The sequence below is a fragment of the Pteronotus mesoamericanus genome, unplaced genomic scaffold (genome assembly GCF_021234165.1).
Source record: "Pteronotus mesoamericanus isolate MK-2021 breed Mesoamerican mustached bat unplaced genomic scaffold, CSHL_Meso_final contig_263, whole genome shotgun sequence".
NCBI lineage: Eukaryota > Metazoa > Chordata > Mammalia > Chiroptera > Mormoopidae > Pteronotus > Pteronotus mesoamericanus.
Genome location: NW_026555112.1, coordinates 4929548 through 5073726, shown reverse-complemented (window position 1 = coordinate 5073726; position 144179 = coordinate 4929548). Strand labels below are relative to the sequence as shown.

Genomic DNA, 144179 nt, shown 5'->3' with positions numbered 1-144179 from the left:
ATGACTTCATCTTGAGACCTTCAATAAATAATGTTTGTAAACATGTTATTTCCAAATAAGGTTACATTCTGAGGCTTTGGGTGGTCATAAATATTTTTTTTGTTGCATTTGTTGGGCGGGGACACTATACATCCAAATGACTCAACAGAGGACTCAAATCCACGACTGCAGGTTCATTAGCTAACACAGGGTTTGGCCCCTCTAGCCGAGCCTGTGAAAATTGCTCCTGACCACACAGACCCTTCAGGTCCTCTTTACTCTGTCAATGGCCCCAGCAGGCTGGTGGTCTACACCTTTTGTGCCTGTAGAGATAATCCAGAAAGGAAAGCCTAGTGTTGCCAGGTAGTATTGGGGATTTTTCTTGGAAGAAACTGGCCTGAGGTGCTTAGAAGTGGACTTTGGGAAGGGGCTCTCCTGAGCTCTTCCAAACATCAATTCAAAAATTGACCATGCCTAGAAGCCAAGAGACAGGGAGCTTCTCAGTGACATTCCAAACCCTGGAATCTTTCTAAGCTTTGAAAACTGGACCTGGAAACCAAAATTGGTAGTATCCTGAATCACTTCAGTTTCTTTCCAGTTCACTTAAAAAGAGCAGAAAGGCCACTTTCTCTGCAGAGAAACCTGCAGGCTATGGTTGGAAGAATGTAGTTGCTAAATGACACAATGGGAGCTTCAGTGATGACCCAAACAAAGGCCTGAACGTGCACACACACTCTCCTCTCTAGCTGGTAAGCCAACTACTACCACAGGAGGAACTTGGAACCTGTGGTTCTTCACCTTCTTGGAACACCTGGGTAAGATTCACTCACAGCTGAATCCAGACGTCTAGACTTCAGACACCTGATTTTGTCTGCAGGTCTGATCAAGCTACATTAGTAATAAAGCAGACGAATTCATGCCTACAACTCAGTTTCAACTCCATTGGGAGAAAAAGGTTTTGGCACTTCAGAAACCCCAAGAGAATCCCCCCGACAATAACTTGCCCAAAGTCAAAGAGCTGGGAAATGTGTAGATAGGAAATCTGACCCCAAAGTCTGAACTTTTAACTGCTACTCTACATTGCCATCAAGAAGGAAGCTGAGGCCTAAGGAACTAAGGCAGGAGTCACATCACAAAAGGCCCTGTGGACAGTGGGGGATGTTTGGATTTTATCACAAGGGCTGTAGGAAGCCACCCACATGGTTCAAGCAAGGAGAGGAGACGCTCCCATCTGCACTAAATCTGTACCAGACCTGCACGATTAAGAATGTGATAGAATTTTCTTCCCAATGACAAAGTGTCTGAGAAAATAATCTTGTTACTGTCTTTGAAAGCTATTCGTGATGTGTAAGGCTGAGGAATGGCTGTGTTCATTATTGTTGTTATTTGTTCTTAAAGGAGAAACATATCTAAGTGAGTGGGTTGTTTTATCTTTGACTTCCCCATTCTTGAGAAGTCAGGCAGGTCAGTACAGCAGCCCAGGAATGTGTGTGGTCCGCCTTGGCCTCGTCAATGCGTCCGGTGGACCCAGAGTTCCCTGGTACCTGCCCTAAGTCCCAGTACACAGTTTGATTATCATCAACCACTTCCTCATCATCATTAACAATTTCCTCTACTACCTATGACAACCGGCCACTTGGCATGGTCAACCTCAAATAATTTCATAACAAGCCTATGAGGTAGATACTATTATGATTTCCGTCTCACAGTTGAAGAAATTGAGGTGTGGAAAGTTTAAGCAATTTGATCAAGGTTAAACAAGCAGGAATTGGCAGAGTAGGAATTTGAACCCTGGTCTGTTTGATGCCAGACTTCAAGCTCTTAACCACAGAGCTACCCTTTTCACATAGGAAGTGCTTACAGTGGGTGGCAAGACTACCAGAAGTATCTTTTGTACAGTGTTTGGGATGTGGCTGAGGACAGGGACAGCTGTGATAGGCTTATGGGTTAAACGCCCTGATGCAGAAGCATGGAGAGAACCTCCCATCCCCTAAATAATGATACCTCCAAAACAGAAAACGTTCTCAGGGAGCTTCAAGACTCAATTCAGAATATTGTGGAAACATCAACTTAGTCATCTGATATACTGAATATATAAATAAACAAAAACATTTGTAATTTTATCTTTAAGTATAGCAAGCACACAACAGAAGTAGGGGCAAATGGCTAGTGATTCAAAGCAAATCAATGTTCATGGAACACATATTACGTGCTAGACACTGAGCACAGAAATGAATCAGGCACTACTGTTGCCCTAGCGAGGCCCACAGAGTACTGAACGACAGGAAGTTTAGAACTCGCTAGACCACCGTGTCCAGATGTAATATATGCAACAGGAATGGGGTGTTCATTGGAACACAGAAGACTGGGTTGTTATTTCTATTTAGAACTCAAGAAATGCTTCCCAGAGGTGGAGATATTAGAATTTAGCCTTGAAGAATGATGAGAGTGAGATTATAGGGAAGGATATTCTGGAGAGAGGAATGGCTTGAAAAGCAAAAGTGTGAGCAGAGGAAAAAAAGTGCAAGGTATGTATGAGACCTGTGAGAAATGTTATATTTCTGGGACGTAGAGGACAGATGGAGAATTTGCTAGGGAAATAGGCCGGGCCCAGATCACAGAGCGCCTTGCATGCCAAAATAATGAGCTTGGACATGATCCTGTGTGTTATACTTAACCACTAGAGAGTTTTAGAAGCAATGAGAATAATTGTTTGGTGAGTACTTTTGGAAGCATGCACTGATGTCAGGGTGGAGGGTAGACCAGAGGCTAAAGGTTAGAGGTGAGGGTAAGGGAATACTTAGGACACTATGTAATTGTCCAAGTTACCAATGACAAGGGCCTAAATCCTAGTAATGGCTGAAGAATGGAGGAGAGGGGTGGTACTGCGCAGATACGTCTGGGGTCGAATAGACAAAACTTGGTGACTAATTGGACAGGGAGGTAAGAGAGTGCAAAGAGAAGACCCTAAGGTCTCTTGTGTTTGTGAAAGGGCTAATGAGGTCATGAACCAGGAGGAGAATAAGGGCGGGGAGTGGGGAAGATAACGGGTTCTGTGGCGGGTGTGCTGCAGTTGAAACATTGCAGGACAGACAGGAAACTGGAAAGCAGTTGGAAGCAGAAGCCTGAGGCTCTGAGGAGAGAGACAGAAATGTGTGAGTCATCAGCATGTCCTGGTAGTTGAAGGTCTGGGAGAAAGAAGTTCTCAGAGAATACAGAAATTGCCAGAAGGGCGGGGAAGGCAGGACCTTAGGGGAAATTTATATTTATACTGCTATTAGAGAAAGAGGAGCAAGAGATGGAGATTAAGAAGGAATAAATAAGAGGGAGTAGGAGAAATAAGAGAAAAGGGTATGATGGAAGGTATGAAGGTGTTCCAAGACTTGGGTCAAAAGTCAGACAGATTGAGCATCAATGTTCTACTGAGCACCTGGAGAGCTTGTTAAAATGCAGGTTGTGATTCAGCAGGCCTAGGGCAGGGCTTAAAATTCTGCGTTTGTGAAAAGCTTCCAGGTGGTACCCCTGACCTTGGTCTGTGGACCACACTTAGAATTAGCAAGAGAGTAAAATGAAGGCTGAGAGGTTGTAAAATGAAGCAATTGAGGGATCACTGGGGACTTTGGAGGGGGGTTAACAAAGTGGCAGAGGTTGAAGCCAGATAATAGATCAGGGGGAAGAGTGATTGGGACACTGGGGGAAATCAAGGAAAGGATGGAGCCAAGCTCTTGCCTTGATTCAGCAAAAAAAGGGAGAGATGAGGCAGGGGAAGATTTTAGGAGAGTGGAGAGGTGAGGGAGGCAGTGAAGAGGAGGAAGTGGGAGCTCCTGTTACTAAGTGGCTGATCTTTGTCTTCCTACTGCCTTCAGAGATCCTTCCTCTCAGACAAAAGGGAAAGAGGGGAGGCTGGGCAAAGAAATACGTAGATTTTTGAGGAGGCAAAGTAATGAATTTCATAACTAATGTTCTTTGTTTCCTCAGAGAAGTGAGAACTGCAGTTATCTGCTAGGAACAAAAAGGTGAATTGGTTTTGGAGGGTAGGAGAGAATAGTAATGACTTGGAATGGGAAAAAGATAAGATGCTGATAAGGAAACATGAGATAAGATAGTGATAATAAAAATGAAGTATGAGAAGAATGACTATTCATAATAATCCTATTTATATAATAATACATCACATATGTGATATTCTACTTAGCATGCAAGAATCAATTGTAAGACCCCCAAAGTCCAGGAAATGTTAGCATCGGAAGGGATGTCTTATTCTTGAAACAGAATTGCCAAAGCCATAAAGTGAGTGCTGCACAGGAAATGTAACGTGTCCACCTTGATTCCAAAGAAATCTTCAGCTGCCCTTGCTCCCGGCTCTGGGTGTAGACCTCCCAGACCCCGTAGACAAGAATTTCCCTACGCCTCCCCATTTTTTCAAATGTAATTCAAACCAGCCATGCTGATTTCAGCCCATTCTACTATTTTACAACAAACAAATCTCTCATCACAATCTTCCCTTTTGAAAAGATCTATAAGTAATAGGGGCCTATGAGATGAAATTTCATAAGTGATACCAACCTCTTCTCTATCTGGGTGAAAAGAGCAAGTTATTTTGGAAGGGCTTCTTCTGGGGTTTGGGAATATATTACTTGAGGGGCCTCCCTTTGCCCATGTGAGACCCAAAGGCTCTCTCCTTGGCCCCAGAAAAAAGGAGAAAAATAAGCATTTGTGGCGATAGTTTCCTGTGGTTTTCTGAAGCTTCACAGCGTTTTTGCTTGTCTTGGCACCACAGCCCTGGAGAAGGGGTTGATCAAATTGCATAAAGAGCCCAGGGGTCTCCTGGGAAGAAAGGGCCTGAGACTTCCAAGTCCTTTTCCATGAAATTCAACGTTGGTGGAATATGCTGGGCATAGCCATCACCAAGGAATGTTGAAGAGGAAAAGTCACCAAGAACCTGCAAAACCTCAGAGTCTATCTAGAACCTGACCATTTCTCACCTCCACCATGGCCACCCTGGTCCCACACCAGCCTGAATCTCCTCGGGTATCGTAATCACCTTTTAATTGTTCTCCCTACTCAGCCCCTGCACACCAACCCTCCATGTTCAGGACTGCAGCAGAGTGGTGCTTTCACACCTTTAAAACTCATGTCACCTCTGGTCACTTCCCTGCCCAGCTCTCTCCAATATCTTCCCTCTCACCCAGAGAAAAGGCTCACAGAGGAGCGGAATCTCATCAATTGCTTCACTTCATCTCCAGCTACTCTCTCACTGTTCCCTTTGCTGAAGTCACACTCTCTCCTTGCTCAAGCAGGCCAGGCGCATGGCAGACTCGGGGCCTTGGCACTCTCTGTTCCCTCTGCCTGGAATGTTCTTCCCTCCAATATGCAAATTGCCCTTCCCCTCACCTTCAGTTTCTCTTCAAATGTCATCTTTCTCCAAAGGCCTTTACTTACAACCTATTATACTTGCAGCCCTACCTTGCCCTTCATTTCCAAACTACATCCCTGTTTTTTTTTCTTCCCAACACCTATCACATTCTAATGAACTACATAACTTGCTTATTTGGCTTGTTGGCTATGTCCTTCCATTGAATGTAAGCTCCTGGAAGTCTGGATTATTGTTTGTTCACTTTTGGATTCTCAGTGGATACTGCCTGGTACATATTAGGTGCATGATAATTATTACTTTGATGAATATACTCAGGACCCAAGCCCAATGTAAAAGCCTAAAGCACATATTGCAAGCCCAAATGCATGTAGGGGCTAGGCAGCCAGGGACCAAGAAAATGGCAAAAGATGGGAAGTAGATGCTCTGGAGAATCCCTGCCAGCCAGATGCTCAGCCTCAGCTGATTGTTGCTGGGGAACCACGTAGGCATAAGAAGGCCAGGTCCCCACATCTTTTTTTTTTCCTCCTAGAGAGACCAGAAATATTTTATATGAAATACCAAGATTTGGTTATTGATGACTAGGGGTCTGATCTAAGAGCTCAAGGAAAAGAGCCTAGCCGTAGAGAGCATGTGGGTGAGGCCAGAAGTTCCTCCAGACCTGGTCATCTTGCCCAAGGGAGATAAGAGGATTAGAGATGTCATTCAGGGTCCCCCACTCTCTGGGCTACAGTGTCCCCACCTGTAAATGAGGAAGTCAGAAGAGATCATCTTTACAGCTCTTTCCTACTCTTGGAGTACTGATAGGGCACCCTCTACCCACCCATATCAGAGGAGGCAGAGATTGACCCGCCATGACCTCTGTCCTCAGGAAGCTCACAGTCTTATGGGGAAACCTGGATATGCATGGTGAGATTAAGCCACAGAACAAGAAACATGGACTCAGGGCAAAGTGGAAAGGGGCTTAAAAACTAGCTGCCCCCTGTGGGTTCAGAGACGATCAATATGTGATGGGATGGGATGGAAGGGCTTCCAGCAAGAAGTGGACGTAAGATTCTGTTTTGATCTAGGTAGAAGGAAGGGGGCCTGGGATTGGGACGGTAGGACATCAGGCAAATTCAAAACCACCAAGCCATTTTCATTCACTTAACAAAGGTATGTTGAGCACCTGCTTATTCTCCCCTTCTTAGGAAAGTAAAAAAGTCCACGTTGCCCTTCAGTATTCTGGACAAATACCAGGTTCCCTTTTAAAAGAATTCCACTTTCAGTCCTGTTGTGTTTCCATATTGGCTTCAACAACTTGGCCCCGCTTTCTGCACAAAGCCTTCCCAACCCCTCCAATGCACCCCTGCAGCCCTCGTCCTCACTCCTAGTGTGGTATTAATGTCATATCTATTTGTTGGTCTCTCCTGATAAATGAGCCTCTCTTTCAAGGCAGAGACCATCACTACTCATCTCTTTATCTCCATACTCTACCAAGATGCTTGAGAGTCAACACATTTGTGATGGGGAGAGAGACAAAGAAAATGCTTGCTTTCTACCTCATCCTACAACCCCTCTTTCATCAAGAAAATTCCAACTCAGGTCATCTATCATCTTCCCCTTCTTTTCTAAGAGTTATTTTAAGACTTTTAGTTAAGTTCCTGGAAATTATTATGCAGGCCAGGATAATCAGTGGGGTATGAATATAAGAAACAGGAGCAAATAAATGTTTGCATTAGAGAAACACTATTAGGAAGATAAGAAAAGGCTCAAAGATGGAGGAAGGAGAAAAGAGCCAAGAGTTGCATGGCTTCGGTTTTAGCAGAGGCTGTGGCAGAAAGGTCAGAACAAGTATTGAAGAAAATGGGGGTGGGGGACCAGCTGTGAAGTTTAGGAAACATTGAAAGTGACAGAAAATGGTAAGACGGGATTTTAAGAAATGTTGCTGAGATTTAGGAATTGGATCTCCTATACTATTATTCAAAAGATTTAAACCAAGGGTCCTTATGACTTTGACCAAATTTAACTCTAAATTCTAGCTTTAAAAATCATCTCTCCCCCTCTCTAGCCCTAAGAGATCTAGCCTTTCCCCAATAATCAGCAGCCCCCAAGGTGGCAGAAGACAGCAGCCCAGTTGTGAGGACCTGTGGCAGGCTGTAGATAACCTCTCCACCTCAGTTATGTCCCAGGTCCTGAGCCCGAAGGTGGAAGAGATCCCCTGGATACTCTCCTACGAAACCAGAGGGACACCAGAACAGATCTCAGAACTGTCCTTGAGATCTGAAGAAATGATTTATTACTCTTACCTCATCTCCAACCAATCAGCTCCCAGCAGGACCCTGAGCTCCCTAACCCACAGCGTCTTGTGGTTTTGGCCTGCACAACCTGTAACGTACATGCCATCAGGGAGTTGGATATTTTGAGCATTAGCTTCCTGGGTGGCACCACTCATAAAAAATAGCCAACATTTCTCCGCTGCCATCCTTGGTATTTAGTGTTTGGCTCTGCTAGTGCCGGGGAGACGAACTCTTTCTGTTCAATAACGAGATGCCAAAGAGATTGAAATAGCCTTTAAGAAAGGTTGGCTGTAAGCTGTTCTTTATTGATTGTGATGCCATGCAGAAACTACACCATGGATGCCTCCAGCTTATTTCTGGGTAACAAACGTATGTTCAAACAATTAGTGCACGAATGCAAAATGTCCAGGTTGCCTAGTGTACAGCAAGATTTAGTTTACATAAACCTCTCAAGCTTATTCCAAGCTGTTAGGCAGTGTTTAAGAGGTTAGGCTCTGGAGACCAGTTTCCTGGGTTCGTGTACTTCCTAGCTGGGTAATTCATGTAAGTTACTTAACTTTCTTGAGCCTCCATTTATTCACGTATTAAGGGAATAAGAGTATCTACTAGATAGGGTGAACGTGGAGATTACGTGAGTTAGTCCATGCCAACTCCTAGGACAGGCCCTCATGTATAGTAAGGACTTCATAAATGTTAGCTTTTATTATTTGTGCGTGGTTGTCATTATTATGCCATCACAGTCCACATAAACACAGGGCCCCATAACTTTTTTGAATTTCTTGCTCACTGGTCAAGCCACAACTTTGTGTCTTATGCCAATGTTGACCATCACGAGGCCTAATTCAAACCTCATTTCCTTCTGAGTGCCTTAGCAGTATTGTTTAAACCATCGGGATATGATCTTTTCTGTGGGACATTGCTCATCTTCTTTCTCCGTGGAGACTGAAAACTCCTTTAAGAACACCAGAACCGTACTTTAGGGGGTTCTTCTCTCCAACCCAAAGAAGCCCAGCATATGCTGGGCTTGAAATGTTCTTTGGTTGAGTGGAGGGGACAGGAGTTGGGTGACATTTAGCTTTCATGTTAATATTCTTCTCATGAACCTCCAGCTCAGCCTCCTCTACAGTACTGTCAAACCCGAGAAATGACCAGACTTCATCATCCAGGAATTTCTAAAATGCAGTGACAATGAGGGCTATGTACTGACAACTGGAACTAGATTTCGTCTTAAAGGTCCTAGGCTTAATCGATATTAGGCAGACTGTTCTATATCTTTCAGAGCATCACGGACAGTGTGGTATAGTTGAAAGCTCATAGAGGTAGGAAGTAGAACATGAGTCCTTGAGTTCTCTTCTCCTATCTCCTGGTTGTGAAAGGAGACACATCACTTACCATCTCTGAGTCGTACTTTGCTCCACTATAAAATGCAAATAATGTAATGCCCACAACATAGTCTTCTTGGTCAGAATGAAAGATACAATGTCTGGGAAAGTTCTTTGAAATGGTAAATATGTCAATTTAGTTATTGTTCCTATTGTCCAATTTAAGAATCCACAAGAGAGAGGGTGTCTTTTGGAAGAGGCACCGGCCATTGGCCTTCCAGCTCGTTTTCAGCCTAATTAACATTCACCCAGAGAGATTCGGAAACTGAAGGCATGAAAGGGATGGAGGATGTGGGGGAGGTGGTGGCGAGAGGAACAGTTGGTGATGAAGAAAGAAAAATCTAATCTTTTGCTAATACCAAAAGCCCCGGCTTAAGAACACACAAGCAAACAGCGAAGCATGGTGACCTGGGACCAGCTGGGGGACCTTCTGAACAAAAGCAGTTAACAATACTGCTTTCAGCTCTGCAGCTCACCATGGCCAGCTTGGGCCTGGGGCTGCTGGAGAAAGGAGCTGGGGTCCTGCCTGGAGACCCAGCCTCCCAGTCAAATGTCAACCCATCCCTACCAAGGGAGCAGAAAGGAGCCTAATGCTTGGGGCCTTTGTTTCTTTGTTTTAAATTAATTAGTCTTTTGTCCACCCATCTGAGTCTTAAACCTTTTCTGCAGTCTTTTCAAAATCCAAATCCCCCACATGTACCCACATTAGTGAAAACAGAATAAAATCTGTGGTTTTGGCTCATTGCCTTGGCCATGTGGTCAAATAGGACTTTGAAGGGCTCCTTTTTTTTTTTTTTTTTAACAAGTGTTTATTGAGTGACTGCTATTCATTCAACAAACATGTAACGAGTGTCTACTACACTACTGGCCCTGTACTTGGTGTCAGGGACACAAAGATGAATACAACCCAAACTCAGAACTCAATAAGCTTGGTAAGGGAGGTCAGGGATCGACACCAGTCAACACAGTGCCTGGTAGAAAACGCTGGCTGCCGTAAGAGACAGCCAGATGGAATGCTCCACGAGCTCCCAGCGGGGAAAGGACACTGTTGGGCAGGAGCTGGGAAGGCTGCATTTCATGGTGACATTTGAGTGCCAGAGGATTCAGACGTGCATTCCTCCGCATGTTTACCATGTTGAAATAATAGCAAACTGGTGCAGAGCACCCGCTGGGTGTGTCAGGCACTGTTCCCAGCACTTTCCTCCTGTAACTCACACAGTGATCTTTAATGTAGGCCCTCTGATTATATCCACTTCACAAATGCAAGTCTGAAGCCAGGCAGCCTGGCTTCCTTGTCCGTGCTCTTGATGCTATGCAGTCTCTTTCTACCAGACCGATCGTCCCTGAAACGTGTCTGCCTCTCCCACCTGGGCCCTCAAAAGCAGGGGATCCATCTTATGGATCTTCTTGTCCTCAGCACCCATCACAATTCCTGACACAAGGTGAGCCTTCAAAAGTGCTTCCTTGAACTTTTGAACTGAACCCTCTGCAGCCAGATGCTTTGGTTCCAGCAGGCCTTGCGGTAGGGACTGGCAGGTTGGAACAGCAGTGGAGCCAGAGAGGGGTTGGGACGGGGTGAGGTGGGGAGAGGGGAAGACACAATGGACTTATTTCACAAAGCCCTGCTTGTGGCTTTTCAGAGGCCAGGAATGAGGGTAGAGCTGGAATTTGGAAAGTAGAGGCCCCAGTCCTTCATGACCTTGTGTCTATGCCACTTCTACACCAGGCACAGACCTGCCCTCGGGTGCACTTTTGTGGCTCTGAGGGCAGGGTTTGGGCTTTAGATAATAATTGCATAGGTTTGCTTAGTAAACACAGGGCAACCGTAGGATAATTACATGTTCTTACAGAGATGGGGCTCAGTAATTACTTTCAGTGGCCCCAAAGTATTATTTAACACATATTCTGGTTTATAAGACAGAAATAATGATGAATTTGCTTGGTAATTACACAGCACTTACCCACTACAGATCCTGCCAGTAGCTGATACTTAGCCCATCATTAAGGATCTAGCAGTTGCTTTGGTAAATAATAAGTTCTTCTTATTATTGGTCTCTAGGTACATACAGCATTATTAAAACATCATTAGTGACATTTCTCCAGTGGGTAAATACACAGGTCTATGTGAGAAGCCAACTTTCTTGGGGCTAAATGCTTTATTTTTATCTTTTTGGCAGAAGTAATAGAAAGGAATCGATTCTAACCTGAGCGTCTGCTCACTTAGCAAAATGAAGCCAGGTCTGCCCTGGCTTAGGGAGCGGAAGGGAGTCACCAGTGTTTTCAGTCTGAAGATTTCTCTTCAACGTGCCCAGATGATTGTGCCCATTTTAGGAGGAGCCCCAGGTCTGGCGCCACCACCCCTGTGGTGGGCTGGGTCAGCACATCGAGTGCCAGGCTAAACCACAGCCTTTTGATGGGTCTTCTTGGCGACATCCTCATGGCTCCTCCCAGGATGGGGCCTGAGAGCACATGGAGGGCCTGGGACTCTGGGAGATGGGGCACATGCGGTAGACATGGGGAAGGAACATACACACATTGGATATCAAACAAGTGAGATCCAAGCCTGGAACCAGCCTCTCTGTCCTTGAAAAGGGCTCCTGGGAAAGCTGCCTGACATATTTCGTCCGGAAGGCCGTAATTTGGAGGCCATGGCACAGCTCTAACTGCCCTTGGCTCCACCACTTGCATCAGAAGAAATCAACTCTTTGTAATCAATAGGGGGCTTAAAGAGGGTGGTCAACCATTATGGCTGGTGGGCAAGAGAGGGAGTGGGCCCTCTGGAGCAAACAGAGCCCTCATTACCATTCCATTCCAACCCAACCCATTTCTGGAGGGAACGATTCAACATCAAATATGAACTCAGTTCCAGATCCCAACTGCCAAGGCAAGTGGCCAGTTCCAGAGGCCTGTTTCTTCTGTAATGAACTCCAGGGCTCTGACTTTAGCTTTGGAAGTGACTTTAGTCATCACGAAAGCCCGTGGAAGGTAGCTGAGGAAAGCTGAGGGTTATAGCCAGAAGACCCAGGTTCAAACCCCAGCCCTGCTCCTTACTGGCTGAGCCATCTTTGGCAGTCACCTACCTAAGCTTTAGTTTCTTCATCTGTACAACAATCTGTAATGCCTATAAATTCCCTTAGGCCAGAAATCACATCTATTTTATTGGCCATTGAAATCCCTGCACTCAGCCCAATGCCTGACACTTTCTGAATCTATAATCAATGTTTTAAATGGAATGAGACTGGGGAAATGCATCACACATTTAATATACACGAACCCACCCATTTGTACTTAGTGACAAGAGAGAAATAAAAACAACAATTTAAATAGTCCAGATTCTTCTTGATAATCCACTCAATGCATATGTGCACCAGAATGATCCTAAAACCAAAAATGTAGAACTGCTCTTCTCCCCCTTCCTGGTTGTGAAAATGTTGTTGCATTAAATGCATAAAGGCTGTATTTTAATACTGCACTTTGGAATATGTACTCTCACCAAATGTGTAACTATATCCATCTCACGTAATTCACAAGTATTACCACTATTGGTTGTAATCACAAAACCTTTTAAACTACCGTATGGATAATTTTTAAGAGTGTCCAGGGAAATTTGATTATATCTAGCTTTTGCCTTAAATTCAGCCTTGAGAAGCTTACCCTTTCCATTTAGATTCTCTCACAGGGTCACAGGAGTTAGCCAGCAATGTAAGTGCTGCAAACCAGAAGCACTAGACAGAAATAGCTGTTATGCTGCTTTCTGCTCTCTTGGTATGGCCACTTAGCTTGGTCAAGGTCAAGAGACTTGATTACAACCCAGACCTCTTGACTCCCAGGCTTGAGCACTGGTACGCACATCACAATTTAACCCAACAAAAACCTGTTGAGTAATTACTACGTGCTCAGCAAAGTGTTAGCCACCTAGCGTAGTATAAGGGGATTATAAGGGAATAGAGCCCTGACCAAGAGCTCGGCTGGCCCCAAAGTATGGCAGATCCGGGCATCCCACTGGAACCTGGAGGCAGCTCCTGGGGAGTATGAGATGGGGGACTCATGCACACAAGTAGAATTGGCCCCCACTCTGCCACTAAAGCTTGTTTGATCCCTGTGATTGTTGATTGTTATAACATCCCCCCCCCCCCCCCCCGATTCAAATCTGACTATTTCCATGTTATTTTCACTGGGTTTCAAGTGAGGAAAGAAAATACAATGTTATTTCTACCCAGCATATCCTACTCACATCCCACCCCATGTCCTATATTACCCAAGAAGGCCTTCCAGTCCCAATGGAAGAAACATAGGAAGTAATATACAATCCCATATTCAACTGTAAAGTGTTTCAGTGATGAGAGAAGAGAATGTGGACCAAAACAGACTTGAGCTTGAGAATCAGGCTATGGACTGTGTCTTTTGATTTTCCCTGTCCTATATCCATTCAACCCTATCCTCATGATAGGATCCTGACTTCATCTGGAGAAAGACCCTACTCCCTGGCGTTAAGGTTAGCAATAGACACAGACCTGGACAACAATGGGAATCCCATCTGCTGATTACAGCGATTAGTTCGTAGGTGAACATGTGCATGTCCCAAGATGGTCTAATAAGGCCTATCCCCAGGATTACTGGGAAAGAGGCCATCTCTTTCGGTAGAATAGCTAACCTGGTATGAAACAAGCCTGGAGCTGCCAGGGCCAGCCCATCCAGGGCCTGACTGAAAATGGAGCCAGTGTAGAAGGAATCACAGTCTAGACATGGAGAAATGGACTAAGACCAGGTCCTGGAAAAATCATTTGGACCCTTGGATCCAACTATACCTGACTTTGAAGTCAAATAGTCCTGGATTTTAAGTTACATTACTCTATAAATGTAGTGTTTTGCTTAAAGCAAGTTGGATTGGGGTTCTCTTAATTGCCCAGTTGGAAAAAGTCCTAATAAATTAGACAGTCATTTTTTTTTTTTAAAGGATGGCAGTACAGGCATGGATGATGGCATGAGCAAAGCCCTAGGTGTAGGGATATAGGCTTTGGGGTGTCTGGATCATATTCATCAAGAACCATAAAAGATAAATAAGTTGGGGGGGATCATTTTTTAAAAAATACTAAGTGATAGGAAGAGGCATTTGGACTTCTAAGAACCAAAACCCAGAGCTGAAAGTAGAAAAATACATGCCTGGGCCCAAAGGCATCTCATAAACTGGCTGGTCCAGTTACTGATCTCCTCATTGAGGGAAATCCCTACCATGCCAGATGCTACACATCTGTGGTTAGTATTGTTCCTCTAAAGAATAACACAGATTCTTCCCTGGGCACGCCACACATTTTCATTAGCTGTGGTCAGGAGGGGAAACCATGATCCTTCAGATGAGTTTCAGCTGACAGACTGCTCTGGGGCACGGCTTTTGGGGAAGCTGATTCATCTTCTCTGTCGGCTGACTGTGGGGGATGCACACCTGTGTCCTAGGATGACTTCAGAGAGAGGGGAGACAAGAGACCATGCTGGGCTCCAGCTGCCTCTGCAGACACTCCTACAGTGGAGGGGACACAAGTGCAGCCATGCCTGGTGGGTAGTCAGCAGTGGGGGTGTTTATGTTCAGCTCCAGGGAACCCCCACTGGGGGCTCTTCCTCTGAGTCCTGGCCCGGCCCACAGCTTGGATGGGGGAGAATGACTGACATCTGGGCTTCATTTGATTCCCCCACTTATCCAGCTCTCAGCCATCCACATGCTCCATTCTCCAACTATTGCAGAATGCAAGCTGTTCAAACTTGCATTGACGGTGGAGCCTCAAACGGGGTGGAGGCGGGTTCCATCTTGGCCACATTGAACTTATAAGGACTCTGCCACAGGCATGCCCCAGAGATATTGCAGGTTCACTTCCAGACCACCGCAATAAAGTGAGTCATAATCTTTTTTTCTGGTGCAGGGCCTTGCCTTCAATTTGTAAAAAACACAACATCTGTGAAGCACAATAAAGCAAAGCTCAAGAAAATGAGATATACCTGTATATGTGCTCAGTGAGAGAGAGGAAAAAGAGACTAAATGAGAACCAAATAATGGGTGTGTGCGACATGGCCTTCCATCCCACTCACAGGGAAGATGCTCTGTAGCGACTTCGAGAAGACGCGTGTAATCTGTATGTCTCAATTCTCGCAGGCCTCTCATGGCAGAAACATGTTGCCTTGCTGAGTGCATTTTTCTAAATAAATAGAGCTTGCTGCTGTAGCAAACAATACCAAACCTAGGAGGCATAACACAGAGGTAGACTGTTTGCCCGCTGTCACAGGGTGAAGCGTGTCTGGAGGTGCTGCCATGAAGGAGGGACTGTCCTCTAAGTAGTGATGCAAGAATTCAGCACCTTTCATCTCTGGCACCCTGGAAGGGGACAGAAGCTGATGCAGGTGGGATCCTCAGGATCAGGCTCTGAGATGGAGATCAGAGTGTGGTACATTTATTAGGGAGAGTTCTGGGATCAACAGATGTGGAAGTGAAGCAAGGATGCAACATTGGGCGGAGGGAGAAGGTGAGCTGTAATATAGCATTCCCACACCCTGCAAAAAAACGTCTCCTCAGCCCACTGGAGGATCCTGGAGCTGGGTGGCCTCTCAGAGCTGCCCTGAGTTGGGGCAAGTGGTCATGCTGTTGAACCTGTGTCCGCTGGTCATTAGATGCAGACAAGGACCATGTTCCAGCAGCACTCCCAGCAGCTAAGGAATTAAGTTTTCACGGCTAGAGGAGAAAATGTGTTGCACGTCACAGCATCCCCACAAGAAGACAAAAGCAGGGGTCAAAAAACTTGGTAAACATTTTAGGTGTTGCAGGCCTTGGGGGCTTTGTCACAGCTACTCATCTCTGCTGTTGTAGCATGAAAGCAGCCAGAGGCAGCATGTAAACAAATGAGAGTTGCATGTTCCAACAAAACTTTATTGACAAAAGCAGGCTGTGGGCCAGATCGGCTCACGGACCATAATTTGCTGACTCCTGGACTAAGTATTTCAAAAGTATTTCAGAGGCAGCCCTAGAACTGGCATGGACCACTCCTGTCCATATTCCGTAGACCAGAACACAGTCACATGGCCCCACTTCAACTGCAAAAAGCTAGGAAATAGAGTTTTTCTCTGAGTCCCAGAAGAAAATAAATGGAATTTGTGACCATCCAGCCAAAAGGCCACATTGTGATTCTTGTGTTGAAAGCTATTTTTAGAACATGAGAGAACCCTAAAATATATTACACATTCCTACATGTCAACTGCTGTATTAAGTCAATACATAAATTCCTGTGTCTCCCTGGACCTTGATTACACCTTCTCCGAGTTCATCAGGTGGTACCCTGGCATCAGGGGTTGGGATGAATAAGAGTTGCCGTGACTCTTGTAATTACAAATAAAGAGAAAATGATAGTAATAGTTACCTGGCAGAGTTGTTGGGAGGATAAAGTTTATGTCAATAAAAATATGTTGAGGGCAGACATATGCCAGACAGCATAATAGATTCTGGGGAAACAAACATGAATATTAGTTCTCAGTTGCCCCAGAGCTTAGTGATTTAAAACAATAACAATCTTATCACCCACAGTTCTGTGGGGTGGACAGGTGGTTCTTCAGCTGGTTTCACTTGGGTCCACTCACACAGCTACAGTTACCTGAGGGAGTTGGCTGTGGATTGTGCTCAGGCAGGGCAGCTGGGAAGGCTGTGTTCCATGAGAACAAGCGTAAGCATGAAACTATTCTCTGTTTGCATCATGATTGCTGGCATCCGTTGGCCACAGCAAGACCAGCACTGGCGTGGAAGGGATCCACACAGGGGCATGAACACCAGGAGGGAGAATTTATCTGAGGCCACTGTTGTAACAATTTACCACAAATATCTTATCCGCCCTTAAGAAAGCTGCTATGAAATGTCCGTCTTGCTCCCACTAGATTAATTGCTCTCAATAGCCCACCTTCCCTGATATCTCCCAAGGAAGCGCTCAGGGAAGAACTGCCTGGTTAGCTTGCACAATATTATGTTAAGCCTAACTTTCCTCCCAAAACATCAGGTACCATCATCTCCACTCACATCATTAGATCGGTTACTCAGTGCCCGCTGGCCAGACCCTAGTCACATGGCCCCAATGTAACAGCAAAGGAGGTTTGGGAAATGAAGTCTTCCTATAAGTCCCAGAACTGAGGACTGACTCAACCCTCACAAAGGCTCTTACACTGATGTTACCTCTGCCTCCACAGGGTCCCTCACACTCTGGGAAGCTCACAGTGGGATCCTCCTTTGCCCTTTAGCATGACTCGTCTGGCAGTGTAGCAACTGAGGGGAGATGGTGTGATCTGTGTGGGTTGGACCGCCGTCCAGGCCTAAAGACTGGTTCAGGACCATGCAAAGTCCTAGACATGAGCCCCTCAAGTGGACATGGGGTGATACAGCCTATAGAGTGCATCTCTACTTACCTTCTGGGAAAACAATGTAGGGAGACAACTGTCCTTACCGTTTTTCTAGCAAGGTAGCATTTTATTTCATGGGTTACACTGTCTCAATACCTAGTGTCAACTAGGACCACCTCCTCTTACTACCCAAAGGACAAATTCCCACCTCTTGGGCCTTGGGATGTGTCCCACATGGAGTCTCCCCTCCTCTTGTGCTCTATTTCTCTTGTCTGTCCTTGATGCTATAGTCCTCTCTCTTTAATCCCTTTCCTGTATATTATCTCTGCTCTGCTTTTTTCTAAACATACCAGCCTGCCTTTAAGAATGTTGGGGGTCAGAGGGGTGGGGCATGGAACATCGCACAGAGTGGTAGAACTGAAGCATAGGAAGGAGGGCAAGACCGGGAAGACACCACCAGGCTAATAAGACTCAGGGGACAGACAGAAAAGAAATTTAATTGGTAGAACCAACAAAACTTAGTGATGGGGGTCTCCCATCCATTTCCTGATGAACTACCAGAGGCCAGCTTTATATTTTACAGGACCCAGTATAAAATGAAAATGTGCAACTCCTGTTCAAAATGCAGAAGTGCTATTAAAAGTATCAAAATGCTAAGTTTTCCCTTTCTTCCATAGTCTGTCCTGTAACTTTTCATGGTACATTTTATTTGCTGTTTAACATCCTTCTAAGCAAAGAGAAATTAAAAATTTGAATTATCAGCATGTATTTTACCATTTATAGTGTGCAATGTCAGTTTTAAATGCAAATACAAGAACACTGAACTTATATACAGAATCACCAAATGTGCACAGTTCTTGTTTCATTGCTCTTACATATATGTCTCTCTCTCTCTCTCTCTCTCTCTCTCTTTTTTTTTTGCCAGAATAGTAGAAACACTGCACAAACTAACTTAATTTTTTTCATTTCTCATACACACATTCTACCAAGAATGATGAGTAAGGAAGAAATAAAAGGAAAAGAAACTATGGGTTGACTTATGTTTTTCTTTCTATACCTTCATTTTCACCCTAAGAAAGTATATGATGGGGTATCTTGGTTGTTTGTGTTTCCTAAACACCATTGCCTTTTTTCTGTATTCTCAGAAAGTCTTGTTTCAAATGGAAAGCTCTGTTTCCTGGTCCCTTGGGGTTGTCAGTGTCCCCACGCAGCCAATCATTGGTGTAACATACTTCCCTTGTACTTCGAGTCTCACTGAACTCCTAGGCATCCTGAGGCCATTGAAATGTGTGCTCAGAGGACATCACAACTATTCTATGTGAATGGCTTGGCAAGGAATGATAGACATGCATATTAGGCCTATTTCTTCTGCTCACTCACATGGTCCATTGTCCAATCAAGCTTCACTTACAAAACTCAAGTTCAAAGATCAAATGATGAAGAATGTTAAGATGGTAATATCAGAGCCTTACAGCAAGTGCAGGGCCCTGCACTTGTCCCAGAGGCTGAGCTAGCCATTTGGAATCTTTAGACACCTCCAGCTAAATACGTCCCAAACTGATATCTTGATTAACCCACTGCTGCCACCATCAAATGGTCTCATCTTCTCCTCCACATCTCAATACGTGGTTCCACGATCTACCTTTTTGCTGAAGTCACACGTTGGTGGGTACCTCTCCCTTCCTCACCACCAACTTCTCCCCTCTACCACATCCAAATCCTGTGGACTTTCACGTCCAAAATATTCCCCCAGCCTGTCTACTTTTATTTATCTCCACTACTCATAGTGTAAGCCACCGTCCACTCTTGTCTGAACAATTCCCTGCTCCCCCATTGCCCCTTACGATCCAGTCTCCACTAGTTTTCAGAGTGATCAACCTAAAATGTGAAGTGCCCAGTCAACCCTTGCTACTGCAGTTGCATCATTAACTGACTCCTTCTGACCCTTCAGATCCAAGTTCAAGTGTTATTCCCTCGGAGAGGCCTTCCTGGGGCACCCAGTATGGGTCTGCCCCATTCCCACCCCACTTTTCTTGCTAGAGAGCCTGTTCTTTTCCTTCAGCATGCTACTCTCAACTTAAAACTATATATTTGTGGGGGTTTCTTGAACTAACATACAAATTCTAACAAAGACAAAAACTATTTCATTTGCCACACTACGTACCCAGGAACTAGCACAGTGCTTGGTCCGTGGTGGGCATTCAATTTTTATTTTAAGGAATAAAGGAATTCATGAGGTCAAGAAGAAAGGACTTCCCAATCTCTGGCTTAGGTGACAGGGAGCTAGTGGTGGCAAACAAAAGGAAGAGTAGTTCTAAATTGAAAATAACTAATCTGAAAAGAGATTGGGCTGAGATAGGTGAAACTGCTTTATAAACTGCAGACAGTGTAAATGCGCAATAGTAGGTAACAGAAACCAACTCTACCTCATGTGTGCTGAGGTGACCGTATCATCAAAACCAGGGCACTTTAAGAATAAAGGGGCACTAGAAAGAATTACGCTTGGGTAACAGGCATAAATCAGGACTGGCCAGCCAACAGGACATATGGTTACCCTAAGAATAGATTCTAAAGACATAAAGACACAGGGCTGTGTCACAGGGCCTCGGAGAAAGACTGCAAGGGGCCCTCAGAACATCCTGGAACTGATGATGAGAAAGTTCTTAGAAAACAGGCAGTGTTTTAAGCCTCTTCTTCTCTTTCTTTTGCTTCCCCCAGCACGCACTTCTGTCACTTTCCAGTTCCAAATTCCCAGAGAAATGTTCTAATTGGCCCAGGTTGGGTCTGGTGCCAACCCCTTAGTTCACTGTACTGGGACCACTGCCTCACATACGTGGCATCTACGTAGTCCATGCAGCTGAGCAGACTCCGTAAAAGAAATCAACACAAAATATAAATCACATTACGGTATTCTGACTCTGCTGACAAGGCATGATGCATCAAATAAGGGGGAGTTTTCAAAAGCTCCAAGCAGGGAGAGGTAGTCAGGGAAGGCTTCCTGGAAGAGGTGATCCTTGAGAGCTTGACAGGGTACATGGAGGCAAAGAAACTGGGAAAATGTTTCATGGGAAGGAAAGAGCGTAAACAAAGCCCAAAAGGTAGGATACATGTACTTAAATTGATCGTTCCCATTTGCATTTTGATATTCCCCCATTAGCTTCATGGTTCCTTACTGTGAAGTTGGGGTTTTTTGGTAATAATCTGTTTGAAGATTTGAAACCTTGCTTCCCATTATCCTCCTGCTATGTGTGGGTGGGCAGCAGTGGGTGCCTGGCCGTAACTGGCATTACCTACAAGGTCCAGGCTGTGGGACTGACTAATAAGTGAAGCCATTTTGTGAGAAGCTATTGAGACTACTTACAAAGATTTCTGTACCAGAGTTTTTTCAATTATGCATTAGTGGGTCAACCAGTATTTTTTTTTTTTTTTAGGGACATAAAATACAATACAATAGGCTATCTCAGAATCCATTGCAGGATATAAGTGTATACTATTGCTTTGTGAAACTTTTTTTGCCACATTTATATGATGTGTGGGTGATGGACAAAAATATTTGAGGACGTGGCCTGAGCCAGGCTGTCCTTTTATTAACTTCTACCCCTGGGAAAATGGCTTTATGGGAGAGAGTGAGCTGGAGGTTAGTGCTGTGATCTGGATATTTTCCTAAGATTTGAAATGTGGACAGAAAAGAATCTTCTAAGCTTTTGCTTTTCTGTGTTTTAAAGAGGTGCCAGAAATGTGTGTCATGCTATATTACAAAATACTTCTCTAACCTTCTTCTCCTTCTCCATTCCTATCCTCCTTCCGTCTGTGAATAGGCCCGTCAATATGGAGAGAACCAACTGGAAACAGCACAGGCTGATATGCAATACCGATGCATGCAGTGGACGAGAATTTGCTGCTCAGCACCCTCAGTGTGGATTTCTCTGATGGGCTCTCCTTGGAAAGCCTTAACAGTGACCAGTCATGACCCTTGAACTATCTAAAATACAAAAATGATCAGACCTCCCTCCCTCCCTCCCAACCATGAACCATCAACCAGTATCTTTACCAGGTTGCTCAGGGTATGAGTCAGCCCCTGATCAGCAAGCTAAGCAAATTCTCAGGTTCCAGCTACTAGGTCAAGATCCTAAGAGCCAACAGATCCTCCTCCCCACCCATGGAAAATTGCAGCATTTGGGTCACTGCAAAGGCCACTGAACCAATGCCCAGTTGGCCCATGCGCCATGCCTTCATCAGCTCACTGTGGGAGGTCAGTTTCCTTTTTCCCTGAGAATCCAACTCGGAGTCTCCCAGTCCCTCTTTTCTCATTACAGAACCCAGCTGTTTCCTGCAGCCGCCTGCAGGGCTGGGAGCACTGGGCTGGGAGACCTGGCTCCAAGACCTGTGTCCAGCACTCCATGGCCATTGTGCAGTTCCAAACCTTCTGTCCTCTTGGAGCTCCACTCGCTTCTTAACCAGCAAAATGGAAGCACCTTCCTTGAGTTCCAGCAGGGCTGTGGAGAGGTCAGGTGGCACGATCACCTCTCCCGCTTCTAGAAGTGTAAGGTGGTGGTCTTATTCTAAGCCTCTGCTCCTGGCCGCTGTCTGGTGGGCGTCTGAGGGGTGGGGCTGAGGGATTGGCTGGGTTGACACTCAGACAAAATGCTGACCCAGGGATACCTCCGTTGTACTTGGCCCTTGGCCCACCCACAACTTTCCCAGCAATCTTGCTGCTGCCGCACCTTCAAACCACCCAGCAAGAAAGGGGGCGGGGAGACTCTCAATAAAGCCCTCAGGTCCTCCCTCTGAAACCGGAGCTCCGGGGAGAGTAGCGAGTGAGCAGTGACTCAGTGTTTAGTCTGTGGCATGTCATGTGCACACGACTCAGGAGGGCCTAGCTAAGCTTCCAGCACCACTCGAAGGAGTCTGTCTGGGAATTAAGCGCATTTGGGGAGCTGCTAAGCCCAGGACCATGAGGCTGAGGCTGAGGTGGGATGGAAAGACAAAGGTTGCCCTGAGCAGGCACATCGTGGTCCAGCGAGGGACGGGCTAGGGTCAACCAGGATGGCCATCCAGGCGGAGGTTTCTGGGGCCAACATGAGGCAGTTGGGCAATCAGACAGCTTCTTCCCAATGGACCCCTGGCAGGGAATGTAAACAGAGCGTGGTCTCCTCAGAGCCCCAGGCGTGACTAACGCTGAAGAGGGGGAACTGCTGGCCCACCTCAGGCTTCTGGTCAGACCCCCCAACTTGAGCCCTGGGAGCAGCCAGGGATGATACCCCCACATCTCAGCCACTGCAGAAGTGGAAAACATAACATGAGAAACATCTGCTTCTCTTCATGGGAGTCAAATGGCCTCGGTGTGTGCTTCTCCGTTTCCTCTTCATGCCTCCCCTTTTCAACCTCTCTTTCTTCCCGACTTTTATAAACATAAAATGTGGTGCCAGGGCTCGCAAAGAAAGTCCCAGAGATATCTGGGTAGGTTCGACATGTGGTTCATTGGTGGCCACGAAGGCCCACCTGCCAGGGGGGAGACGTGTCCCTGAAGAGACGGAGGGAAGGAAGAGGAAGCGGAGAGCCTGTCGGAGGTGTGAAAGGAATCCGGGGAATGAGGGTCGAGCAAGACTCACGCCTCAGACACGTCACCACCTTCTCAGCCCATGTGCTTAGTGAGAGCTGTGGAAGCGTGATTTGTCCCTTCCTTACGGTAAAACCTTCTCAGCCCCAGGCCATGCCTTCCACCTGCACCTTATTGCATCCAAAGTGCACTGCCAGGACTCAGCAAGTCATAAATAATGGTAAAATAAAGAATACCCAGTGGATGTAAAATAGTTCAATAAACCAGGCTAGCTAGACATCTCCCTGCTTTAACTGAAGGGACCAGTCACAGCAAAAGTAGCTGTTCCCTGCTGGCCACTAGCCACTCAAGCCATGTGTTTTGGTCACCCACAATTATTTACTTCTAATGTTATTGCAAAGTCTAGCTACTCTCTCAAGTTTTGCCTTTTATCTCCCTGCCTCTCATTTCTTAGTCACATCAGCCCACGTGTTTCCTAGGAGATCAGAGATGCTCGCTGATGACTGGAATCTCCTGAGGAATGTCCTGTGGATTCAGAGATTAATATACAAAAAGAAAGTGGCGACTTGAACAAAATGGTCAGTTGCTTATGGCTCTGGAAGCTGGGGGTAGAGGGGTGGGATATGTCCAGAAATAAAATTGTTTCTGTGTCCCAGCAAGAGAGAAGATGCTCAATCCTCTCTCTTCACAACACGCAATTTTATCACTGCCTGGCTTTACAGTATATGTTTTATATGTGTCTTCTGGCTCCTCCACTAGAAAATAAACTCTGTGAGGGCCGAGGCCTTGACTTTTAGGGCTGGCTGCTGACCACTGTATCCACAGTGTCAAGAACAGTGCCTGGCACATAGTGGCTTATTTGTTCAATGAATGAATAGTTGAATGAGTCTCTCTGGTCAGACTGAATTGTGAGCGACAAATGAAATGTCTAGCCGCATGAACACATTGGGCACAGACATGCAAGCACACCCACACACAGGGGACAGTGAGGACTTAGGAGTAAAATTAACGCTGATTGTCACGAAAAGTCATGCCTTTCTATGCCAAGGATGGTACGAATAATCATGGACAAACATTGTCTCAGTCAATACTCCCAACATTTTGTCCTGTTTTAAAGATGACAGAACTTTAGAGAGATTAAGTGTCTTGGCAAAGTCAAACTAAGTTAAGAGCACAGGCAGGTTTGAAGTCAGATCCATCTGCCTATAAAGTCAATGCTTTTTTTTTCCAATGGAATATATTGAAGTGACATTAGTTAATAAAACTATATAGGTTTCAGGTGTACAATTCTATAAGACATCATCTGGATATTGTATTGTGTTCACTACCCCAAGTCAAGTCTCTTTTGACCACCGTTTGTTTTCTACCTCACCTCACCCCCCTTTCCCTCTAGTAATCACCTAAGTGTTGTCTGTGTCTATGAAGTTCATTTGTTTGTTTGCTTATTTTCTTTAAGGTCCATGTTTTTTAACTGATACATCCTCAAAGTCATCATTTCATTTGGGCATTTATTTTGTTCAGCAAAACGTTATTACATTATCATAATTAGACTTCTCATGAGTGTCTTAATTCCATCACTACATTAGAACTTCCTAAAGCTACAAACTGTATCTCATGTCCTTATTCTATGCCAAACAGAATTGGAATATACAATTGGAATTGGAAATACAAATAGTATTATGTCCTGCACACAGCAAATATACAGTACATGTCTAGCCGATTAATTAATATAACCACAGAATACATAAGAGAAATCAACTACAGGTAACATTCAAAGAAAGAAAGGGAGAAGACACCAGTGCCAAAATGGCCCTACCTGGCTCAAACCTGTCCTTGGTAGGGCCCAGTTTTACTCTCCTTTATATTTTGACTTGTTTCCAAAGTTCTTGGCATCGGGCTTGTTGCACGAATTAAGAAAAGCTGATTCATAACTGGGGGTTTCACAGAGGGAGGGTATTTTATCTAGGCTTTTGAAGGTTTTGATGGGTAAGCACCTAGTATGATGTCTAGCATACAAAAAAATGCTCAAAAATTGTGTTGAATAAACCAGTCAATGGTGGTCTCACAGTGACAGGCACAGCATCTGACAGAGAGTATTCAATAGCTGGTTACTAAGTTGTATGATGAAATGATTTTTGCTGGTCTAGTAAAAATAGCCTTCATTTATCGAGCCAGGTACTATTTTGCATTTATTATCTCATTTAATCCTTATATCAACTCTATGGAGCAGGTATGATTTTCTGTCTTATGCAGATATGAAAACTGAGGCTCAGAAAGTTGAAGTAATTTGCTTAAGAGCCCACCAATATAAGTGATAGACATAGGAATTGAATCATTTGACCCCAAATGGTTTAGCCTTGAAGTTTGGTCCTGCCCTGCCAGCTCCTTGTGGCAGTCACTGCGTCCTGGTGACAGCAGGGTGGTCCTGGGAAATCTCTGAGCCTCATGAACCAGGGAAGACCTTCAGGTTCATGGCAGGCCTGTAAGATGGTGCTGGGGCTACAGCCACGGTCCCCGTGTTCTCCTTCCTTTTCTGTAATAGCTTCAAATTTCAGGTAAGAACTCTGAGAGCTGAGGGCTCTTGGTTCACGTGTGATAGCCAACACCCAAGTTCTTTGCTTTCATTATGTAAGTTTAGGTCTCTCGGAAACATGCAAAGTAGCTGCTGATTTTATTACCACTTATGGAGGAAGACACTGCAGCTTAGGCAGGTTGAGTTACATATCCAAGTTCACACAACTGGTAAGTGGCAGAGCTGGGTTTTGAACACAAGTCACCTGGCTTCCCAGGCTCATGACTTAACCATCACGACTGCCTTACATTTGACAGTATCCAGAAACTACCAGTTAAGACAATCCTATTGGTATAAGAATTATAATCATGGCAACCATGCAGTGGGAGCCAGGCATCGTGCTCACGGTGTATTTCTTGTTTGGTCCTTCTGCCAGTGCTGTGTGGGGACTGGCAAGAAAAGGGAGCCCAACACAAAGAAGTGAGTGGTAGAGCTGGGATTTGAACCCAGGCCTGTCTAATTCCAACACTTGGGTAACTCCAACCCCCTTCCGGTATCCATGTCCTTAACAATTAAACTTTCTGGTGTTCCTGAGTTGGCTTTGCTTTGCCTTCGAAGCTGTAATACATACCACTTCTACTTGACATGTCCTGTCCTATATATTTCTTGGGAACTACAGTCAGGAAGATGATGGAGAAATACAAAGAATTAATGTGGATGCCTCTACCCTCTGCCTTCTACTGCATCTATTGGGATAACCCTGGTTTTCTGCCCCTTTCTACAAAATTATCAGGGTTACCATATCACAAGGACTTTAAAATGTGTAAACACTGGAAGGATGCTTGTGCTCCCCTTACATCTGGCAAGAAAAAGTGTGAGATGAGGCATAGTCTCATTAACAAACAGGATGGCCTCCTCAAGTAGAATCTGTCTGAAATCATCCCTTTAACCAACAGCTAAGCAACAGAAAGAGATGTGCAGAGTCAGAAAGTGGAGATGCTAACTGGAATTCCTTTTGCCGTATAAGTTTAAATCCCTTCAAATTATATTGCAGACCTATAAAAACTTGTTGGAAAAGGAGTAATTCAACAAATGGCTCTAGGTGTTTTCCAGAAATAAGCCTGCTACATTGTTATCATTAAAATCAACACTGTCAGAGTGAGTCTTACACATTAATTGAGCTGGCACACGCTTCTGAGTATAATTTAAGTAGCCAAGGAATGATAGTAATAACCCTTAATATCTGTATGATTTATGGTGTGCGATACTTTTCTGCATATACTGTATTATTTTTTCCTTACCACAGCCCATGGAGATCCACAGATTTCCATTTCCATACAAGAAAACTAAGATTCAGCCCTGGCAGGTGTGGCTCAGTTGGGTGGAGCATCATCTCGTAACCAAAAGGTTGTGGGTTCAAATCCCAGTCAGGGCATATACATAGGTTGTGGGTTTGATCACTGATCGAGGAGATTACAGGAGGCAATCAACTGATATTTCCCTCTCACATTGATGTTTCTCTCTCACATCAATGTTTCTTTCTCCCCCTCCCTCCTTCCTCTCTCTCTAAAAAACAATAGAAAAAAAATGTCCTCAGGTGAGGATTTTTTTAAAAAAGAAAACTAAGGTTCAGGTCTTAGTTTTCCTGAATTCAAATCTACTGTTTTTTCAATTACTCTTAAATGTGGTATAGTATGGTAGTAATAACAATAACAATAATAATAATATAGAAAATTAAGGGAATAGCTTAGGAAAGCAAATAGACTCTCCAACTTCACAGCCCTGCCTGGGCCTTGCCTGCTGTATTGATAGGTAAAAATGAGTTAAATGACTGTGGTCCCTCTCTTCTGGGTGATCGTTGTTGGATAAGGAAATAGGTCTGTGCATCTAAAGAATATACATTTATTCATTTATGAAGTACAAGGACAGAGGGCTTTGCTGGCACATAAGGAGATTTTGTGCACATTACAAAAAGAGCTGATGTGACCCCAGACGAAGGCACAGTGACTACCCAGCACAGCACTGGCTGATTTTAGCTCCTATTTGTTCCCCAGGCGAGACCTTTGTCCACTGCACAAATTGTACAACTAGAGGCAAAGACAGCCTAGAGGAGAAGACATATCTAAATGGATCATTGCCACAATGTAATAAATATTATAAAAGAGATTTGAGAAAGGCACTAGAAGAGGATAAACTAGTGTTGTTCAAAATTTTCCTTTCAATCCTACCATTGAGGTTTGAGAGAGCCCAACGAATGGTGTCCTTTTTTGGCCCCTGAACCAACAGAAAGACAGAACTTAGAAATAAGCTGATATTAGAGAATGTGACTGTAGGTCAAGGGGTAAGTAGACTTCTTCATACCAAACCCCAGAATCAGGCCAATTTACTCACCTGGCCCACTGCATGTAGGGTTGCATATTGATTGCACACAACCCACCTGGACCCACACAGGGACCTGGCCATGTTGAACCCACTTTTAGAAGAAGCCAAGGAGAATGTGTCCATCCTGCAAAGTGAATTATAGACCAGAGAAAGAGGAAAGGAAGGATTGAGACACCCAGTCTCAGTTCCTTATCCTAAGTTGACCAGTCAAAATTCTAAAGGCCAGGAGGAATAACAGAGCTTCTCCCACGTGGAAGGACATGGGGAAGAATGCCCACCCTGTCCTAGCCCCCATTTAGCAACTATTAGGATGTTACCCATTTCTACCGCCCACACTAGACCACGCGCAGGGACCGGTCTGCTCTGCCCACCTTTCATGTCTCCAGCTGCCGTCAGAGCACTTGACACGTAGGAGGCACCCAAAAAATAGCCTTTGGAAAAAAACAATGATTAAATGTTGGCTGAAAAAAGATCACAAAAGGCTTCCAGAGAGGAAAAGCAATGTTTGAGGTAAGTCTTAAAGAATCAGTAGCCAGGAAATAGCAGGCTGCTACCACACCCAGAATGAGACCCCAGAAGTAAAAAGGGCTCCATTGGAGAAGCAAAGTTAAATAGCTAAACAGCTTATTTCTCCTTCATGTTTCCCGTCAGGGGACATAAATCACTTGTGAGGTTTGTAAACCTGAAGAGAGGCAGAAACCTTCCAACATCCATTGGGTAAATAAGGACAGGTTCTGTCACTTTGTGGCTACCGCCATTGCCATCCAGGATCGTAATTGTGGGGCAGCAACTGAGGGCTGGTTGCAGGGGCCTCCGTGCTCCTTCTTAAAGATGGGACATGACCGTTCTCTGCAGTCCCCAGAGAGCCCGGCGCCACCCACCCTCCCTTCCTCCCCTCGTCCCACATCCCTACCCTTCCCAACACACAAACACTCACTCACACACGTGAACACACACACCCGATATTCCACCCCACTCCTTCCCAACACACAAGCAGCTGTGTTTTCAAGATTGGAATGCTGATATGAGGTCTGTTTATTTTGGGTTAAGAAGAAAATGTTTATAATTCATAAAGCCGATGAATGGTTTCCTATAACCTCTTGTATAATTGTTGTGAAGTAATATTCCTTCTCTCCTCTCTCCCCTCTCCCCCCCACCCCCATGTTCTCTCCCTGACCACCAACGATTCTTTTTCTGTTGTAAATAACAAAATACATTAAGGGTTTGATAAAAACTGAGAATCTCTCCCTAGAAAAATACATGTAAACAAACACCATTTGCCTCACAATTTTGTGTACCTACCCATGGAACCCAGCGAAACATCCTGTCCTACACACAGGTAACATACCATTACTTTGATTTCTCTCTTATCCAGGCAAGGAGAAAATGGCCCTGGGGAAATTCGATTAACTCCGCTCGCTCACCCCATCACCTCCTCCTCTCTCAATGTCACACGTTCTAATCCCAAAGCGTGGTGCTTCTGCCCAGCAGGGGCTGGTCTGGCTGCCTCTCTCAGCATTTCTCCAGCTAGCCAGCACTTAGGAAATGCAAACACACTTTATGACAGCCTGAGAACAATGCCATTAAGATAAGGCACCAGAAAGCCTTCCAAAGCCCAGTGCAATTGGCATTGGTGGTCTCCACCCCAGGCTTCCTTCCCCAGGCCCAGCCACCCCTGGGCGTTGACCATCTGTGAATGCCTGAGAGCCATGGCCAAGTGCAGACGCTGAGCTGCCCTCTTCTCCCTCACCCCTTAACACAGCCCATGGTTGGGTTCGTTGCCTCATGAGGCCCAGGGGTCTCATAAATGTCAGCGGGACTCAGGGCAATCATAGGTCCCTGACCACTTCAATGTCATCAGGTTGGAACATCTCCTTGATCGAGTCCTTTATAAAATAAGAAACACATGGAATAAAGGAAGGTATTAACTGTATCATATAGTATTTATTATGTGCCAGGCACTGGCTCAGATGCCTGCCTTGAATAATCTTCTATTGTCCTCATAAACCACCTTCTAAAATATCACTTCAAGAAGTCTCTTTGGTGGACAGAATAAACAGGCAGCCTCTAGAGCCAGAATAACCTGATTGGAATCCCATCCCCACCACATATCAGCTGTGTGGCTTCGGACAAGTTATTTAACCTCTCTGTGCCTTGGTTTCTTCATCTGTAAAAGAAGGATAATAATGTTTAAAAATATGTCTGTTATAAGATTGTCATGAGGATTAAATGAGCCACTATAAATAAGACATCTGGAACAACTTCTGGCCATAGTAAGGTCCCATTAATGTAAACTGCTATCACTCTGTCCATTTTACAGTCTAGGAAACTGAAACTCAAGAGGGGAAGTGATTCTCTGAAGGTTGCCCTCCTAAAGTCATCTATAGTGAGTGATTCTAAGGCCTGGGATCATAGTGACTCTGATACTTCCAATCTTTCTCGAACGCCAAGCCGTTTGAAACAGTTGCCTTATGTGGAGAGTTGGAGGGGCATGGAAGAGCGTGGAGTGGTTCAGAGACACAGAGTGAGTGGTCCCACATCCATGTGTGGCGAATAAAAATCACGAGAGATACCTGAGGAGCAAGGGATCCCAGCCACACCCATACCACCCAGCCCAGGGTCCCAGCACCAGGAAGATAAGTCCCTATAACTTTTGGCTATAAAAACCAGTGGGAGTTGGGGTGGCAGAAGAAACTGCAGGATTCTCAGGAGTCTCCTTTTAAAGGGCCCACATAGACTTAGGACTTACACAGATCCATCCACTTTGGGATTCAGCACCAGAGCAACAGCTGGGAGGACACCAGTGGCATACAGGAAGAAATTGAAGTAACTGGCAACAGGGTGAGTATCGGGGGACAGCTTCCTCCCAAGCAAAACTCCAGAGGCCAGGTATCAGCATTGTCCCCCTCTTCAAGCACTCCCCTACACAGAGCCACAGAGTTATGCCATGGGTTACCCCACCCTCGTTATTACCTAAGACTCTGCCCCATACAACTTACAGGCATGCTGTTCAACAACAGGCCATGCTACTAAAACAGGGAGTCAAAGCAGCTCTACCTAATGCACAGAAACAAACATAAGGAGGCTGCCAAAATGAGGAGACAAAGAAATATGGCTCAAATGAAAGAACAGAACAAAGCTCCAGAAAAAGAATTAAACAAGATGGAGATAAGCAACCTATCAGATGCACAGTTCAAAACACTGGTTATCAGGATGCTCCAGGAACTCATTGGGTACTTCGACAGCATAAAAAAGACCCAGGCAGAAATGAAAGTTGCATTAAGTGGAATAAAGAAAAATCTACAGGGAATCAACAGTGGAGGGGATGAAGCCAAGAATAAAATCAACAATTTGGAACACAAGGAAGAAAAAAGCATCCAGTCAGAACAGCAGGAAGAAAAAGAATTTTTTAAAAATTTTTTAAATTTTTTTTTAAAAATGAGAATAGGCTAAGAAACTCCTGGGACATCTTTAAATGTATCCAAGTCATAGAGGTGCCAGAAGGAGAAGAAGAAGAACAAGAAATTAAAAACTTATTTGAAAAAGTAGTAAAAGAAACCTTCCCTAATTTGGTGAAGAAAATAGATATACAAGTCCAGGAAGCACAGAGAATCCCAAACAAGAAGGACCCAAACAGGACCACACCAAGATACACCATAATCAAAATGCCAAAGGTTAAAAATAAAGATAAATCTTAAAAGCAGCAAAAGAAAAGCAGGTAGTTACCTACAAAGGAATTCCCATAAGACTGTCAGCTTATTTCTCAAAATAAACTTTGCAGGCTATAAGGGACTGGCAAGAAGTGTTCAAAACGATGAAAAGCAAGCACCTACAACCCAGATTACTCTGTCCAGAAAAACTGTCATTTAGAATTGAAGGGCAGATAAAATGCTTCCCAGACCAGGTAAAACTGAAGGAGTTCATCATCACCAAGCCATTATTACATGAAATGTTAAAGGGAATTATATAAGAAAAAGAAGATTAAAAAAATGAACATTAAAATGGCAATAAATTCAAAACTATTAATAATTGAATCCAAATGACAAACAAAGCAAACAGGCGGAAGGGGAACAGAATCATAGATACAACAATCATTTAAAGGTTTATCAGTTGGGAGAGGGAAGGGGAAGAATGCGGGAAGAGGTTCAGGGATTAAGAGGTACAAATTCGTAGGTACAAAATAGACAGGGATGTTAAGAACAGTGTAGGAAATGGAATAACCGAAGAACTTATATGCATGACCCGTGGACATGAACTAAGGTGGTAGACTGCTGGAAGGAATGGAGGTACTGGGTGGAGGGGATGCAAAGAGGGAAAAATTCAGACAACCGTAATAGCTTAATCAATAAATATACTTTTAAAAAAACACACACGCACCTTTATAAAGTCAGTCTTTATGGCACTGTATCAGTCCTGTTCTATTTCTGCCAAAATGGCATACCTGCACCATACTATAAAGGAAACATCAGATAAATACAAACTAATCGCCATTCTAAAAAAAAAAAAAATCACTAGTCCACACTCTTGAGAAATGTCAAGGTCATGAAAGACAAAGCCTAAAGACTATTTCATGTTGAAGGGAACTAAAGAGATTTCATTAAATTCGACACATGATCCTGGATTGGATCCAGAACCAGAAAGCATGTTTTATTTCTTTTGCTGTAAAAGACATTATTAGTCAACTGGCAAAATATGAATAAGATTTGTGGATTAGCCATATAATTACATCAATGTAAATTGCCTCCTTTTGATCATTGTAGGAGAATGTCCTTGTTTCTTGGGTAACTACGCACTGAAGTATTTCGAGGTAAAGGGACATCATGTCTGCAACTTCGTCTCTAGTAGGTCAGAAAAAGTAATGAAAACATGTACATAGAGAGACCAAAAAAATGGTAAAATAAATGTGGTCAAATGTTAGCTTTGGGAAAATCTAGGTGAAAAATATTCAGGAATTCTTTGTACTTCATTTGCAACTTCTCTGTAGATCTGGAATTACTTCAAATAAAAAGGTTATCAAAAAGGAAACCCAAAAGAATCTATCTTTAAACTTTCAGTGATTGCCTCTAAGTGAATGAGATATGGAGCAGAATTCCTTACAGTCTCACCTATAGCTACAGCTTCATTCCAGAGAAGACGTCCTTCTTGATGTTAACCCAGTAGATTTGCTTTTCCAAGAGAGAAAATATTCCTAATCCATGCATTGGGCCCTCCTATAAAAAGAGAGACATTTTAAAATTAGAAGACATCTTTCTCGCTCGTCCAGGAGGATATAGCAACTCCTCACCCCACTCCTAAAAATTGTCCATGATTATACTCATCCTCTGACACCCACTCACAAAACCCTTTTTTATCTGCCAGATTTGCACAGGCCTCTCAAGAATGTGGTGAATATGCTGTTGCTGAATGTGGTTCATTTGCGCAAAATTCCTCAACCCCTTTTTCCATCCACACTTTCATCATCCATGCCCTTTTCTCCAATAGGCCACTGAAACACAGAAGCTGAGAGTGGGAGAGGAATGGCAAGGGCTTCAGGCGAGGCTGCAGTTCGTTCAGGCAGCAAGCATTCATTTAGTGAGCACCTACTATGTGCTGCCTATCAGGCCATGGGCCCAGCAGGGAAGGGCGCAAGACTGACCTGCCCTTGCAGAGCTTGCTCTGGGGAAAATAACTGGGTGCTGCTGACCAAAGCTTGGAGAGTGTTACGGAAAGAGGAGTACAGGGGGTTGGGGGAAGAGGGGTGTATAGAAAGGGAGCCAACTTATAAGGCCTGTCCGCAAAAAGTCCAGCCATTGTTAATATAATGAGAATAGTTTGCATGACATGGAATGTAACCTAGCAGCCAAGGAGAGTGCACTGGAATGAGCATGTGTGAACGATGATGACGTCACTGTACCAGTCAGTGGGGACAGCAGATGCCATCGAGTGAGCATGTGTACTGTGTGGCCGTCGCATTCAAAATGACTAAGTGACTAGAGCAATGAATCTGCATCAAATTTTGCATTAAGCTTAAGTGTTCTTCTGCAGAAACTATTCAGCTAATTCAGAAGAACAGAGCTATGGGCAACTGGTGATTGGCAGCTTCATCACAACAATGTGCTTGCTCATGCATCATGTTTTGTTCAGTTTTTTTGTGAAACACCAAGTCATCCAGGTAACTCAGCCCCGCTACAGCCCAGATTTGGTGCCCTTGCAACTTCTGGCATTTCCCAAAATTAAAATCACCTTTGAAAGGAAAGAGACTTCAAACCGTTGATGAGACTCAGGAAAATACAACGGGGCAGCGGATGGTGATTGGGAGAACTGTGTGAAGTCTCAAGGTGCCTACTTTGAAGGGGACCGAGGCCTCATAGTCCTATGTACAATGTTTCTTTTATCTTGTATCTTCTACAATAAGTGTCTCTACTTTGCACATTGTGTGGCTGGATACTTTCTGGACAGAGGTCATACTCTGCCCAGGCCAAGGAAAATCTTACACCTGAAGGATAACCACACGTTAGATCAGAGGGAGTTGGGTGAGGAGGAGAGAGTGGAAAAAAATGCTTTTCACTCATAAAAATAAAGACCCATACTTCCTTAAAGCAGAATAACACCGTTGGTGGGATCTTCAAATGGTATAACCTTTGTGGAAGAGAGTATGGGGTGTCCACAAAGACAGCCATTCTCAAACTTCTGGCCAACCTCACCTCCTGTCTCCCTGCCAGCATTGCACCACCTGGCCACACCCAAACCTGTGAGGCAACTGAAGGCAGAGCACCTTGACTGGCTTTCATTAATCGTGACTCATCCCAGGGTCTCTCCAGAATAGTCACCCATGATCTAAAACCTAGTTGTTGTTGTCCTGGTAACACGTACAAAGGGGAAAGGATATCTGTTGGGCTAGAGACCATGCCGTCTGCTACATCCTGACCCAGTGTCTCTATCCTCCTCCTCTCACAGCTCAGACAACCTGAGTTCACACAGAGGCTCTAGGGCAGTGGTTCTCCAACTTAAACAGGCGTCACTGTCAACTGGGCAGAGGCTTCTGCACTGGGGACCCTTGCAGGTTTTGCCCTGTGTGTACCACTTCATTTGGCTGTTCATTTGTATCCTTTATAGTAAAATGGTCATCTAAGTATAATGCCTTCCTGAGTTCTGTTAGGTCATTCCAGTGAATTATCAAATATGGGCGCTGGGGGTTATGAGAAACCTTGAATTTGTAGCCAAGTCAGACAGGAAGTGGGTAGCCCAGGGACCCTCACTTGCGTCTGGCATGAGAAGTAAGGGAGGGGCAGTCTTGTTGGGAACCTCTCCCCTTAACTTGCGGGGCCTGATGCTAACTCCAGGAAGTACCAGAATGGAAGTGAGTTTGACATTCACTTGTCATCAGAGAAGTGGTGTCGGAATGCACTCAATCGTGACAACAGCTATAGGAGGGAGCAAGAGAGCCCCAAATGACACTCAGATTTGTTTATTTCCAGAGCTTCAGTTCTAAATCCAGGGTGACGGTTTAGTACAAGGCCAGGGGGCACCACTTACATTTTGCAATGTGGACGATGCTCCTGCCATTGTGCAATGCACAGCCCTGCAATCACATGCCCTGTGTTGGCCACATTCACCTAATCATCAGAACCACCTGGGGCATTTATGAAAAATGAGGGATTCCCAGGCCCCTCCCCTGAAGATTCTGATTCAGTAAGTTTGGGGTGGGGCCTAGGACTATTTATTTTTAACAAGATCCCCAGGGGATTCTGACAATCAGGCAAGTTGGGCAAACAGCACACTGTGCTGCATTTAGCAACCTCCTTCCTCAGGTCTATCCATCCGCCACATAGCCTGCCCTTCTGGTGCCCAGTTCTTGCCCGGTAGCGGACACATTCCAATGCTGGGATTCTAAGAGCTGGATATGTTCTTTTCCAAGCTCCGCACTGTTGCCTAGTATTACATTTGGAAGAATTTTTATGAATCAGACAATAGGAATTGAATTCAGCAGGGTTAAAGCCAATCCCATCAACCGTCCCACTCCCGCTTCCTGCTCTTCTCCCTATGTCCTCAAACTCAGTGAATGACCCACCATCCACCCAAACAGCAAAGCCAGGAATCTTTGGCACATTCTTGGTCCACTTTTCCCTCAGACTTAATTTCCTGATCACCATTTCCTAGTGATTTCTACCTGCTACATAATACAAGTCAGGCCCTCCTCTTCTTTCTCATTGCGTAGATGACATCCATTCCAGTTTTTGCCAGACCAGCTAACTAACAAGGCTTTCTGCCTTCATCTTTTGCCTCCATGCCCTATCCATCACTACATAGGGGATAGATTGCTTATTCCAAAAGCAGTTACAATAATATCTCCCATCTCACATGTTCTTCTGGAATCTTGCAGCTATTCCATCAAGAGGTGGGGTCTAATTCCCCTTTTCTTGAATATGTCTGCATTTTGGTGACTACTTCAATCAACAGAGTATGTAGAAGTGATGCTACGTGACTTCTAAAACTAGCTCCTAAAAGGTGATTCACATACCACTTTGTCCTCTATGACACTCCCTCTAGACACCTTCAGTCTCCATCGATGCCTCCACGTCAGCAGTCAATTAACTGAGCCCGCCATGCTGGAAAAAAGCCCAAACTGGCCCATGCACAGAGAGCATGTGAAATGGCCCTGAAACTACCAGCTAAAGATAGATGCCCGACCAGCCCCCAGCCACTCCGGGCCTGACTATTCCATCTCTAGCCACTGTCTGGCTGCAACCACATGAGAGATGCCAAACCGGAACTGACCTCCCCCACCCCCGAGCCCCTCCCAAATTCCTGACCCAAAGAAATGGTGAGGTTTAGTGAGATAATTGTTTTAAGCTAGGAAGTTTTGTGCATCAGTAGCTTACAGGATCCCCATGGCCAGAACTGTATGGAGCCATGTTACTCAAAGTGTGGTCGCCAGACTGGGGCTGGAGAGTAAACTATAACCACTCAACATGGATATTGAGGGTGAGTGTTGAGAAGCTTTTGACAGGGTGATTTTTTTTCTCATTGGATCTAATTGTTTTTTTAAAAATAGACTTGCGTTGTATCTTGCGTTGGATTTGGGCAGACCTGGGTTCAAAGAGTGGAAAGGAAAACCACTTTTGGTGGGTTGGTCAGACACACCCCCATCTTGGAAACTGCACTACATGGGAAGAATGAAGAGAGGCCATGGGGAGGGGTGAGGGAAAGCGGGCCAGGTGGAGGCAGCATTTGAGGGGACCTCATTCTAATGCAAGAAGAAGTGTGATGTGTTCATGGGACTAAAGGAAGGCAAGCTGCCTAAGACAACTGCAAATAACAGAAGACCCTGCTCCAGTGGCTTAAGTCAATTGTGCCAATTATTTTTCTCATTTTATCAGGATTTTGTGCATGACACTTGGCCCTGAACGCTGTGCACTGCAGCCAGTCTTCCAACTGAATGAACTGGCAGCTTTTGGAGGGTTTCTCCAAAGCCACAGATGGTCACTCTGCCCTTGGATGTGATAACTGATGTGTGTGTTCTACACCGGCTCCTGCAATCCCCCAGCAGGATTGAGCTCCAGGTGCCCAAAAGAGAGCATACTTAATAACTTACCCTTTATTGCCTTTCTTCCCATCCTTGGCTCCTGTCCCCTCGCCCTTATCAACTAACCTGGAATCCCTTTACCAACTAAACTGCTTGTGGTCTGTGAAGTTAGAGCAGCATAAGCAAGACGGGAATGATAAGAATGGTAAGTGACGACATTGGAAAAGCAGGCAGAGACCAGAGAGCCAGAGAGGTGGGGACTTGCCTAAGAGTACACCGAAGTTAGTGGCACAGCTGGAATGAGACCCCGCTCTTGGGATGACAGGTCAGTCCTTCTCATTAGGCTGCACTACACTCACTGAGAAGTCAAGAAACAAAATTGTGAACTTACAGTTGCCTCCAAACAATCTTGGTGATTCTTGCTACCAATGACCTTACCTGAATTTTTACTTTTCAGAGCTTCCTCCCACCAAGCAGCACCTGACATCAATCAGCTTACCATGGAAGAAACAGAGCACTTAAAGTCAAGCAGACTCTGCTCAGCCTCTGTCTTCTCCATTTGCTAGTGGTGTGACCAGGGGCAAATGTCTTAACTTCTCTGTGCCTCCTCTGTAAATACAGGTATGCTCCTAACGCTACCTTGCTGGATCATTTCAAAACAAAATACGTAACATGAAAAAGTGCCTGGGGCATGCCTAATACACAATACGTGCTCAGTCACAGTTGCTCTCCTCTTCTGTTTTGCCACGTACTCTCATTTTCACAACAGAATGAAAGAGCAAATGAAGAGTATTAGCCAAATACTCAACTCCGTTTGTCTGGCATTTCTCGGCCCACTTGCTTCACATGATTATTTCTAGGAGGCTAATACCTCATTACAATAACACTGCACTTTAATACCAGTGGGCCCATAAACAAAGGCCCAGCTAAAATAAAAACCATTATAATCATGGCCCAGATTTAATCACTGGCTAGTGGGCTCCCCAGCGGTTTGACCAAGAGCCAGGCAATAGTCAAATAATCAAACTGCAGATTCTGGGATAGCAAATCGGCTTAAATTTAAACAGTGGCAAAGACCCAAACTATAGTGAAGAGAAAAGAGAGACAAGGAGGGGGAGATATAACATTGTACAATGTTGGAATTTTCCTTCCACAGCCTCCCAAGTTAATTGGCCCATAAAATAACCAGGCTTGTTAATGAATAATAGGCTCGTTCCGGAGAGGCACCTAGGTCAGGCATTCGTGAGGGGCCTGCTGGCTGTGGACTCTCCTGTTGGAGCTGAGAGGGATCCCAAGGCTGGTATGAAGACAGAGGCGATGGTCTCCATCCCACCGATCACTCACAGGCACGTGGCTATTAAACAAGTAGATCCGGAGTCACAGAGCCAAACATGATAAGGCAGAAGAGGCTGGTCAGCTTTGGGGCGTCCTGAAGCTTATACAACTTGGGGCCCTTTTTGAGAATATAAGACAAAAACTGTGCATATAAAATATGCTCAGCCATTCGACACTGCCTTGCATGAAACAGTGGTTACGCCAACGCCACCTGACCCAAGGAGAAGTGTGAGAGAGGGGACGTAAAGTGGAAAGAGATAGCAGGCTGCAGTTAAAATATGGTACAAAATCATGTGGCCCTGTGAACACAAAGCTAGGGATGCTCCCAGGCCAGTGAGCTGCCCTGAGCTCTGTTTAACTTCACGGTGAGCCCACTTTTAATGAGGGACTAAGACCATGAACTTCTGAGTTTTCCACATTGTGTTGCCTGATGTCATTCCGCCAAACCAAGAACCCTGGTGCTACCTAACATTGGAGGGGGGCCGCCACCAAGAGCACATGGCCTAACCAGGCACGGGGAGCAGAGTACCCAAGGGCAAAGGTCTGAGGGCACATCAGACTCTTTCCAAAATCAAACACCAAGGACTTCATGATTTCCCATGTCTCAGTTGTATCTGCTATCCATAAGAAACTGTGTATTTAAAAACTGCATGCTTCATGGAATAGTCATACCTTGAAGTCCAAATTCTTCCAAGGAATCTGAATAGTCAAAGAGAATTGTGGTTGAGACCCTCACTGGGGCTGGTGGTCAGCAGCTGAAAGCATTATGGTTAAGAGTATAGGTTTTTAAATTAGACAGATTTGGATTCCGGCTCTGTTTTGGCTCTGCCACTTACTAACTCTATGACCTTAAATAACTTCCTTAACTGCCTGCAGTTAAAATTGAGGGAATAATAACATCTGTTTCATAGAGGTGAAAAAGGTCAATTGAGATAATTCACATAAAGCACTCAACCCAGTTTCTAACACATAATCATAGACGACGGTGATTCGCCGGGATTAAGAATAAACCTACTGTCCCTGTCATAGAATGAATATTTGTTGCCCCCTCCCCACCAAAAGTCTCATGTTGAAGCCCCAGCTTCCAATGTAACTGTATTTGGAGACAGAACTCTTACAGAGGTAATTAAGGTTAAAGGACATCGTAAGGATGGGTCCACTTAATTTGAAAAGTGTCTCAGCCCTGTGACATGGGACCAGAGAGCCCTGGTTCCTGGGAGGAAAGCATGTTCCCACGTTTGTTTGACAGCCTGCTCCTCAGCTCCCCGTCACCGCTCCAGCCTTGTCGGTGACGGCGCCGACAGGAAACAAGAAACCAGAGCTTGACGGCATTTCCTTCCTTGTTGTCCTGTGAGGCACATTCACAGATGTCAGCTCATGTGAGTCTCACATGGAGCTTGAGGACAGGAGGAGGAGCAGGACAAAGGGGAGTCTCTTCCGTGATTTCTGTGGGGAGACTGAGGTTAAGTGAAATTTAATAGCTCCCTCAAAGCCACGCTGTCTGTTCTGCGCCTCCCTTTCCCTGCCTCAGCCTTGCCCAGCTGTACCTCACCTTGACCCACTGATCCATCCACCGTAAAGCCCATGAAACCTTAAGCAATCCCTGTGGCATCCTATCTGTCCAGCACCGAATTGAGACAGCAATTTCTTTCATTCACACACAAACCCCCTCAACCCCCACCCCACACACACATTCCTACACATATACATATATACACAGGCATATAGTCATTCACATGTTCACATGCGTATACATATATACTATACATTCATACATGGGATAACTAGGCTTATCCCACATGAAAAGGCCCACGCAGGTATATAATAGAAAGACACACACACGTTCACCTGTGTGGAGGTTAGAGTCCTGGCACCCTCCTTAGGTAAGGTCACAACACTGTGGCCCCCAAGCGCTGACGCCTGCTTTCCTCCATTGAACCAAGCCGTCCAACCTGCCAATTCTTCTCCCAGAGCCTCCATATCCAGCGATTTCATCCAGGATCCAGATCTTTCTTTGCTTCCAGCCTCTCACTGATGCTCCAGAGCTGTTCTGTCATGACAGCCAGAATGAAGTCTGTCACAAACATATGTGGAAGTGCAACGGAGAGGAGGGGGGATCCGGTGGAAAGACGAGGGACTCGTTCACTTGTGCCAAAGCTAGAGGAGCGGAGCACCAAAATAAAAAGCCATAGTCCACATTCACTGAGATTGAGGATAAATCCCAAATAAATATGACATATCAGACGTGGCACTACAGTGAAAGAAATACAAAAATCATGAAGTAAACACCTACTATTGTAATTCAGTTACATTAACTCATTCAAAAAAATATTATATTATTTGAACACTTACTCCTTGCCAATATAGTATTAGTTTAACGGCAGAGCAGTAGGTTAAAATAGATGGACAATTCGGCCTACAAACATAGTATTGGAATAGGAGACTCTAGAGACAGACTCTTATATAGGATATACTTTAATGATAAAGGTGACAATTTAAATCAGAAGGTGAAAGGAAAGCCCATCCAATATGTGATATTGACAAGACTGCGCCCTTAAAAATAAAACTAGGTCCTACTCAACACCATTCAAAATAATAGCTCCAGAAGCATTTGACTTTAACACAAAAACCAAAACTGCCAAGTATACCCCGTAAAAGATGAATTCACATATATATAACACGACCAGTGAACGGCAATTAGTTCTTATCTTCAGCACAAATAACACCGACCCCACATTATAAGTGACAATATTTTGAACCCCACTTCTAGCATAATGCTGGGTCCACACCAGAAGAAAGTACAGGAGAATATCTTTAGAACCTTGAGATGGTAAGAAGACCATCCTGAGCAAGACACAAAACTCAGAAGCTGTAAAAAATAAAAAAATTAAAAGGCTGACAGAGGTGACTGCATTAGAATTCAAAGCGCTGTCAAATTAACACCGACAAGGGAAGTTCAAAGATAAAACAGTTCAAAAAACCCAAACATTTTTCAATAGAGAAATCATGTATAAACTTGATCATATAATTTACCATACAGCCGCTTAAGTAATGGTTACCAAAAAAATGATGCAAAATTATATATACACATGTCAAAAACATTTGTAAGGCATAGAGATAAGTATCAAAATGAGTCATAGAGCTGGCTAGATAGAAAGATAGATAGATCCCGTTCATATTTTTAAAATGTGTGTGAAAATTCTGATGAAACTTCATAAAGAATGGACTATACTCATCGTGATGAACTGTTAATGGTGGTTATCTCTGAGAAGGATGAGGTCAGTAGATAAGAGATGAATTTCACTTTTCACGCTATAAGCTTCTGAATTGTTGAGTTTTTAACAAAAAGAATGCATTGGTGCATTTCATGTGTAAAATATAAGAGACAAAGAAAGCCGTAACACTTGGAATCAGATAGGCTGTCTCTTGGCTCCATTGTATCTTAGCTTTGTGGCCTGTGGCAATTTGCTCAGTCAAAATGGGGCGATAACACCCACATAGTTATAAGCACCAATGTGATGAGCACTAAATAAGATTGTTATAACCACTGTTTATTGAGCACCTACCATATACTAGTTTTTCAAATGCTCTACTGCCTTTTAAATATACTGTCATGCTGAACCGTAGTAGCAGCCTCATCAAGTAGCTATTATTATGTTTTACATGTAAGGAAACTGAGGTCCAGAGAGGTGAAGTAACTTGCCCAAGGTCAGAACTGGGAGCAACCTGGATCTTTCTGCTCTAAGGTCAATGCCTGCCGGTCCCTCTCGTGTTCGCCACTCACGGTCCTTCGGTTTTCTCTCTCAGAGGGGTGGTGCTTCTACTGGGCTTAGGCAGCTCCCCAGAGTAAACCTTAGACCAGCTCTCGTGCTGCCCCCAACCCAGGCCCTGCAGAAAGGGGGCCAGGAATTACTGACTCACGGCCACAGCCAATTGCTCACAGACAGCGTCTGGAAGCATCCGTTTCCCACTTCCTCTGAAATAGATAACGACAGCTATTTTAGACTGAAATGTCACTGGCATAAGCACACAAAGAGTTATAAATCTGAACTGAAAAATACTTCTTGTAGAAGAGAAATCAGGGGCTTGTCTTATAAACCGCCCCGCCACACACACACACACACACACACACACACACACACACACACTTTGCTACAGCCAGCTGGGACGCCCCACTCTGGGGACCGCGGCCAAAGATAGGAAAAGAAGAAGAGAGGACTGGGGACAGGTACCACATACGGTCAGGGAGCTCATTAGAACCTTCAGTGGCAGAAGTTGAACAGACATTTAAGACCAGGAATAGCTAATGGGACATTTGAATTGTTTACAGCAGGGTACACAATCTGACTCCTCTGTTCAGGGAAGTCTGATGTACCTACAAATACTAACTAACTGCTTTTAAGGACTTATTATGTGCTAGGAACTGGTGTAGGTATTTTCACTAAATTAAATGGATTAAATGGATTAAATTAACCCCTTTAATGCCCACAATAACTCAAGCATTATCCCCATTTTCCCGGTAAAAAAATCTAAGGCGCAGAGAAGTCACGTAAGGTGTCCAAGTTTCCAAAGCTAGTAAGTGACAGGCCCTGGGCAGTCGGGAGTTCAGAGGTCACATCCTTAGCCACCGCCCTGCCCTGGCTCTCTGATGCTTAGTGACACCAAACGCAGTTTCTGCAGGAGATTAAGGAAGGAGCTGACAACCAGGTCTGGATAAAGACTCCTCCCCGCACCGCAACTCCTGCCCAGCGCCTCCCCATCCCACACGCTCCCAGACTGACGCAGCACGAGGATGGTAAGATCAAAAGCCCCTCACAGCTGAAGATCACCCCTTACAACTGGCCCACAAAAATGTCCCATGGGGTGGGCCTTTCCCCACTGTGGAGAACTAAGTGAAATCAGCATTTTTTAAAGGTCTCTCTGCCTTAGTCCAGCGAACCATACCCCACCTCCCTTAAAGAAGAGGATTTGTCATTTTAGCCACAACTTTCCCCTCTACCCAGTACCAGGAACAGAACAGATGGGGTTTCTCTGGCCCTGTCCCCACGCTGTCAGGAAGCTCCAGCTACCACCAGCCTCTCCGCAGCGAGTCCCAGACGTCCTCAGGCTCGGTTGTTGTGAAGATTAAAAGTAACATCCCTAAGATGTCTGAGATTCCACAAATGCTGAGATAAGGGTCGCTGCCTGCCGTGGCGAGCACAGACAGAACTCAACTGCTGTTTTCCTTACCTTGTGAGGAGGTCCTGCTCCGTGCCAGCCAGTGGACGGACGACGCCCGTCATGAGTGGTCAGGGTGATCCGATCTCATCAAGACAGAGGGACTGCTTCTTCCCATGGACTGATGGGTAGGGTTGTCCAATTGAGCAAGTAAAAACACAGGATGCTTAGTTAAATTTGAATTTCAGACAAACACTGAAGAATTTCTCAGTATTAACGTGTTTCGTGCAAAATTTGAGACATACTCGTGCTTTTAAAAACTGAAGCACAATGAAGTAACTGTGCTTTAGGTTGAAAGGTATATTACACAACTAGCAGATGCCAGGCATGGCCTGGTAAACAAAATTAATAAGATAGAGCCCTGGCTGGATAGCTCAGTTGGGTAGAGTATCATCCTGATATGCTAAGGTTGCAGGTTTGATCCCTGGTCAGGGCACATACAAGAATCAAGTAATGAATGCATAAATAAGTGGGACAAATTAATGTGTCTCTCTCCCACCACCACCTCCTCTCTCTCTAAAATCAATAAGTAAATATATATATATATTTTTTTTTTAAAGTAATAAAACAGAATCCCAGCCCTTGATGATTACTGTTCTCCTAATTGAAAGCATTCTGGGCCAGGGGTCAGTCCTTCAGAAAGAAATTTGGCAATGAATATCAAAGGCCTTAGAAATATTCTAATATTCTGACCTAGAAATTTCATTCCATATGAACCTTTGGATAAATTAACTAATTTTCTAACTTTTTAACATATTTCATAAGTTTTTGCACAGCAAGCAACAATTGCAAAATCTCAGTACTTCCATCAAGACAAAAAAAATTATATGGACTAATGTCCTTATGATAAGGAATTGTTATGAAATGAATCATATTCCCGCCCCCCAAAAAAAATTATGCTGGAGGCCTAACATCGAGTACCCCAGAATGTGATGTTTTTTGGAGTCTATCTTTACAGAGGCAATCAAGTCAAAATGAGGCCATCAGGGTAGGCCCTAATTCAGTATGACTGGTGTCTTTATAAAACAAGGAATTTTGGATACAGAGGCAGACACAGAAACAGAGGAGTTGATATGAAGAGACACAGAGAAGATGACCATCTACAAGCCAAGGAGAGAGGCCGGGGGCAGATCCTTTGTTCACAGCCCTCAGAAGGGCCCAGCCCCAATGACACCTCAGTGTTAGATGCCAGCCCCTGGAGCCGTGAGACAATAAAGCTCTGCCATACAGCCACTCAGTGTGTGGCGTCTTGTTGTAGCAGCCCCGGCAAACTGATACAGAGACATCTTAGCTCATTTTCAAATTGTGGAATGAAACTGATCATGAGTTTCTTCCTTCCTTCCCCACTTCCTTCCTTCCTTCCTTTTTTCCTTCTTTCCTTCCTCTAATTTGGTACATGCTTTGACATCTGTCTACTACCTTGGGTTAAATAAACTGTGGTACATATAAAACTTTGCAGCATAGGACTTTTGGATGTATTAGCTAATTTATTATGGCAAGCTATTCCCATCTATTACTAAATAAAAAAGTTTGGAGCCCAACGTCCTAGCTCAAATACTGGCTTCATCACTCACTGCTAGACTACCTTGTTTAAACTTTCTGTGACTCAGTTTCCTCATCTCTAAATTAGACATAACCATATTAATGCCTACCTCATACTGTTATTATAAGGATTAAGTAAGCGAGAATGTATAAGACTGGAATGATACCTTCACATGGAAGTTCCCCTATAAATATTAGCTAGTACAATTAGTAGTGTAGTTCGATTCCTTGTTTGTAAAAATCACTTGCAGGCTTATATGTAATTCATTTGTATATATCTGTATCTATAAATATTCTCAAATCCTAGATAAATAACAGTGACTAGTTCTAGATGGTAGAACTACAGGTGATTTCCATTTTCTCCTTTTTGTTCGCATTTATTAACCATTCTATAAGAGGCATGTGTTGTGCGCATAACACATCTTTACAGATGTTTCTATTATTTTAGAAATATCTTTTGATTCTCCTAAAATTATATTGCAAGACAGTAACATACAAGGAGTTGACTAACAGCCAGTTAACAAAAGAGCACGTTCATCCCTGTGACCTTCGATGGGGTTTTTGGTGCCAGGAAGATTCTGGCAAGTTTGTCAGTGGTAGGTTGAGCTCTTCCTCCTGTTCATGGCCAGATTAGCATGGGAACAGCGGGGGTGGGGTGGATAAAAAGGGGAAGGACCCATGTAGACCATAGCCCATGAACAGAGGGAAGAACTGACCCCTGCCAATAGGTGATCTGACTTAACGATATGTGTCTACACTAGGAAGGTCTCAATTATTTATTCACTTATGCTCATTCTATTTATGAACTAAAGAAACACTGATTAAGTTCTTACACACTACAGGTCCTGCGTTAAGGATAAAAATATGATTCAGATGTAGTCCTTGCCCTCAAAAAGCTCACAGTCCAGTGCTGAAGACAGATGGCAGATGCTACATCATGAGCAGTGACAATACCTAGAGCTAAAGCAATGACACACCCAGGAACACAAAGACCCTCAGGAAGGCCAACCAAGTCACAGAAGCTTGGTGGAAGCTTGGTGGGCAGAACTGGTCTCAAGAACCACTTCAGAGCCTGCTTGGTTGATTCTGAGATTTTAACCTCATATCGAACCTCCAGGACCCCCAGTCCAGGGGAAAAGTCAAAAATTGCCTTTGAAATCCTGCTCTTTGACATTTATACAACCAGTGGAGGAGAGAAACCCAGACATCTGAGAATGAAAGCATTCCAGTTCCACAAAATGCAAGCGTTCCATTTTTTCACGCAGGTGTACCCCTGCCGGGTTCATAATAGCTAATAAAAACCATTTGAAAAGCTCTTTGCAAATTCGATAAGAGGCACTGCAACAGATCCTGTCCAACGTTGAGAGACACGTCAATGTGCAATGGCAAGCAACAGCACCTGGATAGCGTCCTATAAACTCACTCCAGCGTCTCAGGCCTCAGGCCAGGAAACTCCGCTGCTTCGTGTCATTATCGCCCAAGGGCCCGTCCTTCCCCCCAAGGGCTGAGCTGTCTCCCCTAAAGCCTGCGCTGCCTATTGTCCTCAAGACGCCTGCAAGACACAGGGAGGGGCCCTGAAGCTGAGGCAGTCAGAAAAGAAAACAATTTCCAAAGCCCAGAAGGAGGAGATAAACCAGTCCTCATCAGCAACGTAGTCATTGCCACCATCGCCACGGTCATTCCAAGAGATTTTATGGAGCACCAACTACGTGCCCAGCTGGCTGGGGCTACACCACGAGTAACACAGAAGTCGCTTCTGCCCTTGTGGAATTTTCATAGTGATAACAATTATTTTCAGAAAATTTCAGGCAGTGATAAATATTACAAAACAGAGTCATGTGGTAAAGAGGAAGGTGGATGAGGGAGAGAAAGCTTAGATAAGGCAATGAGAGGAGGCACCCTTGAAGGTGGGAACTTAATGGTAAGAAGCAGCCAGGAGGCTGAAGATCTGTGAAGAGAGGTCTCCACGCAGAGCGAACAGCACATGCAAAGGCTCTGGGTCGGGACCAAGCTTGGCCTGTTGGAGGAGCCTAAAGAAGATCAGCGTGTTTGCTCCGTGTGCAATAAACCACAGGGACAGGACAGGAGGCGGCATGGGGGAAACACGAGGGGCCAGGTCACATGGAGCTAGAAGACCATGATGAGGACATGGATTTTGCTCATAATTTTGTTGAGCACCTGTTATGCTCCAAGCATTTCACTGACACCATCTCTTTAAATCCTCATGGTAACCACACCAAGTCAATGTAATGACAACCACATTATAGATGATAACATGACGCAGAGAGGTCATGGGTGTGTTTTATATCCCACAGGAAATGGCAGAACTGGAATTTAAATCCACATTTGTCAGACGCCAAAACCCACGTAGCTAACTACCACATCACACTTGGTCAAAAAAGAGGATTTCAGTGGTCACGGTGCCTCTGTGTGTTCCTCTGTTCCCCTTGCACACTGCCCTTCCCACTGCTTGTCCCTCCTCACGTCCCCTGCTCTTTCCCTCAAACATCTGTGGAATGTGAACAATGAGGGCCGGGGCAAGACAGCCGCCTAGCCCCTTCCATGGACCTCAGAGCCCAGGACTCTGCATCAAGAAGCAATCCTGAATGTTGGGGTCCCCTCCTGATGGTGCCTCCCTTGCAGTGGCAGGTGGTCCCCTAGGGTAAGTGGTCAGCGTCCCTGTCCCCCTCTCATTTGCCCCAGAGGAGAAGGGATGACTTAACCTGAATGGTAACATTGGAAGAAACCCTTTTCCCTCCCCTTGCCTTCCCTCCTGTCGCCTTTTTTCCTGCCCTTCCTCTTGGGACCATGTTGCCCACATGCAACACCCAGTATGCTGTCCTACTCCTGGCAGGCTCTGACCTCACTGAGGTTGACTGCCTATGACTGGGGAGTCAATCTGTCTACTCCAGGGTTAGCGCTAGGACACCCATAAGTCTGCCATCTGACCCACAGCACTCACCTCCTGCTGCTTTCTGAGGCACAATAGTAGGGGAACACTTTGTAGGAGGACAATGAATGTTCCAGGGTGTGATGCCATTAGTAGGCACCCACTGCATGCCACTGTCATCCATGGGCCCCTGCTTAGGTGCCCTGAGGGGCAGAGTGCACATTGGTAACAGTTGAGTTCATCTTAGCTCTGAACTCAAAAAGCTGAAACAAGACAGTGAACGGCAAGGTCACCCATAACCCATGAGGCCCTGTTAATAAGGATGGAGGGAAGAAAACATGATAATTATTATATAAAGATGCAGGCATCCCAGGCATAAGAGTAGGACCTCATAACCAGGAGTAGACAGAGTGTGACAAGGTGAGGGCATTGGAGGGGGCCCGAGGGGCAGCGTGCCCTCAGCAGTGGGTAGCAGAAGGAGCAGGGGCTTTGGAGCCAGAGGGACATCAGCTGGAACTTGTCGGCTCTGTTTACCAGCTGTGGCTAAACTTCTTATTCTAAGTTATCCTCAGTTTCCTTGCCTGCGAAGTGGATGAAGCATCTGTTCTGCATGTTCAGCATCCCTCTTCTGGTAACAGTCCCCCGATTTGTTCTGTGGAAACACCTGCCCCCACTCTCAGGGCATGTGGTGGGGCTGACCTCACCCCCAGGTCCACGGTGGGCATTTGACAGAGACCTGGATGGTTTGTGCATGAAACTCCCATAGTCATAGTGGGTTGTTTAGAAATGAGTCTATTCTCACTCAGAGACCTTCACTGAAACTCTAGACCAAAAGTGTCTCCAGACCTTAACAAATGTCCTTGGGAAATGGGGTGGGAGGTCAACTCCATTGCAAACCACTGATCTAAATCAAAGCCATGATGTCCATTCCATTGAATAATCTTGGTGGTAAAATGTGAAACCCAAAGACCCCAAGATTTTCAAGGACACAAGTAGAATGAAGTTTGGAGAATTTAATGGGCAGCTTAGAAATGCAAATGACATGAGAATGGTGAGAGCAGCAACATAGGTAAGAAATAAAACAGCTTCTAAAGGCATTTTCATCATCATCATCAACAATGACATCATCATCACAAGGTATGTTCTGTGCTACCAGACACTTTTCACTTACTATCTCTCTAAAGACTCACAACAGCCTCACAAGAGGAACCAATTGTAGAGGTAAATCACAGGTGGGTAAACAGTAAGGGCAGGGAGCATGTCTGGGATTCAAACATAGGTTGTCTAACTTCACAGCCCAGACTTTTAACTATGATGTCATACTGATTTTATATGAGGTTCCATCAACTAAGTGCTGAATTTATTGATAATAATCATAGGTGACATCAAAGGAATTCCTGAAAAATATAGGTGATAGATAGATGATTGATAGATAGATAGATGAATAGGTAGATAAATGGATTGATACAGAGAGAGACAGAGTCAGAAATACGGACCCAGAAAATGTCTAAGGTATCACTGAAGTCTGTGGGTCCCATCCTGAAGACCCAGTCCACCCACACTGTTTCCCAAATGCTGATTAGAATCTGTTCTTGGCTGTCAGGGCCATCAGTAGAATTCCTAAAATGTGGTTTTATTACAGAATTAGAAATATTTATATGTCTGAATCATAAGTAGCAGGAAAAGAAAATTGGTTATTATTTAACAAATAGTTTGTGGAGAAGATACTATCTTTCAAAACATGGGGAGAAAAGGAATAAGAAAAAAAGCTCCAGACATTGAAAAGTGTGAGACCTGCTCCAGTCGAATCTGGTTTGCTTTTAACAGAAGTGGGAAACAATGGAAGCCAAGCTGGAAAAACTATAAAAGAAAAACCTCAATTTTTCTAAATTTATAGTCCTGAGGATGCTGTCAGAGGAAGATGTGCCTGCACAAATGTATTTCTTTTTTCTAATTATGCGTGGGTGGAACTTTCCAAAAAATATTTTGCTGTGGCAGACTAGTTGGTCAACCTTTCTAGATTTAGAAACATTCACATAAAGCCTCCTAAAACGAGCACGTGACCAGCAGGGAGATGTGGAGAAAGCAGAGCAAAACCACCAGACTTCATCCTGCTCAGACTTGGGCTTGGCCAGATTGCACATATCATGCACATGACCCAGGCACACAGCAGACAGAAATGGACAAATCCAGGTGGTGAGCATGTGCTTATTTACCAATCTCCCCTCCAAGACTATAACCTCCTCTCTGTATCTCCTGTGCCCAGTACCTTTCTTGCCACCCAGTAAGCACGCCATAAATGGCTGAATCAATTCATATTTATGGGCTTAGGCATTAGTCAACAATGACTAGTATGGCTTTAAAGAGCCAGGGTTCAAATCCTGGTTCTTACTGGCAAACTATAACCCCCATCTAGGCTTCCTTGTCTTATCAGTAAAATGAGTAAATTTTCAAAGCAAAAACTCTATGCCATGTGGGTGGAAAAGTGAAAGATTACAGACATTTCAGAAAGCAATCTGTCGGCCCTGAATGAAATTAAATGTGTACACGTCCTCCTGGATACGTATATCCCAGGTTTACAGAAATGGTTTATGGTAATGGGCGACGCCAGAGGGACTAACAAAGTTAACTGTAATGGATGTGGTCTCTGGAATGCAATGCAGCAGAAGAAACAACAAACTATACATCCCTGGAGCATCGCGGGTAGATTTCAAAAGTGCAGTGCTAACATACAAACTAAGCAAGCGGCCAGAAACACATGAAAATGCCTAAAAACTAACTCATAATAAGGAAAAATGCAAATTAAATGTGCAAATATAGACTGAGGTAGTATTTCTCATCTATTAGATGTTAAAAATATAAAAGTTTGACTTCACTCTTGGCAGGACTGCAGATTAACTGGCATCTGATACACTACATCATGTAAATACTGCACTCCCCGTGTGGGGAAGTTGAAAATTTTCTCATAAAGGGATGTAGCGTTTGTCCTTTGATCCCCTAAGTCCACTTCTAGGAATCGACATTGAAAATGCACCTGCACGAAAACAACATGTGCAGGGCGATTCACCGTGGCATTGTCTGTAATAATAAAAGAATGGGAGCTCCCTAAATTTCCAATAGCAGAAAAGTGGTTGAGGAAACCATTGTACATTGTCACTGTGGAGTACTGAGCAGCTGTGGGAACAGTGGAGATCTCCAGATACCGATTGCGAGTAACTCCAGGGTATACTGCTAAACGAAAGAAAAACACGGTAGAGATGCTGTTTATAAGTGTACTGCATTTCATGTCGTAAGAAAGAGAAAGAAGACTCTATATACATATATATGTATATGTGGTTATTTTTGCCTCCACCACAAAGAAAGCCCAGAAATTAATAAGAATGGTTACTTTATGGGTAAGTGGGCCAGGAACGGGAAGGACGGGTAAGGATGGGAGAGATGGAATTTTTCATTTAGTTTTGTCTTTTGAACAATGTGTGGTACATACTTAAAAAATAAATTAAACCAAAAAGAGGACAGAAAAGACAAAACCTCAAAATTGAAAATAAACTTTTGAACACAATATCCTAACTATTTATCCTTAGTGGGATATAGTCTGAGAACCACAACCAAGAACACAAGAATTTTGCAGAGAAGTCGCAAACTTCACTCAGTAGCTTTATTGTTAGTAATACTTGTGTTGGTTTTTTTTTTTTTTTTTAAATAGCATTGAGTGAGGAAACAAGGGAAGAATAAGATTTATGGCACAATACCATTGTGAAAATTAAAAACACATACATCGGCGATATTTTACAAAGACACACCCATAGTTAAGCACATATATCTCACATTAGGATGAGTATCTAGCTATGGTAAGGAGTAAGAATGAACAGGGATGAGTATTCGGAAAAAGAGGGGGGAAATAAAACAAGAGAGGGTCTTTGCAGGCACTGAAGATGACAATGTGCTACCACAAATTTAGGAGCTTAAGAAACTACACCCACTTGTTATTTCCCAACTCTGTAGTTCAGACTTTTGGCTCAACATGGCTGAACTCTGCTCAGGGGCTCATGGGGCCGAAATCAAAGTGCCAGCAGAGCTTCTTTCTGGAAGCTCTGGGGAAGAACTCACTTCTGAGCTCATTCAGGGGGTTGGCAGAGTTCAGTTCCTCGCAGGTGTAGGACTGAGGTTCCCGTTGCCTTGACCTGCGGTCCCTTTGCCTTCAAGCCAGCAATGGCCGGTGAATCCTTCTGGTAATTCAAGTCTCCTCGACTGTCCCTTCTGCCCTTTTCTGCTGCTGTTAAGGCCTCATGCGATTACACTGAGCCCACCTGGGTAATGCGGGTAATTTCCTTACCTTGAGGTCAACTGATTCTAATCTAAATTACATCCGCAAAATCCTTTTTGCCATTAGGGCTGGAATCTTTTGGGCCCTAAGTGTGCTCACCCTTTTTCCAAAAGCCACCTTGAAATACCTCACATTTCTCTCCTTGCTAAGATGGTTGATATCACCTCGAAAATGTTTTGAAGTGAGGTTCTATGTGCATCTCAGAAAGACTCAAGTGTCAGTGTGCAGGAGGGAGTGAAGGAGAAACAAAGCAGTCAGGGAGATCAGCCCACATGAGAGAAGATGCGGGCAAAAGCCAGGGCTCTGGCAGTGGAAGCGAATCTTGACGTTGAGAGTGATCGAGAAACCAACTGGAGGTGGAGGGAGGGCCAGGGAGAGGCGAGGCAGAAAGCAAGGCCGGCTCTCCCGGGGTTCCCATCCTGCCCATCTGGTGTCTGTAAGCAACATGGGAAACCAATGAGGAAGAGAAGTGGGTTTGCTGGGTGGGAAGAAAGTGATTTAGATTTGAAGGCATTGCATCTGAGAGGCCTGGCGATTATCAAAGGGAAAATGCATCCCCAGGCCCTGGGAGGAGGCAGAGGGAACGCGAGAAAACTAAATCTAGAGCAAAAAAACAATGCAAGCAAAAGAGAGAGAGGGGGAGGAGGAACTCAAAGGGAGTAGGAAGTACAAGCAGGCAAGGGAGAAGTTTCTCAGATTCTGACAGCACTTGTTAGGGGACAGAGTGTGCTGGCTGCGCCCACTGCAACATGTGACTTTACCTTCCCATCTGCTGCCTAATCAGACATGTGGGCCTCGGCTGCCAACGTGCCAGGTTTTTACGCCTCCCTGAGAAGCCGCAGCCCAGCACAGGCCTGCTATCCTGATTTTGCAGAGATAAAGCTGCTTTGGGACTTCATGGAAGTCCAGATGGCAAGCTGGGATTCCTGCCCACGTGCCTCCTGCTTCCCCTGCCCAGAGGATCGCTGCCACCTGAATTCTCCTCGTTCCTGCCTACCATCTCCAAACATCCTACACAGCAGCCTCTTCCTTATCTCCCTCACATTCTCCCGCCTCCCCTTCCTCAGGCCCAAGCCCTGTGATCAGAGGGAAAGTCACGGCCCAGGAATCTACAGACCTGCTGTTAGTACCTTAACCAGCTGTGTGGCCTTGAGCAAGTTACATAATGTTTCTGAGCCTCAGGTTACTCACACAGAGAATGGAGTCAGTGGTACCTTGTCACAATGGGTAGGTTGTGAGTAAAGTGCTCAGTACAGCACCTCCCATAAAGCAGAAACTCACTCAATGTTGGTCCCTGTCCTCCAGCCTGACACACAAGCTGTGGACCACTTTTCAAGATCAGAGGGTGCAGCCAAAGGCCCCGGGACCAGAATGACAATGGTGAGCCTGAGCTCTATGGTGAGGGGGGCTGAGGGTTAGTCTGTCTTTGCCACTTCTTATGGACAGCATCTTGGGCCTTTATCTAACCCCTCTGAGCCTGGCTTCCTCATCTAGAAAATGGGGAGAGTAAAACATGTGCTGAGGGTCCCCCAGCGGCCTCTCCAGATATCCTCTCCACCTTTCCCTTCCTGCTCTGGGCCCTTGGAAGGTGGCCTGTGTCACCTACATCAGTGGATGGAGATCCCTGTCCTCTGGCTGCAGCTGACGTTCAGCAGAGGGGACTCACTGGGAGAAGAGAGAGACCAAGGTTCCCATTTCCAAGTTCCCCCTCTGCAGAGTCACCATGAAGCAGAGCATGTACACCAGTGGCCAATCCAGGGGAGGACTCTAGACACTTCTGTGTTTTAGTATCAGAGTCGCCAAGAAGAACACAATGCAGTTGAGTACTAGATGGGACAATGCTTTGCTTACACAGAATAGAGATGAAGCAAGATCTGCTTCAGTCATGGGGTTGAGTTCCTCACGGCTAACCAGTCTCTCTCAGCAGCTGAGGCGAGAGAAATCACGAGCCAGGGCTGTGATTTTCCCACTGGATCACAGGGCTCGGGTGTGAGGAAGGAGAGGCGGGGGAATGCGAGGGAGATAAGGGAAGGCTGCTGTGTAAGATATTCAGAGATGGTCAGCAGGAACAAGGAGAATTCAGGTGGCAGCGATCCTCTGGGGCACAGGAAGTGGGAGGCACGTGGGCAGGAATCCTGGCGTGCCTTCTGGACTTCCACGAAATCCCAAAGCAGCTTTATCTGTGCAGATGGGTCCCACATGCGCACATCTGGGGTCCCTTCCACACAGAGAACAGATACAGCGGGTGCCATAGGACACGCAGACTTGAGACAAAAGAGCATTCATTGTGCCTGAAACAGGGGAAGGTGTTCCCACCCAAGGTGACAAGCCGACAAGCCTTTTATCTCTTGATAGGGAACCGTTCCAGGCCCCAGGGGACCTGTCCTTATGCAGCCACATGGAGGTGGAAAGACTGCAGGCAGAAGTCCTTTCCTGACAGTTGACAGCCACCTCGGGTGGGCAGCTGCCCCCCGATGACAGCTCCCATCAGGGCGGCCCTCTCCACGCCTTCCGTCCTTCCAGAGCCCAGGGCCTGCTCCCTCGCTCACACCTTGCTGGCCCTGCCCAGGCGCTGCACTCCCCTGTGGCCACTGCGCTCCCTGCCCGCATCCTTGGAAATGGTTCCTTTAGGAAACTCCCTGGGTACCCTGTTTCTTGCCAGGACCCCGCCCAAAGCCGGTGAGGAGCGAAAGAATTCCTGTATGCCACGGGCTTAGAAAATTGTCTGGCATAATCACTACATAAGTGCTTGTATTATGTTGTTTTGTAGGGTTTTGATGAAAATTTAATAAGATCATTTTTATAAACTGTTTACTAGCCTGTGTGATGCAGAGGAAGACCCCAATCGATGATAGTATTAGGGGAATGTTTGTTTCTTCTGTTTTAACAAAGTGAGCGGGAGGGGACTCCTTTCCTACCTAACAAAAGGGAATATTGGTAAGAGGGATGCATCACCTCTTCTCTGTACCCCTCTCTCCTTGGTGCAGAGAGATTATCTAGCTGGTGAGACCAGAAAAGGAGCACAGGGCAAGCTTGCCCAAGGCCCTCTCGGGTCAATCTCTTGCCCTCATGAGCCCTAGGTGCTTCCCTTTGTCCCAGGTAAGTCACCGTGTGGTCAGGCTCTGTTCATGCGGCTTCTTTGCCTCTCACTGCTGGGCAATGTCACTTGAAAGGAGAAGCAAAAGCTCAACAGGGCCTAGGGTCCCAGCCATAGTCTCTGGTTTGGCTTTTTCAGAAGTAAAGCTAAGAATAAAGCTAACACTTGGGTTGGCTTCTCAACAGAGAACCTGGGGCAGAAAAAGTGAAATCACTTGTTACCCTATCGATCCTGAACTAGAAGTTGATTTTGTATCATTTGTATTATTATTATTCTACTAAAAGAAAATTTGCAAACAAAAGAGAAACTGTATTCATTGTGTGGCTACCTGGGGAAAAGGACCACCTGAGCCAACTTTGCAAAGCCTGTCCAACTTGGATGGCAACCTGCTCCACAGTTCTTAAAATTGGGGCCCCAAGATGCTGTACATTCAGACTCATCCTTCCCTAATATGGTTGACGCTGTGGACATTTGTCTTCCTATCTGAATGTCTAACATTTTTGAAGGCCCACCCTATGTCCACAGAAGTCCCCATTTTATGAGGCTTAATGGAATGTAGAGATTACTATAGAAAATAGTGACTTCCCTTGATACTGCGGTCCAGACATGTGACTCAGTCTCCACCAATTAGATAAGCCCATGCCTAGCTTTGACCCAGATGCAGAACCCACATGGAGTCTATGCAGATACCTCCAATTATCAGAGGCAGCTCTGGCAAAAATTGTATCATTAGTGGCCTGTGCCCAGGATCACCCTGTCAGATGTTGGCAGTTTACAGGCAATGTGTGTGACCACCAGGGTTGGCCTGAGTGTCTCTGCCTAAGTTCTAGAACAGAATTCTCCTTCTGTGCCTGCAGTGTCCAAGTCTGGCTCTCCTGAAGGTTCTGTGTTCACCAAAGAGCCTTCAATAATTTCTATCACTGCACAAGATTCAGGACTCGTTTCTAGTGTTGGAAGCTAAGAACTCTGAACTGATAGCTGTTGAAATGACAGCCCCTTCGACCATGAACCATATGAAGGTAGAGTCCAAGTTTGTCTTGATCTCCACTGTAACCACTAAGAGTTTCTGTTGGTTTTTTATCCCATGTTATTCTCAGAAACTGTATCAGTCAAGAATCCTTCAGTTGCAAATAACAGAAACCCAAATCAACCTAGTTCATTGCAGCATTATTTCCAATTGCCAAGATTTGGGAGTAGCCCAGTGCCCATCAGTAGATGAGTAGATAAAAAAGCTGTGGTACATTTACACAATGGAATGCGACTCAGCTGTAAAAAAGAAGGACTGTTAAGCCTTTGCAACAGCAGCATGGATGGACCTGGAGAGTATTATGCTAAGTGAAATAAGCCAGTCAGAGGAAGACAAGTACCATATGATTTCACTCTTATGTGGACTCTGATGACCAAAATGAACTGACAAGCAAAGTAGAAACAGGCCCATAGATAGAGAGCAGGCTGACAGTTATTCAGGGTGGGGCTGGGTGGGGGAATGGAGGAACTGAGAAAAAAAAAGAGAGAGAGAGAGAACTCATGAACAGGAGCAACAGTGTGGTGATTGCCGTGGGGAGGGGGCGGGGGGAGGTGGAGTTGGGTATAGGGGGATAAATGATGATGGACAGAGACTTGGCATCGGGTAGTGAACACAATACATTCTACAGATGATGTGTTGTAGAATTGTGCACCTGACACCTGTATAATTTTGTTAACCAGTGTCACCCCAATAAATTCAATAAAATGAGCTAATTAACCCCCCACAAAAGGTACTAACTCTCATAATGGTGAAGTCTCAGATTAATGTTTGCTTCAGGGATGACTAGATCCAGAAGTTCAAGTGATGCTTTAGTATATACTTCACTTGCTTCCTTAGTACTGTTTTCTTCTCTCTTGGCTTCCTTCTCAGGCCATCTTTCTTATCACTTGGTTCTAAAACAAGCCATCATCTGTATCTCTAGGTTTACATCATTCTCCTGGTAATTTCAGAAAGAATAGAAAGAAAAAGAACACAAACACCTCTCCTCCAACGTCCACATGTGACCACCCAAATAGGACTGATTGGCCCGGCTTGGGTTTTGGGGTTACCTTAGGACCAATTACGGGGTCTCGAAGTTAGAGAAATCCAACTAGTTAGAGTGGGTGAAGCTCTCACCCCCACAGTGTGGAAGGTAATTACAGCTGCGTGACACCCTGCTGAGGTCCCATTGGATTGGGAGAGACCGTTCCCCAAAGGAAATGGTGCAAATGGGCAAAAAGAGTAGATTTCCACCACGGAATCCTAGGTGGCACAGAGTATACATCCAATAAAAGCTGCTAGCATAAAAACTACAGTGAGGAGTAAGGAGTTCTCCTACTAAGATTAATGCATTTCTCCGTCTCCCTCTTTCCTTCCCTTCCTCCCTCTCCTGTCTCTCTGTCTCACACACACACACACACACACACACAAGAAAAAGGTGTCAAACAGTCCCTAGGGCCCTAAGAGAGGAAAACGGCCATGAGGATCTATCTCAGTATTACTAGGAGGGCAGAGCTAAGGTATCTTGTTACATCAATAGAAAAGGCAAAACCATGAATTGAGGTATAAACATCCTAATTGTGAGAACCATAATTGTCAGGCAGTAAATACCACATCATTCTCAAATATACCTTAGCTTCAGGAAGCCTTCATTAAATAACCTGCTATATACACATGAATAAAGTTAAGGAGAAGTGGGGTATGCTAAGGCAGTAGAGACTAAAAGGCGGGGGGAAGATTGTTTCTGATGTCCCTTTGTATCTTACTCCTACCCAGATACTAAAATTGAACCACCGCAATGAGCCAAGTATCATATTCCCAAAAAATCTGCCAGACATTCCTGCCATTTCAGCTTTATTGAATTACTATGCAGTACAGCCTTAGAAATATAAATCATGGAGAAGCAGGAAATGGGTTTATTTCATTAACCCATCTAGCCCTCATTTAAGGCCTGTTTGTGCCTCTCTTGGGGGCAGGCTTTACCTCGCCCGGCAAATACATTGCATTTTGCTTCTAGCAGTTGCGACTTTGACAATAGGATATCATTTAATTCCTGCTTCTCCTCAAAAGCTCTTCTTTTCCAGTTCAGTTGCCCAGATGCACTACAGAATTTTAAGATGGGAACATCTGTGTGTCCTTTAGCTTGTCATTTCTTGGTCTTCCAGGCAGTAGTTGGCCAGACTTGCTTTTCACTTTCATTCCAATCAACCCTCCACAAAGGAGAACTCATCTCCAACATTGGCAACAGACATCTGGATGACACACAAGAACTCCAATGACATTTGGCACAAAAACTTGGGCTCAGTGGAAGGGGCTGCACATGCAAATGCTGAGTCGATGGCATGAGTAAGGAAGGGCGAGATTATTCGGTCATGGCAATCCACTCTGCAGGCTTAGATGACAGAGCAGAATTAGAGTCGGAAGCCCCGGAGTTAGATGGCCTGAGTTCAGGTTCAGGCCTTGTACTTTCCAGCTGGATGCCTTGAGTCCGTGACTTCCTTTCTCCAAGCTTCCACTTCCTCAGCAGTATTAATGTTTACCTCCTGGGCCTATTGAGAGGCGGCTTCAAGGGGGAAAAATGAGTTGGAGGGAGGGGCGGGTAACCTACAAATCATCACTCAACTTTGTCATTATTATGAAACTCAGGCCAAAGAGGGCAAGAGACGTACTTAGGTGGCTCAGCTTGAGGCTCCATTTCAGTCTGTCTTGCTACCTTTCCCTCAAGAATTACCCTGCTTTCTCATCCTGTTCCATTTTCCAAGGGGCCACTCTTACTGTCAGTTAGCACTTAATAAATCTCTCCTGAAACATTACAGGCTGGCTAAGACTTAGCTAATAATGGCTTAATATGTGATTTCTCCCGGGAGTATTGGCATTTATTTTCATAGGGACAAAGACCCCAACTTCTCCCCTAACCACTCAGAACCTCCACCAGGGTCCAGGAGGACACCCTGAAAATGTCACTCTCAGAGCCTTTTGCACATGATCATGAACATGAAGGTTTGAGAGAGCTGAGCTAGGAAGGGGATGAAGAAAGCAAAAGAAACCCTGAGGGGAGTTAGTGCTCACTCCCTGCCAGGAAGAAAAGCCTGGCACGCGATAGGTGTTCCATCAACAATCTGGAGGGGATGAATAAACGACAGGATTGATGAAATGAATGAACAGATAAATGAGGAGCTGTCTGCTACAGTCTCCACTCACTCAGGAGGCAGAAAATAAATGAAAGCTCACTTTGCCGGGGCACCTCTGAGAAGCAATGAACAACAACAGCACCCTCTCTGTCTAGTCCTTTTTACCAGCATTGTCAGGGAGCAGAGTAAACAGTTTGCTTTTCACCTGCCTTGGATTTTTACCTGCCTTCTTTCTGGAATGTAATTTTTTAAAGGGGGTCAGGTAGGAAAGAAGAATAAAATCTGAGTGATGGCGAAGGGCACAGGCTTCGGGGTCTGTCACATCTGAGTGTGTGACCCAGATTTGCTGTCAACTATTTCTGCTATTGAGCAGATGAGTCAACTTCAACTTTTACTTCTACCCATGCAGGAGGAATGCCTATGGGAACATCCCTCACGCCACCATAAAAACAAAATAAGACAAAAACAAAACAAGACAAAAACAAAAAACCTGTAAGACAGAACAAAAGAGATTTTATCATTATTTTCAGACATGAGACAGTGAGCAACATAGGACTGTAATCCCAGTCAAAAAGGTGGGGTGGGGGGGAAGCCTGCAATTGTCTCTACTCAATCTGGGTAGAACCCAAACAGAGCAAGTGGCAGACTGCAGAGAGCCCAAGGCAGATAGGTTTGGGGGCACATATACTGGAGAGGAGCCCTGTACACAAAGAAAGAGCTCCAGAAACCTGCACAGGCACGCGCTGCGTCTTGAACTAAATACTAATCCGCTAATCTGTAGGGGGGAAGTCTATGAGGCTGGGCAAAGAAAAATAACAACAATAACAACAAAAATTCATGGAGAGCTGCAAGCCAAACAATTTTCAGACCTAACCAAGAACTGGAAATGCCAGAGTACAGAGTACAGAGATGCTGCTGAATAAACACACGCACGCACGCACGCGCACACACACACACACACTCACACATATATGTATGTATATATATACACACATACCCCAAAAGGAGACTTTTAGAAATGAAAAACATAATATCTGAAATAAAATTTTACTAGATGGAATTTAGAAGGTTAAAAAGCCAGGAAACACAGAGAGAAAAGAAGAGATATATATAAAAAATCAGCAGAGCCTCATTGTTATAAAAATAACCATATCTGGTGGTGATAAGACAATGAAAGAAATAAAGCAGGACAGGGAAACAGGGGACGGGTGGGGAACAGAGTGTTCAGGGAAAGCCTCACTGATTAGGTGACACTAAAGTGGTTAGCCCTACAGCTGCGTGTTGAAAAAGTAACAAGTGCAAAGGCCTTGAGTAAGGAACACACTTGAGGGGCTCGAGAAGCAACAAGGCACAGGGTGGCTGGAACAGGGAGTAATAAGTAACAGGAAGAATGGCTGGAGATGATACCGAAGGGACAGCCAGGGGCAACCCGAGCGGCAGAGCCCAACTGTGGGACACAGAGAGAGCTGTTTTCCTTTTTCCTTGTTGAAAACCCCCAAGACCTTCTGCTACTACAAATCAGATTTTCTTCATATACTTTAAGCAAAACAACATATAACACGATATTGAGTGCAGAAGCAGAAATGAGACTCCAGCCAATAATACTGATAAAATCATGTTTGAATATTTTCTATCATCTCCCCAACTCTGTTCACTGCTGAATCCCTTGCACCTACAACAGTGTATGCAATAAAAATATGTTGATTGAGTCCATTTTAAAAGTGGGACCAGAGGCACTTCCCTTAAAAAACGGATAGGGAGTTTCTGCTCCCAAAAGAAATAGGGAGCAATGTTGTAAAAATAATGCACGTACATCCACTTCACGCAGGGAAAAAAAAATGAAGTTCTTTGGAGTAGATATTTCCACTTGTGTGTCTTTAGGGGAGACCACTAAGCTAAGCAGGAAACCAGGGAAGACACATACTGGCTCACGAGAGCCAACTGTTAAACATCCAGGAATTTTTCTAGCTCATTGATATCACATCAGTATCTTGAAATTGATCATGGTGGGAGAATTCACACTATGAAAATGAGCAAACTCTGCAAATCAATGCATCTCCTCACAACTGGTAAATACTTAGCAGGTTGTTAAGTATTTACCAGCACAGCACTAACTAAAGTTATATAGCCCAGTGCTTTTAAAAATGTTTCCTAGCCATGAATTTCACCCTTCAAACAAAAACGTTTCAAAAAGAACAATACACTGATAAAATGGAACAGTTTAGGTTGAAATGTGGGTTGGTTGTCTAATAAATCCCAGCAGCTCAGGTTTCTTTCTTTCCACTCTCCTTGACCCAGGTGAGTACACTTTAAGATGATCGCAAGAACACAATTTGAAAATCACTGCTTCAATCCAATACCTCCCTTTGCAGATGAGAAAAATGAAGTCCAGAAGGAGAATACAACTGGATCAAGATCACAAACACCAACACTAAGGTCTCCTAACTTGGCATTGGCATCTATGTTGGACCAAGACCCGGACTTCTTTGGCTTGAATGTGACTCCCAATTATTTATTAGGCACTGGGTGAGACAACAAGGCCACCTAGTGCAGGTAAAGGGTGCAGGCTGATTCAGGGGGCAATGCTAGGATGTCACAGCCATGCCCACATTTCCGGAATGAGCGTGAGGGTAAAAACAGAGGCAAGCAAGATTCTAAGGGCCAGGAGAAGGCAGCCATGGTTCGGCAGGTGAGGGGGAAGAAAGAACGAAGCACTGAGGATCAGAACATTGGCTGTGAGCAAGGAGGTTGGCACTGGCTACAGTGGCAGAATCACGAGTGGATCAACCAGAATGGAAGATGCAGGGACAGGAAAGACCTCAGGTATAACACCAGTCAAAGTACTAACATGCGACTGCACTGGAACCTTGGAGGAAGACTGTTTTTTTTTAAATTTAATCTTTATTTTATTTTTCTTCTATTACCACTTAGTCCCCTTATACCCTCCTCTCCCCACTCCTAGCAATTACCACACTGTTGTCCATGTTCATGAGTCCTTTTTCCTTTTTGCTCAATCCCTCCATCTCCTAACCTCCCCACCTTACCACTAGCTGTCATCTACTCTTTATCTATGAGTCTGTCTCTGTTTTGCTTGTTAGTTGTTTGTTGATTAGATTCCATATATGAGTGAATTCATATGGTATTTGTCTCTCTCTGGCTGGCTTATTCCACTTGGCATAATGTTCTCCAGATCCATCCATGCTGTTGTGAAGAGTAAAATTTTATTATTTTTTATGGCCAAGTAGTCTTCCATTGTATAATTTTTCCATAGTTGTTTTAGCCATTCATCTACTGATGGACACCTGGGCTGCTTCCTTATCGTGGTGATTGTAAAAAAATACTGCAATGAACATAGCGGTGCTTATGTTCTTTTGAATTAGTGTTTCGGGTTCCTTTGGATATATTCCCAGAAGTGGGATCACTGTGTCAAAAGGCAGATCCATTTTTAATTTTTTGAAGTATCTCCATACTGCTTTCCACTGTGGCTGCACCAGTCTGCATTCCCATCAACAGTGCAAAAGCGCTCCCCTTTCTCCACATCCTCACCAGCACTTATTGTTTTTTGATTTATTGATGGTAGCCACTCTGACAGGTGTGAGACTGTATCTCATTTTGGTTTTAATTTGCATTTCTATGATGATTAGTGATGATGATCATCTTTTCATGCCTATTGGCCATCTGAATGTCCTCTTTGGAGAAGTGTCTATTCAGGTCCTTTGTCCAATTTTTAATTGGATTGTTTGTTTGGGGTTTTTTTGGTGTTGAATTTTGTAAATACTTTATAAATTTTGGATATTAAACCTTTATCAGCTATATCAATGAATACGTTCTCCCATTCTGTGGGTTGTCTTTTTATTTGTTGATGATTTCCTTTGCTGTGCAAAAGCTTTTTAGTTTGGTGTAGTTCCATTTGTTTACTTTTTCTTTTGTTTCCCTTGCCTGGGGAAATATATCTGATAAAAAAATTTCTATGGGCAATGTCTCAGATTTTGTTGTCTGTATTTTCTTCTAGGATGTTTATGGCTTCAGGTCTAACATTTAAGTCTTTGATCTATCTTGAATTTATTCTTGTGTGTGGTGTAAGAATGTGATCTAGTTTCATTTTTCTGCATGAATTTGTCCAATTTTCCAAACACCATTTATTGAATAAACTATCTTTAGCCCATTGTATGTGCTTGCTTCCTCTGTCAATTATTAATTGACTATAAAGGTGTGGGTTTATTTCTGGGCCCTCTACTCTGTACCATTGATCTATGTGTCTGTTTTATGCCAGTAGCAGGATATTTTTATTACTATGGCCTTTTACTATAGTTTGATATTAGGTAGCATGATTCCTCCAACTTTGTTCTCCTTTCTCAGGTTTGCTGTTGCTATGCAGGGCCTTTTGTGGTTCCATATAAATTTTTGAAATATTTGTTCTAATTCTGTGAAATATGTCATTGGGATCTTGATAGGAATTGCATTGAATCCATAGATTTCTTTGGGTAGTATGACATTTTAACAATGTTAATTCTTCCTGTCCTTGAACATGGTATGTGCTTCCACTTATTTATATCTTTTTCAATTTCTTTCTTCAGTGTCTTATAATTTTCTGAGTACAGGTCTTTTACATCCTTGGTTAGGTTTATTCCTAGGTATTTTATTCTTTTTGAAGCAATTGTTAATGGACTTGTTTTCTTAATTTCCCTTTTTGTTAGTTCATTATTGGCATGTAAATTGCAACCGATTCCTGGATTAATTTTGTATCCTGCTACTTTGCTGAATTCATTTACCAGTTCTAGTAGTTTCTTGGTGGAATCTTTGGGCTTCTCTATGTAGAGTATCATGTCATCTGCAAATAAATACATTTTATTTCTTCATTTCCAATTTGGATGCCTTTTATTTCTTTTTCTTGTCTGATTGCTGTGGCTAGGACTTCCAGTACTACGTTGAATAAGAGACATAAAAGTGGACATCCCTGTCTTGTTCTCAATCTTAAGCTTGTAGCTTTTGTCCATTGAGTTTGATGCTGGCAGTGGGTTTGTCATATATGGCCTTTATTATGTTTAGATGTATTCTCTCTATTCCCAGTTCACTGAGAGTTTTGATCATAAATTGGTGCTGTATTTATCAAAAACTTTTTCTGCACCTATTGATATGACCATGTGGTTTTTATCCTTCACTTTATGTGATGAATCACATTCATTTGCAAATGTTGTACCAACCGTGCATTCCCAGAATAAATCCCACTTGATCCTGGTGTATGACATTTTTGATGCATAATTGTACTCAGTTTGCTAATATTTTGTTGAGGATTTTAGCATCTGTGTTCATCAGGGATATTGGCCTATAATTTTCTTTCTTTGTAGTGTCTTTATCTGGTTTTGGAATTAGGATAATGCTGGCCTAATAAAATGAGTTTGGGAGCCTTTCCTCCTCTTGAATTTTATGAAATAGTTTGAGGAGAGGTGTTAGCTCTTCTCAGAATGTTTGGTAAAATTCCCCTGTGAAGCCATCTGGTCCAGGGCTTCTGTTTGTTGGAAGTTCCTTGATTTCTGCTTCAGTCTCATTAGGTATAATCTCTCCATTCAGTTTCTCTGATTCTTCCTGATTTATTTTTGGAAGATTGTATGTTTCTAGGAATTTATCCATTTCATCCAGGTTGTCCAGTTTGTTGGTATATAATTATTTACAATATTTCCTTGCAATCTTTTGTATTTCTTTGGTGTCGGTTGTTATTTCTCCTCTTTAATTTCTGATTTAATTTATTTGGGTTCTTTCTCTTTTTTTCTTGATGACTCTGGTTAAAGGTTTGTCAATCTTTCTTATCCTTTCAAAGAACAAGCTCTCGGACTCATTGATCTTTTATATCTTTTTTTAGACTCTAGTTCATGTATTCCTGCTCTAATCTTTATTATTTCCTTCCTTTTACTCTGAGCTTTGTTTATTGTTCTTTTTCAAGTTCCTTTAAGTGTGAAGGCAGATCATTTATTTGAGGTTTTTCTTGTTTTTTGAGATAGGTTTGTAATGCTATGAATTTCCCTCTTAGGATTGCTTTCCCAGTGTCCCACAGATTTTGGATTGTTGTGTCTTCATTTTCACTTGTTTGAAGGTACCTTTGATTTCTTCCTTGATTTCACTGTTAACCCATTCACTGTTTAATAACATATTATTTAGCTTCCATGTCTTTGTGTGTTTTTCAGTGTTTTTCTTGTGACTGGTTTCTGGTTTCATAGCATTATAGTCAGAGAAGATGCATGGAGTCTGTTCCTTCATTTTGGAATCCTCTTCTCAACAAGGAGGACTCCCATTAACTCCAACCTAATCTCCTGGGCAACATTATCCCCTGTTCTGGATTCCCCAAAGGACCTGAGCATGTGATTATGAGTTATTTCTCTAGAAGGGGAGGCAATTTTTCCCAAGCTCCCCATGTCTCTTTACTTATTCACTGGGGGAGCTTTACTTCACCATCATCCCCAGGTATGTGTATATGAGAAGCCCATCTAAGCAGTAACCACTGCCAGGGACCATCTGTACTTCACAGGGACTGAACCCACAACCACGGCCTCTTTGGAGCTGACCAGCAGACCTGGTTCTGAGGTCTGCATCAGGCTTTCTGCTTTGCACATTGCCCTTTGCCTGGGTTCTCAGGCCTGGTGGCTGACGCTTCTGTCTGCCTTAGGCACTGCCCGATGTGATGTTTCGCAGCTTCAGTGATTCACGGATTCCAGCTTGCAGAACTTTCTCAGAACAGCTTTCTTTGGAACCCCTTTTCTCCAGCTGCCTCCAAAACGAACTGTTCTCCGCCCTGTCTCTCTCAACTGTGAGATGTTCCTCTGGAATCCCAGCTTGGGACCACGCCTGCGTCATCACCCTGCTCTGAGCTTTCAAGACATGGCCATGGTCTCCTTTTTGTGTGATCGAAGTCGCTGTTGCAATGCCTGACCCAGGCAGGTCCATGCAGCCTAGCCTGGCCGCCTGTGTTTCCATATGGCTCCAAGCAGTCGCTTTGAACAATCAGCCCTCCAGAAGCAGGGTCCCCTGAGGCACAACAGCACAGGAAATGGCATGGAGAGCCCTTCTGGGAGAAGAGGGTGAATACACAGCTTGGAGGAACCCAGCCACAGAAGGCCCACTGTCCCTCTCCTGAGTTCTGAGCCACAGCAGCAGTTCATAATGGAGAAAGACACACTCCTCCATCCCCTTCCCCTCTAGAGGAAGCAAGAAACCTGAACCAATTCCACTAATTCCATCTATTGAGCCTGGTCTTCTAGAACATAAAACCAATGGGGTACTGGGGGGACACTGGCTCTTTCCATGTTTGTTTGGAGAGTGCATTGACTCAGGCCAGTGTCTCCGTTCCTGATGGCATCTGTTTAGATCCTGCAGAAAAATACCATTTACATGAGCAGGGATGGTGACAGGGTGGGGCTTATGATCAAAGAGCCCGATGACTTGAAGAAGGACCATCTCAGGGGCACGACAGAGCCAAGTGCTTGGGCTCAGAAGCCAGTCGGCCAGGCCTAGCTTTGAATCCAGCTCCGTGTTTAATAGTTGGGCAACTTGGGCAAGTCACTGTACATTCCCAACTCTCGGTTTCTCGTCTGTACATATGGAGATAAGGGAACATGAAGAGCGTTAAAAGAGATGATGTATGTAAAGGGTAGACAAACCGCCTGCAGCTCATAAGAACTCAGTTAATGCTAGCAATAATGATTTTCATTTATGCCGGGACCTTCCCACGGGAAGCAGACGTAAGTTGTGATAGAGACACTATGTGTCCATATAATTCCATTCTATTTTCCACTTTTTAAGTACTAGAAACTTGAAGACTATCCAGGAAGTTAGCTTGGGGTCAGGTAACTGAGTTCTGGCTGATGGGATATGGGCACAAATGATGTACATCGCATCCAGGCCTGATTCTTAAAAGATCTAGACTCTCCCTCATCTGCCCAGCTAGACACGAAGGACCCTATGATGGCAGAACCACAGGATGGAAGAAGCTCAGCTCCCCAAGAGTCTGCATGGAGACAACAGGATCAGGAGAACTGCCCAACTGGTATTGAACTTGGTGAGAGTAAGAAATAATTGTTTATCGTATTGAGCCATTGACACTTCAGGGATTATTTGTCACTTTGACACAACATAGTCTATCCAGATGAAGTCACAAATGAAACCTAGCACAGGGAGCAGAGGGGGAGCCAGCTGATCAAAAAATCATGGGTGTTCCCAGTCAGGTAGAAAAAGGCAGTGCATATTTCTCATCAGTAGAAAAAGAATTTTCACAATTTAAAGACAAAATTGATTGCTACATTTCTACATAATCCCCAACTGGAACCAGGCAGTTGTGATAGCATGGGGCAGGGTTTTGTGACATGAAACCCTTAGTCTGCACTTCCTGATCTTTATAGGGTGCCCTCACTGCTCCACTTCCGTGAACCAAACTTTGCATGATTCTGAGGTGAAAAACATCTTCTCCATAAATTTCAATAAATCGGCAGTGAATTTCTGCCATGGAAACATATTTTCATCTAAAATACACATCATGGCATGTATCTCGTCTGGGGACCACCTGTTGAAGGAAGCAGCCATTTGTAATTAAGGGTATGCAAAGTTATGAATGATTACAACCAGTCCATGTTAGAACGCTGCCACATCTGTTTAGCAAAACACCACACTCCTTGGACCAGGGCTGTCCTATGCCAATGGGCCAGAAATTAACCCTGTTAAGCTCTGTTTGGAAGACCCAAGGGCCTTTGCATGTACTGTTCCTGCCACCTGAAATGCTCACTCTTCATATGGCTGGTTCTTCATCTTCAGACCTCTGCCCAAAAGTCACCTCTTCAGAGATGCCTTCCCGGACTACTATTTATACAATAGGTACCCCCTTCCCTTAATTCTTTATTTCTGCACCGTACCCATTTCTTCCACAGCATTTTTTACAATCTGTATTGTAAAATACAGGGGTTGGGGGGAACTTTGTTTACTTGTTGATTATCTGTTTCTCCCACTAGATCTAAGTAACCATGAAATCTACCGTATCTCTAGAATTCCAGATATGTAAACTAATAAAGCCCTTACAGTGTGTGAACAAGTTTCAGCTGAGTTTTCTCATATTTTAGCTGATTTTACAAACATCTTTCCTCTCTATAACATTATATTGTTGTCTTCCTGATACTAGCTATATAAATTTAAAATCTTCTATGTGTCAGACTCTGTATTGGGTACTTAATTTCATTTAATTTTCACAATAACTCAGAGTTAAAGATGATTTAATGCTATTTTATAGCTGAGGCCCAAAAGGTGTAACTTTTTTTTGTTGGCTCTGCATCCCTTCTATTGGGAGAGTTGCACGCGCCACTCCCCCCCACCCCGTGTGATTCCGAAGGAGCTGTCATTCAAGCAGGGGTGGGCACAGGCTCCAGGCTGGCCAATCAGGGCATCTCTCCACATGGACTCTCAGACTAGGCCAGGAGGAGACCCATGATCCCAGTGAAGCCAATCACAAAGCTCCCTTGGCTCATAAATGCTAGGCTAACAAGAATCTATCTCTGACGCTAGAATCACACACTAAGAGGACCTATTACCCCATTAGCACCAGGAATGAAATCCACATTTAGTGAGAATAAGTGAAAAAAGAGGCCAATGACATCATTTGAACCCCTGGATCCAGCTGTGCCTGAGACATACTCCTTTGACTTAAATGAAGCAGTAAATTCCTCTGGGTACTTAACATGGTCTGAGTTGCGTTTCTGCCACTTGCCACTGAATAAGGATGACGTGAGCACCATGTAGAAGCTTAGTAAATGTAAATTCTCTCAATTTTCCTCCTTAAAGTGACCACTCCCCATTAATTTCACCAACCTATCAGTTGATAACATGTCATCTGTGCCACTCCAGCCACCCCTGTTTTCCTCACCACCCCTTATATGTCACATTTGGTCCACCCCCTAGGCCATGCACATGCTGTTTCCTCTATCTGGCTGCAGAATTATGTCTTTCCGAAGAGACTCACTTTAAAGTAAACTTCCCCTTAGTCCTTTGCCCTGAAAATGACTGACAGGCCCATTTGATAATAGTGGAAGAGGACCACAGCAAGAATTAAGAGCCTCCAAGCCAGGTACATTGTCTTTATAATGTCCAAAGTCAGTGACTATTGCCCTGTAAAGAAAGGACTATGGTTTCCCATTCATGTTGAGTTTTATACTCAAAGAAACTTCATCGACATTCTCTCACTCCTCCAGAGCCCTGTTAACGGACAGATGGGTGAGGCAGCAATTAGTATACCCATCAGACAGATGAGAAACCTGAGGCCAAAGTTATGTAAAGCAGTTTGACTTAATAACAATCATCAAGTTCAAACTGCAACCGGAATTCTTCCTTCCTCAGCCCAGCTTGAGAGGCAGGGACATGTCCCAATCTGGCAGGCCACGATTACAAGCGCCTATTCCCCGGTCCTCTACCATAGCCAGTCCCCAGTGAATTTAGCCAATTAAGCCCAATTTAGCCAACATTAGGTTGCCAAATTAAATATAGAGTGCCAGGTAAATCTGAAGTTCAGATAATCTTTTCATTATAAGCCTACCCCAAATATTACATGGGGCATATTTATGCTATAAAAGAAATCTATTGTTTAACTAGGCATCCTGTAGTTTTATTTGTTAAATGTGATAAGCTACATCAGATGTTCTCCTGGTAGACCGGATAAGGCGAGCAAGATACAATTTCTTTGGAAAGTCAGACTTTTCTTGCACAGCTCTCCCCACACTGCTCTTCAGCATGGGGTTTGATGTCATCTGACATTGTGACTGGGATCCGGGAACTCCAACTCTCCCCCATTAGTCACCCCCTTTCCAAGAGTTTTCTGATGGGTCTGTGCTCAGAAGGAACGATGGCAAAATGGGACTTGGGATGCCACTTTATTATAGGCAGAGCAGTGGCCTTCCCCATTAGGAAGCATGGCCCGTGGATCCTGGACTCCGACCAATCAGATTGGGGACTTGTCTGCCCTTGGGACAGCAGGGAGTGCCAAGGACAGGAGCAGACAGAGGAAGCTGAGGCTGGGCACAGAACGTGGTGGTGTTAACCTCTGATGCTGTTTCCAGCCCAGGTTGAAGGACCCAGGTCAGCAGTTTCCTTCGAGAACCAAAACTGAGAGCACGTAAATTTGAAAGTTGTCTGAAAAGCCAAGGTGGGTGGTAAGATCAGGGAGGAGAAAGCCAGGCTACAAAAAGAGAAGAAAAAAGCTGATGTGCAACGAGGAGCAGAAAAGAGGGCCCGCGGTTCTCTAAAATCCCATCTCCGGCTCCTGGTTCCAGCCGCTCTGCCTACTGCTTTCCATCTTCTGAAAACTTCGAGTTAATTCCCCTTCTGTGCTTAAGCTACTAGCTTCAGTGGGTTCCTGCTACCTATGCCCATTCTGTCCCATGTAACCGAAAGAAAAACAGCCAAAGAAAGAAGCAACGTCCCAGTTCAGCTCAGTTCATTGCAATTTATTTAACTTAAAAATAAAAACAGAAACAAAAACAAAACAGAAATCAGTTTCCAATGAAAATACAAACACTTTGGGTGGTTATCCATTTTTTTTTTTTCCCTGTAGGCTGTTCTGGGCTCAAACCAATCAAGTGAGTGAAAACCAATTTTGACAGGAGCCATAGAGCATGTCGCACCAATTAAATTACACCAATATATTATTATAATACCTTTGAAATGCCTTTCAGACCAATAAATAAGAAAAGACAAATTCAAATAAAAAAGTCAACTTTTTATTACCAAAAAAAAAATAGAAATTAAATAAAAGTCACAACATGGATTTTTTTTCCTTAAAAAAAATGTGCAGTCAAGTTTCTCTCTCATTTTTTTTTTTCTTCTAGGAATGATACCATGCCAGTTAATCCCTACAGAACATTTCCAGTTTGGCAATAAGCAGTCAGTCGGTCATTCACATTTGTACTCAAGACAGCAGGCCTGGGCAACACTCGCCTGAATTTCACCCTGAAAAGTGCTCCCTGTCATCTGAAGCAGCAGCACCTTACAACAGGGATGGAAATTCAGTGAGTTCTTAGCATTTTCATTTCGCCTGGGGTCTTGAAGCACTTCCTGAAAACTGATCATGCCTTGAAATCTACCTGTAAAAAGAAGTATCATTCTACTCCTTTGGCAGATGTGTAAACTAAGACACTGAAAGGCCCACAGAGGCAAGGAAGGGACCAGAAGAGCGTCCATCGAATCCCCTGCCTGGTCCGCCAGGTCATAAAAGTGTCTCTCACTTGCGATTCCGCGGAACTGAATCAAGCACGACCTCCTTGGCTGGAGATTGGCCGGTAAGGATGGTAGGACTTACACAGGAAGCAGGGAAGTTGCTTTTCTGGGCTTTTCCCTCTATTTCAAGGTTTTCCATGAAAAGACAGAGCCCACATCACATCTAGAATCAGAGGATTTAGGAGAATGTCAGAAGCAGGTGGGGCCTGAGAGACCAGCTAATCCACCCTTCCCACTCTCAGTGAAGGGAAAACTGAGTGCCCCACACTCTGCAGGGGCCTAAGGCCACCAGCCAGGTAGTGGCACACCAGGGCTCAACTCTGAGTCCTGTTCTGCCTCTGAGAGGAGGGCTGTCTTTGCTAGAATCCAGCCTGGGTTTACTGACAGAAGAGAACACACATGTGTGTTTCTTTATTTTCCAGGGGAGGGGTGAGAACGGTTTCTTAATAATGTCATTTTTATTTTAAGATTAGAAGGCTGGAAAATACTAAACCGAGGCAATCACTTAGCAGGAGGAAAAAAAACAAAACCAAACCATCAACCAGTCGCTGGATGTTATACCTGAATCATGCTGACAGCTACCAACGAGGTGGGCTGCCATGCATGAGGACCAGCAGTGTGGCAGCACCGGGCACTCAGAAAAGGCTGCATAACACGGGATAAGGAGCAGGGAGCTCCAAGTGTGCAGAATACCCTCCATGCACACACACGCCCTTCACACACAATTTGCCACATACAGACTTTTTTCCCCCTTTGAACCCATAGTGGAGCTCAGGAAGGAGGTGGAATTGAATGAAAGGAAACCGAGAAGCTTCCCACAATACATTACTCAGCTCGACCTGAAGGAATGCGCAAACCAAAACCCCAGAGCTGGTGGCAAAGGGGAGAAATGCAGCCGTCTCCTTAGGGGAAAGGGCGGTTTTGTTCTAATTAATGTTCTTAGTGTCTTAAGGTGAATCTTTTCTCATCTCCCTATGAGCCACTGCTTGTTGGTTTTCCCAAAAATACAAAGACCAGTCCTCATATAATATTTCTAGGTGGCTACCAGAAGTCAGCCATCTCGAAACAAGGGTTCCAATTTCCCCAGGCCAGGAGAATGTGAGGTCATCCCAAATTCACAAATAAGACCATTAATTCCAAACCCAGTATCTGAGAATGTCCCATTGTGGGAGTGATGTCTTGTCACCTGCAATCTGGGTATTGAGAAGTTAAATACCTAGCTATGTTGCTTTTGAAGATAAGAGTCCTAGCCCACATCTTCCCTGCCTCCTCCAGAACCATGTGGATGACTTCCAGGGAGAAGTCCCCTCTTCTCTGTGCTTCCTCCCACCCCCTCTGCTCTTTCAACATCTTATTCATTTGAATGGATGAAACGTTCTTCTCCCCCAAAGCCTAGGAGTTTAAATTGATGGCACAGAATACCTAGATTTGGGGGGGAAAGCTCCTTCTGCCTGGCTTTCCTGTCCTCACCCAAATAGCCCATCTACACACTAACTCCCTAGAAGCAAACTCGCCTACCTCTGAGGATCCCACATTTGGTGGGTGGGGAAACCATCTGCTATTACTAAACAGGGTCAGTGGTTGAGCCAGTTACTCCTTTGGAGACTATGGACAATATCACCTCCAATTCAGAGCATTCACACAGGTGAGAATGAACCCACAAGGCGGCATTCCAGTTAATATTGAGATGTTAAAGAATATGACAAGCTGCCCCCTTGCTGGTGTGGGTCAATTTCCGTTCATCCGTGCAAGGATTACAGAGGGTCCCAAGCTCTGTGGTACACCAAAGTTTTGACCTCTGACACCACCATCTTTTCCCATCCACCCTTAGGAAGCTGAGCAGAAGAACAAGGCAGGTATCTGGAAAGAAGCCAAAACATCACCAAGGGCTGACTCTAAGTCCTTAGCCAAGTTCAGAGCCTCCTCTCTCTGACCAAGGCCCTGTCTTCCATTCAAGGTAGAGGAGCAAATTAACAAATGCCACACCAGTAGCACTGAAAGATAACGTAGATCCCACAGGATGCCCTAACCCAATTCCCAGGTGCCCTGCCAGGTCAAGGATGGCAACTACATGGCATGAGCGCTACCACCCCTCTTCCCATCCCCATGGCAGCCATGACTGCTGGATCACAGTCCTCCTTCCCACGTGCCCGGGCTTCTCTCACCAGCACAGCCCGCAGCCACTATCAATTGATCACCGATTCAAGCTCAGGTTCCTGAAATCTCTTTGCCAACCCCATGCCATCAGACCACGCTTGCTAATGTGAGGAGAGAAGGAGCAAGCTCTGAGCTCACCCGAAGCAGATGGCCCCCGTGTCTCTCATCCCTCCTCCAGAAGCATTTGGACAACTTCTAGGAAAATGCTCTCTCCCCCATATGCTTCCTCCCCACTCCTTAAGTGCTGGCCAACACCACCTCCCCTGGACAAGCTGGTCCTCTAGGAGGTGCCATAAAGCCAATGCCAATTAGGACCCAAATTCTGACTGGCAGTTGACAGGACTGGCAGAGAGCCCACTTGCTGGCTTGAAGCTGCAAACTTGGCCAAGCAAGATGGCACCAATCCTTTTTCTGCCTATTATCAGGGCCAGCAAAGAGGTAACCAGCTCATCAGCACAAGTCATTGCTTCCCTTCCTCCCTGGTACCCACCCCCACCCTACCCCTGCTCCCCGGGGAGCTAGTTGAGTTTGTTGCAGATCTCCAGCGCTTTCTTGTACACCTGAGTCACATCATCCATGTCCGTGAGGAGGGAGAAACTGCTGTCTCCCAGACGGTTCCGGTACCGCTTCAGGTACTGGGGCCGGGGCCGGTTCTGGAGCCCCTCAAAGTCCTGGATTTGGAGGAAGTTTTCGGCAGAGACGCAGCTGCGGATGCGCTGGCGGGCAGGGCGATTCTCCTGCAAATCTAGCAAGTCAAAGGAGTCACTGGACAGGACACTGTCATCGCTGATGATGCTAGAAGGCCGGCTGTAGCTCCGGGAGAGGCCCTCAGTGGGGACGCTGGGTTCCAGCAAGGATTCCAGTGTGGGCATTTCGGGGCTAGCGAGGGCTGGGTCCATGGTGCCTGTGGAGTACTTGCTGCTGTGTTTCAAGATGCCCTTCCTGCGGCAGGAGAGGCTGTGGGCAGTCACCCTGGCTGGGTCCGGAGGGCTGGGGGACGGGATGCTGTTGCCCATCCCATCGTTACTGTCCAACAGCTCCGAAGACTCACTGCGCTCCGGGGAGGAATAGTAACCCGATTCTCTCTGCTGCGTCTTTTTCAAGATACCTTTCTTGGGCATGGTGGCTGACTGTTTGGGGCTGAGTTTACCTGGCACCTCTGCCTCAGGGGAGCTTGCAAGGGGTATGCCAGTCCGGCACAGGTCCTGCTCCATCTTGAAAGCAGACGGTAAGGCAGGACTGACGACACCTTCGATGAAGCCAGTGCTGTGAGAGCGGTGCTCGCTGTTGCTTCGCTTCTTGAGGATCCCTTTGGGCCTCTTGGAACTCAACTTGGATGGGCTTTCGGGCACCGAGTCCTGGCCAGATGGGGCAAAGTCATTCTCTTTCTTGGACTTCTTCAGTGACCGCTGCCGCTCAAGCATGACCTCCGAGGCCCCGGGTTTCCCCAGGCTCTTAATTTTGGCTTCAGCCTCAGCCTGCAGCCCCGTGGAACGGTGGTGCCAGTCGATGATCCGAGCCAGGAGCGGGGACTCGGAGTTGTGAAGCGCGTCGCAGTCACAGACACTGCTCTTGTAGCCCCAGTTCACCCACCAGTGGTTGGCGATGTCCTCGATAGTGGCCCGGCGATCGGGGTTCACCATCAGCATCCACCGAATGAGTCCTCGAGCATCTACAGGACAAGAAATAAAAGGAAGAGGCCTAAATGGGAGCTCCTGGCTTTGTGACAGGGATGACACTCCAGGAATGGCTATGGAAAATTGCTCACTTTTGGACAAACTCCAAACTGGAGCTCTGGTCCAGCCAAAGTCTTCCAGACAGTACCTCAAAGGCATCACCAAAACTCAGAACCACAGGCCAGTGCACCATCCCATCCTGGCATGTTTTTCTCATACGAGTGAAAGAACGTCATGAACTCCTGAGCTCTCCACCAACTCCGGTCTGTATTTAATGGGCAAGGCCAGATACCTGGGAAAGAATCCAGACCCAGCCCCTCCCAAGGCCCTACCATTCCTTTGGGGAATATCATTTCACCGAAAGGGAAAGCAGGCATCGATTACCGTGGCTCTCTTTAGTCTCCAAAGGTAGGCTTGTAGAAACACACAGTGCTCAGGGTCATTGGGAAAGCATGTAGGCAGGAAAAGGAAATTGGGGGCTGAGGTGGTGAGGAAAAGGCTCCTCACCAGAGTGGGAAAGACAGAGAAGGATGGAGAAGAGCTCAGACCTGGCACACATGGGCGGGGAAAGGAGCCATGGCCGAGGCTGGCCTTGGCCGGGTTCTGAGGCCCACGCCCCCTGAGCTCACCTCCGTTCCCTCTCTGATGTAAGCCATAGCGTGCTGAGCTGTCAGATCGGAGAGCTGATCTGTGTCTGCTATCCACTTACCGCCTGTCTGAAAAGCTCCATTTGCAAATTCCTGCTGCCGAAGAGTTAAGGGAAAGCCCCAAAGGGATGTCGAGGAGGCCTCAGGAGCCACATGACTCTCACAGCTTATAAACTGACTTTAAAGATCAAACTGTGCTCCCCTGATGGGAACCGAATTACATCCAGGGAGGGTGCCGCCTCCCTGCCAGCCACTTATGTGGGCTAATGAGTAGCTTGCCGGGGCCTGGCAAGGGGTGAAAGGGGTGAGTTGCACTCCTGAAAAGTGACAAGATGATGTTCATTCGGTCATTCAATGGATACTTTCTGAACCCCTGTAATGTGCCAGAAACACGAGGTAGCGGGTGAGGCAGTTAAGACCGCCACAGAGGTCACCTGAAATTTCCCCCCACAAAAAAAAAAATTCCAAATCAGGTTGGCTTACGGGAAAAATTTAGCGAGAGAAACATGAGTATCTCTGTTTCTCTATCTATCTACCTACCCACATATAAGTCAATGTTCATTATTCACAGATTCTGTACTTGTAAATTCACCTTTCCATTGAAATTTATTTGTAACCTCAAAATCAGCATTCAGCGTGCTGTCCCGGTCATTTGAGTACATAGAATGGCAGAAAATAGGCGTCGCCCCGACACACGTGCATGTTCCCAGCGGAGGTCCAACAAGGGGACAACGTTCTGCCTTGTTTCTGCTCTCCTCCTAACAAGCGTCTCCTTCCGTCTATTCAGTCCATGTTCTTCCCATTTTTGCACCTTGTGTCGGTGATGTCATTGTATAAAATGCTCCCCAGGGGTAGTGCTGCAGCGCTGTCCAGGGTTCCTGAGCGCAAGAAGGTTGCAAGGTGCCTTTTGGAGGAAGTGTGTATATTGAATAAGCTTTGTTCAGGCACAAGTTACAGTGCTATTGGCTGTGAGTTCGATGTTAACGAATTAACAATATATTTAACGAGGTATCTTTAAACAGAAACATAGATAAAACAAGGTATTGTATTGACCAATTGTCAAAAGCATTGTGACCAGAGGCTCATAGGAATCGAGCCCTGTATTCCCCTGAGGAACAATGCTTAGTTTTCACTAACTCAGCGTTCACAGCTACTTTATAGAACATAACTACCAATAACGAGAATTGCCTCAGTGTGTCTGTGTGTATACATATATAGTATGTGTGTAGTGTGTGTGTGTGTGTGTGTGTGTGTGTGTGTAAAGGATTTGTGTTAATTATATTTCAAAAATGGCCCTGGTACATGCCCTTCCCCTACATGCATGGCACTCCCCCATCAAGAGATGGAGCTTATGGTTGGTCTGACCAATGGGACATGCCAAAAGTGACATTATCTGGCTTCCAGAGACAAACATTAAGAAGCCTGGCAGCTGCTTCTTCCTCCTTCTTAGCGCCCTGAGCTGCCATATAAGAAGTCCAGGCACCCTCTTAGACTGAGAGGCCTGGGGAAACGCCTCATAGAGAAAGAGCCCACATGGAAGTGTCCCAAAATCAGCCCCACCCCAGCTTCCATCTGATTACAGCTGCTGGAGAAATCCCAGGCAAGGCCAGAAGAGCTCTAGCCTACCTGGGGAATGGAGAGACACGGGTACATGGTTGTTGTTTAAACCACTGGGTTTGCTGGGGGGATCGGACAGAGCTGTTATGCAGCAACAGATAATGAAACAGCAGCGCCCACATGCCACACCCCTGGCAAGGGCACAGTGGTGAGAAAGGGCAGCGGTCACCCTCAGGGCATTTACAGTCTAGTGAGAGTGGTTTGTAAGTCTACATGGACCAGAAGGAACTTCCTCTAATACCTTTCCCAAAATTTTAATATTTAGTGGAGAAACTGAATCTAAACAGAGTCAGGTATTTGCCCAAGTACACATGGCAAGCAAACGGGACTCCTAGCCTGCCTGCTATGTAGAACGCTTATTCCGAAAATTTCATTCAGGAAAGTTTGGGTTACAAGCCAGCTTTGCCAGAAGTCAAAGATCTGGACAAAAGAAAGAGGAAAAGCAAAAGGCTCCTTACAGAGAGTAAAAGAGAAGCAAAAAGTGTGAGAGAGGGCAGGTAAGCCGACCGCTCCACCTCTGACCCTCCCCCAGCACGCACCTGAGGGCTGCGTGGGCTCCCGGTACTCTCCGCTGCTGATCTGCCGAATGAGGTTTTTGTGATCGAAACCATCGAAGGGCATTGTTCCATAAACAAGAGTGTAAAGCAACACGCCCAGCGCCCAGCTGTCCACCTGGAGCAGAGAGATAGGACATACAGGAGCTGGGAAGCAGATTCCGGATGCCTTCCAAACCATCAGCATCACAGCGTGTGAGCAGCCACCCCCAGTGACCCCAGGCACTGAATTCAGCACCTGGCAGACAGGTTCCCATGGCAGCCTGACAACTGATAGGCAGTGCAGCTGGGCATTTCCAGTTCAAACCAAGACCCACAGTCCCAACTTGCATGAGAACTTGCCCAAATAGATTATCTTCTTTGATCCTCATTACAATTTTGTGAAATAGGTAGGGTCTGGATGACTTTACCCCCTGCTTGACAGATGAGAATACCGAGGCACAAGGACCGAAAGAGTTTCTCAAGAGGCCTCAACCCAGTGACGGAGGTTAAGGCTGGGATGCAGGGCCCTTCGCTCCTAATCCCAGAATCGATTCCTGTACCTTCTCCAAATGGATCGGGTGGCAAACCCAGAAGCTTGCAAGAGCCAGGCAGACAACAAACATGAACAAAGCAAGAAAGAACTGGGGAATACAACGTGGAGGGTTGGGGACCAAGACACACCGTAGAGTCCATTCACCCGTCTTAAGCCGGCAGCCTCCCCTTGGCCAGTTGCTGCCTCATAGTGACGTGGGCCCCACGCCGCTAGATCATTTGGGTTTTCAAGAGAAGTCATTAACCAGACTTTCATGTGAAATCTCCCAGTTATTAAATGTTTGTTCTTTTTTTTTTTTCCAGAAAGACTAACGTGGCCAAATAAAGCAGGCTTGCTGGCCAGATCACAGGCTGCCAGCTTATAACCTCGGAAACAGATCCTCAAAGATCAAAGAAGCATTCATTATCTATGATAAATTTACAGTGTCAAGTTTCTACAGTTTTGTAAATGGAATCCTATGCTCCGCCCTTACATTCTTACTTCAGAAAGACTTCCTCTTCACTGTAATTGGCAGAGGCTCCTGGCATCCTTCTCTTCAGCCTCCAGCCCTGCCCCCAAACACTCTCAAACAGATAAATATTTGGAAGGAAACATTTCAACCCAGAGAACAGCTGCTATTTAAAGAATACTGAGTAGATGAAATCTCTCCATAAAGAGAACCGTCTTTTTTAAAGAAAATAGTCACTCACAACTCACCCGTTTTCAAAATAATATTTCCATATAACATATCTTTTCCAGCAGCCCCAAAAGCCTTAGGCATATAGAGAAATGTATTTCTCATGAATTAGAAGATACAATTAAAATGTATTTCCTTAATAAAAACAATACAGGCTGTCAAAATTATTTGAAAAAGATAGTCACTTCCAGAGTTAGGGGAGTTTTGGTTTGATCTTTATCTGTTTCATTATAATAAGGAAAAACTGAAAATCTGCCTAAATCTTGGGGCATGATTAAATTATGGGATATTTAGTCATACGATAAAAATTTGTGTCATTATTAAAAACTATGTGTTTTATAACAAATTCGGAAAATGTCACAGTATAATATTAATAAAAGGTAAGTTATATACATACATCCAAGGACCTAAATTATTTTTGAAATGCAGCGATTTCTTTATTAAAAATCACAAGAATATTAACTGGTTCTCTTTTGTGGGCAGATTGTAGGTAAATTTTCTCTTTCAGGCTTTTCGTGATTTTTCAAATGTTCAGGTATGTATGTTATGGCTTTTATAAGGATATAAGGAAAAGTTTTCTTTGCTTGTTTTGGGTGTTTTTTAAAAGTATTTCCTGGATCCAGCTCTTGCTCTCTGGCCTGGTCTTCTCCCAAAACCCCCACCCACCCCACCATACACACCAGCCACTGGCTCACCTCTGGCCCTCTGTAAGGCCTCCCATTGACAATTTCAGGAGATGCATAGAGCGGGCTCCCACAGAATGTTTGCAAGAACTTGTCCTTCTGGTACAGGTTGGAAAGCCCAAAGTCAGCAATCTACAAAAACAAGTGAGATCCAGGGAGGTTTGTTAGCATTGCAGTTAGTGTCTGTACTGGATCAACTCACACCACCCAGCACTAGGGCAGCTGAGAGGCACTGGGTGGGTCTGCCGGCTGACTCACCCTTTTCTCCCCAGCCCCGGGTCTTCATAAAAGGACCACTCAACATGACTGGACCAGTGATTCCCAACTGTAGTCCTTGGCAGCCAACACAAGTTCTGCCGCGTCTGCACACTGCCTGCTTTCTTACTTACTTAAAATTACTCCTTACGTGGGCTCTCTACCTTCAATTTAGACTTGCCTGGGAAACATCCACAAAATCACAGGCTTAGTGTTTCTGATGAACACTGAAGGGCGTAACTATTAATTTGAAAAGTGTTCATCTGTGGCCTAAAATTCACACTGCACCGCGGTGGGTGCCTATTCGCTGTGGAAAACCCTTATCTGTGCAGCTGACACCACCACCTTTTGACCCACCCACACTTGATCAGAACTGCAGTTGGCCCACCTTGTGGCCCCAGATGAAACAGACTTGGGATTCTGGGTTTGGAGTCATCATATTTCAGCCGTCGGCATGACAAGGAGCACGTCCCTTAGCTACTCGGAGCCTCAGTACACCCACCAGAAATTGGGACCCCATGACCCCTGTCTTGTTCTAGCTCACAAGATTATTGTGAGGATAAGAAAAAAAAATCCATCCAGATGAGACCATGATTGCAAAAGTGCTTTGTAACCTTCAGATCTTCAAGTACCATGCAAATGTTTCACCTAACCTTGCTTCTCTGGTATCGCACGCTCCTTGAAGGCCTTCTCTTTGCCTTTAGTTTCTCAAAGTGTTTTATTTAATACCCTTTATGGCAGCGCTCTTCCCTGGACCTATCTATGTATGTGCATGTGTACATGTTTTTCCATATATATCATACATATACATATAATGTGTATATGTTATGTATGTATGTATGTATGTATACATATGCCTAAATTTGTATTTCTTTTTCACCTTGTCTATTAGATTCCGAGTCCCCTGAGGCAGGTCGCAGGTTCCACATCTTCCCCTCATTTTTGTGTCATCAACTGCTTAGCACCTGTCCTCCCCCAAGAAACACTTGTCACTAGAAGAGGCATTATATATTCAAAAGCACAAGATAATTAGTAGGTAATACAAAAGAACAATGAACTTAGTTGCCACTTACTGAACATGTCCAAATATCAAGCACTGTTCTAAGTAAGCACTTGACACTCTCTAATCCAATGCTATCCAAAACCCCATTTACACAACAATGTGAATGTACTTCATGCCACTGAACTGTACACCTAGAAACTGTTAAAATGGTGAATTTTATGGTATGGGTATCTAACCCCATTTTTTTACAAAACCCATTTAACAGGTAAGGAAACTGAGGTTTAGGGAGATGAGGTGGTTCAGCCCAGGCAAGCTAACTAGTAAGCATCAACGTAAACCCTTGGGTCTCTAAGGTTTACAACCACCAAGCCACGTGCCCTGGGTAACAGCACATTTCACTCCACTTGGAGCCTTTCCCTCCAGCCCTGCAGGCCGAGCCACTGCGGGCTTCTGCCAGTCCCCAAGCTGATTTCCATGCGGGGTTATAAACAGGCCGAGTGATTCACATGTCCAAAGAAGAGCCCTGCCTGACCGCAAACGCGCTGGGGCTCTGTTTCGAACGCGGCCCCCAAAATAAGCCTATTTTGTAAAAGTCAGCCCTGAATGAATGGAATGTCATTGAAAGTAGCGGGTGAAAAACCACCCTCAGAAAACGCATTCTCGGGGTTCAGATCACACGTAATTGCCCTGAATTCCACTTTCTTATCAAGGCCCCTGCCTGGCTTGCTTGCAGGAAGTGGATTGGAAACTATGAAGTGCGCCCTGTCAGTCAGTGGAGGAATGAAGTAGCTGCAGCCCTGGGACACAGTGAGAAGTCTCAGGCTTCGGACTCTCCGACTGCCGTGAAGGCAGGCACCAGCCCAGCACAGTGACGTCCCGTGTAATGTACGCTCCTTCCCAACCCGCAATGTCTGTGGCATCTGGGGCGCCTATGAGGGTCCAGACACACACCCGTGCGCAGGGCACCTGTCAGCTCCACGTGTGGATCCCTGCATGCACACACTCACACCGGGATTTCTCCGAGTCTGAGCACACTTGCTTCCTTTGCAGCCCTTCTGAGAAGCGTGTTTACGTTGTACCCACTCCCATCCTCGCAGACTGATGTTTATCAGCCTCTCCCAGTAAAACTGTCAGGGCCTCTGACAGAAGATTAATAAGGAATCGGGATCAGTGCCAAGAACTTCAACAGAAAAGCAGTATTAATCAACACATACACACACAGAGATCTCAGATCTCAAGCCACTTCAGCTTGAGCTATGGCTCTACGATTTCATGCCATGTGGACTTTATATGCAGTGGCTGCTGGTTATGAAACTTCTCAAAGCCTTGGGTTTCCTCATCTGTGAAATGGAGGTAGGAATAGTATCTACCCCTCCAGGGTCATGGTGAAAATTAAATAACGTAACATATGTCAAGTGCTTAGAACAGTAATTGGCACAGAGTTAACGCTCAATAAACGTTTGCTTCCCACCTTTAAACCCATATAGGTAACTTTAGTAACTTCATAATACTCAAAACAATGCTGGTTTTCCATTTAAGGGAATTACATAAGGCTTCTATTTCAAATAAATACAATTTTAAAAAGTGAGTTGAACCTAAAAATATTAAGTAGAATAACACAGAAGACACTAGGAAAAAGTAAAATCCAAGAAGAGAGTGAAAGAAATTTGAGAAATCTGGAAAAGCTAAAACATGAGGAATAATGACTTTAAACATAATACAAAATAACCCAATCCCCACAAGGGTTTCAACCTGAAAGAGCCCTAACAGATGAGCTAGTCCTACCCCTCGTCTGTAAGGAAAGCAAGTGATGGTCAGAGGACAGAAAAACTTTGCTTTTAAGAACAACCACACGAGCGTCTGGTTCTTCCCAGCCTATGTGCTTTCTCTGTGACAGAACATCGCTTAGATAAGAGGATGACTCTCCACCAAGGAGGCAGCTGGGCTCTGCTTTTAAAGTTGTATTTTGCTGACACACTGGTCACCTTTGGAGAAAGGTTAACTACTTTGCATTCGTGTGTGTATGTGTGTGGAGACAGACTGTTCCCCTCTGACTCCATTCTGGGTTCAGTTCAGCCTGGATTCTGAAAAGGGAACTGGAAAATCAACGCTCATGCCCTTAACTTTTGGAGTTTTTGTTGTTATCAAGCTCTTCTAGAAGTGTGCCCTCCTCATGAAAATGAGAGCTAGAAAGATAAACTAGAAAATGAGTATTGACATCTTCAAAGAATTAACCTCACTGCAACATGGATGACACGTGAAGACACTGTGCTAAGGGAAACAAGCCAGGCACAAAAGGATAAATATTATATTATGCCCTTTACATGCAGTACACAAAGTCATCAAATTCATGGAGACAGAAAGTAAAATGATGGTTTCCAGGGGCTGGGGGTGGAGAAAGGAATGGGGAATTCTTTTTAACGGGTACAGAGTTTTAGTTGCGGAAGACACAAAAGTTCTGGAGATGGTTGCATGACAACATGAATGTACTTAATGCCATTGAACCATACACCAAAAAATGGAAAACTTATTGTGACATACATTTTACCACTTTTTAAAACATGGATTAACCTCAAATCACATGAATAATCACTGTGAGCTCACCCAATAAAAAAAGTTATCAGCTTGCTGATGATTAACTCCTGGGAAAGGATGCTGATAATAATGACAATATAAGCATGGTCTGATGGTCATTTGCCGTGTCTAAGAGGAAATGCAGTAGACTGAACAGATCAGAGGTTTTGGAGCCAGAACCTGGCACTAACCCTGGGCTTAGCACTAGTAGGTGGTTGGTGGGACCTGCCAAGTTATCCAATTTTCTCATCTGCAAAATGGAGATAATAGACAACCCCCCCCCCCGCCCCATGAAAATGTTGGAAGGATCAGAGAACATGTAAAGCCCTGAGATAATCCTGGTCCCAGGCGACTCCATAAATTACAGCTGTTACGATAATGCTGATATGATTATACTTCACATTGTTTGCTAGGCAAGGCACAGTTAGAACTGAGAGCCCTAAGCCACTGTCCACCAAAGAACTGAAAGAAACTGTCACCATCCATTTCTGAAATAAGCATGAGAGGCTGCACTGCATGAAAGTCTGAGTTCAAATCCTGGCCTCAACTCTTCCCAGCTCTAATCTTAGGTACATTAGTCAATCCCCCCTCCTGCACTGAGCTCTGAGGACCAGCAGCATGGGCGCCGGCTATGGACCAATAGCATGGGCACCAGTGATGGACCAGCAGCATGGGCAGGGGCTGGGAGCAGGCCAGTAACAGAATGGCAGGCCCCACCCACCCCAGGCCTACTGAGTCAGGTTGCATTTTAACAAGATCCCCAGGGGATTTGCCAAACATTAGTCACTCTGAAACTGGGGGGTTTTCCCTCTCTACAATAGGGATAATGATAATGTAATCTACTTCACAGGGCTGATGTAAAGGCAAATGAATGATGGATAGAAACCATGCCTCACACGGTCTTCAGTAAATGTTAGCAATTACAGCTTTACCCTGAGTCTCAGTTTCTTTTGCTGGAAAATGGAATGAATCCAATAACAGCAACCACATGAGGCTGTGAAAACCAAAATCAGGTTAAATAAGATAATAATAACAACAATAAATAGTAATAATAGCAGCATCGCTACAGGCCAGCCACTGTTCTGTGAGCACTACATATATCAATGTATTAAATCCTCACAACAACCCTATGAGGAGGGTACCATCATTATCTCTATTTTGTCAATGGGGAAACTGAGGCCCAGCATGGAGGCGTGGCTGGCCTGAGCCATGGAGAAGGAGCTGTCCTGGCAATAAAGCTCCCCATAAAGGGGAGTTACTGCTCTCAGGTGGCTGAGGAGGAAACAGCTTTCTGCGGAACTCTTCAGGAAAACAGCAGCCCCATCAAGGAAGACACACTCCCCAGCTCCTTTCCGGCCTTGGAGTTAATGGCTGTGACTTTACCCATGACAACCTTGCCCCTGAGTTGTCAGGAAGCGAAGGTAGGGGGAGGAACGGTGAGCAGAAGGGAATGGGGTCAGCTTTCATCTTCCGAAGATCTAAGCTCACACTGCCTCGAGAGAGAGACTGGAAATGACCGACGCCAGGCAACCTGGGGGAGCTCTTAACTGAGGGCGCCTCCACAAAGCAGCCTCTGGGGATACAAAGGAGCAACAGCCCCAGCTCACTACACATTCAACTTTGGCATCCCTGTGCTTGGAGACTCTCTCCAAGGGACAGCTGGACACAAGCTGCTACAGACAAGGTGAGGCCGACTGAAACAAGGACCTAAAAGTGTCCTCATGGGATGCTTACTTGGATTTAAGGCAAATCAGGTGGGAGGAGTAAAGCGTAGAATTTCTCAGATGCCTGGTCTTTAGAGTCAACCAGCCTTAGCTGCGTAGCCACCCTCATCGTTTATTAGCTGCGGGAGTCTCCTCATCCATAAAATGGGAGCGACCAGACCCACCCCCATGGAGACAGTCTAGGACCCAAAAGAAAGAAGGCAGTTGAAGGTCTGGCTCTGGACTCTGGCTTCTGGCAAGGGTTTGATAAAGGTTGCTTTTGTTTCTGGCTTCCTTGCCCTGTTCCTCTGCTTGCTGCCTCTTCGCCTTCAAAGACCATCATGTTCCTTTCTGTTGAACTCCTACCTATCCTTCAAAACCCTGTTCAATGGACACTTCCTCGGCAAAGGCTTTCTGGTCCGTCCAGCTTCACAGACCCACCAATTCTGCTCAGACTCCACAGCATGTTACACAAGACACTGTGAGGCACACTGCAGGGACACCTGGCCCTGCCAAGGGATGAGGATCAGAGAAGGCTTCCTGGAAGAAGAGGCATTCAAGCTGAAACTCAAAGAACAGACAGGTAAAGAGCAGTGGGAAGAGCATACTGGGCAGAGGAACCATGTGTACAGAGGCCAAAAATCCGGAGGAAGTGTGTTAGACTTCAGGAGTTTGCGTCCCATGCGAGGGGCCTTCTCTGACCACCCTAACTAAAATAGGACCTGCCATTCTCCAACTTAACCCTGCCTGGACTTCCTTCACTGCCAGTTACATTATATATTTCTTTGTTTATTGCTTGTGTCCAAAACTGAAATTCTAAGTCCATTAGGGCAGGTACCTCACCGTCCTCACTCACCTCCGTACCCTTCTCATGACTGATCATGACTAAGGGTTTAACAAGCGTGACATTCTAAGCTCCAGCAAGACAGGGACCTGGCTATCGCGCTCACTATTAAATTCCCAGCATCCAGCACAGGATCAAGTACCTCGTAGGAACTTAGTAAATATTTGTGGTTGAAGGAATATTGTCCACAGAAAAGACTCAATTTGCTGAATGAACAAGTTCAGGAATGGATGAGTGAATGCAAGCACGCACGGATATATATGCATATACTCACGTACATGGATAGATGAACAAATGAATGGATTAATTAATGCACGAATGCACACTCGCACATTCATACACTCAAAGCCCAGAGGCACATCTCCTGAGCTGCCTCACTTGGTCTTGCTAATCTCGCCTGAGCCCTAGCCATTCATAGCCTCTTTTCTTATCCACAGCAGCTGAGTTTCCATTGTCACCGGGGGCAACAGGCCATTTCCCCTACGCCCCTCTCCCCTGAGTCCCGGGAGCTCACCAAATTCTCAGCCCCCTTTGAGGAGGTCAGCTGACCCTGGTGCCTGGACCTCTTCTCATTGTATGGCATTTTTACAGGAGCCTCCTATGGGAATTGTCGGCATTCCATTCTCCCAGAGAATGGGATGTGAATCTGGCCCGTTTTTATTGATTGCAAATTAATGCTATACTGGGTGTCTATTTTGGTAGACATGCTTCTCTGCGGAGTACGGAATGCAACCCAAAGAAGCACATTGCTCTCATTCTTTCTGCTGACCGACTGTGTGAATATTTTTAGAAGCCACACCCTCTCACAGTGGCCAGATAAGTCACTCCCAATGCCAGATGTGCTCTTTGCAAATCAACATCAGGCAGGGAAGGGGAGAGAAACAGCAGCAGGGCTCACACCAAAGCTGCGGGGACATGTGACAAGTTTAAACCAGTAGCATTTTGATAGGGCTCCTGGGCAAAAGCCCTCCACCCTTGGAATACGGAAGATGCACCCACATTTAGAGAGACCAAGAGGGGGTCCCGAGAGGCACCGCACTGTTTGCATCCCATTGGCTGGTAACAGGCCATCAGTGTCAATGGTCCCACGGTCCAGACACTGATGACATGGGCTCTCTTCAACCTGGAGGCCAGCTCGTGGCCATGTGGCTGTGCCTGCCTGCCTTTGTCACCAGTGCCCCTTCTGAATACGTTTCTAGCCAAATGCTGACTCGGGAAGAGCTGAGCACATCCAGCCGGAAGACACATCAGCACCAGCTGAAACACATTTTTAAAAAACCTTGGAAGTGGGTGTGAGATGATGAAAAGAGAATTTGTCTGGAAGTCAAACACGTGAGTTCTAATCCCGGCTGTCATCCCTTCCCTCCAAACTAAACAGCCTCAGAGCACCTACTGTGTGACGAGCCCCGTGCACACTCCGAGGGAAACAAAGACACAAAAATTTAGCCTAGGCTGAGTCACACTGTGTGTGATCCTGGGCACATCGCTTAGACTTTCTGGGCCATAATCATTAAAACAAGGGTTTGGGAAATGACCCTCAAGGTTCCTTCAAGCCGTAGGATTCTCACATCCTAGCAGCATTCTTTGAATAGGCAGGAGGAAGAGTCAGTGTCAGAGAAAGGCAAGGCCTCATTTCCGTTTGGGATGTGTGTGTGTGTTTTTCCTTGGTAAATGCCAGAAATAGAAAATCTTAAGGATTAAGAATCCTAAAGAGAAAAAAAAAAAAAGATACGACCAAAACTTTAAATTCTCTAATGTGCTATGTGTCTATTTCCCTATCAAATGGACGGGGATCCTAGATTGAAGGACTTGGTCTTGGGAGCTGGCAGGTCCAACATCAAGCTCTATTGCTTATGCCACTGAGCCATTCTCCTGGGCTCCTGCCCATTGTTCCCAGCACAATTGCTTTCAGAATTCTAACCATTCTTCTCCACTGGGCAGTTCTATGACTCCCTAGGAAGCTATGCGCCTTATCACTTCTGGAACTACATCATGGGAGCAAGAGGTCACACTGTACTACAGAAACCAATCCCCGAGTGACAGGCTCACATTCCAGGCCTTGTAAAGGCTACATTTAGTTCTGAGAGCTCTGGGGGCAGGTGGAAGGAGGAATGTGCCGACAAAGTTACCAGGGTGGATGACACAAACCCTTCAAATGTGTCCTTCAAACCAGGACCCAATTCTCTGGCCGTGGCCTGACCACCAGCTACCTTCAATTTCCTCTCCGGCACCCAGCCATTTAAGCAGGCTCCTTGGACATTAAGAGTTAAGTGCTAAGTGCTTTGACTATATAGTGTCTAAATTCCTCAAATGTATCATTGACTCCCTAGGACTGGAACAGGGCATGGCACACAGTAACTGCTCAGGAAATAGGTATTCACTGAAAAAATGAACAAATTAACAGCAAACATCAGAGACAGGGGCTGGCATCCCCACTGGACAAATGAGGAAACTGAGACTTAGGCAAGCAATTAATTTATCCAAAATACTGCCCTTAGTAACGAACAGGGCTACAATTCCAACCCAGGCTATCCAACTTCAAACTCACTGCTCTTACCCTTGACTCACTGCACAATGCTCAGCAGTCTATAAAGCTGAACACAGAGCATCTGATTTACTCCTCAAAACAAGCCTGTGGGCATTACTGCCAGCCCATTTTATAGTGAGGGGACTTTCTAGTCCCCTTCTCAAATACTCCAGCCACTTTGCCAGACTTGGAGGAACCCTGAGATTTCACTTGTGTTCCTAGAGAAAACTGCTTTGACCAACTGTTCCCTCCCTATTCTAAGGAGTACACAGAAATATGTGACCACGGTCAACCACTCGCAAGAACAAGACATCACCAGACATGGCTTCCAGGGGCCTCTCAAAGGATGACGGTAACAATGATGCCACCATGATCCGCAAACAGAATCCAAATGCCAAAGCAGCACATTTTCTTGCAAGCAAGGGAACAGTTTCCCCATGATGCACCCCCTCAGCTTAGAGCAGCAACAACAAAAGAGGACGATGCAAGGTCATTCCCAGGCTTTGTCCGGGGACCAGGGATGAGGCACTAACGTCACCAGCAGCTAATTAGAGGGAGCCCCTGGTGCCAGGAGTACTAAGGCCATTTCATAATGAAACGCATGCAGCGCACTCCATTTATTTTGAAACCGTATTTGCTTATTTTGCAGATGTGATCAAAAGGATGTTCGGCGTGCACGGCAGGAGGCACTTGAGCCCCATCAGCCAGGAGAGCCCTCTCCAGCTCCAGCAGCAGCCAGCAATAACACTCTCCTTAAAAGTAAACCCCGTCGCCTGATGGGCTGCTCTTTCCCAACAGCAAACACCACCGTCATTCCAATCGGCTTCCCAGTTGCATGGCAGGTCCCAGGGGTGTGGGGGGGTAGGGGTTGGGAGAAAGAAGCAGGAGACATGGGGTGGGAATGACAGAAAGTGGCAGGGAAAGAGTCCCAGCTCTAAAATAACTTGGGGCCCTGCTCGCAAATTGAGCATAGAGGTTCAAACTTGGGTTCATGAGTCCGATAGACATGGGTTCAAACCCCAACTCCACCACCTACCACTGCGTTCCCTTGGGTACGTTACTTAACTCCCCTGTGCCCCCTTTTCCCTGTCTGTGAAATAATGTCAATAAGAGTACCTATCTCAGAGGGCTCTTATAAAGATGGAATGTAAGCGCTATCAGACAAAGATGATTTGAAATTCACAGGCAGCGTTATTATCTTAAGTGTTTCTATGGCAATGATTGTAGACCATGAACTTGCTGAGGACAAGGACTGAATTTTAGTCACTCGATTATCCCAGCATGAAGAAGAATGGCGTGTCATCAAACATGGGTAAATGCTTACTGAATTTGCTTGTTTGAACTGGGGACTCGAGCCCAGTGACTCTCCCTACCTACCTGCCAGGGAAGGAAATAGCCACCTTATTTCTAGGCTGTAGTTTGGAGCAGCCTCAGCCCCCACTGGATGCCATCCCGGGCCCTGCATATCCATCACTGAGGCAAGAGGTTTACCTTAATATTGCAGTTGTCATCGAGCAGTATGTTTTCCAGCTTCAGGTCCCGGTGGACCACGCCATTCTGAAATGAGAAGACAGGCAGGGGATTGAATGGGAGCGGGTGGTACACGAGAGGGGGAAGGAAGAAGGCGGAGGCAGAGCGAAGGGAAGTATCTGATGGATGAAAGAAATGCACCAGCCCGGTGGTCTTTGCCTCCGTCCTTCAGGGCTGCTCTCCCTGTCATGAAGCTCCCGCCAGAGACCAGGGACAGAAGAGCATTAGTCACTTGCTGTGTGGTTAAGGGAAAAATGACTGGAATCCATTCCCCCCCAGAGCCTGTAACACAGCAGGGGGATCCTTTGTCGGAATGTCATTCCACTGTGTGAAAGCAATATAGTCCCAGGCGGCGGCAGACAATATCTGTCTGTGATGTGATTCCCAGGGAAGAAGCAGATTTCTCTGCTGGGGACTCAGAATGCAGGGCCCGCAGACGTTGCTTGTCTGTCTGTCTGCCTACCTCCTCCATGTGGGAAAGAAGCCTGATTCAATCTATTCCGACCCACGAAACCAATCCAGGTCTGTTCTGAGGATAATGAAGGTGCTACCATGGGTTATTTCCTAAACCGCCAGGCGGGAAGATTTTACAAGTCCCTGTCTGCTCAGCGGGACTCAATGTAGGTGAAGGGTGAAGGTGGGCGAGGCTGGTGAGACCGTAGCCACTGGCTTGACCAAAGCAGGTCGCTGCCATACGGGGTGACCTTTCCATTCAGGCAAACTCTGGCAAGGCTGGAAGCTGAGCTGCAGTGACAAGCAGACAGCTAGCCGAAAGGAGTAAGGGAGTCATCAGCCAATAGGCTGTTGGCTTATACAGCAGTAACAACTGGCGTGCTCAGTTCTCTTCTACAACCTAACGGTCTTTTAAGGGGGCAGGTAGGCATGGGAAGAGGAGTGGAACTAAAAGAACAAACTATTTTGGGCTGGGCAGATAAATAGCAGGGAGAAAGCATTTACCATCATTCAGCATAAAGGACATTTACAGTTGAAGCTGCTCTTTTAAGCAAATGAACTGGCTAGAAATTCTTTGTCTTTCAGTCAAGATTTCCTTAGTTCAGGATCTGCCTGTTCACAGTTGGTTCTTGATTATTTTCCTTTCCATTTGACAGTTCTGAACATCTCCAAAAGCACTGACTGAAGAGATGGAAAAAAACATGTATTTCTGCAACTCTTTTTCTAATCCAGACCTTCCAGGATGTGTTTTGAATTCAGAAGTGCACAAAGCCAGGCTCCTAGAGGAAAATACAGGGTACCTGATTCTGCTTTGTTTTAAATATTGGGAGTAGTTTGGTTTACATTGTTGCATTCCTGGCTTTTCACAGTAAGAACTAATGGAGTCCCTTATACTGGGAACCCAAGTATTCAGACACATCAATAATAGAAATACTGTCTCCAATAATTTCTGATGATGCCTGATGATAAAACACAAAACATGATACGATCTGAATCATCACGGTCTTGAGTCAGAAAGGAGAAGTCAAATAATGTTCACATGGGTTACGGGTTTTAGATCTGAATAAGCATTTTCTAATTATTCCCAGAGCCACTATTAATTAACCAGAATACTTGACAAACCAGAAGACCCCAGGTTGCAATCACCTGTGTGAAGAAAGACGCTAACTCTGTTTTAGGTGCCGTGTTGGATTCAAGTCACTGACGTACTCAAAGTGAATGACTGTTCAAGGTATGATAGTTCTGGGGGAAAGCCTACATAAGAAGATTAATAACAATAATGGCTGAAATGTGGCTTGGAATGATCTGGGTTCTTCACTTCCTTCTCCAGAAACCACTGGTGGCTAAACTATGGCTGTATTACGAGTATATCCCATTAGGTGTGTTGCAATAGAATGTATATGAGCACATGCAATCAGACCTCAGTTCTCAACCATCTTGGTTCTTGAACACTTTGTTTTTCAACCAAGTGGTTCACAGAAAAAATGTCTTGGTTGTCTAATGAAACTTTGGGTCTCGATTCTTTATCTGACAGTCCTTTCATGCAGACACCTGTATGATCAGCCATGTGCCTCTCAAGCGACAAACAGATTTTGTTTTCAAACAAATTGCTTCTTGAACTGTTTTCCAGAATGAATGAAGTTCAAGACCTGAGGTTCCACTAGGTAACCCATGTTGATGTGATTAATGCAACAAAAGGTACCAAGAGCATAGAGAGATTCAGAACCTATGACCCAGTAATTCTGCTCCTAGAATTTCTCTTAAATAAATTATTCAAATGAGAGAAAAAGGTTACTATATAACGATGCTGATCACTATTTACAATAACCAGTAGTTGGAGCCAGCCTGAAGGCCCAACAATCACAATAATTGCAGAAGATTTTTTAGTAACATAGGAAAATGTTTGGGTTAAAATACTGAATGAAAAAGCAGGATATGAACTATGTAAAAATCATTCAGTGTGTTGCTCCTGGAAGAGAAAGGTCATTGGTGGAAAAACTGGTAAAATCCCAATAAAATTTGGAGTTTCATTAATGGCAATGTATGAGTATTGGTATGTTCATACTACAGTAACTTATTATGGTGAGATGTTATAGTGTCAGCTGAGTGAGGGATACATAGGAACTCTACTATCTGGGAAACTATGCTATAAATCTTAAATTATTCAAGATACAAAGTTTAAATAAAAAACAAATGGTAAGAATAGGATGAAGGAGATTAGAAAGAAACACATAAACGTCAATAGTGGGTTATCGCTCGATTCTAGAATTATGGGTGGTGGTAATTTCTTTCCATTTTATAAATTCTTCATAAGTACTACAATGAACAGACATCACCCTTATAATGTGAAAAAAAAAAATCATGTGATGCCATAAAAACCATCTGTGGCCAAAGCTCTGGTGGGGCGGTACCTTGTGACAATAGTGAACGGCGGAGACGATCTGCCGGAAGAAGTGTCTGGTCTCCCTCTCGCTGAGGCGCCTCCGCTCACTGATGTAGTCGTACAGCTCCCCTTTGCTCGCATATTCCATGATGATCACAATCTTGTCTTTGTTCTCAAACACTGTGGGGGGGGGCAGCAATATACAAACACTCTGTTTATCCAACGAGCTCACTTATGACTACGGAGAGTGCAAGAGAGGACAACAGAGATGTCACTGAGCGAGGGGCGGGGCAAACGGCTACCAGCCAGGATACAAATTGGGCTATTCAATGTCACGAGGAGTTGGGTGAGTTTTCCAGCCAGGTGGACAACGACATCATCACTATTGTTACTGGACATACCTTTGTCACATTAAGGGGACATGCCTCGGAGGACCCCACTCCCCTTAACAGGACCATTCTCACAAACCCCTCCCACCAGACCAGCACCCCTATAGAAGGGATGATGGGCAATAACAAACACAGCTACCATTTATTAACCATTTGATATGGGCCAGCTACCTGGACCCATAAGCTACTTTGACCCAAAGTGGGTGGCTGATCTTGTCACCTCTTTGCTCAAAACCTTCCAGACTTTCCATCTCACTCAAAATAAAACCCAAAGATCCCCGTGTGGCCCACCAGGTTCTGTATCATTCCTTGGACCCTTCTGAGCCCTATTACACATCTATCCTGTGTTTTGTTTATTTTGTCTCCTCCGTTAGAATGTAAATGAGGGCTGTTCTATTTCATTCACTGATGTATCCCCAGCGCTCAACATGCTAGTTGGCACAGAGGCTCAATTAATATTTATTAAACAAGTGAACTCAAAACTTCATGAATGTACTCTGGACAATTAGAGTAAATAATTACATATCACTAAATGCTCCTCTCTCCCCAGCCCTGATCATCTCTAGCAGCGATGTTCAGACTCTGCTCATCGGAGTTCCCTGAGCTCCAGGCAGATGCCCGGGTCGCTGGGCTGGGGAGGCCACGAAAGACAGGGTCTGTGCCCTCAGCCCTGGCTCAGCCAAAGGTACTCCATCGCAATGTTTCATATTTTGGTCCTTCGAGCTGTCCTTTGAGCAAAGACAAAAGGAATAGTAATGTTTTTGAAATCCATGACCCCTAAGTGATATGCTATAAAACAAAACAAACAAACAAAAAACCTTTGTAGGCTACCCAAGACCCTCCCTGGAGGACCCCCGCATACCTCCCTCCATCTCATCTGCTTCTGCCAACCCCTGCCAGGCCTGCTGTGCCCACCAGTGTAGGGCTGTTTGCTACTTCTCACCCTCACACATGCACACGCGCACACACATGCTGCTGTGTCCCACCTCTGTGCTATGTCCTCTGACTGCTACCTGTCTCTCCTCTCAGGGAAACACCAACTCATCAGTCAAGAATGAGCTCAAACTTGGCCCCACTTTGCCTCCCTTCTGCCTCTCACTGCACTCATGGACACTGGCAGCACAGAATTTCAAACTACGTGAATTTATTTGCTGGTTTGCATATACAGTTCCTCGGCCGGGGCTTTGAGAGGTAAAAACTGTAGATTTGGAACCAGACACTTCTAGGTAGGATTCCCGGATCTGCCTCTTACTTGCTGTGTGACTCTGGGGAAGTTGCTTTCCTTCTCTGTGCTTCGGTTTAGTCAACTGTAAAATGTACATGATATTAGTAAGTACTTCTTAGGACTGCTGGGAGACTGTAACATTAGATACATTAAATACTTAGAACAAGGCCTGTAGTTATTTTTGTTCATATCAATATTAGGGGACCCTAGGTCCTACCACTGAAACACATACATACTGAGGACTGATTTAAACTGCAATATGCCCAAGCCTGTGTTCCCTGTCCTCCCACACCTTGTCACTGGCTGCTAGAAGCTCAGGCCCCTCCAGTTCCTTTATGGCTCCTTCAAGTCCAGCCAAACCTCCCTGATAAAATGAAAGGGGAAAGAAGGAGGGCAGGGAGGAGGAAGAGAGAGAGAACAGCCAGATAAAATTGGCTGCTCCACGTCTGCTGGCCTCGGTGTACCCTGCGGCTCTGGCTCCTGCCAGGGATTTCAGCCTGGTGTGCACTTTTCATTAACAATAAACTTTGGAAACCGGAAGAGCTGCCTCAGGACACACAGCTCAGGCTCCCATGAGGACAGCGAAATTCCCTGAAGAGGGCAGAGGGTTTTCTCATTCTAAAAGGGGCAAGGGGAGGAAGGGAGAAGGAAGGTACTTGGACAGGGAATGAAACAAGGGGCTCGCACCCCAAAACGTCTGATGCCAAAGACAGAAGGAGGTCGAAGCCAGCTGTCCCCTCAGTGACCATCAGAAGGTGTGGGTCACTGCCGCACGTGAACCAAAGAACTGCTTCAGGAACTGGTTTCTTCCCTTCCCAACTGGCTGACTCGGTATAAACACAGTTCAGTTCAACACCGTCCAATACGCCAAACAGTTGACTAAGCAGCTTCCATCAGTAAGGCTTGCTGCTCCTACCTCTAAAATATATTCTGATTCTAGCTACCTGTCTCACATCCCCAGCCACCCCTTGCTGCAAATCCCCATCCTCTCTGACTCCCTTGTCTTTCACTCTTGGCCCTCTGCTGGCTGCATTTGGAGGGGGCTGGGGAACAGCTCTAAGTGCCTGTTCCAGGGACCACACGCCCTGTGAGATATTCTGGAGGGAAAAGGTGTTCCATGGTCAACAGAGGTAACATGTCCAGGAAATGCTAATACCTCATCGCCCTTGGAGAGTCTGGTTTCTTTAACTCAAGAGTTCTGCAGGTTGATTTGGTCATTTCAGATAGTCCTATTGAAATCCAGAGGAAGAAGCCATGAGCCAGTGTGGGAAACGCTGGATGAATGAGATGCTATCTGAGTGATACAATGGCCCCTCGCTGTTACAGGCAGGGCTGGTGGGCGGTCCAGTTAGAGAAACGTCCAAGTGGCCAGACCTGGCTCTGGAGCCCCACCCTCACCGCTCCTGCAGGAAGCAGCTGGCGTCTCACGGTCAAGGGCCTCTTGTAGCTCTAGATTAGCTAAAGGCAAACAACAGTTCTAGATCCGAAGCATCAATGATTCATCCAGAAGGCCATGTGGTGTCTAAAAGGGAAGTTTCTTGAGGCCTTCCTAATGAAAGCTGCATTTTTGAAGGTCTACTGTGTACAGGCACCATGCTAATAGCATTTCACATGAATTATGTCCTCTGAAAAAGCCTGGGCGTAGTGAGGTTAGTAACTGCCATGGCCACAGGGTTCGTACGAGGCGGAGCCAGGCCTGCGCCTGTGGTCTGATGTACACTCCGTGCTTTAGCCACTGGGCTACAATTTACATGCACTAACCCTCCTGAGCATCAGTCTCCTCATCAGTCAAGTGAGGCTAACAATTCCCTCACAGAGTTACAGGGCATTCAGTGGGCTCCCGGGTCCAGGATCCTCAGCACAGTGCCTCGGCCAGTGCTCAGTAAGTGGAAGCTATTCTCATAATTACTTCATCTGCCTCTTAGGCAGCTCTGGCAAAACAAAATGCTAAGGCTTGCCTCTCCCCGCCAGCATCGCTCTTTAAAACATGCTGTGGCTGCCATAGAACCACAGGATTTTCAAGCAGAAAGAACCTTAGAGATCAACTATTATTATTCCAGAACAGCCCAGGATTTATAATGCATGAAAGCAGAGCCTTGGGAATCTGTTCCGAAGAATGACTGGCTTCCGCATCCTGGGCCCAGGGCCCCTTGCTCACAGTCAGGTCACTATCAGCGAGGAGGCAGGACTGCTCTTGGCCATTCTATGGCAAAAGGGCTGCTTCCCTTGGGCACTTTTACAACTGGTTATTTATAAGCCCAGAAATCTTGTCTGTGTTTATGTTATTAGTCACTAAGCAAAAGCTTATTTTCCACCAGTTGGGAAGGGTTTCCTTTCTGAAAAATGAAAGCCTGTGTCTCTTGGCCAGACAGAGTTACCCAGAAGCCTGGTGGCTCCAGAGTGGTAGGGAAAACTATGGCCCTTGACACGCCAGGCCTACCAGGAAAATGAACGTCCTGAATAGAAACTTAGCTCAGCCAGAGTTAGCCCACAGCCCCGGGGCCACATCCATTTGGTGCAGACCTGGGCCTTTAGTACAACAACACATGTTTACGAAGCACCCCTTGTGGATGGCAGTGGGGATACCAAAGGAGGTCTATACCAGGCGAGAAGGGGAGGAAAGCCTGGCCCGGCAGCAGGTGCCAGGGATTAAGAGAAGAAAAAAGAAGAAGCAGGCCATAAATGCAACGCAGAGGCCTGGAACGCCCGCAGGGAGCTCAGCAGAAGAGTCAGATGAAGATCGCCAATAACAATACATACATTGAACAAAGAACAGAGTAGCATCCAGGATCCTGGACCTATGAAGCAGTCCAGGGCTCACCGCTCCCCAAGAGCCTCCCCAGACAGTGACTGCTCCTTCCCTGGAAGCCTTAGTCATAAGAACAATAGTTAACATTTATTGAACATTTATTGAACAATATGATTCCTGTTTTGGAAATAGGGAGCCAGCATTCAGATCAAGAAACAATACGGACAGCACCCTGCAAGCACCCCCCATGTCCTCTTTCTGTCACCGCCCATCTCTCTGAACACACACACACATATCATGAATATCATAAATATAAGCCAATTATCATAGGTCAGTTTGGCATTTCAAATTTTCCAAAAATGGAATCTTATAGTACATTGAGTTTTGTGTCTGGCTTCATTAGCTCAATATTCTGTTTGTAGGAATAATCCATGTCGTTCCATGTTGTCAAAGTTTGTTGACCCTCATTGCTGTAGGGTTCCCTCCATGTCATGAATATATTATCTATTCTACTGTTGATCGAGGTTTGCACTGTTTCCAGGTGAGGGTCATTGTGAGCAGTGTTGCTGAGAACATTCTTATGTTTGGCTTTTGATTCTCATCCGTATGCATTTCTGCTGGGCAGATCCTTACTGGGCGTGATCCCAAATTTGGGTCACTCAAAAGCTTCCATTCTTGCCACGACTCCCCATCACCTTCCTCCATCATCCACTTGCTCTCCCTACATAACACCCAATAAAGATTCTCCTTCATTAAAGAGAACCAACATCGTTATCTTTTCTAAAAATGCTCTTCTATCAGCCTATCTGAAGCATTTATCTGAGCATTTTGCTACGTGTTAAAGGGGATGCAAACACAGCGTAAGACACAGCGTTTGTCCTCCAGAGTTGCTATCCAGTTGAATAAAACTAGAACTTAACAAATAAATCAAGTGCTCACGTGTACCATACTGACTTTAAATACCTAGATGGTCAGAAAGATGCGTGAGGTGATCGAATGGGCCTGAAAAGATTCCTAGAGAAAACAGGCGTGGAACTGACCCATGACAAATGAGAGGGTTTTACCATTGCTTTAGCTTATCCCAAAATATCCAAACTCTCTTCATCTTCTTCTGCTTTCCACAAAAGGGCCTTCTTCACAGACACCAACTTGAATTATTTTTGTTTTCTGTTTATTTTCCATTTCAAAGGAGAGTGGGGATTGGTTGCTATAGCAACAGCTACTTCTCCAAATTAATTCTGAATTTCATCAGATGTTCAGTTTGACAGTCCAGCTCTGCCTTCTGATTTGTCTTGCTTTCACAACCATACTAATTACCCAACTCCTAACGATTCCCTCCTGTTGCCCTTGGGGTTAGTAACACAACTGTCTAACTTGGGAATATGTATATTATAAAAACAATGCCCTGGCCTGGGAGAAAGGCTGACGATGAGTAAGGCGATCTTCAGATTTTAACTATCCACCAGCCATTCCAGAGCCAAATCCAGGAGGCCATTTAGGAAGACAATGGGCTTGGGAAGGGACAGGGTAGGAATCAATTCACAGGATACCCCATGAAGAGCAGGTTATAAAAATGGAGGATATCTTTCTGGTTTACATGTAACCTCAAGAAAGGAAGATTAGTTTGTCGGTCTAAAGCAAAGAGGCCAAGGGCGTACAGTGGACCAGTCTGAATTCTCTTCATGCCTTTGCCTTCTATCAACTCCATCTCTCAAATTAGTTCCAGGAAGCTGCTTTTCCTTCCATGGGATGGCCTCCCCCCATGCAGCAATTTTATTACTTTCTCAAAACCTCAGACAGAAGTACCATTCTATTCCTCGGCAGTGCTTTTTTATTAAAGGTCAGCAGAATCCTCACAGAAAATCACATATTTTTCATTTCAGAAATGGAGTGATCTTTCCTTTGCAAGAATTGCCTGCCACCGGATGACATCATTTAGTCAATACCAGATTCACTCTTCAAGAGTTTCCTCCGCAGAACTAAATTTCAGGCACCTCACAGACGTATGGCTTCCCAAAATGGTCGGTCCTCTGACCCCTTAAGTCCAAAAGCCCAGGGCAGTGAGGATGAGAAAACTCAGCTGAACAGCAGCTCCCCACTGTCAATGAGTTGGTCAGAGTGGAGACAATGTCTTTCCTGGTCTGAACAATGAAAGGCTCTTTAGTTCACTAACTGCCTTTTCTTCAACTAAAACTCTTTTGAGATGTTGGTTGGCCTGTTCAAGAACCATTGCCAACCGGGCCACCCACTGCCAGAGTGGACTCCACAGAAGTCAGAAGAAATGGTAAGGAAGTGTATTAGTGTCATACAGGAGACAGGGGTGCAGAAGGCTTGCCAAGAACCGTTCACTCCTGCTAAGACAATCAGCGCTGTTGCGGGGACCGATATCAAATCCTGGGAGGGCAGAGGACAGCCATAGCCAGAATAGAGAGAGGAGCTGCAAGGGCGAGAAGATCAAAGGTATCATGTTGGACCAGCCATTGGACCCCACCCTCCTTCCATGACCATCCCTGGGCTTTGAGGGGACGGGACCTGTCAACTGTCACCACGCACTCACCGGCCACGCCCACAGTCTCCCTGGTCATTTTCTCTATTGCTCTGACTCAGCCTTTTTGTCACACACGTGCGCGCGCACACACAGACACTCACACAATCCCGAATCTGAGAGAGCAGTGACAATTGCCTAGAACATCTCAGAACCACCCCAGACAGAAACCAAGACTCTTTTACTTGACACAGTGAACTTCTGAAAGAAGCATGCTCCCCCAGTTCGGGCAATGAAGGGGACAGAAATCCATCCTCTGGGAAAACAGCCTTAGTCTCACCTCGCCACAGAGGGCTTTGCTACAGGGGTCCTCCCACCCTCGCCACCACTCAGAATGGAAAAGCCGGGCCCATGGTTAGCACACCTCTGCTTCTAGCCACTGCTCGACCCACGGTGTGCAGCACATCTTGTCAACTCTAGTTTCCAGTCCACCTCATTGGGCAAGATAGAGCCCAACTCCCAGAGCCAGGCTACCTGGGCTCAACCCGGGTTCCGCCATTTACCAGCTGAGTGGCCTTAGCAAGTTACTTAACCTTTCTGTGACTCAGTTTCTCCATCTGTTGAAACCAAGGTTGTCCTTACTGTAAACCAGGGGTGTCCAACCTGCAGCCCTGTTCGGCTGCATGTGCGCGGGCCGCATGCGCTTCAGGATGGCTATGAATGTGGCCCAACACAGAATCATACGTTTACTTAAAACATTATGAGATCGTTTTGTGTCACAATGTATTTCATGTGTGGCCCAAGACAACTCTTCTTCTTCCAGTGTGGCCCAGAGACGCCAAAAGGTTGGACACCTCTGCAAGGATTATCATAATACGCAATAGGAAGCATACCTGTAAGTGTTATCCTGCTATAGCCTGTGATTATTAGGCGGCAAGCATTAGTTTAAGAAAGAGCAAACGGTGATACACCTGGGGTAAATCCAAAATTACTAAGGACATGTATTGGCAGAATCCGCACCTGAGATTACATACGTGCCTTGAGTACTGGGGTGAGGTGGGAGAATGGAGGAGATAGTAAACTAACACTCGAAGAGAGCAAAGCCTGAGGTGGAAGCAAGCCTAGATCTCGTAACTAGGGTCCACTCCTCAGTCCCCAGTGGTGCTCCAAGGTATGGATCTCAATCTCAAACCCATACCGACCACAGGAACCTACCATTAGAATCCTGGTGGCAGGTGGGACCTCTTCTGCACTCTATGAGCCTTCCAAAATGCATGCTGTTGACTGCCTAGTGCAAATTCACAGAACTATCCCAGTTAATTCCCAAAGACCTTATATCCAACGACAACGCGGTTCCATTTCTTTCCTTCAAAAATTAGCTTTACATCCAAGTGGTATTATTTGAGGCGCTAGGAAATACTGAATTCCAGGAAACCCAAGAGGGTGAGGCAGGACAACCAGGGAGTAGCACTAGTTTTTAGTTGTTTTACTTCTAATCTCCAGCTTTCAGGAAAAAAAAAAAAAAAGACTTGGGTGTAATCAAAAGAAAACAATGAAAATAATACAGTTGAAGGTCAAATAGCTAACTTAATAGGAAACTCATTAGAAACGTGGCCGGACAGACTCACGGCTCAAGAGCTGGTTCATATGATTCAAAGTGAAGACAACGCTGTGGTGCTGTGTTATTAACAGGGGCGAGTACTTCATTTGGATCCAGTCCGCAGAGTCTTCATGTGGAACTTGTGAATCTGGCAGCAAAGGCAGCGTGTTAAAAGGCTCAGCGATTTGCCATGGGTTCAAAAGAGTAAACACAGGCATAATACGCCACTTTGCCAAGTTCAACAAACTGTTTCATGGGGCTCTGAGTCCCTGATGAGGGCAGCAACCAAATGGCTAAGTAAGTAAACCCAAGCGCAAAGGTATCACTCACTGCTCGCTGGTGACTGCTGCCAGACGCCAGACACACGTTCTCCTCTGGCACTCACAGATGACAAGTGATCAGACCAAGGCGAGTTTCTATAGCAGGGCTCTTGTCTCCTGCTTTGTTGCAGGATTAAGACCGTATTCTTCAGCCTGGTCAATTAAATCTAAATCCTTAGGGGTGAGGCAGAGGCAGAGGCATTTTTTAGTTACACCCCAAGGGAGTCTAATGTGTATCCAGAATTCAAAATAACTGATTTAGGCAATCTGGTCTCACCCTTCTCTTCCAGCACCTCCCAATAGAAGTTTCTACTCCAGCCAGAAGGGATCTCTGAGCCCTAAAGATTAATCGCAAGGGGAAGAATCAGTATCATTTACTGACCATGTATCCAGCACTGAGCTTCGCAATTTTACCCATTATCTAAGTTAATCTTCACAACCTGATGTATAAGGTAGCAACTAAGTATTGGCTGTGTCATAGAGATAGATAAGAAGACTGAGCCTCAGAGAGGTTAAGTCACTAGCCTAAGATCACACAGGAGCAATTGGTAGAGCAACTGGCTCATTCAAATCTAAGCCTATTTGGACAATACATACATACTTGCCCTATTAAACCATTACCGAGAACATAAGTGCTCAGTAAGTTTTTGTAAAAATAACGAATGATTGCGTGTATAAATGACTAAATAGGTGAATGAATAAATGGGAACAGTGAATAGTATTAATGACCAACAGATCTTGTTAGATCAATTCAGCTAATCCCTGTCTTTTCTTATTAGTCACCTGAGGACATTTTTTCATTGCTTTCAGGGAGGAGGGGGCGGGTAGAGACAGAGAGATGGAGACAGACAGAGAGAAACATCAATATGCAAGAAAAACATCAATCGGTTGCCTTGGGTACACGCCCCAAATGGGGATGGAACCCACAACCTGGGTATGTGCCCTAACTGGGAATCAAACCCACGACCCTTTGGCCAGCAGGGCAATGCTTCAACCAATGGAGCCACATTGGCCAGGCGTTTTAAACGCCCTAAATCAGCATGTGCTTGCTGCCTGAGAAACCTGTATTCTTGAGAAACTCAAGAACACTTGAGTCTGAGAAGAAAAATGTAAACAGCTTCCACTGTAGCTATTTCCAAATGCAGCCGTGCTTTGGTTTCTGACCTCCTGAGCAGGGGTTTCTCTAACACAGTGGTTCTTAAACTGGACAGTGTGTGGGCACACGGGGCCCCACGCCCGAGGTTTTGGATTCAGCAGATTTGGGTGGCGCTAGGTGATACTGACGCAGCTCATCCCAGATCAGCCTCTGAGAACAGCTGCTCAAAAGCATTAGTAGGCCCTTCATCAGGGTCCTGCCATTCTCAGGGGGCATATTTTCAGGGGCAGCGACAGTTTCCTACTCCTGGACTTCTGCTGGGTCCTGTGGCAACATCAGCCCCCTGCCCCTGGCCAAGAGAAGGGCAAGGAGAAGGCGCGGGGGCCGAGTGCCCTGTCATACAAGCCTGCGTCAAACAACACAGGCCAAAAGCTGTGGGCTTGTCCACAAGTCCTGTCTCTTGGTTTCTCCTCTGCCTCTCTGGCTGGACGTTTTGAGCAGTGATTTTCATCTGGAAGCCAAAACACTATCCCCTTCCAGAAAGATCTATTATAATCTTGGGAGGCACAGGTAGCTTGAAAAAAGCATTATTGTAACATGTACTCCTAGGAAGAAGATGAGAGTAGCTTTTAGCTAATAGCAAATTCAACAAGTGTCTTTATGGTAGGAATTTGGAGAACTTTCTAGAATACAGACTCATTTCCATCTTCTCAGAGACAGTAGGTTTAAGGCTCCCGGGCAAGAGCATGAGACTCACATGCTTATGTTCTTTATTTTTAGTTTGAGAAACTCTTCCAAAGGCAAAAGATCACAGCTGACAAACGCCACAGGGGCTTCTCACTTTGTCCCAGAAAGCCAGGTGCGCCCACACCTAAGACAGGAGCCGCAATGAAAAGGGGCGGCCAGTTCTAGCGTATCACAGCGCACCCGGCCTTACCGAGATCTAATCTTGCAGGGCCAGGAAGAGAGACTTCCAGGAACAGAGGCCAAGAGCACAACAGGGAAGGCACAGGCCCAGTCCACCCCAGTCCCTCGCCTGTTCCCTGTTCCCTGTTACCAGACGAGGTGCTAAGGTTCCCTAAGTTACAGCAAGACCTTCGGCAAGCTGTTCGTTCCTGTGGCTGGGCAGACTGGGTCTCCTAGGCTTTCAAGGGGAAATGGCGGGAGGAGGGGGTGAGACAACAGGCCTTTGATGTTTGAACTCGGATCCTGAAATCAGAACCTCGGGCAAAACCTGTTTTTATCTCTTCCATCCTCTGCAACCCAGTTGAAAGCTCTGGTGGGCACTTCCTTTTCAGCTGCTCTTCCCAGATTGTCAATTACCTCCCTGCTGAGAGAATGGAATTCCTCTGACTGCAAACTGGGGTCCAGCTCCGAGATGGTGCCAGAGATTTCTTCCTTCTCTCTCTCGATTAGGTTACCCTTCGCATCACACACTGGAAGGTGTGTTTCCATCCTCTTTCATTTGGCTGGGCCTTAGAAGCCAGCTCCGGTTTGTGTTGGCAGAGCTGACAGAGCTGCAGGTTAATCACCTTCCCCCATGGGCAAACAGGACACAAAGCCCAGGGTCTGGCTGGTGAGAGCAACATTTGAAAGGAATTGTTTTTGATATTTGCAGCATTGATTCAGCAAGGTTGCAGGTCATATGGGCCTGCAGCTATTATGAATAATATATAAATAACTTATATTTGCATAGACTGCGGTGTAGACAACACTCGCCCTAGGAGGAGGGCACTGGATGTGGGCCCCGAGCTTGTTCATGAGACATGCAGAAATATTTCCTAAAATACCCATAAGCCTGGGATTGAATGCTCTCATGTGTTTGAAACAGTGTTCTCTGTGAAGACCAGCAATTCTCCTCACCACAGGGTCTAGGACAATGTCCCCAATCAGGGGTCACTGCAGAACACCACCAAGAGACCCGGTAGGTTTTATGAGCACCGGTTTCAGGATGTCCCTGACTGGGTTTGACTCTCAGACCCACCACTTCTTAGTTGGTATAACCTTGGGAAAACCTCAATTTCCCTTACCATAAAGCAGGGATATTCACCGTTTGCATATCATGGACGTAAGGATTAAATGAGATCATACATGTACACATCCTAGCTCAAGGTAAACACTCCACAATTCCTAGTTCTTTTAAAGTGCACATTCATAAATGCTATTTCCCTCATCAAAAGCAATGGCTTGCCCCCACTCGTGGTCATAAAATCCTTACTCCCTCCTTTAGTCGATGTGACCAAAATGGGGCCCTCCCCTGCCACCATCCTACTCACTCACCCCCTCAGCCTCACAGGCCCTCCGTCACTTTTACCAACACAAGCTCCTCCTCTGAGCATCCACACATGCTGTTCCCTTTGCCGGCTCTTTGGAGGGCTCACTCCCTGTTCCACTCAGGTCCCAGCTCAAAAGTCATTTATCTGTTCACTTGTCTACTCACTGAATGTCAGCTCCATGGGGCCAAAGCTTGTCTTGTTCACCCCTGTATCACTAGTGCCTAGAACAGAGCCTGGTACACATGAAGCACTTACGTGGCGTTTTTTTAATGAACGAGTTACTTTTTCTCTGGAACTAGTATTTCAGCAACACCAGTTAATACCGTCTAAGAAGGTGCCTTCCCCACATGACAGCCCACAGTCCCGAAACATACAGGAGGTGCACCATTGCTTTGTCACACTTACTGTTGTCATTGTTGCTACCGCTACGTGTGTGTGTTTAATCATAAAGGTCCTTGTTGAAAAAGAAATTACAAAGTTCTTTAATAGCCTCCACTGACTTGGCTAATGTCCAAACAGCCACTCAGGTGCCTTGGCATTGACTTTTCATTAAGCAAATTACTGCATTTCTGCACTCAGCTAAGGCTCTTGACAGGCCTGTCAAACAACCAATCACCTTTCAGAGAGAAGGTTTCCTTTCGCCTTGTGAGTGGCAGAGAGACCAGCCCATTAACTCACAGACTTGGACTCCACCACCTTGCTGCCACCTCACTGTTCCTGCCACGCCCAGGGTTGGAAAGGATAGAAAAGGCCAGGCTGAGGGGGATGCCTGGGGCAGAGAGGTCGATGCAGAGCCAGCAAAACAAGACGCAAAGTCAAAACCACAGGGCTGAGGCCTGGCAGAGGGAAAAAACGAATGGGGTCAGAAGACCTGTGGGCTAGGGCCGCCAGCTAGCCATGGCGCCACGGCAGGAGCTGAACCGGGTCCTCCCCAATTCCCGTAGGAAAGTCCTAACTCCCAGTACAGAACGTGACCCTCTATGGATACAGGATCTTTAACGAGATAACTGAGGTTAATGAGGTCATGGCGGGGGGGGGACGTTAATCCAATGGGGCTGGTGTCCTTATAAAAAGCGGAACCTTGGACACAGACACATTCAGCGGGAAGATGCTGTGAGGACGCAGGGGGAAGGCAGCCACCTACAAACCGAGGAGAGTGGCCTCAGAAGAAATGAATTCTGCTGATATCTTCATCTTGGACGTCTAGCCTCCAGGATTGTGAGACAAGAAATTTCTGTTGTTTCAGTGCCCCAGTCTGTGGCACTTGGTTGTGGCAGCCCCAGCAAACTCATTCACCCAGCAAGTCATGAACCATCCAGGGCCTCCCTTTCCACAACTGCCCAATGGGAACACCTGGCCTGCAGGCGTCCGGATGTCGAACTTCACTCTCAGAACGGCGCTCTTGGGGTGGGTCCTGGGCAGCAAAGCAGATAAAGTCGTAAGACCTGAAGACTGTGGGGTCACAGTTTAAGCGGTGAGAGCTGGACAGTGCCTTGGCCCTCTCCCCTGCGCCCTCCACAGTTTCTGAGTGGATGTGGGAGAAACAGAACTTATGTGGGAGAAGAGCAAGAGAACAGAGCAGGGATTGGAGATCTCTAAGAAATTAAAAAGAAAAAAATGACCACAGTGAAGTCCCTGGGAGTCTTCTGGATAACAGCACCACCTTTTATTTGTATGGCACCCTGCAGGTGACAAACACTGGTGGCACTGGGGATTTTCCCAGCCTATTCGAAGTCAGGAATCTCTCCGAGAGTCTGATGAAAGCTATGCACCACCCCCCCATAAACAAAAGTAACCCACACACTTCCCACATTATATCAACATAGTTCTTTCCTGTAATGAAGACAATGTTCTGTGTCTACACCATCCAGCAAGGCAGCCACTAGACACAGGTGGCTGTCAGGCACCTGAAATGGGGCTAGTGCAACTAAGGAACTGAATTTTTACATTTTTTCATTGCAATGACTTTTAATTTAAATATCCACCTGTGGCTCTGCTTTTGTATTAGGCAATGTGGTGACAGACTATTCCGGAGGGTTTATGGAGCCCCGTAAAATACCCTTGACTGCGGACAGCAGGTAAAGAGCCACTTAACGATGATGGCGCTGTCTTCACAATCATGCCCCTTGTTGAGCTCACCAGCACAGGTACCGCCTCATTCAGTCCCACCGACAAGCCTATGAGAGAGGCCGGGCACTCCCCTCTGTTTTACGGATGGGATCACTGAGGCACTGAGAGGCCTGCCATTCTGCCCAAAGTCCACGTCTGATGTGAGAACGCAAGCTCTCTCCTAACTCCCTGAAAGCACTTCAGGGGGGCTTATGAATGGAGATGAGTGGAGTCCTTCTCGATATGAATTGAGGGAGATTATTTCGAGTCATCCAACGAACTTTAATTCCCACTGGTACCCATCTAAGCAAGGGCCTCTCGTCTTCTTGAAGCTTCCAGCAGGGACTGGACTAAAGCCGGCTTGACCTTGATAATAGAATGTTCTTCCATGAAGGTTCCTCTCCGGCCTTCCCTTAGGAAGCAGACAGATACCCTGTTCCCCTTCCGGTCTGTAGGATTCCCAGGTGGAGTGGAGAAGCCAGGCTTCTCCACGTCAGACTCCGGTCCCCCCAGATGCCTCTCAGATAAAGAACCTGGAACTTCATGCTGGGAGAACACTCCCTCTCTGCCTTCCTGATACAGGCAGCTCCTGCTCTAGGTCAAGAAATGCCAAACACATAAATATTCACAGGACGTGTGATCCACCCTGGTCCCACCATACAATATTCTGCCTTCAGGTTTCCATAGCAACTGGGCCAACGGGAACAAGAACACTCAGAATTTCCTAAAACTCACTCTCATCCTGCCCTTTATATCTCTCTCACTTCTGACTTCTAGAAAGTCCCCTCATTCACCAGGCAGATTCAGGTTTGTTCTATCAGCCTGAAATTCTCCTTTAGCCAATTCTTCCTCAAAAGAAAACTCTCCAAGGCCCAGCCCAGATACCACCCACCTCCATGAAAACTTCTCACCCACAGGCCTCCACAGTCCCAGAATATGTTGCTTACACATCTCTGGAACATTTTTTCTATCATGCCTTGCATCACTTCTTGAGCATGAGATCCCTGCCACGTTCCTCTTCGGAAATTTCTAACCACGTTTCACACAGAGTCACGAGTAGACACTCAGCAGACCCATGGTTCCCAAGCTGTTAAAACACAGATGACCCGCCCCCTCCCCCCGAGGTGCTGATTCAGCAGGTCCCAGGTGAGGCCCGGGAACCTGCATTTCTATCAATCCCAATTTATACTGATGCTGCAGGGACCACACTTTGAAAATCACTGCAAGAGATGTCTGTGGAATGAGTAAGTGGCTGAATGAATGGAAATGTCCCTTAAAATCAAAATAAACAAACTTATCACCATTTCCTTCTAGGTGAGGAACAAAAACAGCAGAGAGCCAGAAGAAGGAGAACTCAAATACCAGAGAAACTTCTACCCTTTTGTATTATCTTAGCTCTTACTGTGTAACTTCTCATAATCAGACCAGAAATTAAAAATAGGTTCATTTTTCTGACTCCGTCATATATTAAAAAATATTCTCTGTATATATGTAGATACAGGAAGAAATGCCTGGAAATATGTTCACTAATAATGCTCATATAGGGATGTTGAGATTTCCAGAAGCTTCACAATTTTTGTAGCTTTGTATAATATGTGAACTTATTTTTACTGTAATCGTGTATCAATTTTATGGAAATAAAGCTATATATTAATGTAGAAAGTAAATATATATACATTTATATCCTCAAGAAACACTTTGACTTGGAAAGTCCAAGTCTAGAAATTTTTCATAAGAAAATAATCAGAAATGAATGTAAAAATGACATCCAAGGATGGTCACTAAAGCCCTGTTTATAATAACCAGAAACTTGAAACAACTTAAATGTTTGACAAAAGGAATTAGAGTCAATAAATTATGGTATTTCCATAAATGGAATACTATAAAGCATTTTAAAACGTCCCTGTAGGGGATATTTATTGACATAAGAAGAGATGCATAATACAAAAATGAAAAACAATCAAGCTACAAAACAGTATAAACTGTATGATCTAACTTTGGAAAAAGACACATACAGATAGAAAGAAGTAGATAAAAATGTAAATATGGACAGAGAGCTTTTTATCAAACAGAGAGAACAGAAATTATTTTTTAATTGTAACATTAGTATTTTAATCATTTCTGCAATAACCACATATATTGCTTATGTAATATTTTTCCAGGATATTTTAAAGAATGAGAAGCTGTGGGAAATTTATACTCTCCATTTCTTCCCAGGAGAGACCAAAGAAGTTGAAGCGGGAGCATTTTTATAAGCCATTTCCCTCCCTGCTGTTCCATAAACACCAGGTACAACTTGGATCTATTTGCATTAATAGATCCCTCTTTTTTCTCCAAGTTTTCTGGACCTGCTCAAAGGTCATTCATAACTCGAAGAGCCTAACTTTGAGTGACTCATGATACCGCCCCCTCAGCACCAGCTTTGAAGAATGACGTTTCCAATGTATCCAGTGCTACTGGGTCACCCAAAAAACTGCCATTTTTTCAGAAACCATGGCTGTCCCACCTACTGGCTTTCTATTAGGTGTGTTGCTTAGCAACCTCCAAGGAACTGGGAAGCCGGAAGAAGGCACGAGCTGGAGATATTTTATGACCAAAGTGAGCTGCGCTACGTGTCTGGCTGTATTCAAGGTAACCAAGTAAGAGATAACACCCGGCTATTTTTGCATCATGAGGAAAAATACTTGGCTCCTGCCCAAAAGGGCAATTACCTAAAAATCTTGGCAGGCCTCGTGGTATGAGAAATGGTAACTGATACGAGGATGGAAAAAAAAAAATCACTGACCTTCATAAATACTGATGATATGAGGATGGTTGAGGGATGACATAATCTCAATCTCTCGTCTGATGTGAACCATGTCTTGTTCATCCTTAATTTTGTCCTTACGAATGGATTTTATAGCAACCTGTAAAGTCAGGAAATGAAATGTTACTCAGAGAACTAAACAGATGCAAATCAGCTATTGGGGGAGTTTGGAAAATAAGTACAGATGTTACATGTTGGCAGAATTGACAATAACCAAAACAAAGCTTCCAAATACCCCCCATCATGTCTTCCCTTTACAGCAGAAACACCCTTCTCCCGACAACGGAAAACATGAGGTTTTCACAGCCAGGGGTTTGGGAGGATGAATTTCCTTCTCTGGAAGCGGAGGCTGCTTCACGTGGCCAGATTTGTTTACTCTAGGAATCTTGAGCCTTTGAAAAAAGAAAAACGGAAGACGGAGGGTTCGGTTTACAGGGTATCGATGATTAAACACGGAGAGGTGAAATCAGTATCACTCAGCTCCTCCGGCAGCTGCCACGGCATTGGCCACAAGCAGCTTTACTGCAGGCCCTATCTGGAGGCCACGTCTTGGGTTTTAAGACTCCAGGTTACGCTTTGCATCTGCACTTGCTCAGAAGCCAAATCCTTCTTAGCACCCTTCCCCTTGCCCAAGGCAGCCTCAGCAGCACAGGATGTGACAAAGAGGCTGCGCTAGAGGAAAATCCGGGTAAAACCAAGGGAGTGACAGCGAGACTCCCTGCCCAGCCCCAGGGGATTCTGAAAGCTCCGTACCTGCAAATCCAAACCTGTGAGATGTGCCAGGGCCAAGACACAGAGCAATTACTCAAAAGAAATCCATAAATTAAATGACATTAAATGACAGTGGGAATCCGATAAGGAAAAACATATTTGCCAATGGATTCATCTTTGCTCGTGAGCAAGTTGGTTGGTAATTTAATTCTCCTTGGCTCTAAGGAGGACAGAAACCACTTGCGGGGGTGGGGAGGTATCCACGCGGAACAAGGAAGCCTGCCAACCAGTGTGCTGCCAGCTCCAAAAGCCTGCTTCGTGACCTCCAACCTGGTGTGTCTGTGGCCTTAACTCACCTGCCCCACGCCTTCCCCGAGGAAAGCTTTTAAACCATCCTTCTGGATTCCGAAGCCATAACATGCCCCAGGGGGAAAAGAATGGCCTTGCTATCTGCAGCCCAGGGTCACACCTTGACTTACAAAGGGTAAAGCCCAGGGGCCCTTGGCAGTATTGTAACCACATCTGTGAACATTCAAACTTCCAGTTTCCACCAGGTCCCCCGCTAAACACTCTACGTAGAATACATTTCGAAAATTCAGTGACTCCACCGGTAATGCAACAAGAATGGGGAAGCTATTTTTTGTTGCTGTTGCTATTTACTGACCTCCCCGAAACAGTTTAAGTTGACCAGCAGCTCCCTGTACTTCTCCGTGGCAGAACCTTCCCCCGTTGTAATTAAATCAGATTTTGTGTCATTACTTGACTTTACACTAGTGGGGATCTTACTCACTGCTTTATCTCAGTGCTTAACACCATGCCTGGCACGTGGCAGGCCTGAGAAAACACAGTGTGGGAAGACAGGCAGGCGGGCTGGCAGGCAGGCAGGTAGACAGACGGCCTGGAAAGGAGAGGAGAGGAGGGAAGGAGGGAGGAGAGGGGGAGGCAGGGGTTGATGCTACAAGGCGATGAGAGCCCGGAATGGAGAGGTGATAGTGAAACTGGAGCAGGAAAGGAGGAACCACTCCTGCCAAACAACAACGCCACAGAGACATGCACAGTAGGAAGATGACTTGGGATTTCTTGGACATCCTACCTACACGGGCAATCAAGGAAGAAGAAAGCAGGCAGGAAACACGAGACACTCCGCCGGATAAAAGGCGGCGCCCAGAGAGGAACGAGCTTCCAGCTACAAGGCCCCTTTTCACCACAGGGCCAGGCTCTGCGCTACCCCAAGTCCTCACGACGGCCCGATACAGTAGGTAGCGAGGAAAGCCTCTGTGTGCTTACGTCAAATGTAAAGACATGACTGGGAGGCTTTATTTCATCTGAGCGGGGCTGGCGAGCCTGAGTGCTGGTTCTGGGAGGCAGCAGACAGTGAACACACACAGGCCTGGAGGACGTGGGTGGCTGCTGGACCGACTCCTACATTCCTCCCTGAACTAAAGACGGGAGGAGGGGCGAAGCCACCCCTTTGATTATGCAGCAGGCTGAACTTGGCCTTGAGGAGGCCCTATTGTCAAATGACAATAGGAAATACATTCTCTCCTCATCCAGGGTCGGGGGAGGGTAGTGACATTCACTGCGGGGATGAGAAAATAAGCCCACTTGTCAATTTCCCCCAACGGGAGCCAGAGGCCGAGGGTCCCACGGTGCCTTTGCCAGGGGGGCGCTTCCAGCCCAGTGTGAGAAGGGGAGTGTCCACATTCTAATAAAACCCCACTCGGCACTGAGGAAACTAAAAGGACTCCATTAATGTTAATAAGCATGGCGGTTGTCCCTCCCCAAAAGCGTCCCTCTTCCAACAATGAATCTTCTATTGAAAATGTAAGAGAGGGCTCATTCTATCCCCTATTTCAAAGGGGTGGTGGGACGTCAGGAGGAGACGGATGCTAGAAATCACTTAGAACCGCCGTGCGACTGCCCAGGCCAGAGGGAGCCCTTTTCGTTCAGCTCCCAAGGTCACAGAGCCAGTTAATGGCAAACTGCAAAAATAATAACGATAGTAATAATAGCAGGAGCACTTAACTCCGGGCTAAGCGCTTTATGCACGTCAGATCTTCGCATCCTCCTCATCATTCAAGCTTTAGCTTCATGCCACCCCCTTAGGGAGGCCCTGGTTGATAAGGCCACCCCTGCCCACCTCCTCTACACCCTTCCCTGTTCTATCCTTTTGGGAGCGTTTTGTACCATCTGAAACTATCTTGCATCCCTGTTTGCTGCATATTCTTTCAGCCTATGGGCCAAATCCAGCTTGAGGCCTGTTTAGAACTAAGAATGGTTGTCATGTTTTTAAACAGTTGTATAAAAGGAAGAAGGAGATCTGTAACTGTAGCTTCTGTGATGGAATGTAGTGCCCGCTTCATGAACTTGAAGGATACACTGAGCCAGGGCACAGTGCAGCTGTATTGCATAATGGTTAGCAATGTGGCTTTAATTCCCAGTGAAAATCCTTCACTAGCTGTGTGACCTTGGGCAGGTTACATAACCTCTCTGTGCTCCACGTTCCTCATCTGTCAAGTAGGGAAATAACAGTACCAGCTTTGTGGGTGCCCTGTGAGGATGACACACCAGGGCCTTAGATGTGCCTGGGCCAGGGTAAATGTTCAGTAAATATCAAGCATGTTTAACCTGGAGAGAGTTCCCCATAAACAGGGCCTTCTTTTCTTCCTTCTTCCCTCCCTCCCTCCTTCCCTCCCTCCCTTCCTCTCTTCCTTTCTTCCTTCTTTCCTTCCTTCCTTCCTTCCTTCCTTCCTTCCTTCCTTCCTTCCTTCCTTCCTTCCCTCCCTCCTTTCACCGTCAGAGCAAACCTGAATTCCTCCTGGTTCCTCACAAGGCAGTGAGTGAAGGCCTTGGGAATGGAAACCACATTTGTTCACAAAGAACACAGAGGGCTGGAGCATCTGTCTCCTGGGTCTTTAAACTGTACCCTCATCTGAAATGTCAAGAAGCTCAGAGCAGCTGGGGCCTACCATGTATGGCACCGGAGCCTGAGACCAGACAGAAGATGAACAACTTGAAGCTCAGGCCATCCTCCTCCGACTCTTTCTTATGGTTACCCAACCATGTGAACAAGGAAATGCAGTCTTCCTCCTTAAAGTGAAAACGCCGACTTAAACTATCCCCTTGAGCTTTTCTGGATTTGTTCATCCACTGACTCCGCTGATGCCTACCAGGTACCAAGCACAATGCTGAGACAACACAAGAGGTAGCCAATACGACTCTGCCCCAGCCCTGAAGGTGGGGGAAAGGGAGGGAGACAAGGACAAGAGAGAAAAATTACACAATTACATAATCTCCCTCGTGACCAAAAGCTACCGAAGACATGCACAGAGATGACAGCGTTATGGAAAAAAGATCCTCTCTGGTTTTCCTTCACCGCCCCCCCACCACATCTACAGAGAAAAATGAAGATAAGTAAAGGGTCCAGCAGGAATAGATAACCAAACGTCTGAAATCATACACCCTCCAAAAAACACAAAAATCCAATTTGTTCTAGCACGAGTCAGACTTCGCTCCGCCTTCACGATGACTGCGGCGGGGAAGTCAGGTGTCTGAGCCCAACACGCAACGCAGCAACTTTTGTAAGTGGTCCCCACGTCTAGACGGCACCGTGTGCCTTATAAAACAGTCTGCCTTTAAATAAGGCCACCCCATTGTTTAATGTTTAAACCGTATGCAGCAGCAGGTCCGGCCGGGGGCCTGCCGGCGCTGCCCTGCGGTGCCTGCCTGTTTAAGAGGCAAACTCAGCCCAGCCAATTCCCATCCCTTGTTAAATGTAACGAGCCCGGTCTCCTCTTCTGCAGAGGGAGGTGTTCCTTTTTGTGAATAATCACCCCAAACCACCTGCTCTGCATCCCGCCCCGTGGCCACTGTGAACGTTAAGAGCTTGGTGACCTCGGCAGGATAGTACGGTAAAAGCTTAGGCTTTTCCTGGCTGGCTGACTTCAAGCAAGCCTCAGCCTCACAGGCCTCAGTTTCCTCATCTGTAAAATGGGTTTAGCAAGTCGTACCTCCTGGGGCTGTTGGAAGGAGTGGAAATAATGTAGTCAACGTGCCTGGCACACAGTGAATGGTGGTGACTGTCAATGAGGCCTATTGGATAAGGGGTCCTGGGCCACGTTTAAGGGGTGATGAGCGCACAGTGTATCATCTCACAGACCTCTCCCCTCCCCGTCTCCCCCACGCAGCTTCTCCTCCCCACATTTACACTGAAGGAGGAGCAGGTTAAAATTCATATCCAGCCTGCATGTCCACATACTGTCCTCCTGGCCTGCTTTGGGGTGAGGGGCATTCTGGGCAGGCTGTGTGCGTATTTGAGGCTCTAGCCCAGAAAAATCACTGCTCTCGGTCCCCCGCAGCCACCTCCCATGGAAGCTCAGTCACTGTCATGTGTCAGCCTGCAGGGAGTGCTCTAGCACAGTGCCTCTCAAACGGGGGTCACGGGCATCTTGTTAAAATGCAGATTCTGAATCCAAAGGTCTCAGGAGGGGCCTGGGATTCTGCATTTCTAGAAAGCTCTCAGGTGTTGCCAGTAACTCAGGCTCGAGGACCCACCCTGAGCAGCTTTGTGCTCTACCTTTGGCCCTGACATACCAACATCTTTATTTATTTTTTTTCTTATACCATATCAACATGCAGTCTAAATAACAGCAGTGACTAACATTCATTACATTTACCATGTGCCGGTGGACCTTATCTCATGTAATCCTTACTACACCCCCGTTTGGAGGGGAAGAGACTGAGGCAGAGGACATAAGCATTACCCTAAATGACACAGCTTGCAGACGATGGAGCGCAGACTCCAGCCCAGGCAGGCTGAGCCCAGAGGCCACTGATTCTTGAGTCTGTGGATAAAGTTGGGATGGACAGCCAATGTGGCAGGTGACAGACCCTCTCATAAAATCCCAAACAGTCTCCCCAGGCCAGTGCGATGGGCCCCCTCCAAGCAGATGAAGTCTTGCAGGGTCACATGTGAGGTGCTGGGAGAGGGGACTGGGGAGTGAGCAGCAGGGAAGACACAGAGCCATAAACGCGGCATTAGCATCACTTAGTGAAAGCAAGTTTGCGGTTACCTGGCAATAGGAGTTGGCAGCTGCCCCACCATTCACCAGATGTGATCTCACGCCCAGCCACGTTCTGTCCCACGGGAGCTGTGGGGCATCGAGTCACAGGCAGCCCAGGGACCTTTTCTGACCAAGGGGCCCATTGCAAGCGGTCTCCAGGCAGCCAAGTTGGAGGCCAGTGTACAGATTCCCGTTCTTGTCTGGTTGATGGTCAGAGGTCGGGCAAGGTAGGGCTCCGCATGGGCCACACGGGCCCAAGGCTCCCCAGGATCACCAAATGGCTTCCACTCAGAAAGCCTGTAACCAGCCATCACCCAGGCAAATACCACCCAGGAGACCACCTTGCAGCCAAAGCCCCTAATTAATTAAATGACCCCCGGCTCTTTGTGAGCAGCCCGGCCAACTCAGGAAAACACTCAGGCGAGATGCAGTGATGCAACCGGACCCACAGGGACCCAAGCCAGCTCTGCCATGGGGCCCGCAGGCCTCTTCCTCTCCAGCCTGTTGATTCATGTTGTTACATGGATGTTTTTTCAGACAGAAGCGGGTTGGAAGCCAAGAGTTGTATCAACAGGCTCTGAGAAGAAGCACCCTGATGCCAAGGAGCGCAGCGTGTGTTAAAGAGCTGCTTCTTCAAAGAATAGCACCCCACCTTTCGCCACCACCAGCCCTTTCATCTTGCAAGAGGTTCTAGAAATATAATCCTCTGTAACTCAGCTCTCAACCCTCTATTTCCCAAAACTCCCCATCAGAGATGCTGTTTCCTCGGATGATAGTGCTTTTTCTCCTGCTATGAAAAATGTGTTCTACTTCCAGAATTTAAGCAGCAAGTCAGATTTTTATCTGACGGTGCCAGGGCCTGCTCAGGTGGACCTCAGAAAGGCCTGGGACTTTTTTCCTACATGTACAGTCAGTCCCTGATCTCCGTCGCTCCCCCTTCAAGGACTGAGCTAAGACCGTCTTTATTGCACATGGCAATGCCACAGGGGAAGCGGAATTAATGACTAAGAAATCTCGGGCAGATTTACACTCTGTTGAATGGCGGGCACTGGGGTTTGTAAACACGAGATAGTGGCTATGGCTGACTGGCCGCAAAAAGAAGGCCAAGGGGAAGTTTACGCCAGCAGCAATGCCAAAAGCAAGCAATAGTCAGGTTCTCGGAGAGAATGATTTGCCAAAGGATGAGGAGCACACCCCCTGCATCAGATCCCCTGGTTGGGATGGGGTGGGGAGGGGGAAACTGTCAAAATGCAGATTCCAGGGCCCACCCTGGATCTATTGAATTTAGAGGGTGAGGGCAAGCTGGTATCCTGACAATCATTTTCTATGATGTCCCGGGTGACGCCAGTGGACTCTGAAGCTTAAGAAATGCCATCTTAGACCAGGGTAAATGTGGCTATGATGGCCCTTATTATTCCATACCCTAAATATGATGCAGTCCTGTTCAGCATTCGGTGATTAATGAAAGCTGATGAGCTGCCCATCTATATAGAGGGCAATTATAAACCAGCTGCTTCCTGAGGGGGACTGATTCGGTGACCTGAATTAATTTACCGCTGGCAAATGGAAGGCTTCTTTCGTCCTAGCCCGGGGCAAGCCTGTGGCCGCCAACAGGGCAGGAAACAGGCTGCTAATGGATGACTTCATACTCAGCACACAATCTGGGGCTCCCATGCCTGGTAAAAATGAATGTGTCCAAAGGAGGGAGAGAAAGTGAGCCCCGGAGCCGCCCTGCCTGCTCTGTGAGAGTCGGTCTGGCTGCGGCCATGAGGAGCCTTCTCTTACCAGGACCCTCTGGAAGTGTCTCCAGGCTCTGCCTGCTCTAATAAACACCCCCAAGGCCACCTGCATGAAAAGGCTTCTAGTAGCACAAGAGACACTACACAGGTAACTGGAGCTGCAGAAAGGCTGAAAGTGCAAGGCTGAGTGGCTGGGATTCGAGTGGCCAAGCAGCTATTTATGGACTCCACATCACCACAAGCCAAACGCAACACCAGCTCCGAGTTCTCAAGCACCACTGCTTTTCTTCCAGGTGACAAGGGCCCTGGGGAGGGAGAGGAGGGCCAGACCCGAGGGCCGAGGTTACTCACAACTTGGGCTGCCTCCACCGGTAGCATCTGATCACCCTGACTCTGTTTATAACTCGGCTTGGATAAGCTTAGGGTTGTGCAACTTTTATTTATCAGCCTCCAAGTCCAGCCAAGCCCCGGCCAGAACTGCTGAGAAGCCCAGCGTCAGCGCTTCAGCCCTGTCATCAGGCACAGCAACTCGGCCCAGGCGCCCCTCCGCACAGAGAGGTCCTCAGAAAAGGACGTCACAGGCTCAGCGTCTGCATCTGCAAGGATGACAAGAGTACCCGCCCCTCCAGTTGGCATGGGTAGGAATGGTGCCGGCCTGTGTGTAGGATGGTGGGCACGGAAGGCCACGCGGCACTGTGGCAGAGGCATGGTTAACATCATTACCGTCAGCAGGTGTCGGAGCTGCAGGCACCGCAGCAGGTTCTACGCCACCTCCCCTCCCCTCATTTTACCAATGGGGAAACTGAGGCCCAGGCAGGTTCAAGCACAGGTCCCAAGTTAACAGCAGTGCTAGAATGGCAGCAAGAGTCCTGAGTCTCACTCCAGCCCCACAAGAGCACTCTGGGCAAGGAGTCCTCTATTCCAAGCGGCAGCCAGCACCAGGACAGAATCTGCCACGGAAGGGTCCAACATGTACACGTGAGGCAGCCTCCTGTGTGGCCAAGTCCCCGGAAGCGCTGCATTGCCCAGGCACTGAGAGGGGGAAGTGAGGAGTGACGGACACTCCTAAGCGCGCTGGAAAATTATGACCCGTTTTGCGGCACAGGGCCTTCGTTTGGCTCCGTCTAATGCAAGGGGGCTGTCCTCACACAGCCACGCTGGGGGCACTGTTTTCAGTCCGACTCGGTCCAAACCTTGTTCTAGTCTCTGAAGGCTGATTTGATATCACATATGAATAGGCATACCTGGGAGGTTTTTATCCCATTTTTTCTTAATTCACTAAAAACATTGCCTTTAAAGATTACTAGGGAGTCCTTGACTTTGGGAGCAATGAACAAGGAACACAAAAGGCCTACGAAACAAAAGTAGCCTTCCAAAGGGAAAGGGAACCAGTCAACTGCATTTAGCTGATCCAGGTGAGCAGGACAAAGAAGAACAAGTTGTTAATTTCTTGAGATGGTAAAATGCACATAACATGCAAAAAAGGGGGCATGGCTTTCAATTTTATTTTATATCTTAACCACGGGTGATTTTATAGCTAAGTGAAAGAAGAGATTCTTTAGAAGTTATTTTTATCCTGACAGACTCCCTCTTACTCGAAAAACTGATTTATGGCAATTAGAGTGTGCAAAGACGGATCAGACAAGGAAGGAACAATAGCCCAGGCTGCAGTCTGTCCCCTGGGAGGCCTCATTCATCATTCCCTCCCAAGCAGAAGCTTCTTTTCCTTCCAAGGGAAGCTCTCGTTGCCCATTATGCAGAGAGTTAACAGGCTGGTTCCTGCTCCACGGCCCCATTGCAAAATCTATCTGGATGCTTATCAGCCCGCTAATTACGGCCCCCTAGACCTGCCCGGGATGCTTGTCACGGCAGCACCTCCGGCTACAAATGCACAGCCCCCCCCCCCAAGCGATGACAGCCCGACTCCCAAGGAGCATGCTCGGTTCCAGGCAGGCATTTCCTGCTGCCGGGATCAGGATCTCTGCCAGGATCCCTATCATCTGCAGCTAACGTCTTCAGCTGACCACCTCCTCGTCGTCCACCCCTTGCAATGAACCCCATAAAGCTGGTAGAGGTCCCTTTTCATAACCTCGCTCACCACTACTTGTAGGTTTCACTCGCACAGAGACCACTTCTGTTTTCTTCAATACAAACTCCCGTGCTGGCAGGTGCCTGGTGCATAGTGAACACCAAAAAGCCTCTGGACCCAGAGCATTAAAAAGGACACTTAATGTTATGCAACGCAAAGTAAGTCACATAGAAAAAGACAAATGCTGTGTGATTTCACTTACAGGTGAAATATAAAAGATCCAAACACATAAAAACAGAGGGTAGATGGGTGGTTGCCAGGGGCTGAGGGTAGGGGATGTTGGTCAAAGGGCACAGACTTTTGGCTCCAAGATGAATGAGTTCTGGGGAATCTAGTGTACAACATGGTGAGTATAGTTAATGATGCTGAATTATATAAAACATTTTAAGACAGTAGATCTTAAATGTTATCCCCAAACACACGTACACACGGATTACAAAAATGATAGTTATGTGAGGGGACAGAGGTATTAGCTAACCTTACTGTGGTAATCATTCTGCCACACATCCGTGTATCAAATCGTCACCTCGCACACCTTAAACTTACAGAAGTTCTATGTCAATAAAGCTGGGAGGCGGGGAAAGGACCCTTAAAAACCATAAAACCACAGCCAGACATCTCATCATTCCACAGGCACCTGCCACTGAGCCTTTGTTACTTACTAATCTCTCAAATGTTGAATCCAACCCATCCTTGTCCCAAAATCACTTAGCTTGAACTTGCTTGTCTTTCAAATAGCGACCAGCTGGGAAATAATGCACGACAGTAGCTAAGGGCACTCACAATAACCGTCAGTCACTGAGCCCTTCACAGTGCCAGGCACTGGGCACCGCCCCCGTAAACGACTCAACCTCTCACCCATTAAATTCCTGCAGAAGCATTATTGTTTCTGCTTTCTCGCTGGACATACACTGAGTCTGAGGGAGGTTACCTTGTCCCGGGGCACACAACTAATCAGTAGGAGAGCTGGGTCTCGCTAAAAAAAGCCCAAAGACCACACTGTTAACCTCGAACCACACTGACAAAGGACGCCGCCCCCTGCCTGGCACATGGTTGGTGTTTGGTGAATATGAACTCACTCAGAGTCTCTGGAGATGAAGGCCCCACCAAAACCACAATGCCTTGTCCCCACCCCAGGTCTTTTTTAAAGCTAAAATTTAAGCCACTTCCATTGTCAAACACACACCCACCACTGGTGTTCCTTGCTGCTCTCGGTGAGCCTAGTCCATGCAGCTGGTGGAGTCGGACAGCACGGCCTGGGAGGCGTGTCCCTAAAATGATGCAATAATGAGTCAATTCTCCAGCAAGCAATTTTAGGAAATCTATTGCGAATAAGGCATTGATCCAGGTGCTGTAAAACATGACCCAGACCTACCCTTTAAGTTGTTTACACTCCGTCTGGAAAGGGCAGCCGACATGGGGGCTCCTCCCTGCCCTGCACCCACCCACTCTTCTACTAGTAGAAACCCCCTCCCTGACTCTACTCTGGGGACCAGTGCTACCCTGTTGGTTGCAGTTTTAAAGAGACAGTAAGTCAAGACAATTCATGCCAATGAGTGGACCCATGATCCTAGAATTTAACTGAGGAGATGCTCTTTCCCCAGAATTGAATTTTCAATCGTCTGTAAACGGCTGCGGCGTTCATCCCAGCAACAATCTCAGAAAAGACCGTCTGTTAGCAGTTCCTCCTCCCTACTTCCTCAGGGCTTCCTTAGTTCTCATCTTTCTCTTCCCAAGCTTGGTCCTGTGGGATGCGTTGAGTGAGAGTTCAGTAAGGATCATCTGACACATCTTACAGAAAGGTGCAGGAAGTCGAGCCATATTTTTTGCCAAATAATATTCATACCAAAAAAAATTTACCAAAAAAACAGTACCAGTTATTACTGCTTGAATTATGTGTGTGTGTGCGCGCGCACCCCTCCCCCCAACACACACAAGTTCATTTATTGAAGCCCTGCTCTCTGGCGTGACTATATTTGGAAATAGGGCCTTTAAGGAGATAATTTAGGTTAGGTGAGGTCATAAGGGTGGGGCCCCGATCCGATAGGGCTTGTGTCCTTAAGAGAAGAGGAAGAGACACCAAGGAGCACGTGCATACCAAGAAAAAGCCGTGTGAGGCCACCGGGAGAAGGCAGCTGTCTCCCAGCCATGGAGAGAGGCCTCACCAGAAACCAGTCCTACTCACACCTTGATATTGGACTTCCAGCCTCCAGGAGTGTAAAAAATTAAATTTCTGTTGTTTAAGCACTCAGTCTGTGCTATTCTGTTACGGCTGCCTGAGCAGACTAATACGCACTGATCATTGTCCACGCTACCTAAAACAGAGTCAGCACATAAACTAACAAAAGGGAGGGCGATTCATGGTCAATGCCAGGCCCAGCGAGCAGAGACTGCAGAAAGGAGCCCGAACTACTTTGTTGACCCCTGCGTCCCCAGTATCTAAGAAAGAGTCTGGCACCACAGCAGACGTTCAATAAATATTTGTTGAGCTGAACTGACTCAAACATGGTAAATATCGAAAGTCCTAGTTTTCATGAGAATGGGTCCTTTCTCACCTATCCATCCACTGCCACCAACCAAGCCCAGTAGCTACAATTTACTGAAGTCAGACAGCCTGCCCAGATGATATCCCAGGTCCCACTCTGCTCCACGCTGCTCCTGTACTTGTGGGAAAGACCACAAACCCACAGGTGCAATGCCATGCTGTAAATGACCGACTCCTTTGTATACAATGCCCCCCACTTTATTTTACTCTCCTCACCACCCCATGAGACAGGCAAGACAGGGACACTGAAACTGAGGAAAGAAGTCCCCAAATCCCCACAGGTCATAAAGTCAACACCCTAGTTTCCACCAAGGTACTTGGACTCTGTGGCTAATGCTCCTTCCACTGGACCACATCTGTTTCCTCATTTCGTCAAATCTATGGAAACACACGGTAAAGAAGAAACACCCTAAGTCCTGGCATTGTGATGCTTCCCTTCTCTGGGACTTAAGCCTTGGGGAAAACTAGCTCAGACATCAGACTGCTCAAATGTCGTGGGCGAACTGGCCAGGGAGCTAATCAGAGCAATTTGGGAGTGCGGCGAAACAAGGACAACCCTTCCGGGATCTAGCCTTTATGGCAACACTTCATAAGAACCATTCTCTTACAACAAAACTGTCAAATCCAGCAACCACAGGCCAGAAACATCCCAGCTGAACCCCGCCAAGCTGCTTTCTGATGTACTGTGCACACAAATACCAATATTCCCCAGATGTTCTCCATGTAAAACATTTGGTTTGAGACATAGCCCTTCTTTCCCAAACTCTTACATTTGTTTAATGGACTCATACAGTTCAGCTAAAATATCCTGGAGCAGACATCTGAAGCCAGCCCGGCTCTGATGCAAGCATCCCATCTGCAGAAAAGACAAACAAGTAAATAAGACAACCCTCCCCAAGATTTATGTTCCCTACATCTTTTAAGCAGGTCATAAAATGTAAGCTCTATATGGAGAGCAATGCATGTGGCTCTCAAGTGCATTTCTGAATCCATCTCCTTGTTAATCTGAGACTGATGTTCAAACAGAGAGTGTGTCTGGCCTGCTGAAGTGGAGGCTACATTCTCTTTCTTACTCCCTCAGACAAGGAGTTTAAAAATCTGCCACTTGAGCAGAAAAGGTGATTGAAGTAAAGGTAGGTTTTTCCTGGATTTAGTTATCCAAATATAGCAATAGTTCCTTTATTCCAAAGACCCTTATCTCTTTGCCCACATTCCAGAACACAGGTAAGAGGTGGTGAAAGGTCTGGAAGCAGCCCAAGTGCCCTTCAGTAGGTGAGTGGGTAAAAAAGCTGTGGTACATTGACACAATGGAATATTACTTGGCCATAAGAAAGAAGGAAATCTTACCTTTTGCAACAGCATGGGTGGACCTAGAGGGTATTATGCTAAGTGAAATAAGACAGAGATATACAAGTACCATATGATTTCACTTATCTATGGAATCTGGTGCACAAAACAGAAACAAACACATAGGTACAGAGAACAGACTGATAGCTGTCAGAGGGGAGAAATTTAGGGGGCTGGGTGAAAAAAGTGAAGGGATTAAGTAAAAAAAAAAAAAGACAACAGTATGGTGATTTCTAGCGGGAAAGAGCGGTGGAAGGAGGAAGGGGATGATGAAGACGGGGAGGGATAAATGGTGATGGAAGGAGATTAGCCTTGGGATGGTGAACACACAGTACAGAGGACAGACGATGTGTTACAGAATTGTACACCTGCAACCTACCTAGTTTTATTAACCAATGCCACCCTAATAAATGCAATAAAAAAGAGGTGGCAAAATGGGAAATGCATTGTACCTTGAGTTAAGAGACCCAGCTTGGCCACATAGTAACTAGGTGACCCAGGCCAGCCCTACTTCCCCAGAGTGGCTCACACTACTATGTAAGACAAAACTTCACTAGATTCACTGTCAGAGACGGTTTAGCTGTGAAGACTATATGAAGAAGGACAATAAACCCTTAGAAAAACCAAGAAATATCATCAAATCCAAGCACTGAGTCCCCCCGGATGGTCACACATAGTCTTCCTACTACCAATCCTAACAAGCTTGGTCAGAGCAAATCTGTGGGAAAGTGGAAAAAGAGAGCTAGAAAGCCGCTGCAGACAGCCTCACTGACAGAGTCAAGACAGGACAGCTAACTTCACCTTTAATCTTGTCTTGTGAGTTTTCAGTATTGAGCATGCATTATTTTTGCTGTAGGGAAAAGAAGAATTTTACTGTTTAAAAAGGTCATAAAAAGGTCACAAGAAGGAATGAAAGTTGATGAAGGAAAAGAGACAAACTATAAATAGCAGACACGAGAATTCCAAACCACAAGGCTGAGGCCCACTGAGGAGTCCCCAAAGACATCAGGACAAGGTTTAACTACCTTCAAGGTACTTTGTTTTAAGAACCAAGAAGGTATGCATCTACTTAGAAAGATTTCCTAGACAAACACCGTATGATCTCACCTATAGTGGAACCTAATCAACAAAACAAACAAGGGAGCAAAACAGAACCAGAGACGGGGAAATAAAGAACAAACTGTGACCAGAGCGGGGCGGGAGGATGGGGATAACGGGGAAAGAAGAGAAAGGGTCAAGTCAAGGAACAAGTATATAGAGGACCCGTGGACGAAGACAAGAGGAGGGTGGGGGGGAGGACTGGATGTGGGAGGTAGAGGGTGGATAGGGCAGGGGAGAGTACTGGGGGGGAGGGGGACAGCTGTGATTGAACAATAAAAATAAAATAAAAAAAAGAGAAATTTCCATAACAAATGGATAAAATTTTTTAAAAGATTGGCTCTTCTTTGGGCGAGCTTCAGTTACCTGGAAAAATATATTTAGACCTCTGTAATGTAATTTACTATTTCCACGTAACCGAGGCATCAGACTAACCAGCGTTCTCCACCTCCTCGACTGAGGCTCACGCCAGGCTGAACTGTACCGGTCCTTGGGCTCCTGCCTGCTTTTCCCCTGCCCTCCCTTCCATCAGCCAACCCTCCGCCGCCACGCCAGCCACGCCAACTGCTCCAGCGTGGCGGGCTCTACGGTCTACGGAACATCTCCTTCTCCAACAAGGCCATTCTAAGGATAAAAATCCCCAGATTTCAGACTCATGTTTATTCTCATTACTGCCAAGAAAAGATAAAAAAAAAAGATAACGTAGAGAAAATGCCCAGGAGCGTGCCCAGCAAACAGTACATGCTCCAAAACCACTTTTTAACTTACTATTATTGACAAATAAACCTTTTGCCTATATGTGTGTAAGTAAGAGCCCTATAGCGAGATCCTCAAACGAGGAGGTCGAGAGGACGATGTCAGAGGGCAAAGTGAGACAGGGGCTGGAGAAACGGAACAGCTGGAGCGTCTTTTAAAAGGACATTTCAGGTCACCCCACTAAAAGAAGTCCCTCCAAATGTACTTCAGTAGCCCCTGGGGAATCAATTTTGCGGGACGGAATTATTTCCCTGAAACGAATTCAGACATGCAAAGGTCGCTACAACTGGGGCCTGAAAAGAAAACACGCCGGCTGCCGAGTTACGGGCAGCCTCTGAGGCAACACAGCCGAAGGTCCTGGCCCGGGTCGGGTGGCCTGGCTTCGGACGCTCCAGTCCTCCCTGAAGAAAGCATATGGGGGCGAGAGTGTGGCAGAGGATCCATCTTCCCGTCGGCCAGGTCCCAGTGTGACCAGCCACAGATGGGGACACCTTCAGGAGTGCGGACCCTCGGGCCTCAGCAACCAGCATACGTGAGCCAGTGGCTCTCAACTCCAACAGTGCATTACAGCAACCTAGAGGACAGTTTAAAAACACCGATATTTGGGCCCCACCCCCAGGGAGCTTGTAAAAGGTCCCCAGGTCATTCAAATGCTCAGCTGGGACTGAGAACCAGTGGTACAGCGGGAAGAGCCACAGTGGGGACAGATGGCACTGAGTTTTGAACCCAGATGCTACCAAGAGTTCAAGAGCGCATCAGCTACTCTTCTGAGCATCAACTTCATTAGCTGCAAAGTGGGGATAATAGCCCCTACATGTCACAGAGTTGCAGCGAAATGAAAGGATGCGTGTAAGCTGCCTCGTCTAGTGTCTTGCAGAAGGCACACACTGAGTGTCCTATAAACGTTTGCTCCTCTCTCCCTTCCACTCGCCTTCTGTCAAGGTTCTCCCAAGTGGGTTAGGGGTTCTGGGCGCTCCCAGCTCCATGGGGTATCCTGCCTTGTTAAGTGGTTTAAAGAGGGCAAAAGGCAGACACATCTTCCCTCATGTTGGACGCCCCACCATACATGCAAATACACACACACTGAAGCCCTACTGGGTGAAACGGGCACTTCTACGGCAAAACCACACAAACACAGCATCACAAGCAGCAAAATAAGGGAACGCCTAGTTTTTCAGCTTTGCTTTGCTTTTCCTGTCTAGATGACAGGCCCATCTTGGGTGTGACACTTTCTCAGGAAGTCTCTGCCCATGTCTCTGTGCTCCAATTAGGCCAGGTGCAAGGTTCTCATACCTGGCAGCACCACACAGGCCTGGCGCATAGTAGGCCCAAGGGAATGCCCGCTGAATGAATGAATTACGCTCCTTGAGGCCAGGGGTGGGTATTTATAGGTCAAGAGCTCATCATGTCTAAATGTGTTAATCCCCTAAATATTTCATAACACACTTGAATTCTGATTCTGAGCAACTGGCAGAAAAGGAGACAAAGGTCCCTTTGGCACTTGGGAGGCAGCTGTTCCAAGGCCAGTGACCGTGAACAGCACTTCAGGGTTTGAGTAGAGCAAACGTGGGCAAGTAATTTAATTTTCTGAGCCTCAGTTTATCCACTGTAACTAATGGTGCGCACCCTCTAGGGTTACCACAAGGATGAATTTCGGTCGGTGATTTAAAATACTCAGACTCTCACCTGGCACCATTCCCACGATGCAACTGTTTGCCATTATTATTATTACTCCACGGAAGGATAACAGCACAGAGACCTCAGGCTTCAGGCCCTATATAAGGACCCAGGGTGTTAGAGCCCTCTGGTTATCCCGAGAGTAGGTATGGATGGAAGGATGTAGAGTGGTATGTCCCCAGGTGAATATAACAACTAGCTTCCCATTGCCGTGTTTCTCTAAGTACAGACCACGGCCAAACCCCTCATAGTCACTTGAGTTGCCTGGTTAAAACGCTTAAGATTCTCGGGTCTCCCTGAGTCCCACCCTGGACCTGCTGGATCAGATTCTCAGGGGTGGGTGCCGAGGATGGTGCATTTTAACAGGCACACCCAGGAGGTTCACATGTCCCCACAAATTCAAGGCCCATTGGATTGGATAAGCTCCTTAACTAGAGGATCACGTCTGTCTGCCCATCGCCGTGTCCCCAGAGCCCTGCACGATGCCTGACACACAGTCTGTGCTCAACAAATAGATCAGATGAAGCCATTCAATGGTTACAACTCTAGAAGAATGTGTTCAATTTTTTAAAGGCTCACTGTGTGTCAGGCACAGGCAAAGCAATGCTGAATCAGACAACTTCATTCATTCATTCATTCTTTCTAAAAGTCCTTACTGGGTGCTCACTACATACCAGGCACTGTTCTAGACACTGGCGAGACAGAAAAAAATGATAAGTGCGGTTTGCTTGGCGATAATTACAGGTGGTGACAAGTGCTACGTATGGAGCTACTCAAGCCAAGTTAGGGGTGGCGTGTGTCCCTGCAATCATTAAACTCAGCATCCAGAGCAGCATTGTCCTTCAGAACTTTCTATGATGACGGAAATGGCCTTTTCTGCACTGTCCAATGGTAACGACTAGACACAAAGGGTTATTTATTAAGCACTTAAAATGTGGCGAGTACAGCCAAAGGACTGAAGTTTTAATTGTATTCAATTGTAATTAATTTTTATTTTAACAGCCACATGCGTCCATAAAGACAGTGCAGGTCTAGAGGCAAAAAGAGATAAGTAAACTGGAAATTATACCACATGGCAATATGTGCTACGGGCAGATTGGGGGAGGGGAGGGAATAGACCACCATGTGTTATCAAATGCCTCATTCAATTACCAGATGCCCTAATGTTCTCAGGCTCCGGGAACTGAAGAAACAAGGTCAGGTACAAGGCATTGTACTTGGGCTGGAATTTTTATAGCCCATGATCAGTGGGAAGTGGTATGCAGCCCAACCAAGCCCCAGAGACTGCGGTTCAAGAACACACCACCATCCGAAAAGCCTGCCCACAGCTGCCAGCGAGATCTTTTTCTTCCCCGTCATTCTGTTGATGGTCATTTTGTCCTTGGCTAGAACGTCCCACTGGGCCCAAGACACTGCACAGATTTTATGAGATTTCTTCGCTTCAAGCATAAGTACAAATACAAGCCTCCTAAATTCCACCGGAAAATTGGGGACTAATCCAAACATTTCATAAAATTAGAACTCATTGTGGGGCTGAAAGGAATTCAGTCTGTGCCGCCACCAGAGAAATGCAAAATATTTGTTATAATTTTTCCCTTCATGCGCTGTTTTAAGAAGCAAGTGCTTTTTCTGCTCAAAGCAAAGGCGGCGGGGGCGGGGGGCAGGGTGGGCAGGGTGTGCAGGGAAGGGGGAGGAAATGGGAGAGTTTTTGTTTTTTCTCTGTGGTTTGCAAAAAGCATCACCAGATGAAAAAGTCGAGGAATCCTGCCTGATTTCCAAATCCCTCGGCTAGCAGAGATAATAAACCTTCCCAATCTCAGCTGCATCTTGCCTTTACAAAGACAGTATTTTTCCTGGAAAATGGCACTTTTTGAGCCTTGTTTTTCTTCTTGCACTTTAACCCCAGAATTTTTAGATCTGAGATTTTGTTAGCAAGAGAGACATTGCAATCATTCCTTCAGGCATGCCTGCTGCATGTCACCAATCTTTACTTGCCGGGCGCTGGGTGGGGTATATCCATAAGCAAAACCGATGGACATCCTGCCTGGTGGAACTTGTCTCCTAGCAAAGAAAGACAAACCAGGAAGGAGTCAGCATCTGCCGCTTTGAAGCAATTCGCGGATGAGGCAGGAGGACTCACTAAATGCAGAATCTGGAAGGGCCTGGAACGTAAGCTCTAAGAGAGCTTCCGGAACTTCATCTGCCTCATTGTCATTGTCTCTCTCTCTCTCTCTCTCTCTCTCTCTCTCTCTCTCTCTCTCTGTCGCCCAGAGCAGAATGGTATCTGAGTCATTGCAGGCATTCAACAAATACCTGTTGAATGAACAATGAATCCTGAAACAAAAATCAGGCCCGGAGCTCCTATCTCACAGATAAGTTAGTTGAAGCCAGCGGAGGGACGAACCTCGCCCAAGGTCACACAGATGAGGCTGTGGCAACGGTGGGACCAGCTCCCAAGTCTCCTGGCAACATTCCCAGACTCATAACACTCCATAGCCATTGAACACAATGTTTTAAAGATTGATTTGTTTATTTATTTTTAGAGAGAGGGGAAGGGAGGGAGAAAGAGAGGGAGAGAAACATCGATGTGGGAGAGGGACATGCATCAGTTGCTTCTCGTACCAGCCCCAACCAGGGACCAAACCCACAACCCAGGCATGTGCCCTGACCAGGGATTGAACCAGCGGTCTTTTGTTTTGCAGGACGATTCCCAACCAACAGAGCCACACCAGTCAGGGCTCAACAAACTTTTATTGCGTTCTTATTGTGTGCCAGGCACTGAACGAACACTAGGAGGACAAAAATGAATGAGACACAAAAAACCGAGATTATGGAACAAAGCTCCTCAAATGCCTGTTTCACACAAACCTGGAGACAGCTTTCTCTGAGCTTTACGCCTGGGTGCAATGAATCCAAGCAGGAAGCTGCAGAGGCTTACAGGGCTCCGTACCCAGGAGAGGCCCTGGAGCCCAGCAGTTACAACCGTGACCCTGACCTAGGACCGCCCCACCCTCCACCCCCACCCCGCCCTGGCTCCGTGAACTTCGGGAGAGTCACTCGGTCTAAGTCTCTCCTTCCTCGTCTGCGAAATGAATGCGCTAATAATCCACGCTCAAAGGAGAGAAGGCATGTAAAGTAGTTAGAACAGGGCCTGGCACACACTCGTCACCCACTAAATGTTTCCTGCTACTAGGACTGCTAGGAAAAGGATCCTCTTGCTCTGGACCTTTCTACACATTCAAGAAGGTCGATACGGTGAGTGGAGATTTCCACTCAGTTCCTCCCCTTTCCAGGGTTTCTGCTCCCAGCCGCTGGCACGCCCACACATCGGGTCCCTCCCTGAGCATTCCATTTGATTCTGCCCAGGAAAAGATATCAATTCACCTTGAGGAAGATGCAAAGGGGAGCTCTCCCTGGAGGGAGCACATCACTGCCCTGCCTTTTCATCCAAACACATTCTCGTGCTGGGCTCCGAGCTCAGCAGGTCCAGGGACTGCCAGCCTCCTCCCTCCCCTGGCTTCTGCTACTTAGAGAGAGAATTCACTTTCAGATCTACCAAGAACCATACAAAGTAATTGTGTTGCATCAAGGGCTGCTGAGAGTTTCTCAAAGTTCGCTGGCACCTTTTTAAATGGATACTGTGAAAGTCAAGGCTACATAATGGATGTGCTTGATGCAAAGGGATGAATTCTGAGAGAAAAAAACACACACACCACAGGGAATCAGTCTCCTTAAATGGACTGGCAAGGAGGGGTAAGTGTGGACCACAAAGGTGGGGATCTAGAAATGACCAAGGGTGGGTGCCCTTCCTAGAACCAAGAGGTGGCTGAGCTCTTTTGGAGCCCAGGTCATAGCTTGTTCCTCGTGGCCCCCCACAGCCTAGAGGGTGCCGGGCACTGAGGAGGCGCTCGACACCTGAATACGTATTTCTAAACGTGCTACCTGGGAGAAACAGAAGGAAGACTTGCCACAAGAGAAAAAAAAAATAACAGATACGTTACTCCTTCTTGGGAAGCTGTCTATCGTCGCAGCAGAGGACTCAGGCAGATGTGAGCTTCACTCCTGCCACCATCCTGGGGTGACAAATAGTGCGGCCCTCTGTGGCAAAGCGGGATGGCAATGGCATCTCTCATAGGCTGGGTCCAAGGCTGACAAGAAAGGCAGTGAGACGATGCAGGCAATAAACGGATGCCTGGGCCTGGCAAGTATAAAGCGCTCCCTACAGGTGAATTTGATTGGTTGATCCATTGATAGATTTCATCTTTAAGGATGCAACAGACGTCAACACATTAGTGAGCCCGCTGTTCCTTTTAACTGAGGCTGCCAGAAACATCTCTTGCACTGGGGACAGGACCCCTCCTTAGTCTTTTCCTCATCCTCTGAGTCTTGCCTCCAACCCACCTGTCACCAGGATGAAGGGCCCAGGCCAGAGGGATGCTGAATGTCCCCATCACTGCTAACGTCACTGGGAGAAAAAAACGGCGCCTCCAGGAAGACCGAAGGCACAACTGAGAGCCAAGGCAGCCACGGGATCTGGCTTCGCTGGGACCAAAGGCAAAGCCCCCTAAATTCTAAGTATCTAAGTAATGAGCAAAGATCCTTCCAGGCAACCCAGCAGAGTGCGAGCTTGCCCTCCCCTCAGCCACAGATAGTAATAGTCAACAGGCACGGAGACCTGGCTGCCCGTCTGGCACTGCTCTCAGAGCCCGCTCCCTGAACCCTCGCGGCACCCTACGAGGCGGGCTCCGCTATCGTCACCCCGTTTTACAGATGAGGAAACGGACAGGTCCTTTGAAAGAGAGCCTCTTCTAATTCACACAGAGCCTAGTTCAGAATCCACCTTGCAGGTCGACTTTAAAAAGCAGTGTCTGCCTACAGCCGAACAGGACCTGGAAGGATCGGAGAGTAGGGACGGTGAGAAGACCTCCCTGGCCAGCCTCCCGCTCCACGTGGGAGGCTTTCCTGACACCCAACAAACAACCTCGAAAGGGTTTGAGAGCCCACTGTACTTCCCCTTCCCCGCAACCAGGAGGCCTTCTGCCACAGCCCAGGCTGCAGGAAATGAAGTCTGCATCGCACCAATGCCTTTCAGCGAATCCCAGGGTTGCCTTCCTAGGGCCTGGCAGGGACTTGGGAGAACATTTGTCTCAGCCCCTTAATTCACAGGTGAAGAGAGGGGGTCCAACTCTGGGGCTCTTACTCCGTGCGATGCCCTGTGCCCGGGCTGCCGGGGTGCAGATGGCGGAGACCCGGTCCTGCCTTTCCCCAGGGAGCGCCTCCCGAGAACACGCAGAGAACGTTCACAGTGCACCCCACAGTTTTCTGAGAACTGGACATACGGCCCATTTATCTTCACAGCCACACCCATTTCACAGGCGGTTTGGGGGGACTCCCAAGCCCACACCGCCTGGTGCCAGGCCGCCCCATGGACCCTTTTAGAGTCCTAGTTTGGATGGTCCACTTCCCTTCCCCCGCCCTGTAGAAGACTGGGAATCTGAGCGTCCTCAGCCACTTGGGGTGAATCATAGGTGAAATGACAAGAGCCAGAAAAGATTCCTTCTAATCTGCCGCCATCAGCTGTCTTTGTGGCTTTTGAGTCAGCTGGAGGAAATGGGGAAGGAATGGCTGTTAGGAAATACTCAGAGAAGCAGCAACCCCCCCCCCCTTTTTTTTTCACTGGGAAATTGCCCTTGGACCAAATAGATTCAGGTCCCACACCACACGCCAGAGCCACTTGAACATCACCAGTCCCCTCCTGCTCCAGGGAAGGAGGGGAACCTACCACAGAGGCCTCTTAGCACCTTCCCGCTGGAAACCTCGTGCTGCTTCTCAATGTCTCCAATCAAAGTAAACAAGCGGAGTTCTTTTCTCGAGTTTAAAGGGCAAATGAGGACGGTGTTTCTTCCAGACATACATTACCTCTGCACTCCAGCCAGTTTACAATTCTTTAAGTACTTGATTTACAACCCTGGGATAAAAATGTTTTGAAAATCTTGCAAACGCATCTTGCATCTAAAGCTTGCCTACTCTGCAGAGCCAATCGCCAGGGCTTCCTAGATGGGAGGCTGGGGGCTCGGGGAAGTATGAAAGCAACCCAAGGACACAGAGCTTTGGGGGGCAGCCTCTATGTGTGGGGAACAGGTTCCCTCTTCCTCTCGGGGCCCATGGTGCAGTAGAGAAGCAGCTGGCAATGCAGAACTCTCCACGGATGTCCTCATGGTGGTGAGGACAGGGGAGACCCAGGAAAAGGGGAGGAAGGTCCCACGGGGCCTTCCCCACCGCGTCCTGCCTTCACAGACCTCCCCCGCCTCGGGACAGATTGCTGGTGTACTATACTCTTCAGGCAGTTGTTCATTCATTCATTCATTCATACTTACCACCTACTCTATGCCTGGCACCGGGCTACAGGCCAGGATGCAAGGTACGACCATGCCCCTGTTTCCCTTCTAATGAGTGACAAGGGCAGAGTGTATGCAGACAAATCATCAAACCCACACAGTTTATGAGCTCCGAAGGGAACGGACGCAGGTCCGAGACAGAAGAATACAGAGGTGGGAGTTCGGACGCCCAGGCAGGAGCCTCAAAGAACGTGGAAAAGTCCAAGTCTTGTCCCCTGGCAGCCCACGAGAGGGTTTTAAGCAGGGAGAGCCAGGATCTAAGATAAGACGGTCACCAGGTATTCAATGCTAGTACTTCTCACCCAAATAATAATGCTGGCTCTCGTTCTCAAGAGCCCTCTATGTAGCACTCTCCAAGGCCCGTTTGGACGGCAAGCCGACCTGGGAGCCACACTTTTCTAGGTGAGAAGACAGAAGCTCAGAGGGAACGTGCAGCCTGCCCAGGTCGTCTAGCTGCCGAGCAGCAGGGAAGGCTCCGAGCCCAAGTCTGTCTGATTCCACAGCCGAGATTTCTTCCTCTGCACCTCATTCACACGCTGCCTCGCACTGTTCTTGGATTATCCCAGATGTGTTCATTATACACCCTGGCTAACTGCTCAGTTTCTCAACGGCAAGGCTTGTCATATTCTCTGAAATTTCACACAGCCCTGGGCACTTCAGTAAGTGCTCATTAAATGCATCCAGTTTATTGTAGAGCAACAGGACAAGTATGTTTGTGTTTTCATGATGGGGAATGGAACCTTCAGCCACAGAGTAGCGATGTGTGGTAGCTAATAACAGTGATGAAAGCTACCGCTTGGAGCGGGGCATGTGACAGGCATCCAACCCACCCTGTTCTCACAGAGCCACCAGTCTGGGGGCGGGGGGTTGGGGGGGGGGCGCTCCTTCCGGCCAAGAGAGGAGCCTTTTCAAATCCAACCGCCTAGAGAAAGGCCGTTTTCTAATTTGTACAAACGTGCCTTTTATGCTAGCAATGGCCCTGGTTGCATTTATTGCCCATCTACTATGTGCCAGGCACAGGGCTAAAGGCTTAGCTACGGCACTGGAATCCTCTCAACAATCCATAAAACGAGAACGATTATGAGATGTGCCCCAGATGAGAAAGCAGGTTTAAAGGAGACTGGTGGCTAGCCCAAGGTCACACAGCTGTCAAGGGACGGGACATGACAGGGACCCAGGCGGTCTGGCTCCAGGGTACTCTCTCTTGACCATGGCACACAGGACAAGGCTTTCCGCTTCTTACACAAAACACGTGTGCACGTTCCATGCACCCACAAGTTGGAATCTTGGGGGCCTGACAGATTCGGGCTTCTACCCCAAGCCCCTCTTTCCAACCACCTCCTTGAGCTATAGTTGTTTTTTAATAACAGACTTACTGACATCTAATTCATGTATCATCATCGCACCCACTTAAGATGTGTAAGTCAGGGCTTTCCGTACATTCACGGAGTTGTGCAATTGTCAACACGACCAACTCTCTAATCCCCCAAAAGAAACCCCATACCCTTTAGCAGCCTCTCCCATTTACTTCTAACACACCCTGGCCCCGGGCAACCACTAATCCACTTTCTGTCCCTACAGATTTGCCTGGTTTGGATAGTTCATAGAAATGGAGTCATACATTATGCATGATCTTTTGTGACTGGCGTCTCTCACTTGGCATAATGTTTTCAAGGTTTGCCCATCTTGTGGTGTGTTTCAACACTTCATTTTATTCCTGAATAATATTCCAGAAATGTTCCAGAAATAAAATGATAGAATTGGTTGTATATAATATTCATAAATAAAATGAACAAATACTGTATTTTATCTACTCATCAGCTGACGGACATTTGAGTTGCTCCTACTTTGGGCATCTTATAAATAATGCTGCTGTGAGCTGTGGTGTGCAGGTTTCTGCGTGGACCTGTGTTTGCATTTCTCCTGAGTAGGCCTAAGAGAGGAATTGCCCAGCGCCGGTGTAACATGCAACTGAAAGTTTACTGAAGAGCCTCGCCATGAAGTCAACATCTGGCTGCTCCTGGGCCGTTTCCAGAGAATGTTATCAATACAGCCAGACGCCATTCACGGGTGGGTCATCTGGCCCGGCCCCTCCTCTCCTGGGGCCTGGGATCTTCTCATTCCTGCACTGCACAGTGTCGTCTGGGCCAGCGCGATGATAAACGCATTCTGCTTTAAAGCAGATACTTCACAAATCATAACTTACAGATGCTCCAGGACTTTCATGTGGGAAAGACAGCTGTCTGACTCCAGAGCCACTGAGGACAGGAAGCCATAGCCAGGAGGCTGACAAGCCCTGGGTAGACGTCTCTCTCTCTCTCTCTCACGAATGTATGAGCACATGAAACAGAAGAAAGGGAATTCGTGCAGGAGAGGGTCTGCCTGGCTTTGCAGACTTTGCTACGTAGCCCGCCATTCATTCCAGCCATTGTCTTTTCTTCCCACAAATCAACAAGCTCCTTGAAGTCAGAGACGATGGCCTACAGCCTCTATACCTCCTAAAATATCCCCTGACTCAATGTATTCACTTCAGTTCCATCCTACAAGCCTTTGTAGAGGACCTACTATGTGCTTGGCACTAGGCGAGGCATTGGTAGTAGGCTCAAGACAGTCCTGGCTTACCAACAGAACAGACAAGATACCTAACTCAACCCTTATCTCCAGCTGCTTCCCAGGAGGAAACGATACCATGAAGACCTGGCATGTGGTGTGGGCGCATGTCTGTCTGCAAGCAAAGTAAACGGGCTGACCTCCCAAGACCCCCTAAGGCTTTAAAATCTAAGGATATTTGAGCAAAAAAAAGCTCCGTGTGCATCCAGGTGGACAGCTCCCTGACCTGATTCATTAAAACAGACGTGTGGCCAGACGAGCAGTTTGTTTGCCAGAAGCAGACATCTCTGTCTCCCCCAATACGGTCCGATTCTTATCTTCTCATAACTCAACTCTTACAAAAAGCTCCAGGCTGGGCTCCCTGGCCTGAGCCAGCCCATCAGACTGATGGGCTCAGGGCCTCACTGTGAATGAGAACCCAGCTCAGCCCCCTAGAGGTGGGGGAGATGGTCAAGTCTCTGCGTTTGGATGCTACCTGGGTCCAAACCCTGGTTCTGCTGCTGCATGTGACCTTGGGCAGGCTAGTGAATCAACCTCCCTGTGACTCAGTTTCTTCTTCTGAAAAGTAAGATCTAAAGAATTGGTAGGAGGATTAAATCAGTTTACATGTCCCTGGCATGTTATAATCACTCAAGAAGTATTAGCTGTTGTCCTTGTTGTCATTATATATTATTATTACCCCCATCCTATTTCATTCATCTTGCCCCCTCAGTGGGTCCCAGCACAAACCCCGCATGACGAGCAGTCTGGCCTGCTCACCCTCTGGCTGCAACACCCCATATCTCAGTCTTCTGAAACTCAGATCAAAGGTCATCTTCAACAGCACTTGTCATCCCTAACCCTACAGTATGCTGTGACCCCTTCTCTATATCCCCTGCTGAAGAACAACACGAAACCCTCCCAGGAAAACAATCACCCCATGGCTGGTCTTCTGGCTTCATGAGCGGAGCAACACCCCCAGATCCAGAGGTGACCAGCTGGACAACACAAGGAAGGTTCTCCATTTCTCTGGTGGCAACAGATTTCAAATCAGGTAGACTTCTTTGATACCATCTAGCTGTGTGATCCTGGGCCAGTTACTTAACCTCCCTAAATCCTCACTTCCCATATCCGTTAAACTGGTCTAACTAGCTAGAGTGTGTACCTCTTAGCGTTGTTGAGGATCGGAGAAAATATCTGTAAAGTAGACACATCCCAGACTCTCCAAAATATCAGCTGGTAGCAATCAGAGCAGCAGGGCTCATACGGGGAAGGGGTGTTCCTGGCCAGGATCAAACTCAATGTCATGAACTACATTCCAACTTTAAAATCACCTGGAGTAATCGAGACCTGTATCGAAGAGGAACCCGTGGCCTAGCAACTGCTAGTTCTGTCTCTTCCACCAGACGGTAAGCTCTTTGTCTATGTCCCAGCATTTTACATGGTGAGAAGCATATGGCAGATAGTAATAAATCTTTGTTGAACTGAGCAGAATTAGTTCAATATTTGTAAGTACATTTCATCTTTGCTACTAGATTATAAGCTCTTTAAGAGTGAGGATCACGTCTTGCTCTAGGAAAGACTTAGTAAATGAGTGATGGAAAAATACCAAACCAAGAATCAGGTTTCTTAGACCCAACTCAGTCACTTACGGGCTGTGCAACCTCAGAAAAGTCACTTAACACTTCTGTGCCTCCCTTTCCCAGGACGAGAAGCCCGGACCACAGTTTTGTCTCACTCCCTGATACTGAGGTTGGGTCTTGGCTGCCATGTGGCCCCTCTGCCACTGCACATGTGACAGCCACACACGCCTTGACTCAGCAGGCCAGCCTGATAATTTACCCCTCTGATCTGCAGTTTTCCAGGACCTGGCTATGAATAATGGGACCAATGCTTCAAACGCCCATTTCGGGTCAAGTCAGTAGCTTTGCCAAGTGAAGATAGCTGTCACTCAAGCTGGCGGCACATTCTGCGCACCGGTCCTGTCCCGCCCACGCCAGGCCCCTCCCACAGACCTTTCCTCCTGTTTACACAACCCCACTGACAGGAGGTAACTAGGCACACGGGGAAAGTAGAATTTGGCCCTTGGCAGGGAGGTGATCACGTGATGTCTCTCCCCAAAATGTCGGCTTTGGTTTTGGTATTTTTGTCAATTCTTTGTGCAGCCTGAAGGTCCAGGGAGGCGGGCTCAAGGAAAACGCATGCCGTGTGATGGCATAGGGGCCTGCTCCACAGCCCTGCCCAAAAGCATAGCAAAAACAAGAGTTCTACAATAAATAAAGCCCAAATTCAAGGCTTTAGACATATGTTCAGAACCTACCGAACGCTGGCTGCCTTGGCTTCCTACAGGCACACTTCCCTAGGTTTCCCTAATTAACCTGAGAAGTTGATTATTTCTTCCACCTCTCTCTGCAAATGAGACAAGGCTAACTGTCCAAAACATCCATGCCTTTCTGATGGTCTTAAAACCTAAATGAAAGTTCAAGTGAAATGAGAAAAAAACAAAATCTCCTAAAAGAGGGAACTAAAATTGGCTAATTTCCCTCCTTTTTGAAGGTAATTTTCTAAAGGTAATTTTACTCAATCCTCAGAACAAACCCATGAACTTGGTACCATTAGTTGCCCATTTTACAGATGAGGAAGCTGAGGTTTTGAAAAGCTTGCACAAGGTCACAAAGCTAGAAAGGGATGGGTCAGGATTTGAATATAAGCCAGGGCTCCTAGCCCTTCAGCAGGAGTGCCCCAGTGTTGGTCTTGTTACTCTCTGGAAGAAGCCACTTTGAGTCCCTGTCTCGTGGACTTGCTCAAGCAGTGGGCACCAAGGCCACATTTGGGGTTGAAAAGGGGAGGATGGCTGGACCAGCTGACTCCAACGTCATGATTCTGCATCTCTCTTTATGAACTGCCTTTCAGAGAACACAGAAGAACATGATGCTGTGTGGCAGCGGTTCATTCGATTCAGAGGGCCCTACAGACATGCAATTAAAAACCACAACATTCTTGTTTTTTAAACACTTCCTATTCTCCAGAGGGCTGATTTCACAGCACCATGCAGCCTGACACCTGACTTCAGCCACTCGCCTTGGCAAAGCAGCTTACAGCCACTGCACCTCTTGAGAAGTGCTCTAAGAGGCGTGGCTACCAATGAAAATAAAACATCATTGCGGAATTCTCCCCAAAGATCGAAAAGGCAGAATTGAGACAGGGCTCATCAATTCTCCACAACTGTACCTTAAAAGTAAGTTGTGGCTGTTGAGTGCATCCTTGGAGCCAGAAGAAAACTCCCAGTTTAAATGAAAATTTCTTGCTGCTCTTGAGAGATTCTGAGCCACCACACACTGTATGGCAAGAACAACTTGCTGACCATTTTTTTTTTTAATGTTCGTTTTATTTTCTGTTCGGCCAGGCACAGGGAATTTTCCACCTGACAGTTCCTGTTTCTCACTTAAGTTCTTACACCATCTGTGAGCAGTGTGCTCAGCAGGGGGAGGACTCAAGGCCAAGGACGCCTTCCCTTCACCCAACCTCACCCAATAGCTTTCCCATCTATTTAATGCAAGGTTTTCACCCAATGATTTTGCTAGCATTGTGAGTTTATCTACCCAGGAGAAAGCAGTTTGGGAATTGCCAGCTTCTGGGTCTGGATCTGTCACCAGGTTCAAAATCTTTGCATTGATTTTTGAGTAAAACAAGAGACTGAACTGAAATAAATAGCACAATGGGAAACTGAACTAGGGCTGGACAATAACAGCAGAGCTCAAGTCTTGGCGGCTGAGAAATGAGCCTCTTCCGTTCTCAGGGCGCCCCCTAGTGGGCATTCGACTAAATCCCGACGGAATGTTCCGAGTTTCTGCAAATAAAGGGAGACACCCACCGTAGGAGAAGGGCAGGCTCCCCTCTCCTGATGCAATCCCTTTCACTTGAACCTACTCTGTGGATCAGACAGCCAGACAAATGCCTGACCGGAAGCTCCAGTGAAGCCCCGAAAGGTGTCTGCCATAACACAAGATTTCATTCTTTCAATCAGCGGCAGCTCCCCAGCATCCAGGCTTCTCTGTCCCCTCGCAGGTCCCCCCAGACACACCCTTACCACTCAATCCCTCACAGGCTCACATCCTCAACCTGCAGCTCCCACCGCGTCTGTTTTTCATTATTCCACTTTCCAACTTCCCAGCGCGATTCTTCAACAGCTATTAAGACAACACGAGCAAGGAGCTAAGCTTAGTTTTTGCTTATTCAACATCCAGCCTGGGGAATATCACCTCAGAATAAAAGCAGAATAAAAGCATGAATGAAGTGCACGTTTCTCAGCCTCCTCGTCCACACACCGGGAAGTGTGTTCCTCAAAGGCATCTTTACAATGACCTCTTCTTTAGATTTTTCAGCTTCCAAAAATGACACCTGCCCAGAGTGAATTCTCAACTACTTGCTCGCTATAGAATTTGTTTATTGGCGACAGCTTAAAATACATAATGTACAATATCTCCAATTTCCACTTAACCTACAACAGACTTTTTTTTTAAGCTATAGGATAAAGTTGTATCAACCCAAACAGTGAAGCTTAGAATATGGGAGCTATCCAGGTATCCAAATATTTGAGAATTAGGGGGCTGAACTTTCTGATTGGTGCCCCGTTTTTCTTTTTCATAGAACAGTCTCTGCACATATGCAAAAGAAAAATACCAACATCAACCTACCAATTCATTCAACGATTCATTTTGCTTTTTCCCCTCTGGTCATTTGTTAAGTTTACAGGCAACCCTGAGCCGCAAAACACCCCCCAAAAGTGCACACAAGGGGTCCCAAAATTAGTTCCTGACTTTGGCACTAAATGGATTAAAATACATTTGATATGTTTCAAATCAAAGGACCCTGTTAGTTTTTTGCCACACACCACACAAAGTCTTTCTGCAACAGTCAGTCACTTTGAGCCCAGTCCTCTAGCCACAAGCAGTGTGGATTTCAGGGGCCTGTTCTGCAGCAAGGAAAATGACAACAAACCACGTTGGTGCCAATCTAGAGACCCCAAGGCATTCAAGGGGCTCTCTGGGGGCTGGCAAATGGTGCTGGGACTCTGGCAGGGTTTCAGCTGTCACAAACATTGGGGCGGCTGGGCCAGACCTCTAAAGCAATTTAGTAGCCTTCCAGCCAGGACCTGAAGTGTAATTGAGTCTGCTGCAACTCAGCATCTGTGTGGCGACTCATGCCCTGGGCATTTCAGTCCTCCGAGAAGCCAGGCCAAACTGTCACAGGCATCATGCCTGCGGGAGCCTTTACTTTTGCTCCCTAACCTTCCCTCTGGAAAACAGGCAGCAGTCCAACCCTCCTTTGCAGCGACAGCAGCATCACGGTGATAGAGAGCATGAGTGGGAGGATGGAGGGGTCGCATTCATCTGCAGGACACGGGACTTGGGGGGCCAGCTCTAAGCTGAGGACTCAGGTCTGGTTTACAGTTAGAGCGATAAGGCATTCCAGGGCATGGTCTGAATGCACGCCCACGAGAGAGACCCCGACGGTCCCAAGGTTGCAAAGTGTTTGCAAATCATAAACACTACTTTGCTGCTGGGATAAAAACCCCCCAAAATATGCGCAGACAGGATGTAACAAGTGTTTCAGGAGAGAAACACGCCTGAGTCACGGGGAGCTAGAAGAAGAGTGAAGTCTGTCTGGGGGTTCCCGAGAAGCCCCCTCTCGGACGAGAGAGCCTCTGCGCCCAAGATCTCCCCGCCCCTGGCGCCCTCAGTCCCCAGCTGCGTCCAGCCCAAGCCCCCCGCGGGGTTTCCCCCACTCACCACTCGGCCAGAAAACCTCTCGGTGGCCCTCTTGACTTTGCCGTAGGTGCCTTTGCCCAGGGTCTCCTGCAGCTCGTAGCGGTGCTTCAAGTTGTGCTTGTGGTGATGCCGCTTCACCCCGTGCGGCTTCCTGGGCTCTGGGGCCGCCGCTGCGGGGGCTGCGGTCGCCCCCGCCACCGCCTCCAGGGGAGAACCCGGCACCCCCGGCACCAAGTCGGGACCATCCCGGGGCGCGGGCGCAGCGGCCCCCTCCATGTCCAAACTCGGGGTGAGCGGGATGGAAAGGGCAGGACCCGGCACAGTGCTCTGGGTTTCGGGGTCCCCGCCGAAGGAAGTCAGGGTGCACTCAAGGTCGCTCCCACAGCATTGGGAAGGCGGCCGGATCCCGCTAGGGCTGCGGCTGGGTTACTGGCGACCACGGGGACTGCACATCTGGCGCCCCCGGCGCGCACGGTCCGCGCACCGCCCACCGGCCGCGGCGAGCAGCGGAGCGTCGGGCGAGGTGGCGGCGGTGGCAGGAGAGGCGGTGGTGTTTGCAGGAGGGAGGGGAGAGGGGTGGCTCCGAGCGCAAGAGGGGGAGTGTTATGTGGGCGCCGCGCCCCCGGACCCCTCCCCTGGAGGACGGGCAGACGGGGCGGGGGCGGGGCGGCGCGCTCGCCGGGTCCCGGGGGAGGGGAAACGAGGGGCGGGGCGGCTTCCCCCACCTCTCTGCTGCCACCCGGGTCCCAGGGCCACCCCGAGCTGAGGGGGGGAGGGGTGCGTGCCGCGGCTCGCCCTTTGTGCCGCGCAGTGTAGGCCGCAGGAGCGGCCAGGGGGCTTAATCCTCGCTTGGTTGAGACGGGGACCTGGGAGTTCCAAGCCCGGGCGCCCCCTCCCCGGGCTCGTCCGCCGCAGCTACCGCGGGCCCTCCACTGCCGCCAACGCCGCCACTGCCGCCTCCTGCTCCGGCCGCTCGCCCTCCCTTCTTGCTCGCGCCCGGGCGGCGGCGGTGGCTGCTCGCCGAGCCCGGGGACCGGGCACCCGAGAGCGCTCCGAGCTGGGGACCGCCGGCGCCCGCTCGCGATCCGGCTGGGGGCGCCACGGGCCCGGGCGCCCCTTCATTCTTTTAGGTGTCGCCGCGGCCTCCAAGCCGGAGCTAGGGAAGAGGCTGGGGGAGGGGAAGCAGAGCTGGTGTTGGGTTACAGGCGGTGAGTCACGGCCCCAATCCCGCCGCATGCGCACCCCTCCCGCCCCGCCTGGTCTGGCACCCTAGCCCCGCCGGCCTCGGGGAGGGCTACCCACCTGGGGCAGCTGCGAAGAACCCCAAGAGGAGCGCTTTGCCCTGGTCCCCGCGCCCTCCCCAAAGAAAGGAGGAAGGGAGGCTCCGAGGCTGAACCTGGGG

At 46.4% G+C, this 144179-nt stretch overlaps 1 protein-coding gene across 1 annotated transcript; it reads right to left on the bottom strand.

The window, feature by feature from the left end:
* Positions 1–71146: 71146 nt before the first annotated feature.
* On the bottom strand, positions 71147–143936 carry NUAK1 (NUAK family kinase 1). Its single transcript, XM_054574589.1, has 7 exons — positions 142799–143936; positions 110974–111094; positions 93968–94119; positions 91065–91130; positions 80680–80799; positions 78759–78891; positions 71147–75951 (listed from the first exon to the last, which is right to left on the bottom strand). Exons 1-7 carry the CDS (start codon positions 143051–143053, stop codon positions 74798–74800), a joined length of 2001 nt encoding a protein of 666 aa, XP_054430564.1. The 5' UTR covers positions 143054–143936; the 3' UTR covers positions 71147–74797.
* Positions 143937–144179: the final 243 nt, after the last annotated feature.

Bases quoted from the DNA above. Each gene is read 5' to 3' on its own strand.
- NUAK1 (XM_054574589.1), bottom strand. From the start codon at position 143,053: ATGGAGGGGGCCGCTGCGCCCGCGCCCCGGGATGGTCCCGACTTGGTG. The intron at 80,800-91,064 runs GTAAACCTCTTG...TTGTTTTTGTAG, and splicing joins ATGACAACTGCAATATTAAG to ATTGCTGACTTTGGGCTTTC. The intron at 75,952-78,758 runs GTGCGTGCTGGG...CTTGTCCTGTAG, and splicing joins GGAGCCCACGCAGCCCTCAG to ATGCTCGAGGACTCATTCGG.